Here is a 144,179-nt window from a genome sequence, read left to right on the forward strand (position 1 = left end):
ACAAAGCAGCCTGGAAGCTTGAACTGGGTGGAGCCCACCACAGCTCAAGGAGGCCTGCCTGCCTCTGTAGGCTCCACCTCTGGGGGCAGGGCACAGACAAACAAAAAGACAGCAGTAACCTCTGCAGACTTAAATGTCCCTGTCTGACAGCTTTGAGGAGAGCAGTGGTTCTCCCAGCACGCAACTGGAGATCTGAGAACGGGCTGACTGCCTCCTCAAGTGGGTCCCTGACCCCTGACCCCCGAGCAGCCTAACTGGGAGGCACACCCCAGCAGGGGCAGACTGACACCTCACACGGCCGGCCAGGTACTCCAACAGACCTGCAGCTGAGGGTCCTGTCTGTTAGAAGGAAAACTAACAGAAAGGACATCCACACCAAAAACCCATCTGTACATCACCATCATCAAAGACCAAAAGTAGATAAAACCACAAAGATGGGGAAAAAACAGAGCTGAAAAACTGGAAACTCTAAAAACCAGAGTACCTCTCCTCCTCCAAAGGAACGCAGTTCCTCACCAGCAACGGAACAAAGCTGGACGGAGAATGACTTTGACGAGCTGAGAGAAGAAGGCTTCAGACGATCAAATTACTCCGAGCTACGGGAGGATATTCAAACCAAAGGCAAAGAAGTTGAAAACGCTGAAAAAAATTTAGAAGAATGTATAACAAGAATAACCAATACAGAGAAGTGCTTAAAGGAGCTGATGGAGCTGAAAACCAAGGCTCGAGAACTACGTGAAGAATGCAGAAGCCTCAGGAGCCAATGCGATCAAATGGAAGAAAGGGTATCAACCCTGGAAGATGAAATGAATGAAATGAAGCGAGAAGGGAAGTTTAGAGAAAAAAGAATAAAAAGAAACGAGCAAAGCCTCCAAGAAATGTGGGACTATGTGAAAAGACCAAATCTACGTCTGATTGGTGTACCTGAAAGTGACGGGGAGAATGGAAACAAGTTGGAAAACACTCTGCAGGATATTATCCAGGAGAACTTCCCCAATCTAGCAAGGCAGGCCAACATTCAGATTCAGGAAATACAGAGAACGCCACAAAGATACTCCTCGAGAAGAGCAACTCCAAGACACATAATTGTCAGACTCACCAAAGTTGAAATGAAGGAAAAAATGTTAAGGGCAGCCAGAGAGAAAGGTCGGGTTACCATCAAAGGGAAGCCTATCAGACTAACAGCGGATCTCTCAGCAGAAACCCTACAAGCCAGAAGAGAGTGGGGGCCAATATTCAACATTCTTAAAGAAAAGAATTTTCAACCCAGAATTTCGTATCCTGCCAAACTAAGCTTCATAAGTGAAGGAGAAATAAAATACTTTACAGACAAGCAAATGCTGAGAGATTTTGTCACCACCAGGCCTGCCCTAAAAGAGCTCCTGAAGGAAGCGCTAAACATTGAAAGGCACAACCGGTACCAGCCACTGCAAAATCATACCGAAATGTAAAGACCATCGAGAATAGGAAGAGACTGCATCAACTAACGAGCAAAATAACCAGCTAACATCGTAATGACAGGATCAGATTCACACATAACAATATTAACTTTAAATGTAAATGGACTAAATGCTCCAATTAAAAGACACAGACTGGCAAATTGGATAAAGACTCAAGACCCATCAGTGTGCTGTATTCAGGAAACCCATCGCACGTGCAGAGACACACATAGGCTCAAAATAAAAGGATGGAGGAAGATCTACCAAGCAAATGGAAAACAAAAAAAGGCAGGGGTTGCAATCCTAGTCTCTGATAAAACAGACTTTAAACCAACAAAGATCAAAAGAGACAAAGAAGGCCATTACATAATGGTAAAGGGATTAATTCAACAAGAAGAGCTAACTATCCTAAATATATATGCACCCAATACAAGAGCACCCAGATTCATAAAGCAAGTCCTGAGTGACCTACAAAGAGACTTAGACTCCCACACATTAATAATGGGAGACTTTAACACCCCACTGTCAACATTAGACAGATCAACGAAACAGAAAATCAACAAGGATACCCAGGAATTGAACTCAGCTTTGCACCAAGCAGACCTAATAGACATCTACAGAACTCTCCACCCCAAATCAACAGAATATACATTTTTTTCAGCACCACACCACACCTATTCCAAAATTGACCATATACTTGGAAGTAAAGCTCTCCTCAATAAATGTAAAAGAACAGAAATTATAACAAACTGTCTCTCAGATCACAGTGCAATCAAGCTAGAACTCAGGATGAAGAATCTCACTCAAAACCGCTCAACTACGTGGAAACTGAACAACCTGCTCCTGAATGACTACTGGGTACATAATGAAATGAAGGCAGAAATAAAGATGTTCTTTGAAACCAACGAGAACCAAGACACAACATACCAGAATCTCTGGGATGCATTCAAAGCAGTGTGTAGAGGGAAATTTATAGCACTAAATGCCCACAAGAGAAAGCAGGAAAGATCCAAAATTGACACCCTAACATCACAATTAAAAGAACTAGAAAAGCAAGAGCAAACACATTCAAAAGCTAGCAGAAGGCAAGAAATAACTAAAATCAGAGCAGAACTGAAGGAAATCGAGACACAAAAAACTCTTCAAAAAATTAATGAATCCAGGAGCTGGTTTTTTGAAAGGATCAACAAAATTGATAGACCACTAGCAAGATTAATAAAGGATAAAAGAGAGAAGAATCAAATAGATGCAATAAAAAATGATAAAGGGGATATCACCACCGATCCCACAGAAATACAAACTACCATCAGAGAATATTACAAACACCTCTATGCAAATAAACTAGAAAATCTAGAAGAAATGGATAAATTCCTCGACACATACACTCTCCCAAGACTAAACCAGGAAGAAGTTGAATCTCTGAATAGACCAATAACAGGAGCTGAAATTGTGGCAATAATCAATAGCTTACCAACCAAAAAAAGTCCAGGACCAGATGGGTTCACAGCCGAATTCTACCAGAGGTACAAGGAGGAGCTGGTACCATTCCTTCTGAAACTATTCCAATCAATAGAAAAAGAGGGAATCCTCCCTAACTCATTTTATGAGGCCAGCATCATCCTCATACCAAAGCCTGGCAGAGACACAACCGAAAAAGAGAATTTTAGACCAATATCCTTGATGAACATCGATGCAAAAATCCTCAATAAAATACTGGCAAACAGAATCCAGCAGCACATCAAAAAGCTTATCCACCATGATCAAGTGGGCTTCATCCCTGGGATGCAAGGCTAGTTCAATATACACAAATCAATAAATGTAATCCAGCATATAAACAGAACCAAAGTCAAAAACCACATGATTATCTCAATAGATGCAGAAAAGGCCTTTGACAAAATTCAACAACCCTTCATGCTAAAAACTCTCAATAAATTAGGTATTGATGGGACATATCTCAAAATAATAAGAGCTATTTATGACAAACCCACAGCCAATATCATACTGAATGGGCAAAAACTGGAAGCATTCCCTTTGAAAACAGGCACCACTTCTATTCAACATAGTGTTGGAAGTTCTGGCCAGGGCAATTAGGCAAGAGAAGGAAATCAAGGGTATTCAATTAGGAAAAGAGGAAGTCAAATTGTCCCTGTTTGCAGATGACATGACAGTATATCCAGAAAACCCCATTGTCTCAGCCCAAAATCTCCTTAAGCTGATAAGCAACTTCAGCAAAGTCTCAGGATACAAAATCAATGTACAAAAATCACAAGCATTCTTATACATCAATAACAGACAAACAGAGAGCCAAATCATGAGTGAACTCCCATTCACAATTGCTTCAAAGAGAATAAAATACCTAGGAATCCAACTTACAAGGGATGTGAAGGACCTCTTCAAGGAGAACTACAAACCACTGCTCAAGGAAATAAAAGAGGATACAAACAAATGGAAGAACATTCCATGCTCATGGGTAGGAAGAATCAATATCATGAAAATGGCCATCCTTCCCAAGGTAATTTACAGATTCAATGCCATCCCCATCAAGTTACCAATGACTTTCTTCACAGAATTGGAAAAAACTACTTTAAAGTTCATATGGAACCAAAAAAGAACCCGCATCCCCAAGTCAATCCTAAGCCAAAAGAACAAAGCTGGAGGCATCACGCTACCTGACTTCAAACTATACTACAAGGCTACAGTAACCAAAACAGCATGGTACTGGTACCAAAACAGAGATATAGATCAATGGAACAGAACAGAGCCGTCAGAAATAATGCCACATATCTACAACTATCTGATCTTTGACAAACCTGACAAAAACAAGAAATGGGGAAAGGATTCCCTATTTAATAAATGGTGCTGGGAAAACTGGCTAGCCATATGTAGAAAGCTGAAACTGGATCCCTTCCTTACACCTTATACAAAAATCAATTCAAGATGGATTAAAGACTTAAATGTTAGACCTAAAACCATAAAAACCCTAGAAGAAAACCTAGGCAATACCATTCAGGACATAGGCATGGGCAAGGACTTCATGTCTAAAACACCAAAAGCAATGGCAACAAAAGCCAAAATTGACAAATGGGATCTAATTAAACTAAAGAGCTTCTGCACAGCAAAGGAAACTACCATCAGAGTGAACATGCAACCTACAAAATGGGAGAACATTTTCGCAACCTACTCATCTGACAAAGGGCTAATATCCAGAATCTACAATGAACTCCAACAAATTTACAAGAAAAAAACAAACAACCCCATCAAAAAGTGGGCGAAGGACATGAACAGACACTTCTCAAAAGAAGACATTTATGCAGCCAAAAAACACATGAAAAAATGCTCATCGTCACTGGCCATCAGAGAAATGCAAATCAAAACCACAATGAGATACCATCTCACACCAGTCAGAATGGCATTCATTAAAAAGTCAGGAAACAACAGGTGCTGGAGAGGATGTGGAGAAATAGGAACACTTTTACACTGTTGGTGGGACTGTAAACTAGTTCAACCCTTGTGGAAGTCAGTGCGGCGATTCCTCAGGGATCTAGAACTAGAAATTCCATTTGACCCAGCCATCCCATTACTGGGTATATACCCAAAGGACTATAAATCATGCTGCTATAAAGACACATGCACACGTATGTTTATTGCGGCATTATTCACAATAGCAAAGACTTGGAACCAACCCAAATGTCCAACAATGATAGACTGGATTAAGAAAATGTGGCACATATACACCATGGAATACTATGCAGCCATAAAAAATGATGAGTTCACGTCCTTTGTAGGGACATGGATGAAATTGGAAATCATCATTCTCAGTAAACTATCGCAAGAACAAAAAACCAAACACCGCATATTCTCACTCATAGGTGGGAATTGAACAATGAGAACACATGGACACAGGAAGGGGAACATCACACTTCGGGGACTGTTGTGGGGTGGGGGGAGGGGGGAGGGATAGCATTGGGAGATACACCTAATGTTAAATGATGAGTTAATGGGTGCAGCGCACCAGCATGGCACATGTATACATATGTAACTTACCTGCATGTTGCGCACATGTACCATAGAGCCTAAAGTATAATAATAATAATAATAATAATAATAATAATAATGAAAAGAAAAAAAGTAAAAAAATTAAAAAATAAAAATAATAAATAAATAAATAAATAAATAATAAAAAAAAAAAAAAGAAACTACCATCAGAGTGAACAAGCAACCTACAAAATGGGAGAAAATTTTTGCAACCTACTCATCTGACAAAGGGCTGATATCCAGAATCTACAATGAACTCAAACAAATTTACAAGAAAAAAACAAACAACCCCATCAAAAAGTGGGCGAAGGATATGAACAGGTACTTCTCAAAAGAAGACATTTATGCAGCCAAAAAACACATGAAAAAATGCTCATCGTCACTGGCCATCAGAGAAATGCGAATCAAAACCACAGTGAGATACCATCTCACACCAGTTAGAATGGCAATCATTAAAAAGTCAGGAAACAACAGGTGCTGGAGAGGATGTGGAGAAATAGGAACACTTTTACACTGTTGGTGGGACTGTAAACTAGTTCAACCATTGTGGAAGTCAGTGTGGCGATTCCTCAGGGATCTAGAACTAGAAATACCATTCGACCCAGCCATCCCATTACTGGGTATATACCCAAAGGATTATAAATCATGCTGCTATAAAGACACATGCACACGTTTGTTTATTGCGGCACTCTTCACAATAGCAAAGACTTGGAACCAACCCAAATGTCCAACAACAATAGACTGGATTAAGAAAATGTGGCACATATACACCATGGAATACTATGCAGCCATAAAAAATGAAGAGTTCATGTCCTTTGTAGGGACATGGATGAAGCTGGAAACCATCATTCTCAGCAAACTATCACAAGGACAAAAAACCAAACACCACATGTTCTCACTCATAGGTGGGAACTGAACAATGAGAACACATGGACACAGGAAGGGCAACATCACACTCCGGGGACTGTTGTAGGGTGGGGGGAGGGGGGAGGGATAGCATTAGGAGATATACCTAATGTTAAATGACGAGTTAATGGGTGCAGCACACCAACGTGGCACATGTATACATATGTAACAAACCTGCACATTGTGCACATGAACCCTAAAACTTAAAGTATAATAATAATAAAATTTTAAAAAATATTTAAAAAAAAAAAAGATAGATTACCACAGAGAAAAGTAGATGAGGTGGTGCATGTTTCCACCTAGCACAGGACCTGGCCATTGTTAAACAGGGTTATGTCTACGGCTTATAGTGACCTTTAAGTCCATTAGATAAAAGTGACCCAAAATCAGTCTGCTAGATTCTTTACCATTAGTTGGGGAGACTGGAGACTAACACATTGAGCAAGTTTAAAGGGACAGTTGGAGACAAAAATACCATAGTTTTCATAATTTTAGCCCATGATCCCTGCTCCTTCAATTCACTATTTAAAAGAGCATGGAGTGAGTTACAGGTAACTCCATTACTTATTGATATTAAGGCCTTATGGCCTCAGAAACCTATACATTAGTAATCTGGCTGGATATTGTTAGAAAGACACCTAAATCGGGTGAACTTTATCCATCCTGAGTGGACAGATAAGGCAACATAGTGCATCTTCTGGAATCTGTCCCAATGCAGCACCCATCTCACTTATTATTTGTTTTCTCAATATTTAATCCCTATTCTTTGCAACACAGATCAAAAAGCAAATCCTCGTGGTCACTGTGATCTTTGTTTCATGAATAAGTTTCAGTCATCTCAAATAATGGAAACTTATTATACCAAATGAACACATTTGGGAGTAAGGGTGGAAGGATTCCAAAAATGGCCATGTTTCAAGATGCAGGGCAGTCTAGAAACTATCACCCAGCAGAGTTAATGAAACTTCTTCCTAATGTTCCACCGTCAGTACACCTCTTCCACCCCTTGTTTGTTCTTAGTCAATTTTTCTTTCATTACAGAATGGCTGCTGCTGTCTGAGTCTTTCAACTTTTCTAGGAAGAGGGTATAATTAGTCTACTTAATTATCATTATTCTTACTAAGGAAGCTTTTTCCTATCAAGTCATTTCATAGGTTCAGCAACCAGTCTATGGATTAGGTGCCCTTAGGAAACTTGATCCCACCCCTTTGCTTAAGGAAGAGACGGAGGCTGGCTCCTTAGTCCAGCAGAGAGATGCAAGCAGGAGGATGTGGACATGCTGATTGACATGACTAGTATCCTAATGTTAAGAATTAGGGTTTTCTACTCTGTACAGATAACTTTAGACTTTATTAATTAACAGATCTTATCTGCTATGGGAACAGATCCAAATTTAACATATAGCATAGCTACATTATTATTAAACACATTTTGTGATCACATCCTTCTTAATAAATAAAAATAAGCTCTGGACATGTTTAAATATGTTTCTATTTGACAATCACAGCTTCAATAATCTATTTAATAATAAGAAATCCCCGAATCACTCCACAGAGCTATTATTTTGTGGAAGGTCCTGCAGAAAAGTGAGGATTTTTAACGCAGTTAGTTTCCTTCAACAGATACAGGCAGATTCTTAAGTGTTACAGATAGCTAATGATACCGACTTAAAACCAAAAGGTGCAGATGGGGAAGCAGATGTAGCTGTCACTGTATGTATAGGCTGAGTACGCACAGCAGGTGCACTGTATGTTCTTGCCAAAGAACCTGCAATAATAAAACATTAGCTCCCTGAAACCGTGCTGGACTTTAGACTCCAAATGGAAAATAATCATTAGAGCCATTTACAACAAGCCATGTCGTCAGAAGTGTGTACGGCACTCAATAAGTAAATATAATTCAAAAGGCCCAATGTAAATTTACAAGAAGATAAGAAGAGTCACCACATAACAAACACAAAAATAGAAGTCTGTTGGTCCAAAGTCTGCTCAGAGACTGTCACATTTACTTCTGTAACTCCAGGCAGAGCGATGTCTATCTACACTGTAATAGTTATCTAATCAATTAACAAACATACCTAATTAAGAACATTGCATAACATGCCTTGGCAATGTATTTTATGGTCCTAAAAAGTGAGAGATATCTTCATTAAAATAATTAAAGACATTTTTTTTTTTTTGAGATGGAGTCTCACTCTGTTGCCCAGCCTAGAGTGCAGTGGTGCGATCTCGGCTCACTGCAACCTCCGCCTCCCGGGTTCAAGCAATTCTCCTGCCTCAGCCTCCTGAGGAGCTGGGATTACAGGCATGCGCCACCACACCCAGCTAATTTTTGTATTTTTGGTAGAGACAGGGTTTCACCACGTTGGCCAGGCTGGTCTCGAACTCCTGACCTCAAATGATCCACCCACTTCGGCCTCCCAAAGTGCTAGGATTACACTTTGGAAGTAAACTGAGCCAAGGTACCTAACCAAAAGACAATTATTAATCAAGCCATTTCACAGTTTATTACTCGGAATCTTATTTTCTCAACATCCCTATTAAATTAAGAACCTAACTCTGGGTTTTCATCAAAACCCTGAATTCAATGATAACATTCTCTTCAGTTACATGATATTGTACTACCATTAATATTTCAGCAACCTGATGGCCTTTTTAATAGAAATACTTCCTTGCTGAAAAAGATATACTTGATAAATCAATAGGCTTAATGTTCTCATTAAAAATAGAATTTTAGAATTAAACATCGCAGTAGACCATACAGGATGGCATAATCTGTGCTCGACAGAGAAGGATTGTGTCTGACTCTGTGCTCCCTAACTACCTTATTAGTATTTAGTAAATAATTAAAGAAGAGCAATTTCATCTATTCTCATAACTTCAGCTATTATTCTATGCTTATGGCTCCCAAAACTGAGTCTCCTGAGTTGAAAATGCACATTTCCAAGTGACTGCTGGACTTCTTCCTATGGGAGTCCCAAAATATGACAACGCTTCTCTTAGCTGACATTGCCATTTAAATTGTGGTCTGCCACAGCGGCACCACTGGTATCACCTGAGAGCTTGTTAGAATGCAAAACCTCAGACCTACTCGATGGAAATCTGCATTTTATCATTATTCCTTCAGGATTCATGTTCAAGTTTGAGAAGCACTGCTCTATGATTTTTTCATCTCTTCTTTACAAATGTTTTCAAACATGCAGAATACTTAACCTATTAGCATCTTACAAGGATTTGATGAAGATTAATTTTTAAACCTCTGCAGATTTACTTTTAAATTGCCTTGAAGAAAAGGCTCTAAGCCACTAAATAAAGTGAAATGTGATCCTTCCTTATTGGAGGTTCTTTATTCAGTATACTTATCACTTCAAAGTGACATTTTTACTGCTACTCATAAGTAATCTTCAGATTTGTTATTCTTAGAAAAAGTTCTAATCTCTACAAAAATTGTTGATTTTGTCGATTTTCCTATTTTGCCAAAACAAACAGTGCAGTCCCCAGAACAGGTTAAATGTACACACAGGATCATTCTGTGGATGCTTCACCCTGTACCCTGTTAAGGCAGTTGAGCAAGATCTTGACCAGAAGAGAAAACAGCAGCTTCCCCAGCACAGCAGGACACACTTTCCGTAGGAAACAGACTCATAACACCAAGCTCTACAATGTACTTTTCTCCACTTAAATACACAGTTATTGCAGTTGGAAAATATACAGTTCTGTGGAGAGTGTGTCCACGATGTCCTGCTTGGGAGCATTCTAATCGGCAAACACCTGCTACATAACTGTCTACCCACTTTCTTTTAATGACAGTATCAAAGACTGCCAGATGGCCTTTTAGGTGAAAGCTAATAGCCCCTCAGATTGTGTTATTGTGTAAAATGGAGTTAAGTATTTCCCCGTAAAATTCTGGTCAAAGTTTACTTTGGTATGTCATATACAAATCCTTCCTAACTCAGCAACATTCTTTTCTCTAAAGGTAAAAGTCACTCACAGCATTCAGCAACTTACAGCTGTGTTGTTTGACTTATCACTGAAAGTATTTTACAGAGTCAGGTGACCAACAGTGATATTGTGGAGGGATTCTTGAATGAATTGGGTAAAGAGATAGGACCTAACGATTTCAATTGACCCTTTTAACTCCCAAAGTCCAGTTTCCCAACCTTTATTCATGAGTGGTGAATGTATGATTGTTACATCAAGTCTCACTTGAAATTCATTAGAGGAAAAGTAGATGGATCTTGATCATTAAATAACTAAGCAATTATGCTTCTTAATTGGCCTGGGCAAAAAACTTTGAATAATTTTTAAGACTAATGTAAAAAAAAAAACACATGTATTTTATGCTTATCAGAAGAACTGATATTCAATTTTCTTCTTAGCTTTAGAAATGGATTAATACTTTCAAACTATCACTTTTTTGCTTTTATTAACGTCTCCATTGATTCGTTTTGTTCATTTCATTAAAATTCTGATTTTAAGCCAGGCACGGTGGCTTCCACCTGTAATCCTGGCTATTTAGAAGGCTAAGACAGAAGGATCACTGGAGGCCAGGAGATTGAGACCAGCCCGAACAATACAGCGAGATCCTGTCTCTAAAAAAAAAAAAAAAAGAAAAGAAAAGAAAAATTCTGACTTTATCATTATCTCCTTTCCCTTTCTTTCTTTAGATTTATTTGTTCTCCTTTGCTGTTTTCTTGGGTTAAATGCAACATTTACTTCTTTTCAATTCTTTCTCCAGTTGCATTTAAAACAACTTATTTCTGTGTAATAATCCCTTTTCAATACAAATTTTGGCATATTTTTACTGTTCAGTTCTAAACGTATTATGATTTTCATTGAAATTTCTCAACTCATGAGTAAATCAAACCTGACTGATTGGGTTCCTAACAGTTTAACAAGGATAGAGCAGTAGGTTTGAATTGTATTATCACCCCACGCCAGCGATTATAAACAAATGCAGTAATAAAATACTCCAACCTGAAAAAAACTTTTATTGGTCTACGACCTATACAATTGCTGTAGTTACTCCCTGAGTTTTAATAATGCGTGTGTAACCGTCTGATTAGTACATTTTTATAAGTTATCTTTCAATAAACATTGTGTTCTACATGGAACTTAATTCAGAGAACCCCCAGTTACACAATGTGTCCTGAACATACATGGATACCCTCACATTTAGATAAGTTAGTAACAATTTTTTAATAATTTCCCCTCTCTTAGAGTTGCAGTTTATGTCTTGAATATCTATGGCACTATATTTTTTTTGAACTGTTGTTTAAAACTAAAGGACTAACCAAAAAAACATATCATTCCATCAGTGGTACAATTTAAGTTTTTCCTGCTCTGAAGTTTTAGATAAGATTAATCGGAGAACAAAATATTTGCAAACAGTACAAATCAGGCTTGAACAATGTAGAGTAAAATACTGAGCTTTAAAATCGGTCCTTAAAAATTAGTACACAGAAAATGTAGAAAAAGGTAGGCAATTTAAGAAAATATTTTTATTTTTAATCAAATCAAATCAAATAAAGAAATATTTAAGAAAATAGACACATAGAAAAAAAAACCAAGTCTCAAAGAAAAGCAACAGAAGATGCTGGTCAGTATAATCCATAGGTAAGGAAGAAAAAAAAATCAAAAATATTTAGTAATGTAACTTTAGTGTTGCATACCTTAATATTATTCTATTCACTGGATAATAATACATTAAGCCTAGAACAGCAGTTGTTTCAATAGATAAACAAATGAGGAAGAATGAACAGAAGAAAGGAGCTTAATTTCATAAACTATTAAAAAGCAAACAAGAAAAATAGAAACATCTGTAAAATAACTTGATAAAATCATAAAGATGAATGCAAGTCGAGCATTTGAAGAGCACAAAAAGTACATATGCATGTATACTGGATACATGGGAAATGAAAATAAAAATGTAAAATGGGTGTTAGAAAGGAAATAATACGGCTGGGCGAGATGTCTCATGCCCTGTAATCCTAGCACTTTGGAAGGCCGAGGCAGGAGGATTTCTTGAGGCCAAGAGTTCAAAACCAACCTGGCCAACATAGGGAGACCTCGTCTCTATTTTTTTTTAATTTAATAAAAGATAAAGAAAGGAAATAATCCTAATTTGTCAGCAGTTTAAAAATAACTGAAAAAATACCATGTTCATTTAAAATAAAAGCAAGTGCAATAAGCCATGGAATTTCATTTGTAACAGCCAGTAAAGAATGCATTTGCTTTTGACACTATATAGATACCAAATACCACACCTAAATTTAATGCTTGGGTACAACTAGAACCCCTCCCCAATACACATTTTCAACTGTGTCTTTTATACCATTTTTCTAGGAGAGAACTGGGGTATGTATGATCTGATATACAGTATTCAATGTTACCAGGCCAAAGTGTCTGGAGTTTATTGGGAGGGCAAAAGGAAATTACTGAATCAGACCTGTATTCAGAAATAGCACTCTTGTTGCGTGTGGAAAGTGAATTGAAAAGAGGGATAGAGAAAAGGAGACTGGAGAAAGTAGGCTAGTTAGGAGGCTATTTCACCAAACCATGTGAGATATAATGAAGGCAGAATAGCAGTAGGATAGAGAACTGGAAACAGATTACGGAAATACTAGAGAGGTTGAATTTGTACAACGTGGTTACCAAAGATGTTGAGGAGAGTAAGAGTTGAAAATGATTCTTTGGTTTCTGGCCTGAACTGGACAACTAAGTACACTCATTAGATGCAATCTCTGAGTCTGGAGATATGAGAGGGAAGTCTATCAATTGGGGAACTAAACAGAGAAATGTCAGCTCAGTTTTGGAATCTGCCAATAAAAGAATAAATTTATCCTGTTACACCAAAATATCTGTGTACACAGATGATGTCTAAGATCATTTTTAGAGATTATGCCAATAGAGGTAGTAGGTTCAAAAATGAATTCCAAAATAGTTGTGGGTAATATACCAAAGCCTCTCAGTGCTGCTAATAATTTAGCAAATATTCTTTATCTGTCCTGCTGTATTAGTCTGTTTTCACACTGCTATAAAGAACTACCTGAGACTGGATAATTTATGGAGAAAAGAGGTTTAATCCACTCACAGTTCCACAGGTTTAACAGGAAGCTTGACCGGGAGGCCTCAGGAAACTTACAGTCACGGCAGAAGGTGAAGGGGAAGTAAGCACGTCTTACCATGGCAGAGCAGGAGAGCGAGCGAGCAAAGGAGGAAGTGCCACACACTTTTAAGCAATCAGATCTCACGAGAACTCAATATTATGAGAACAGCAAGGGGGAAATCTGCCCCGATCCAGTCACCTCCCACCAGGCCCCTCCTCCAATTTGACATGAGATTTGGGCAGGGACACAAATCCAAACCATATCATCTACGTTCTTTAAAAGGGTGCTGTGGTCTAAATGTTTGATTCCCTCCAAGTTCCTATGTTGAAACCTAATCTCCAGTAGACATTTAAGAGGTGGTGAAACGGGAAAAGTCCCCTTATCCCCTTGGCAGGGTGTACGATGGGGGTGTGGCTGGCTTCCTCAGTTCCCTAACGCTCAAACCTCAAGGAGGAGCATGCAGACAGGCAGGCTGTGGGGCTCCGACCCCACAGCAGTGTTTAGGGGTGAATGTTCACAGCTGAAGCCCCAGTGGGCGTGTGTTACAGTACGCTCTTTCACTTTAGGCATCTATAGGCAGCTTGTGTCAGCTCAATTAGATCCCCTGCCTTATCTCAAGGACAGAGGGCTTTCTGTATCCCAGGGTTTCTTGCCTTGGTGTACGGGAAGAATCGGATCCCACGTGGGCTTGGGGAATGGGTGCAAGGTTTTATTGAGTGGAAGTTCTCAGTAGATGGATGGGGAGCCAGAAGGGAGATGGAGTGGGGAGGTGGTTTTCCCCTGGAGTCAGGCAGCTCAGCAGCCCGGGCCCTCCTCCGGCCGCCCCAGCCAAACTCCCTGTCGTTCCACTGGTTGGCCTGCCGGTGTCTACTGGAGTCTCCCGGTGTGCTCTTCTGCCGGCATGCCCCTCTCGACGTCCTGCTGTTTTTGTGTTCTTCCGCCAATGCGTTCCTCTTGATATCCAGCTGCATGTGTGTGCCCGCTAGGGTCTTGGGGTTTTTATAAGCACAGGATGGGGGCATGGTGGGCCAGAGTGGTCTTGGGAAATGCAACATTTGGGCAGGAAAACAGAAATGCCAATCTTCACCTAGGTCTGTGGGCACAGGCCTGAGGGTGAAGCCCTAGCCAAGGACCACGCCCTTCCCTTCCTAGCACTTCTCTGCCTCCCTCCCAGATCAGTGGGGCCTTTAGGAAGTGATTAGAGCATGAGGGGTACACCCTCATGAATGGGATTAGTGCTTTTACAAAAGGTGCCTGTGGAAGCTTGTTCACCTCCCTCCCTTCCACCATGTGAGGACGCATAGAAGGTGCCACCTACAAAGCAGAGAGCCATCACCACACACCAACTCTATGGTTCTCCTTGATTGTGGACTTCCCAGCCTCCAGAACTGTGAGAAATAAATTTCCATTGTTTATAAATTACCCAGTCTAGGGTATTTTGTTCTAGCAGCGCAAAAGAACTAAGACAGGGCTAAACATTCAACAGTCTATGTAAGTAGATAATAATTTAGAAATAGATACATTATACACAAAAATGATCCCAGGTGATTGCTTTTAAATGGTAAACTAAAAGGGTATATTTGTTCATCCTTATCCCTAAATTCAGCTGTAATTGATTTAGAAGTAGAGGACAGTTTAGGGCTAAGTACCAAGACAAGAAACAATGGCACAACACTTAAGAACATAACTTAAGAGGCCAAGCACTTAAAGAACATAACTTAAGAGGCCAAGCAAATTAAACAGGTGTCATCATTACAATGTCTTTCCTCAATTCAAAATACGTGAACTTGGCCAGGTGCAGTGGCTCACACCTGTAATCCTAGCACTTTGGGAGGCTGAGGCAGGTGGATCGCTTGAGGTCAGGAGTTCAAGATCAGCCTAGCCGTATTGGTGAAACCCTATCTCTACTAAAAACACAAAACTTAGCCGGGTGTGGTGGCAGGTGCCTATAATCCCAGCTACTCGGGAGGCTGAGGTAGGAGAATAGCTTGAACCCAGAAGGTGGAGGTTGCAGTGAGTCAAGACTGTGCCACTGCACTCCAGCCTGGGCAACAGAACAAGACTCTGTCTCGAACAACAACAACAACAAAAAACTATATGAACTTCTATCTCCCTTTTTAAAAACACACTAGCCTTACAACAAAAATGAGTAACTATTGGGAGTGATAAAAAATACTCTAAAATTGATTGTGGTGATGTGGTTACATAACTTCACAAAAATACTCAAAACTATTGAATTGTGCACTTTAAGTGGGTGAAGTGTATGATGTGTGAATTATATCTTAAAGTTGTTATTTTTTAAATGAGTAGCTTTTAAATCTAATGATTTTAAATACTCTAATTTTACATTAGGCTTCTCAAGTTTTACTAGATTTCAAAATAGCCAGAAAAACAGTGAAAAGTATATTTTATTGGCATTTAGGCCTAGCATAGTTCAATTCAAATAAAATATAACAAAGCAACTTATTTAAGCTAATTGAATATAACATATAAACAATTTTTTCTTAAGTTTCTGTTTTACCATCATATGATTGTGTTCATGCAAGTACAATCATTAAAACTGTCCTCCTAAGCATATATCATAGCACCACCTTTTATTTGCAGTACTTGATATGTAAATTTCATTGTCAAAACATATCTGGCTTTATCAATGTAAACATATTTGCTACAAGTAAACTTTAAAGGTAAAAGTGAATACTAATGAATAAATCAAAATAGAACTGAGCATCACATGATATAATTAAGCAAACATTATATAATACTGTTTCAATAAGAACCACAACTTAATACATTTCACAAAAAGGAAGGAAAAACAAAAAGTAATGTGTAAACTGACAAAATAGTGTTAAAATACTGAAGGATATAATGTAAAATTTACCTCAGAAAAACAAGGGGAAAACAACAAAATCATGCTGTGAAAACTAAATTTGGTTTAGTAGTTACAACAGTCATTTTACTGCAAAGGCTTACTAAAATGCACTCCAACAAAACGATTTATTTTCTATCTCCCCTTTTAAAAAAACTACTGTGTTTAGTCACATAAGTTGGATATTTTGTGGAAATTTCACATTTATTGTCAGCTGCAGGACTGTTACCCAAAAAAACCTTTCTTCTCTAAACTCTTTCCAAATAACCAAAAACATTATCATCATGAAAATTACCATTATAAAATCAAATAATTCCTAAACAAATCATAAAAATAAATCTGCCTTAACCTAGTAAGTACAGAAAAAGTGTATATATAAGTGCTGAAAATTACAGAAAAATATTCAATGAATAAGCAAAAATGTTCACATTTACCATTACTATTGTTTTTTTGCTTTCTGGCTAAAATTAAGGAACAAGTTTTTAAAAGGTGAGCAAGGAAATTCAGTGCCACTTTGGGTCTGTCTGCAATATACAAATGAGTTACATCTGTAGTACAAGGCAGACTCTATTTTTTATTAAACATAATTAAGTTATAAAGACTTCAAATTTCTAGAACCAGTTATAACACTGTGGTAAGCAAAATAAATTTGTTCTTATTGCTCTCATTATAATTCCAGCTTAATCTACAAATGTGAACACTTTCCATATGTTGTCTCAAACCATACTAATACAAAAAATATAGAGCAATATCTGTTGGTTTCCACAGATAAATGGAAAAAGGAAAAAATGAAATTTGAATATTATTTCATCTTCTTAAGTGTCTTTAACATGTTTAGCACTTCAAGCAGCACTGGACACAGCAAGTTTCTTCAAGTGATCCATAAACACTTGTAAACTAACATCATCTGTAAGAATAGGTGCTCCAGACTCCTAGAGGAAAAAAAGATATTTGTTATGATTAAAACATAGGGTGATATCATGGAATTTATACACAAATGTTTAAAATAGACAAGGAAATCATTTGAAATAGAACAATGCCTATGGTCCTATTAAATAAAAAGAATCTAACTGGCCTCTGTCCCTGGTTCCTGGGAGGGAGACTCTACATCCTTAGAATTCCCTGATAATAGGAGTGTCTTTATTCATAGGCTGATGGGATCACATAGGAGTTTATGCTATGAGATGAGATGAATCAGGATGGCGGCTAGTCACCACAAAGACTAACAATGTAATTAGAGGCTTGGGGCTTTTAAAAGAAAGCCTGACCTCCAGACCCTTTCTCCCTGGCATTTTAAGAGAAATCCCAGCTGGAAGGAAGCAAACTCATAATATCATTTTTTAAATAAACTATGCTTCTCAAGTTTTCAGGTCGTTTTAATTGATTTCTGTAGGTTCCAAGTAATTAACAAGAGTTAGGGAAAATTCCTATTATCCATTTTAATAAAAACTGTGTTGACAGAATGACCTTGGTAACCCAATCCATTAACAATGAAATTTTACTTCAGCAAGAGAAGGTATTTCTAGAAGATTTTTAATCTGAATTTTAAATTTTTCTTCTTATACTCAAGTTCTTATTAATTATAAACATTCAAAGTCTAAAACAGGGAAATTAAGTAATTTCAGCAAATTAATGGCAAATGTGAGATGAGAACTTACAGCTCCTGTGATTCTAGTCTGGCATAGCCACAAACATGCCATAACCTCTCCTGAATAAAGGGAAATCAATTTTATCATATGTTTATTCAAAAGAACTTGAAAGATTTGATAATGAACGGAGGCGATCCCTTACTGGGATTAAGGGCATAGAGTCTGGAGCCAGAATGCCTAGGCTCAAATTCTGGCTCTGCCACTTCCTACCCACATGACTGAAGAAGTTACTTAAACTATGTCTTAGTTTCCCCATGTGTAAAACAAGGATAATAACAGGACCTATCTTACACAAGTTGTTGTAATGATTAAATGAGTTAAATTCTATCAAGCAAACAGAACAGTACCTAGTACACACAGTAGACATACAACATGTTTTAGCTATTTTTATTGTTCCTCCTGTTCAAAAATCTGTAACAATGAAATACTTTTCTTTATTTTATATGCATAGCTAACACAGAGAAGCACAAGTCTCGAAACTGTAACCTAAACCAGTAACAACCTCATGGCTCTTACTTTTTTCTTCCTGTAACTATACCTGATTTTATTTTCATTTTACAGTGTTTTCCATCTCAAGTCACCCAATCTCAGAGCCATTTCTCCTAGTCAAGACAAAATATATGGATTTCCTAATTTATATACCACAGACCTCCTGCTTGAAATGATAAATACCAATGCTCAATTCGCTTTTATAAAAAATTAGCAGTTAGCTGATCTCAACTTTTCAAATGGACCCTTTTTCTATTTAAAATATATCCAGGATTAGGCAGAAAGGTACAAGCTTTACATTATTTAGTATATGAGGCACTACAGCAACAGAGGCCTCCAGCACCCTCACAGAAGTGTTGCAGTGGTGCCCTCTTACGGCCGTTCATGGATAATACTTATCATAGGGTCCTTGATTTCTGACCCCCAAAAAATCCTGTAAACTATTAGAGTCCATTAATTTTTAGTAAAATTCTTGGTTACTGTTATTTCCCTTAAATGCAATCATCAAATTAACTTGATTAAAAATTCAGAGTCTGGAGTTAGACAGACCTTGGTTAAAATCTAGACCCTGCCACAGTTTAGCTACATGATCTTGCATACAATACTTAATCTATATGAGCCTCAATTTCCTCTCATGAAATATAGGATTACTAGTATCCACCTTATAAAAGTTAATTAAGTGAGAGTACACTAAAAGCATAGTGACTAAAACATAGTAGATTCAGTTTATTAGATATTATGATTATTAAAATATTAACATCATTACTCATAAAAATCTTAAGAAAGACCTGAGCACTCTTATTTATGCCTGTAATGCCCCTACTTCCAGGCAGTAACAATCACACTTCAGAGTTTAAAATAGGTTTCTTTTCCCATGTTAAATATAAGAAGTGACTTTTTTTTCATTGATAATAGTGAAAACTAATAGCTAACATTTACTGAGTATTACTGTCCACTTCAAGCACATTTTATTAAACTCTATAGACAAGGAAGTGAAAACAAACAGAAGTAACTTGCAGAGTCTGCATTTTCCATTACCAGCCTTCCACCCCTTCCAAGATTACTTTTTATAACCTCCCCACCTTTTAGAACTTTTGGACCTGGGATTCAATTTATTCATCTATATTACAAAAACTCTTAACTCCTAGCCACCTCCACAGATTTCCAATATTCTAATCCCTGCTCTCTCCTGTCCAGATCTATTGTATTCAATATATGCTATGTTTAAGGTCCTATGGAAAATCAAAAATGAAAATGACAGTTATTGCCTCAAGTAATTAATAATCTAACAGGAGCAATGCCATAAAAAATGGAGGTGGGAAAAGGGACGACAGGACAGGGATATTACACAAATTCAATCATGCAATTGTAGGACGGTGCTATGGTTTGAATATCTGTCCCTTCCATTTTGAAAATCCCCAATGTGGCAGTATAAAGGTGGGGCCTTTAAGAGGTGACTGGGTCATAAGGGTTCCGCCCTCATGAAACAATTAAAATCTATTCATGGATATTCCCAGGCACAGTGGCTCACACCTGTAATCCCAGCACTTTGGGAGGCCGAGGTGGGCAGATCAAGAGATCAGAAGATCGAGACCATCCTGGCCAACATGGTGAAATTCCATCTCTACTAAAAATACAAAAAAAATTAGCTGAGTATGGTGGTGTGCGCCTGTGGTCCCAGCTACTCGGGAGGCTGAGGCAGAAGAATCACTTGAACCCAGGAGGCGGAGGTTGCAGCGAGTCGAGATCGTGTCACTACACTCCAGCCTGGCAACAGAGCAAGACTCCGTCTCAAAAAAAAAAAAAAAAAAGAACATTATGGAAGCATGCTCTAGATATTTTTAGTAAATAAAATAGGCCCTCACCACTGCTGCAAAAGCCTTTTATTAATCTTCAGTTGATTTTTGTATTCTTTAGAACTGTTTTTAATCTTTTCTAGTTTTTTCGGCCCTTAACTTCAGCCTTTTTCACTCCTAAATAATCTCATATTATTGAAAATAAACAGGCAATTATCCAATGTGAGTTTTCACTCCACCTAAAAACCTTTCTGTCTTCACCCTTCTTACCTTTTGCTTTTGCAGAAATAAGTGTCCTGCCTCCTTACCAATGCTTAACCTCCATATACTGCTTATGATCATATTGTCTCCTGAGGATCTTAAATATCTGTTCTTTTGTGTCTTTCCTATGCTTGGTCTCCAACTAAGTTCTGTGCCCTTACCGTAATAACAATCATCTGCCTATCCTACTGCTTATCCTCAGGTTAAATTTGCAAAAGAATCATTTATACTTTCGACCTCCGCTTCTTTGCCACCAATTCCTTATAAATTTATCTTCTTCCTCAACCACCACACTAAAGCCGCTTACAGAAGGCCATGAATAACCTCCTAGCCATCAAATCCAAGCACCTTTTCTCACTCTGTATCCCCCTTCAATTGTCTGTGGCATGTCAGTTTACCTCCTTCTTCTTCCTTCTATAAAGTCACCATTTATGACATACTATTCTTTTCATTCTGCCTCTCTGATAATTCACTAAACACACTCCCCTGAAGTTTTTGTCTCATCTCTCTACCTCTTTCTCTTCAGACAAGCATTTACTGTGATGACTTTAAGTATCACCTTTCTCATTCTTGCCCTGACCATCAGACCCAAATTGCCAACAGCCCACTCAACATGGCCATAATCTATATGGTCATCTTATTGTGGCTCAATAAGGCCTTCTAGATAGTACCTCAAACTCAGTGTCCAAACCAAACAATTTCTCTCCACTCTCCCATTTATTGACACGTTTTCCTAGTCACTCAGGCTCAAAACCCCAAAATACCTTGTTTCCCCTCACCTGTTTTTTAAAAATTCAAGACTACATTAAAGTTGAGAGAGAAGTACAATAAACACCCATATAGCATACCTACATTCACTGACTGTTAACATTTTGCCACATATGCTTTATGTTTCTACATTATTTTTCCTTTTTTTCTTCTTTTTGTTGAATAACTTCTGGAAGTTGAAGCCATCATGACATTTTATCCCTAAATACTTCAGGATGTATCTCCTAAGATCAAGAAGAATCTCCTACATAACCACACCATTATCACTCTCAAAAAATTTAATAATTCTGTACTAGTTATCTGATATATGATCTATATTGAAATCTCACAAATTATCCCAATTATGTTCTTTATAGCTATTCTCTCCCTCTAATCCAGGATCCAATCAGAATTCAGATTTTGTGCATAGTTGGCATGCCCTGGAATAATTACTTTCCTGCAACTTCTAATCAAGTCCTATTGAGTCTACTTTTGAAATATCTCCCAAATCTATTCCTTTCACCATCTTGCCTTTACTCCTTCTCACTTGGATTATTTTCATAAATATACTTTCAACCTACAGACTGCTTCCATTCAATCTTAAGATTCAACTAGACTAAGACTCAAATCTGCCCCTCTGTCCACCTTCAATGACTCTCCATTACTTACCAAATAAATACTCAACTTCTCACTCCTCAACCTGACATTCAAGATCCTCCAAAATTTAGTTGTACAACACATTTCCATTTTATGTTCTTCTAGTCAGCTCTACATGTAGTCTTTTATCTTAGCCCATACTATTCTCTACCTAGATTTCCCTTCCTCATGCAATTTCCGATTACTGAAATAACCATTCTTTAAATGAAATGTTTCTTTTTTGTGAGCTCTTTTCTGATTACACACCCTCTTCCTGCTACCACCATGTGACCTCTTTCCATCTTCCTCTTCTAACCTTTGTAATACTTTATAGCTTTCTAAGGACAAATATCCCATTCTGCCTTGTAATTTACTTAGGTATGTATCTTATCTCTAATATTAGACTACAAGCTCTTCAAAGGCATGGGTAATAACTGCACCCTAAAGAGCCAATACAAAGTCCTAAATATACTGGACACTCAATAAATGTTGATATGTTATACCAAGAGGTTAATACTTTTTTTTTTTAAGAGATGGAGTCTTGCTATGTTGCCCAGGCTGGTCTCAAACTCCTGGCCTCAAGTGATCCTCCTGCCTCAGCCTCTCGAGCAGCTGGGATTACACGCATGAGCCACCATACCCAGCAGGACTTTTACCAAATTAAACTATATCAATAATGATTTGCAGGGTTCCTGCCCCTCCTGCTCAACTATGATCCCTGGCCTCTCTTGGCTTATTGTGGCCTTTTGTGGTTCACAACCTAGCATTAAACTTGAGTCACCACTTCCTATCTTATACACTTTATTGCTTTTGTCTCAAGGGTATAGTGCTAAACTTGGAGTCTATTTGATAGGATCACTTTTTTCCTATGGTGTCACCAAATATTAATTCTGTTTTCTACTCTCATTTTTACATTACTTTTCCAACAGAAATCATTACTAAATACACATGAAAAAAATGTAGCTTTCACTAAAATAACAAACAATAAATACACAAAGAAATAATTTCCAAGACCTGCTATTTAAACTTACCTGCCCCCAGGCATACATATTATTATGAGTCTGTGAAGGGTTGACTTTTGAAAGAAGGAAACGGGCCTTAAAAGCAAAGAAGAAATAACATTATCCATCAAAAATGGTTTCAGTCAATATCAGCTAAATAATTATATCATGCAAAATCAATTTTATTTAGTATGTGCTGGTAAAATTAATTTTATTAAGTTAATTTTTAAAAGAGTAAACTTTGAAATGTATAGGTCACTATGTGTTACAAATAAATAATAAATGCACCTCTTCTCTCCAAATCATATGTCCAAAATAACAAATACATCGTTGAGTCCAAAGCTCAGCATATAAAAATTATGTGTGCAACAATTATGACAAGGTTAGTGTGAAATTACTAAACACTCAGTCAGAAGTTCAAAATCCCAAATAACGATAAAAACAAAAGCCATGAAAATCTGTATGTTCTTTTGCTTAAAATAATAACCCTTAAGCTTTCTTAAACCACAGGTGATTCTATGAGACAAGTGATCCAACATTTCATCCTTCTACCCACTATGGCTTATCATCATGAAAATAATAACCAGAATAAAAGAGGAAAATGGTAATACACATAGTGAGACATCAGTGAAAGAACCAGTAAGATTTTTAATTCATAATGGAAGCACATAGACAGTAACATCTTTTGAAATTTAGTATCATACAAAATCTTTTTCTACTCTCTAAGGAATCAGTTTAACCTAACAGTGAAGAGCACCGGCCCTGGAGTACCAGGACTCAAATCCCACTCCTGTATTTACTGTGTTCCCTTGGCCATAAGTAACCTAGATCTCAGTTTTATTATCTGTTAAATGAAAATAACACTAGAATTCTTATGAGGATCAAATGAGATAAGGCATGCAGAAGTACTTTGCAAATTCTCAATATGAAATAACTGTTATATAAATACAGTAAAACTAATAGTAATTATCATTTCTGAGTAACAGTTACTGATATTTGCTACCTATTTTATAATACTGTACTAGGCACTAGGGAATACAAAGCATAGTCCCTGCCTTCAAAGAGCATGTAAAACAAATTAATAACAACTTATAATTAATTTATTATAACTCTTATAAGAATTACAAAAGAGAAGTAAGAAGTATTTTATGAGAGTATGTTAAGGAACCTAACTTAGCCTTCTGAAGGTCTCAAAGCAACTGTGTATGTATGTATATGTATCTAACCTATATGTATCCTCAAAATCCTAAAAACCACAAAACCTTTTCATAATACTAGTGTTTTCCTATTACATAAAATTTTATTTTCTAGAAAATTGGAATGATAGAATGAAGACAATGAAAAAATGTAAGTTACCACAAATGTCATATTCATAGACTTTAACAGTAAATAAACGGCTTTAAGAAAAGTATATTACTTTCCAAGCTGCTCACATTTTCTTGTTCAACCAAAGCTAGTATACCACCACAATGCCATCCTGGCCCTGTTCAGGAAGCTAGGCTAGAGCCAGAAGATGATGGAAAGTGCCAGGTTTAGGCAACTAGTCAATAATCTTACTGTTTTGCTCTCAAAAGCTAATGCAAAAAGTAAGCACTGATCCCTTCCCCTCCTATCTCCTTACCTTTCTGTCTGCTTTATGAAGCAATCTATTAAAATCAGAAGGCAAGTAGGTACACCTCACTGCAAACCTAACAACAAACAAACACACAAACAAATTAACACTACTTACCTGGCTGCCTCCATGTTCAGTGTCAATGTATCTTGGCATTGGAAATCTGGAGTGAAGAATTTCCTGTGCATCATCCACTGGGGCTTGCAGAAGGTGGCGGAAATTTTCATATTCAGGCATGTCCTGGTATCCTGACTTCCGCCACTGTGCTATGGTCTAATTTTAAAACAATTAAAGAAATTACTTTAAATTTCTTGCCCATCCAAAAATCTTGAGATTTTTCCAAAGAAAATAATCTTTAGAAACTAAAAAAATTATAGACCATTATTCCATTTACCTCAATTTTTTAAAAGTTACAATTTCAGTAGCGAAAATATTCTTAATAAATGTAAAATTAGAATATTTCTTCTCCTTTAAAAGCAAAGTGAAAGAATACTTACATAAGTCAGAAAATTTTTGAAACACTATGTTTATCAAATGAATGTTAGCTAAAAGCTATCTACCTAAGCTTATACGTGAAAGCAATTGAATCAATCCATAGGTAAGTAGCTCTAAAAACCATGTAATTAAATCATCTAAAAACTTATGCCTGGTTTATTTTCTAAGTTAGCTGAATCAGTCAACACATTCTTTTACAGCTTTATACCTCTGTATAAAACAATCATGTGCATTTCTGATTTCTCCTTTAACAAGCTACTTGAAAAAGTAAAAATCACCATAAAACAAACAAAAAGCAAAAAAAAAAAAAAAAAGCCCTGTCACTACTACAGGTTTGTTTTTTTTTTTTTTTAACACAGGCAAGAAGTTAAAACAGGTATTATTCTTAACAAGTAAAAGGCATTAGAAACTGGTATCAATTAAAAATAATTTATAATAATAATAATTAAATCTTTTAAAAGTCCCAGGTAGGTCGGGCGCGATGGCTCACGCCTATAATCCCAGCACTTCGGGAGGCCGAGGCGGGCGGATCACCTGAGGTCAGGAGTTCGAGACCAGCCTGGCCAACATGGTGAAAACCTGTCTCTACTAAAATGCAAAAATTAACTGGGCGTGGTGGCGTGCACCTGTAATCCCAGCTACCCAGGAGGCCGAGGCAGGAGAATCGCTGGAACCTGGGAGGCAGAGGCTGCAGTGAGCCAAGATAGCACCACTGCACTCCAGCCTGGGTGACAGAGCAAGACTGAGTCTCAAAAAAAAAAAAAAAAAGTCCTGGGTAGTACTACTTCAAAGAATATTTTCAGTAATGTCTTTGTTATTACAGTACAAATCTTTTTTAAAAATTGTTTTGTAGAGACAGGTCTCACTATGATGCCCAGGTTAGTCTTGAATTCCTGGGCTCAAGTAATCCTCCTGCCTTGGCCTCCCAAAGTGCTGGAATTAGAGGCATGAGCCACCACACCCAGCCACAGTGCAAATCTAAAATCATTTACAATTAAAGCAACTGAAAAAATAAATCTGCAGAAGTTACTAAAACACTAGACTGTAAGTTTGAGAGCAGATCTGTGAAAAAAGAACACATCTATATCTTCCAAAGCATCCAGAGGAAGCACTTAACAATTGGCTGAATGAGTAACTGCAGGAATGAATCAAGGTCTGCTAAATACCTGGATTAAAGCTTAATAGCTACTAAAATCTTCTGCTCTCTGTAATCATTTACCATTCCAATTAAGTGAAGTTACAAATTTTAATTCATGTATGCTTTAAATGAGTTTTCAAGATCATGTAGAACACTTAATAATAACTTATAATGGTTGCACAACATAAAAGGAAAGCCTGCCCACTGACAAAGGCTGACTTTTCCCCTCTTAATGTTTTCAGCTAAAACCCAAAAGTGCCATTTGTCTATGTATAGTCAGTGTTCTTACTTTCACAACACTATGCTTTGTGCAAAATCCAATTGTGTGTGGACAAATGAATAAAATAATCACATGTGGGTCAACTGCAATTGAAGCCTAAAACCTTATAGTAGGCAGCATCATATTTTATTATTTTATAAAAATGGAAATCAAAGTTTATCATAGATGAAACAGTAGCCATACAATGAGAGGTAAGAAAACCTTTCTAAGTAAAAAGACTTTACATGCATAGCTTTAAATGCTATTGAAATCTTACCTCACCATGATAAATCAAAATCTGGAAGAATGTGTCCATGAGAAGAATACGATCTGCAAGAATGCTACTGCTATCAAGAAGAACCGGCTAACATAAAGAAAACAATGAGAAATGAGGAAAAAGGAAAAATAAACTACTTAATAATATAAAATAGATGTTTCCAGGTTATTTTCCAAGTTTCTTTTATTTATTTATTTATTTTTTTTTTTTTTTTGGAGAAGGGTCTTGCTCTATCACCTAGGCTGGTGTGCAGTGGCATGATCTCAGCTCACTGCAGCCTCAAACTCCCAGGCTCCAGCAATCCTCCCAACTCAGACCCCCGAGTAGCTGGGACTACAGGTGTGTAACACCATATCCAGCTAATTTTTTCATTTTTTTGTTTGTAGAGATGGGGTCTCACTATGCTTCCTAGGCTGGTCTCAAATTCCTGGGCTAAAGTGATCCTCCTGCCTCAGCCTCCCAAAGGCTGAGATTACAGGTTCAGCACTAAATTTGAAATTTATGCCACCACACATGGCCTAAATTTGAAATTTATATTTTATTACTTAAAATCTCTTGCTATTATGAATTCTTTTAGTGTATTTTAATTTTTTAAGGAATCCCTTTAAGCTGAGGTAACAAACAATTTAAAAATAGAGTAAAGTCAAGAAGAATTCAAGGATACCTCCTAAGCCTAAATGGGGAAAGGTCTGACATAGAGCAAATTTGGAGCACATGGGAAAATAGTTCTGCATCTGAAATGAAAGGGAGTGGTCTGAAGATGACATAAATTTAGGTGTCACATGCACAAAGATGGTAATTAAAGCAATGGGATTAGACTACATCACTGAGAGGGAAGACAGGGAAAGCCAGAAGACTGATCCCTTAAGCATGTCAACACTTAAGAGGTCTGAAAGGGAAAAGCTAGCAAAAGACTGAGAAAGAACAGTGAGTAAGAGGAAAACCAGGAAGGTAAAACAGGTGTCACAGAAGCCTAGGGCAAAAGGTTTTCAAGGGCTGAGAATTAGTGAGGACTAGGTAAATACTGTTGAGAGCTCTGGTGAGATGTAGGACATTGGTGGTCTTTATAAGAGCCATTTCAATATAATGTTAGGGACAAAAGTCCTACTTATATAGGTTGAGAAGACAATGCGAGGTGAGAAAGTATAAACAACAAATAACTTTTTTGAGTTCAACTCTCACCAGGAGCAGAGAAATGGGGTGGCAGTTAGAGAAAGCGTGGGTCATGGTGGGGGTGTTTTGTCCGTTTGTTATAAACATGAGTGTTGTTATGGTTTCTATGTTAATTAATGAGAATGATCCACATGGACAGAAAGTAATTATATAGAGCAGAAAGAAGATAATTCCAAAAGAAAAACCCTAAGAAAATGAAGCTGATAGGATTCATGGATTAAATGAAAAGGTTGAAATTTAATAGGAGCAGGCACTAAGGGACAATGGGATTCCAATTTTCTTCTAAACACCATTCTACATTTTTCAGATGTCTACATGTACGTTATTACTCAGAAGAAAAAAAAAGTTACTTCTAAAACATTCCTGATTCAAAGAATACAAGCCAAAATACATATAGCCAAACCAACATATTAAAAATATATATTTTCCTAGAAAAATAGAAACTATTTGACCAATTACAAAAAAATTATTGTAACGAAATAAAATATTTTACCCATTATTTTACAAAACCGTGAATAATAGCATCATGAGGGATCATTAATCAATAGATATTGTAAATATTCTCTTTATATTGACCTTACTGAAGTATTTTCAAATACAGTAACTACATACTTTTAAGTAGTAAAACAGACCATTTTAACTACAGAATGGAAAAATGGTTCATTTGATAACAGGTTAAAATAAGTGGGACAGTCTGCTAAGAAGGTTAAATGGATAACTTTATCAATCTTCTAAGCATATGTCTTTATAATCAACTATTTCTTATGTTCTCAAAAAAACAAAGGAAAATGAGATTAAAACGAGAGACTTTGTTTAGACAGAATGTCATAACTGTCACAGACACTAAACTCTGGAATAAGCTACAGTCTACAGAATCATAATCACTTCTGGACATTGTTAAAGACATAAAGAATAATCATATGCTTTGGAGGATTTGATTAACCAAATGGCTGGACAAAACGATCTGAAAGTCTCTTCCATCTCCTTTAAAAAAAAAAATTTAACAATCTTCTAATACAGCCTACATGGTATCTAGCATATAGTAAACATTCATAAATATTTTAAGTGAATACATAAATAGGTTGAGATGTCCATTCTTTTAGTTAAATTCTTATATTTAGTAACTATATGTATTTTTTTAGTTATTTTCACTTTTTTAATGCCACTCATTGCAGTAACAAGACCAATTTATTTTTTTCTGTCCCTCTTACCTCTGGTGGACCACTAAAAGAATATGCATACAGGATAGGCTGAATCATAATTAGAGACTGGGTCAGATCTTGACGCATAAAATGGTGACGATAATATGAACTCTCATCAGGACTATTGTTAAAAACTTGCAGGAAAGAAGATCTTCTTAAATGAAACATAAACTGTAAGATAAACATGTGAGATAGTTGTTACTGATTTTAATATTACAACAGGTGTTTACTATTAGCAAAAACATTTGATTACGAACTATTTACAACACAACATGTTATTATAAGAATGTTCTAACTTATATCCCTCAGAAAGGAATCCTATTCACAAAATTTATCAGCTGCCTAAAAATAAAATTCCACAAGAAAAAAAATTTAAGAAAGAAAAAAAATTTTTTAAGTTAAAGTAAGAAAAGGATGGCTGGGCATGGTGGCTCACACCTGTAATCCCAACACTCTGGGATGGCTTGAGGCCCAGGAGTTGGAGACCAGTCTAGGCAGCATAACAAGACTTTGTATTTAAAAGGAAAAAAACAAAAAGACAAAAACCCCTTGCTCAAATCTAAGTTATTCAGAGGCTGATGCCACGTAGTAAACTATGACCATTCTTTGTTTTTAATCCTCACCCCTCTGACCATATCTTTGGGCTTTTTTATTACTACTCATTACCAACACCAAAGAATCTAAGAAGATATAAAAATAAATTACAGATTTTCTACTTTTTATATGGCTGATATGATTTGGCTATGTCCCCACCCAAATCTCACCTTGAATTGTCAATTCAAGTTTACTTGTTAAGGCAGGGCCAGGTGGAGGGAACTGAATCATGTCAGGGGGCAGTTTCCCCCATACTGTTCTCGTGGTAGTAAGTCTCAGGAGATCTGATGGTTTTATAAATGGGAGTTTCCCTGCACATGCTCTCTTGCCTGCTGCCACGTAAGATGTGTCTTGCTTCCCCTTCGCTTTCTGCCATGATTGTGAGTCCTCCCCAGCCATGTGGAACTGTGAGTCAATTAAGCCTCTTGGCTGGGCATGGTGGCTCACGCTTGTAATCCTAGCACTCTGGGAGGCCGAAGCAGGTGGATCACCTGAGGTTGGGAGTTCAAGACCAGCATGGCCAACATGGTGAAACCCCGTCTCTACTAAAAATACAAAAAATGATTAGCCGGGTATGGTGGCATGAGCCTGTAATCTCAGCTACTCGGGAGGCTGAGGCACAAGAATTGCTTGAACCAGGGAGGCAGAGGCTGCAGTGAGCTGAAATCGTGTCAGTGCACTCCAGCCTGGGTGACAAGAGTGAGACTCTGTCTCAAAAATAAATAAATAAATAAACAAACCTCTTTCCTTTATAAATTACCTAGTCCCGAGTATGTCTATTAGCAACATGAGAACTAATACCATGACTTAAAAATTGTACTGGGAAGGGTCTACACTGGTTTAAAAAAAAAAAAAACACATATATACCCATGTAATTTCTTAATATTTAATGTTTTTCCTATACCTAAGAAACATTCTCCAGATTTTGTTTCACTGCTTCTTTCTCCTTTCACTTTCTTCCCCTCCACCTACTCCTCACAGGAAAGAAATCAAAAAGAGGGAGAGTCAGGCCTGAATAATGGACAGTTACACTGGGTCTTTGATAAAACTGATTAGGATCAGCCAGAAAGTATTCCCACTTGTCTTTAGTCACTTCTCTTAAATTCCTCCAACCCTCAGGTCGCAAGTGCCTGTATGTTGCTCCTGCCTGGAACTCACTCAACAGCTTTCTCCCAACATGTCATTCACTGAAATTCTGATTCCTATTCTGTTTTCAGGATCCATAATTGATTGAGAGGCTCTTGCAACCCTTACTACTTCAGTCATTCTTATTTACTCACAGAAATGACCAATTGGTAAATGTTAGGTAATATTTTGGGGATGAAGACTTCCCTTAAATTTGGTCTATGCTATCTTTTAGAAGATTATCAGACTTCGAAAACCCAAGACAAAAGGTATTCCAGGGTGCTCTGCTTCCTATTTCCAGGAAAGGGAGGAAGATGGAAATGTCCAGATCTCTCTGAAGATCTAAAAGCCCAACAAGAAGACTTGAGGCAGGGAAAGAAGAGAAAGAAAGTGTGCAGAATTTAGTCAAATACTTAGGCTAATGTCCTCAATCACTTTCCTATTAGTTTCTGCCACAAAAATGATAAAACAAAGAATTTTACATGCCTTAAGACAAGCAGACCTTGCCTTTTCCTGGTTCTCCAAGGTCTCACCAGAGGTTTTAGGGAAGTCTCTCCTCTGTAAGCATGGAGTTTCTGAGTTATAGATCAATCAACAATAAAGGATCCTCAAAACAAAAAAACAAAAAACAGAGCAGCTCTGAAAAAGAAAGCTGATGCTTTAAGCAAAGTTCTCGGCCGGGCGCGGTGGCTCACGCCTGTAATCCCAACATTTTGGAAGGCCGAGGCGGGCGGATCACAAGGTCAGGAGATCGAGACCATCCTGGCTAACATGGTGAAACCCTGTCTCTACTAAAAATACAAAAAATTAGCCAGGCGTGGTGGCTGACGCCTATAGTCCCAGCTACTCAGGAGGCTGAGGCAGGAGAATGGCATGAACCCGGGAGGCAGAGCTTGCAGTGAGCCAAGATCGTGCCACTGCACTCCAGCCCGGGCAACAGAGCAAGACTCTGTCTCAAAAAATAATAATAAAATAAAAAAAATAAAGTTCTCATGGGCAAAAATATGAATTTACACATCTCAATATTAATTATCCTTCCAAGTTTTAAGCTAAAAGGCCACCTCCTCCTTCAAAAGATATACAAAATCATCCATTTAAAAGGACTCCTTTAAGTTTCCTTTAAATTCTGTATATTTCTCACTTTCTGTTCTGTGTTGTTTATGTGTATTTCACATCTCACCCTTTAAACTAAAAGCTCCTTGTAAGAGGGATCCATGTCAGTCACCTGTATCCTTCTAAAGTTCCTTGCACATAGCACTCTAAACACACAGACTTAAAAATATCTATCAAATCAACAGGAGGATGGAGGGATAGATTCCACTGCTCCAGGTGGAAAATATTCTGTAAGGTAAATCAAATGAGTTTATTTTCTATTTATCTGGTCTGGCCCCATAAAATTGTTCTCAGGTGATGATACTATACTGCAAAACTAGCTAACTGGTAAAATAACCTCAGATGAAGTCCTTCTGGTACCACTATAATTAGGTCCCCTTATGTCAAATGGAAAACTAACCAGCCTTACACCTAATTCTACCTACTGCAGGGTTCCAGTGTAAGTCTCTACTCACCACAAATAAATGACTATTTGCAAGGCCAATATAAAAATACTATATACTTTTCACCAACTACTCATAGCACAATACTAATTTCTTAGCTATCCCAAAACTTACCTAACAAAAAGAATAACCCAATAAAATAGATACTATAAAAAGAGCAATAAAAAAGGAAAAATGAGGCTCAATGCTACTGGCCACACAAGAAAAGAATATGGGTCTGTCTGGATGTGGCAATCTTAGCACTTTGGGAGGCCAAGGCAGGTAAGAACTGCTTGAGGCTAAGAGTTCAAAACCAGCCTAGGCAACATAGCAGGAAACCATCCCTACCAAAAAAAAATTAACTTGGCATGGTGGTACACACCTGTAGTCCTAGCTACTCAGGAGGCTGACTAAGCCCCGGAGTTCCAGGTTACAGTGAGTTATGATGGAGCCACTACACTTCAGCATGGGTGACACAGTGAGAGCCTGTCTCTAAAAAAGAAAAAAAAAGAAAAGAATATGGACCTTTTACCTACTTACCTGTGGATAAAGGGAGAAAGTTTCTGAAAATCTGAAGGAACTTGGGTCATCTTTATGATATTCTCCAAATTTCTGACACTAAATAAAATAAAATGTGTTAGTAATTTATTTCCTGGAATAAGAGCTAACACTATTGCCTATAAATATTCTATTTACAAGAAGTTAACAATCATCAGGAAGCAGATACTTGATAAAGAATAAAATTATAATATTACTTATAGACTTACCAAGAGACAAAACCAAAGAAAAAACATCTAAATTTCAGAAACAAACACCACATTGTCCCAATGTAATTAATAACTCACCTTAAAATATTTGGATATTTTTTAACTAAGTGTCTCTCACAACAAATAAAGAGCTCTTAGATAACAACAAAAAAGCTCAACATGTGCCTTGAAACACCAGAAAGGCTGGTACAGTGACTGACGCCTGTAATTCCAGCACTTTGGGAGGCCAAGGTGGGAAGATTGTGCCTAGGAGTTTGAGACCAGCCTGAACAATATAGCAAGACAACCATCTCTATTAAAAAAAAAAAAAAAAATTTTTGGCCAGGCGCAGTGGCTCATACCTGTAATCCCAGCACTTTGGGAGGCTGAGGCGGGCAGATCACAAGGTCAGGAGTTCGAGACCAGCCTGGCCAACATGGTGAAACCCCATCTCTACTAAAAATACAAAAATAAGCCAGGCATGGTGGTGCACACCTGTAATCCCAGCTACTTGGGAGGCTGCGGCAAAACAATTGCTTGAATCTGGGAGGCAGAGGTTGCAGTGAGCTGAGATCGCACCACTGGACTCCAGCCTGGGTGGCAGACCAAGACTCAAGACTCGGTCTCCAAAAAAAAAAAAAAGTTTTGAGCCAAGTGTGCTGACTCATGCCTATAATCCAAGCATTTTGGGAGGCCAACACAGGACGATCACTTGAGCCCAGGAGTTTGAGACCAGCTTGGGCAACATAGTGAGATCCTGTCTCTACAAAAAATTTTGAAAATCAGCCAGGCATGGTTGCACGTGACTATAGTCCCAGCTACTCGAGAGGCTGTGGTAGGAGGATTGCTCGAGCCTAGGAGGTTGAGGCTACTCTGTAAGCCATGATCGTGCCACTGCAAGCCAGCCTGGGAGACAGAGCAAGATCCTGTCTCAAAAAAGAAAAAAACAAATTTTTTTTTTTTTTTTTTTTTTTGAGGCAGAGTCTCGCTCTGTCACCCAGGCTGGAGTGCAGTGGCGCAATCTCGGCTCACTACAAGCTCCGCCTCCCGGGTTCACACCATTCTCCTGCCTCAGGCATCTGCCACCACGCCCGGCTAATTTTTTGTATTTTCAGTAGAGACGGGGTTTCACCATGTTAGCCAGGATGGTCTCGATCTCCTGACCTCGTGATCCACCCATCTCGGCCTCCCAAAGTGCTGGGAGTACAGGCGTGAGCCACCGTGCCAGGCCAAAAACAATTTTTTGAACACCTGTAAAATGCTCTAGTATCAACTACTTGAGTCACGAGGAGCAGTCCTTATTTACAACCCAACCAAAACACTAATACCAATGGAAAACAGACTGAAGCATAAAGAAGGTATATCCAAGACCCACTATTTGAGTTATTCAGAAGTAATAAAACTGGGCAGATAAAGCAACAGTAATGATTTTCTTGAGGAAAATAACATCCCTTACAAAAAGGCGAATTCCTTCTTTAATTCAGTAATTATTTATGCATAAAGGCAGCCACATAAAAGGACCCTAGGGGTCAATGCCTAACCTCTATAAGAAAATGGTAATGACAAAAGCGGTATCTGTAAAAACAGTAAAGCTAAAGTGTTTCATCCCATTGGTGCAGCAAGAGAAAACCTGGCCTGCAGGGAAGTCCCAATAGTCTTAAGACAGAAGATTTCCTGAGCCAAGTCTGATTAGATGAAGTGTTTACCCAGGATGGCTAGCAATGCAGCTGAAGGGAGAACACAATTAGTAGTTGATGGGTAAACCAAAGATCAAAGATGAATCAGCCACCAATTTTAAGTTGTGAAACAGAAAAGGCCAGGAATCAAAAAGGAAGCCGGGAGCAGTGGCACAGGCCTGTAGTTCCTGCTCCTTGGGAGGCTGAGGTGGGAGGATCACTTGAGCCCAGGAGTTCAAGTCCAGCCTGGGTAAGTAATAGGGCAAGATCCCATCTCAAAAGAAGGAAAGAAAGGAAAAAAGAAAGAAAGAAAGAGATGAACAGATCCCTGAAATTGGATGCACAATGGATCTGAACAAGGGACTGAGAATAGAGGCAGTAAATCATGTGTGGATACCAGTATCTTATATGATAAATGACTTAGGTGATAACGCACTTTAGTTTCAGTAGCTATTCTAGGATAGCCTCATTTTCTTGTACTGATAACTTCACTGCTGCATTTTTAGCTATTACAACAACAGCAACACAAATAGAGAAAAAGTTAATACTGTTTAGGTATTAAAACTTCTGTAAGATTTTTCCTAATCAAAAATCTAGGAAATTATACTAATAAATTTCTTTCCCTCAATTTAGCATAGTAATATAAGTGTTTTCTTTTTCTTGATGACTTACTAGAGTAACTTTAATTAAAAAGAAACATCATTTTTTGTGTACTGTTTTGGAGACAGTGTGCATTACAGAGCCAAATTGGTGCTGGCACCATATCTGTTTTGGACACCTTTAACATGACAGGAAGCCCTTGCTTCCTTCAGTCATTATCATAAAATGGGGTCACAAGACTAATCTGGTCTCTAGCCCCAACTGCCCTGCTGCTGTTGTAAATGCTGCAGAATGTAGAATGTGTAGATTAGAAGTAAAGTAGATTGTGAGGTTTATGTAATTTTGTACTTTTTGCAGTTGTCTCATTTAATTAATTACTAGGACCTTCTGTTTTACATTAGTGCTTATGTTTTACAAACATGTCAAACAATGTGGCAATTTTTGAAATTGAGGTGTGAGACAAAGTCATGGAATCAACCTAAATGCCCATCAATAATAGACTGGATAAAGAAAATGTGGTACATATACACCATGAAATACTATGCAGCCATAAGAAGGAACAAGATTAGCTGGGTGTGGTGGTTCATACCTGTCATCCCAGCACTCGGGAGGCCAAGGCAGGCAGATCACTTAAGGCCAGGAGTTCGAGACCAGCCTGACCAACATGGTGAAACCCCATCTCTACTAAAAACACACAAAAAATCACCTGGGTGTGGTGGCACACACCTGTTATCCCAGCTACTTGGGAGGCTGAGACAGGAGAATTGCTTGAACCTGGAGGAGGAGGTTGCAGTGAGCCGACATCGTGCCACTGCACTCCAGCCTGGGCGACAAGGCGAGACTCCGTCTTGAAAAAAAAAAAAAATGGAACCAGATCATGTCCTTTGCAGGGACACAGATGGAGTTAGAAGCCATTATCCTCAGCAAACTAAGACAGGAATAGAAAAGCAAACACCGCATGCTCTCACTTACAAGTGGGAGCTGACTGATGAGAACACATGGACACATGGGGGGCAACAACACACACTGGGCACCTGTGGGGAGTGAGGGGAGGGAGAGCATTGGGAAGAATAGCTAATAGATGCTGGCCTATAATACCTGGGTGATGGGATATTTGTGCAGTAAACCACCATGGCACACGTTTACCTATACAAAAAACCTGCACATCCTGCACATGTATGGCTGAACTTAAAAACTGAAAAAAAAAAAGAAAATTAAAAAACAATCTTGAAATTGAGATGTGAGATAAAAGATATAAAAGAGAACAATTCTAGACATAAGTCTCCAGAGAATCCTGATAATTTTGAAGAACTACAATCATCTGAGTCATTTCAGTGTATAAATGCAACAAGGGACATACAAAAAAAATCCACCTTTACAAGGAAAATCAGTAGGTTTTACATGGGACAGTAATCCAAGTTGTACTATTCAATTTTGTGTCATACGTGACAACCTACAAATTCAGCAATACCTCTGGCAAAATGGAAAAAGCCCTTTACTACAAGTCACAGCCATTTGACAAGCAAAAGGTGCTGATTACATCAAGCAGCTTTTAGAATCTCTAAACAATGAAGCATTTGTTGAGACAAAGTCACAATTAGTGAAAAAAACTAAGGAAGCAAGCTATTTCAGAGTACAACTTATCACCTAAAAAAGGAAAAGTCACACAGTTGTTGAGAAAAGAATAATGCCAATATGTAAAATCACAGTAAGTGAAAATGCTAGGACAAGATGCTGTCTGAGGCCAGGTGCGGTAGCTCACGCCTGTAATCCCAGCACTTTGGGAGGCCGAGGCAGGTGGACCACCCAAGGTCAGGAGTTCAAGACCAGCCTGGCCAACATGGTGAAACCCGTCTCTACTAAAAATACAAAAAATTAGCCAGCATGGTGGTGTGCGCCTGTAATCCCAGCAGCTCCAGAGGCTGAGGCAGGAGAATCACATGAACCCAGGAGGCGGAGGTGGCAATGAGCCAAGGTTGCACCACTGCACTCCAGCCTGGGCAACAAGAGCCAAACTCTGTCTCAAAAAAAAAAAAAAGATGTAGTCTGAGAAACTGAAAAGGTCCCATTTAAAAACAGTACAATAAGTCAAAGCACTGATGACATGTCACATTATGCTGGAGACATCTGTGTATAACAAGCTGAAAAATAACAGATTCTTTACAGATTGACGAGTTAACAGGTTTCACTGATGTCATGTCAGATTTCTAAATAACAGTGAAATTCAAGGAAAATTTCTGCTGCAAAGAGAAACTTTTCTGCTATCCTAAATAAGCAAGGGTCAAAATATATTTAATGTTATATCTATCTGGAAACAAAAGATCCACCTTGAAGGAGCTGTGTTGGCATCTGTGCTAATAGTGTCCCATCAATAGTCAACCCTATGAGAGGATTAATCTTTCTTGTTTTGTTTTGTTTTTTTAAAAAAAAGGTAATATTGTCATAATGCTGCTTTTTTCAAAGAGGCACTAGTATAAAAAAACTCTTGGAGGTGAAATCAAAAAAGTTCTGAATGGCTAACTTTTTAAAACAAGTCTAGTTCACTCAAGAATTTTTAAAATTACATGAAAGCCTACACCAACAACACAAAAGCCACTGGACACAGAAATTCGACAGCTTAGCAAATAGAGGTTTCAACAGGGTGTTTAAGCTAAAGAGTGCATACAGAAGTACCTTCAAAGAATAAGCCAGAGGTTGCTAAGTAAAAATGGAGCATTAAGAACTGAGCTTACCCGGGTGTGGTGGCTCATGCTTGTAAAATCCCAACACTCTGGGAGACCAAGGTGGGAGGGGTGCTTGAGCGTAGCAGTTTGAGACTACCTTGAGCAAAATAGTGAGACCCAGTCTCAACAAAATTTTTTTTTAATTAGCCAGGTATGGTGATGGTGGCTCATGCCTGTAATCCCAACACTTTGGGAGAATGAGGTGGGAGAGTCACTTAAACCCAAGAGTTCCAGACCACCTTGGGCAACATAAGGAGACTCTATCTCTACAAAAAAATTTTAAATTTGCCAGGTGTGGTGGTGTGTGCCTGTAGTCCCAGCTACTCAGGAGGCTGAAGTGGGAGGATCACTTGAGCAGGGGAAGTCAAGGCTATGATGAGCCATGATCATCTCATTGAACTCCAGCCTGGGTGACAGAGTGAGACTCTGTCTCAAAAAAAAAAAAAAAAGGAACTAAGCTTAATCAAGTGCTCTATGTCATAATGCAAGTACAGTAATGGTGTTCTGGCATGTTAAAAATCTAAGTAAATCAACACTACTACTAACTTTATTAGCACACGACTTGGTAATCTAGAACCAGATAATACAGACTTGTCTATAGTTTGCATGTTAATATGCCTAATTTTTCTACCCCGGTTCATTTCTTTTTTGACACAGGGTCTCACTCTGTTGCCCAGGCTGGAATGCAGCAGCACAATCACAGCTCACTGCAGCCTCAAACCTCCTGGGCTCAAGTGATCCTCCCGCCTCAGCCTCTGGAGTAGGTGGGACTACAGGCACACAGCACCACGCCTGGCTGATTTTTTTTGTAGAGACAGGGGTTTCGCCATGTTGCCCAGGCTGATCTTGAACTCCTGGTCCAAAGTGCTGGGATTACTGCCATTAGCCACCATTCCTGGCCTAATTTCTTTTAAAAGATGCACATATAATAGTTCCATTAAAATGAAAATAAAAAACTAAAGCCACAGCAATGAAGAAATATGTAAAAAGGCAATAAAAATTGTTACAATAATATAGAATTAAATTTGGAACTAACCTCATTCCAGCCAATAAGAATAGAAAAATAATAGGTTACATAATTGTCACTCTTACATTTTAAGGAAAAAAGGCAATCTAGTTTACTGGAAGAGATTAATGAGTTCTACTATTCATTACTGTGCTACTGTCTCAGTAATTTGAATAGGAGTTTCTCACACAGTATTTCAGATACACTGTTAAGTACTTTGAAAGCGACTATCTGCAACAAACATTTACTATAAATGAAAACATACAGATTTAGAAAAGCACAGTGTTTATTTCTTACCAGTCGAATGAGCTGTCTGTCCAGCCACCTAAGCACATCTGGACCTTCTTCTGTTTCTGCTCTATATATTGCTAGCCGGGCCATAAGAATGGCAGCTGCCTCCTGGTCAAAAGATGCAGCAATGTTTTGGATTTGAGTTTGAGCATCTGCCCAGCTAAAGACAATAAGAAAGCATAGAAATGCTGCTGAATTATTATACCCACAATATCATAGTTGGCTACCACACAAATTTAAATTTAAAAGATAAAAGATACAGAAACTACTTCGATATTTCTTTTTTTTTTTTTTTGAGACAGAGTCTCGCTATGTCACCTAGGCTGTAGTGCAATGGCGCAATCTCGGCTCACTGCAACCTCTGCCTATTGGGTTCAAGCAATTCTCCTGCCTCAACCTCCCAAGTAGCTGAGATTACAGGCACCTGCCACCAGGCCCAGCTAATTTTTTGTATTTTTAGTGAGGCAGGAAATTAAACAAATAAATAAAAATAAAATTAAAAAGAGAAGGAAACAAGCTTTAGGTATTAGGCTAACTCATCCCAAAGGCAGTAACAGGCAAAGCCCAGACCCAGGCAAAGTATCAATAACATTATCCAAGAAGCCAGGGCTCAAAGGAATGTGCTCTGGAGACCCTCCCAGCACTCCCTCAAACACAGGGAAAAGAGAAACAAATTTTCCTTTCTCTTATGATATGAGTAAACCTATGAGTTTACAGATTCCTGTTTTCTATAACTAGCAACTTCAAGTAGTCTGTTTTATCTGAGCAGCATAGCGAAGGTCATGAGACATGCCTGAGCAGGCCTGGATTGCAACCATCTAGGCACCATAGCGAAGGTTATGAGATAAGCCCGTGCAAGGCTCTCTTGAGCAAACCCAGATAACAGCCATCTGGGCCACATAGCAGGAGTCACACATAAGCCTGAGTTATGAACCTGTCACAGTTTAATTAACTGCCTTTGTTCTGCCTCTGTACATGAGCTTTCGTGCCACTACACTTCACGCCACTGTAAGCTTGTTTCAAACTAGTCAACCCCCTTTCAAAAGTGTGTAGATAAGCCAAGCCCTGTCTTTGTTTGGGGCCCAGTCTTCAGATGTTAATCCACTGCGTCTGAGTACACTCAATAAAATCCTCCTGTTCGCCCTACTAGTCTCTCCAGTCTCCTGATTCCCACAACATTAGTAAAGAGGGGGTTTTGCCATGTTCACTAGGCTAGTCTTGAACTCCTGACCTCAAGTGATCCACCTGCCTTGGCCTCCAAAGTGCTGGAATAACAGGCATGAGCCACTGCACCCAGCGTACTTCAATATTTCAAAATTCCAATATTACTTAGACAAATTAGCTTTTTTTTTTTTGGAGACAGAGTCTTGCTCTGTCACCCAGGCTGGAGTGCAGTGGAAGGATCTCAGCTCACTGCAACCTCTGTCTCCTGGGTTCAAGCAATTCCTGTGCCTCAGCCTCCTGAGTAGCTGGGACTACAGGCTCTGGCTAACTTTTTTGTATTTTAGTAGAGATGGGGTTTCACCATGTTGCCCAGGCTGGTCTTGAACTGCTGAGCTCAGGCAATCCACCCACCTGAACCTCCCAAAGTGCTGGGATTACAGGCGTGAGCCACCGCACCAGGCTCAAATTAGCATTTTTTTAAAATCACTAATAGCAGTTTTAGTATAGCATTCGTTGTTTTTCAGAAAAATATAACCAAACCTAAAGAAATCTTCCAAAGTAAGTGTAAAGGCAGCTCTCCAACCACATTCCTTAAAACATTAAGATTTTTACTAGTCCAGTCGGCATGGTGGCATATATCTATAGTCCCAGTTATTCAGGAGGCTAAGGTGGGAGAATCACTTAAGCCCAGAAGTTTGAGTTCAGCCTGGGAAACAGCAAGACCCTATCTCTAGGCTGGTTGCGGTGGCTCACACCTGTAATCCCAACACTTTGGGAGGCTGAGGCAGGCAGATTGCTTGAGCTCAGAAGTTCAAGATCAGCCTCAGCAACATGGTGAAACTCTGTCTCTACTAAAAATACAAAAATTAGCCAGGCATGGTGGTGCATGCCTATAATCCCAGCTACCCTGGAGATGAGAACTGCCTTAACCTGGGAAGCAGAGGCTGCAGTAAGCCGAGATGGCACCACTGAGCTCCAGCATGGGCGACAGAGCGAGATTCTGTCTCAAAAAAAAAAAAACCTTAAAGTCATAAAATAAGGAAGTTTTTTAAAAGCAGAGATTTTTTTTTAAGAGACAAGGTCTCACTCTATCACCCAAGCTGGAATGCAGTGGCATGATCATGATTCAAGTGGCACAATCATGATTCACCTCAAACTCCTGGGCTCCAGCATTCCTCCCACCTCCGCCTTCTGAGCAGCAGGACTACAGGCGTGAACCATCATGCCCAGCTAATTTAAAACAATTGTTTTAGAGATGAGGGTCTCACTATGTTGCCCAGGCTAGTCTCCAACTCCTGGACTCAAGTGATCTTCCTGCCTCAGCTTTCCCAAAACACTCGGATTATAGGCATGAGCTACCACACTTGGCCAATAAAAGATTTTTACAAGTAAAAATAATAGTATATACGTGTGCCCACACACATAGAAATGCAAGTCCCTATATCCAACTTTAAAATTTCATTTCTTTAATTTTGTTAAAGCAGAAATATAGAAATACAAAAATAAAGGTTTTCTCTCAACCTAAGTAATTCTTGTTTATTCCACTGGAAAATGAATAAAGTGTCAGAAGTTTCTCACTGGTCTTTCAATCATTAGTGATAAAAATCAAATAATTAAAATTATTTTGTATTCTTTTATTTCCATGTTAATACACTGACTAAAACCAATTAAAAGTTAGTAAGTAAAAATTTCAGTCTAAGGGATTAATTTGATACTACACATAAAATAGCAGCAATTTATTAAATCCAAATGCTGTATAAATCCAACTGATCCTGGGTAGACTCAGATCAAACTGATCCTGGGTAGACTCAGCAATACATTTTATCTGTTTGTTTGTTTAATATTTCAGATATAGTGACTGGCCAAACATACTTATAGACTTCTTGAAAATAAGTGCTGAACCACTTTTACATGTAAGAGTGATGAGTGATCCTAAGGGAATTCAGGCAGCAGCATGTTTAAAATTCTTCTCCCTTCTTTTTGTATTTTTAATTTTCTTTCAATAAGCAAATAATTATTAAATGTTTCCCAGATGGTTGAAACGTGTGAATTATCTCAGTGTAGTAAACAGTAAGAAGCAAAAAAGAATGAGAATGTGTGAAAGAAGACATTGGTAATTTTGAAAGTTATGTTTTAATGCAATTTAAAGACTTCATGATTATACTAATAGTTTGGTTTAGTGTTTTATTAATTATTTTAGTTTTAATTTTAAAAATCAAAGAATTAAAAACAACACTGTTTGAATCAGTACTTTCTAAACTTGAATGACCATATTTATTTGCTTTAAACTGAACTACAAAGGTGACTTTTTTAATTCTGAAAATATAATGGTGCAGTAGAGGAAATACATTCCAAGTGAACACATGCAAATTTACTAATTATTATTTGTTTAGACATAAATTAAAAGGTGGGCTTTTAAAGTCAAGTTTAAAGGGCTTCTTGAGATTGTAAAAATCTGTCTTCTACATTTCCCATACCCCTTCACTGTGATTCTTACAACTAGTTTAAACCAAAATTCCTAGATCAAAGTCATTTTCTATATGAAAAATAGAGTAACTTTGTCTTCTCAGGAGCCTTTATTTTCATATGGCTTATTCACTTAACAAAAACACTTGTCTAGGCCCCTAAAGTCATAGTCCTAGTTTAAAAAAAAACAAAAACAAAAAACAAAACAAAACAAAACAAGGTGCTCTGATCATTGGAAATGGTTGGGATAAGTTAACTTGAAAAGATGGATGCTTTTGGTAAGACACAATGCTATAAATGGCACCATAACACACATATGTCTCTACAAATAGCCTCATAAATTCTGTGCAAACTGAAAATATATAAGCCCATGATATTTCTCATAAGACAGCACCCTGTCTCTTGAAAGAGTAATCTAACCTTTTAAAATTTTCATTTTAAAAATATTTCAAACATAAAGACAGTAAGAAGAGTGGAATAAACTCCTATATGTCCATCACCTAGATTCATGAATTGTTAGCATTTTAACACATCTGCATTATCATTCTCTCTCTCCATTTATATGCACATTTTTTGCTGAACTTTTCTAGATTAAGTTGGAGATATTATGACCTTCTGCCCGAAATACTTCAGTGTATATCTCCCAAGAACAAAAAATTTTCTTATATAGCTCCAATTATTAAACTCATGAAATCTAACACTGATATAATGCCATTATCATATAGAAAGAGACCATATTCATATTTCCCCAATTGTCTAATAATGGCTTCTAAAGCAAAATTTTTCCCTGACATTCGCATTTTGTCCATGATCAAACATTGGCATTAGTGGTAATGTTTCTCTAGTATCCTTTAATCTGGATCAGTTGCTCAGACTTTCTTTGTCTTCCAAGACATTTTTGAATAGTATAAATCAGTGACTTCGTAAGTTGTAAAAAGTCCCTCATGTGGTATGTCGTCGTTTCCTTAAGCAAATGTTCTGAATGTCAAATTTAATGTGTGTGCACACGTGTGTGTGTACACACACATGTTGAGAGGCATAAATAAACTGAGAAGTTTGCCAAGAATCAGTACTTCCAAGTTCCTTATCTGAAATCTGAACAAATCTAAGGGAAGGTTCAGCTGACATTTTTTCTTCAAATGAATAATGTATCCCCTTGACATTGTTTCAGGATGTTAAGTCAAAGCAGGGTAACAGAACAGAACACTATATCTATGTACAACCCTGTGCTAAGTAACAGATCATCCAATACAGCTAATACTCAGTTCAAATGTTGTGTTCATGTCCATCACTCACCAAAAGTCTTAAGATTTTCAGGAATGAAGCTAGAGTTTAAGTACAGTTAATGAAAATGAGAGCTACAAATGCCTTCCTTGTCCATTGTCGAGACCATGACTAAACTGGGTAAGTTTACTGATCAACACTTTCCCTATCCAGAAAACCAAGTTCAAGACAAACAGAAATAAAGACCAAAGCCTGTTCATTTCTAGATTCACCTCATCTAAAAAACCTCTTCCTAACTAAACTCATTCCACAATTATTTTCCTTTTGTTTTATACTTCACAAATACATACAGATACCAAAGTAGCAGAGAAATAATTTATTCGTAATTCTGAATAAAAAGAAGGGTACTAAATTCAGTTAAATTTGTTGTCTCTGCAAATGCTGGGCAAAGAGCACATGAACAAATACACGCCTTATTTGGAAAATCTATCACAAAGATAGGAATAAGAAAAGGTATCTGTTGGGCCTTATTATTCCCTTTTGGGGACCCTGCCTATATCAACAAATTAGAACATGACTATGTTACACAAAATACTACCCTATAATTGAATCTGTTAGATAGAGACTACCTTTTGTGGTCTCAACAAGTGCTAGTCAAAGTGTGGTATGTGAACCAGTGCCATGAAGTCAAAAGAGGAACTGAGAATAAATATTTAGAAACTGAGCAACTTCACAAAATAATCTTATATCTTATTAATCTAATAATATAAAACAGGGAGTTTGTTTTAAATCACTTTTTAAAATTTCATTTTTCTAGTAATTCATTTTTATTGTATTTAATAAAAGCATCTGTACCCGAAGGATTAGGAAAAAAAACACAACTAGCCCTTTACCACAGACAATGTGAGGATGACTCTATACCACACTGTCATATAGCAGGAGGCTAAATATGTTCACGGCTTCCGCATTCATACTCTCCTACAACAGAACCTACTCCACAAAGCAGGAGCTGAGTAATGGCATAATAAATGAATTAAATGACTAATAAAACTTGAAAAAAAAATAGCTAAGAATTTTTATCAACAATTGAAAAGTAATGTGATTAATTACTGTGCTATATCATTTATATATATAATGGATTATATTTATTTTTATTGACTATTATAGGTAAATATTTGATTTTTCTCCTCTCACAGGAATGAGGTAAATAAAATAATACTTTGAAGGGTGTGTCTTAGAAGTACTTTTTAAAATTGCTCTTACGGTTCTTAGTAATGAACATTGTAGCAAATAAGCTGGGTTAGAAAGAAAGAAATAAAATACTATTAGTCACAAATATTCACTTGCTAGTCATGGATGTCACCCAAAATAGGAATCCAATTTAGAAACACAACCCAGATGCTTATGATATGAAAATCAAATCTCTAACAAATACAACTTACTTCCTAGCAATGGTGGTCACTCGGATGCGTCTCTGCCCACTTGAATGCTGATACTGAGTCACAAACTGGATTGCACCACGCCCTCCTTGAGGAATTGGAGCATTATGCTGTATAAATATAATAGAGTAAAACCTAAGCAAAATTTACTATGTTGTTGTCGTATAATCACAGGCTACATGTCCTAGCACTAAAAATAATTCATTCTAAAATTGATTAGAAGGATACTTATTTCCAATGCATTCAAAACAGTTATAATTTGTTACACAGAAGAGGAGAAATTAATTTGGAGAGCAGGAAAATAATCAAGAATGAGAGAAGTCAGTCCTGCTAGGAAATCAATTTTCAAGTAATATATAAGCCAGAGGGACATGAAAGAACAAAGAAAAGGGAGAGCACAAAGAAATTAAAAGACAATTCCTAAGTGAGGCCATTTAAGCCAAATTGCACAGATTGAATATCCGTTATCCAAAATGCTTGGGACCCAAAATGTTTTGGATTTTGTATTTTTTTAAACTCAGGAATATTTGCCTTATACCAATTGAACATCCCCAAATCCAAAAATCCAAAATCCAAAATGCTCTCCAATGAGCATTTTCTTTGAGTGTCATGTCAGCATTCAGAAAGTTCCAGATTTTGAAACATTTCAGATTTCAGATCAGAGATGTTCAACTTGTAACTGGATAAACAGAAATTGAGCTAAGTCCTCCTCCCCTAGGTATAGAAGATGAAAGCAGAACTTTCAGGAACATAATCATATGATGAACAACCAACCAATGAAAGATTAATAATGAGAAGAAACTAATAGCAATATATAATAATTATCATCAGAAAGAAATACAAGTAGTCAATAGGAAAATTTTATTCATGCATTCGGACAACAGACATTCTTGCTTTGTTTTTGTGTGTTGTTTTGTTTTTGTCAATAAGAGTCAATATATTTCTTATAAATTTTAATGTTTAAAAAAAAACTATTGCACCTGCCTTAGGAAAGCTGACTGTCAATATTTTGTGGTTCATTTTATGCCTAAAAACTATTAATAAATAAGTCAGTAATTTGTATTATTCTTCAATGTGATTAATTATCTGCTGTGGCAGAAAAAAAAATCTTTCCAAATACGATTATTTTCCAAACTTTTTCTATGGATTTTGACATATTAGACCTTCTTGTAGGAAGACTCATATATCATATATACTTTGTGACAACTAGGAAAAGCTAGACATCTAATTGCAAAAATGTGTAGCTAGAAGGGAATTTTAAATAACTGCATTTATCCTTCAATTTTATATTCAAAAAAAGAAAGAAAGAACAGACTAAAAGTTGGGATACCCAAGGTTTGGCGTTTGTAGGTTTCCCTGCATTTCTATTACAATATGTCCTCTCACCAAGGAGTTTAGCCTTGAAAAATAAAAAACCACAAATATAAATTCCAATACAGAAAATAAATTTTGGGTTATATCTACTATAGGAAAAAAAAAATATGAACTATTCATGGCCTAAAGTAAGTACTTATTCAAATGTACGTTTTGATATTCAGATGTAGAAAGTCATACCTGATTGACAACCTCAAAATATATGGCTAAGGTTGTAGTGGGACTAAGTCCACATATCTTCCACTGACATGTGCCACCTGTTCCTATCTCCTGTAAAAATAAAATATAGCATGTTTGAAAGCTAGAGACACAATTTATTAATTTTATATTAAGGTGAAAAAGGAAAAAGACCACAGGGAAAAAAAAAAGTCATGTTTCAAACTAATTCAACAATGTTAAGAGCTTAAAATATTTTAAGACCGTAAATATATTATAAAATAAAGCATTTTTACATAATAAAAAATAAAATAATTTTTACATAATAAAAGTAAAATTTAAATTCTTGCTAAGTAAATTACAACAGTATTAATATAAGTTCTTCATACTGTTCTCTTTAAAAGCATATGCTATTTGGCCACGTGCGGTGGCTCCCACCTATAATCCCAGTACTTTGGGAGGCTGAGGCGGGCAGATCACGAGGTCAGGAGATGGAGACCATCCTGGCTAACACGGTGAAACCCCATCTCTACTAAAAACACAAAAAATCAGCTGGGCATGGTGGCGGACGCCTGTAGTCCCAGCTACTCGGAAGGCTGAGGCAAGAGAATGACGTGAACCCAGGAGGCGGAGCTTGCAGTGAGCTGAGAAGGCGCCACTGCACTCCAACCTGGGAGGCAGAGCGAGACTCCGCCTCAAAAAAAATAAAAATAAAAAATAAAAGTATATGCTATTTAATGAAGTGATTGCAACTAACATTATACTTCTATCCAACTACTTGATCTGTATAAAAAGAAACTGATTTAACATATAATGTATGCATTTACGAACACATGTTCTCTGGATGAGAACTGTTAAGCACTCTGATTCCCAAGAAAACATCATAGATATAGACAGACCTTTACCATGCAAACTGCTTATATATATTAATTTTTTAGCTTTGTCATTTTTAAAGTTGATTACCCACTTTGTATTATTTGTCCCATCATCCTCTCCACAGCTACATGATTCTACCATTTTAGATTACATTATACTTCCATTAAATTAGATAAAAAGAACATAAAGAACTGAAATTCCAAATCTGGCTAATTTGGTTACTTTTGTGAAAATTCTGGTACCAAAAATCAATTTAGAGCTAATTTTGACTTTCAGAAGTCTCCAAATTTCCAAATCATGAGTTTTTTTTTTTTTAGGCACACTGGGGCAAGACATAATTTAGGCATAAAAAATAGAAGACTGGTGACAGTACAAAAGTTTTAATTAGGGGTAGATGGGAAAACGGTATGCAGAAAGAGCAACCACGAATAGAGGTATAACAATGGGAGCTGAACTACATAAAACAATCAATATGAGAATTTTGAAAGGAATGCTATAGGCTGCCACCCCAAGTTTTTGTTGGTGCTGTCCTGTGCGTTCACTGTGGCTTCTTTTTTTCTTTTTTGGGGGGATAACAGGAAGGGAACAGGGTCTCTCTATGTTGCCTGGGCTGGTCTCTAACTCCTGGGCTTAAGCAATCCTCCTGCCTCAGCCTCCCAAGTACCTGGGATTACAGGTGCAAGCCACAGTTCCTGGTCCTGTATTTTCTTTTTAGAATAAACACAACTTACATTTTCAGACACACAGGGTCCTTTAGAATTGAGTGACACACAGGGTCCAATAGCTCCTGAAATCTTTATTTCCCTTGAGGTCTGCAAAATAAGAATATAGCATGTTCGGTTTCCTCAAAGATACGTTCAAATGTTCAACTACAGGTGTATAAGAATATAAGATATTCATCTATATTTAAAACTCAAAGCCAATGAAAATATACTAACATGAAAAATAATCAATAAGCACTTCTATGCTCACTGTCAAATTTAAAATCTGGCACCAACCTAATTTTAACCTTCTATTTCCATCAGCACATAGAAGGTCTCCATTTGGGAACCTCATCCTGACTTCACACTTCTACCTACCCACCCAAAATTCACATATCCTAATCCAAAACCTTAGACACCATATTCTATTTTTTCCTCCCATAGAAAATCTGTCACCAAGATTGGTCTCCCTCTAGTCTCTCCTGCCACCAAAATTTAAGCTATCACAATACCTTCTGTCTAAAAAAAAAAATTGGAAAGCTTACTTTTGTTTTCTTACTTGAGATTCTTTTTCCTGGCATATGCAGAATACCACTGTCAGATGAATCTTACCCAAAATACCTAATATGACTTCTGCCTACACATGTGTCTCCACACTACAACCAGCTCCCATAAATTTAAGCTATTTCCCCTCATTCCAATACAAAGCATCTACTCTCACTGGGCAGTTTTCTCAAACATACAATGCTGATTCTCACCTCTATGCCTCTCCTCACACTGGGTTCCTGAATAAAATGCATTATCCTCTAACATCTTTAAAAAAACAACTGTGGCCGGGCGCGGTAGCTCACGCCTGTAATTCCAACACTTTGAGAGGCTGAGGCGGGTGGATCACCTGAGGTCGGGAGTTCAAGACCAGCCTGACCAACATGGAGAAACCCCATCTCTACTAAAACTACAAAATTAGCTGGGCATGGTGGCACATGCCTGTAATCCCAGCTACTCGGGAGGGTGAGGCAGGAGAATTGCTTGAACCCAGGAGGCAGAGGTTACAGTGAGCTGAGATCATGACATTGCACTCCAGCTGGGCAACAAGAGCGAAACTCCATCTCAAAACAAACAAACAAACAAACAAACAAACTATAAGTCACACTCCTCTAGAACTCTAGAATAAATTGTGTCCTATATATGTTCATTTTTCTTCTCTAAACCTTTATAGTGTTTTTATAATTTACTATTATGTCATTCTATTACATGCACTGTTTTCTTTTCCTGCCTCTCTATCAAGAGAATGCTAAGTTTCTCTATAGCAAGACGTGTACCTTAGATATCCCTAGACATCTCTGTAATTTCCCACACAATGTTTGGCATATAACAAGCATTCAATAAAACAAGATTAATAAATATTTAATGAAAATTCAAAATTAATGTGCTTAGAGTTAATTTAATAAGAATCAATTAGGATTAGAAGCACTTAGCCTTTGGGTATTTTAAATCCAAATTTGAAATAAATGATAGAATTATGTAATAACAACTAATCATAAAACAATTACTGATTATCCAAAAGGTAAAAAACAGTTTCCTCTTAAGTTAGATAACAATTCCTATCATTAACCTAGCACTAACATAAATAGATTTGGCTCTACAAACAATAAAACAGGCCGGACGTGGTGGCTCATGTCTGTAATCTCAGCACTTTGGAAAGCTGAGACAGGCAGATCACCTGAGGTCAGGAGTTCGAGACCAGCCTGGCCAACATGGTGACACTGCGTCTCTACTAAAAATACAAAAATCAGACAGACACGGTGGCACACACCTGTAGTCCCAGCTACTCAGGAGGCTGAGGCTGGACAATCACTTGAACCCAGGAGGCGGAGGCTGCAGTGAGACAACATCATGCCACTGCACTCTAGCCTGGGTGACAGAGGAAGACTCTGTCTCAAAAAAAAGAAGATAAAACATACTTTAAAGAGCTAAGCCCTACATAAAGAAAAAAATTAAAAGTTAAAGAATATTTTACCAATATTGTTCTACTTTTCCAACAATTGTTCAGAAATGCTCAAGTAAAGTCTCACACATTGAATGATGACACTCTTCTGGTGAAGAAAATCTCTAACTCAGGTTTCAATATAAAATAACCACAATTTTGAAAGTAAATATTAAATTTGATTAATGGCATTTTAGAATTATACTCAAGCCTATAAGTTGTCTTTTGATAACATATCACACATGTCAAGTTTTGGTTCTTACCTTTATTTCTAGTGTACCACCAAAGCCCATTTTAAACTGTCCATGCATGTCTTTGGTAAAGACTCTTTGAAAAGTTTGTTTGAATAAAGAAGTATTGAAAGAATCACCCATTACCATGTATCCTCTGAATGGAAAGAACAAAAAAACAACATATTTGACACAGTTACTGAATCCATGTGTTAAAATCGTAGAAGAAAATTACCTCTCAAAACTACCAATAAATTTTAAAGATATTTCCCAAAATGTGCTATATTACTAATTTTTAATATTCAAATATATATGAGAATATCCTCACCCCACAAATAATCTCAATTCCAAAGGTAACAGAGTGCCCCTAACAGTTGCATTTGTCCTTGATAATTTAAAAAAAAATTCTTCTTTTAATAGGCAATATATCCACCATATTACAAAATTCAAAAGGTACAGAAGAGTATATAGTAACAAATGTTCTCCATATTGGTAAAGGTACCTGACAGTTTCCAGCATGCATTCTCTTTTTTTTTTTTTTTTTTTTTTTTCAGACAGGGTCTCACTCTGTCGCCTAGGCTGGAGTGCAGTGGCACAATCACGGCTCACTGCAGCCACAACCTCCTGGGCTCAAGTCATCCTCCTACCTCAGCCTCCCAAGTAGCTGGACTACAGGTTGCACCAACACGCCCAGCTAATTTTTTTGTTTTTTGTAGAGATAGGGTTTTGCCCTGTTGCCCAGGTTGGTCTTGAACTTCTGGGCTCAAACAATATGCTCACCTCGGGCTGCCAAGGTGCTGGGATTACAGGCATGAGCCACCCACCCGGCCCATTCTCACTCTTAAAAACGAGTACGTGTGTGTATGTATATGCATGTATTGTCTGTGTCACATGAAATATACATGTTATACCGAGCAAATGAGAATGGAAGAAAATTAAGAGGGTATTTTCACTTTATGCACTTATTTTAAATTTTTTTCAATAAGCATATACCCACTTTTTTAATTTAAAAAAATGTTAATATTAACTTGAAAGTTAAAAACTATTTTGATACCATTCCTTCTCTAATAGATTGGCAAAAATCAGTTTGACAGCAACATATTATGTTGGTGAGGCTATGGACTCTCATACACTTCTGCTGGGACTGCAAAATGGTACAATCCCAGTACAGAGCAACTTGATAATATCTAACAAAATTATATATGGATTTCCTCCTTAATCCAGCCACCCCACTAATAGTAATCTATTCCAAAGATACTCTAACAAAACAAAAACAGAAAAACAAAATATATTCGCAAGGTTATTCACTGAAGCACTATTTGTAACAACAAAAGTTTTTTTTTCCTTTTTCCCTTGTGTTTGAAATACTGTATTTCAAACACAAACTCAGAATAACAGAAAACTGAAAACAATCCAAATAATCATGTAATTAGAGACTAGTTGAAAAATATTACATCCACACAATGGAGTCGTACACTGCTACAGACTGATTTCTAGGATATAAGTGAAAAACACAAAGAGGAGAAAGATGTATAAAATATTGTTCATATGATACACATATGCATACAAATATTTAGATACACTTGCTCACATTTTTAAAATATTTAAAGTATTAAACATCAATAAAAGATACAATCAAAAATTAAAATAGGCAAAAGAATAAAACTGATGTGTGATAACTAATTGACCATAATTTTACTTTTGATATTATTAGAAGTTTTTATGTTATCTCTGACGCTTATTAGAAATTGTATCCTTTTAAATTTTTTAATGTTACTGGTACATAAATTTATAATTAAACTTTGTACACTGACCTTGATCCAGAAGTCTTGCCAACTTCACATATTAACACCAATAGTTTATAGATTCTTTCAGATTTTCTACAAACATGTTATCTATGATGATCTAAGTCATCATTATACCTGATAATACATCCTAGATTAATGACAATTTATACCACCCCATTTCTCTGCTCCCTTTTACAGTAAACCTCTATGAAGGAATTGTCCAAACCCTTACATCTATCTTGCAAATATATACAAAATCCAACTACTTCCCACCATCTGTGCTACCATCACTTGGTATTCTTACATCCCTATACTCTACTAACGACAAATGAAGTCAGCGATCCTTTTAAACTATTAAGTCAGATCATAAAACTCCTCTGTTGAAAACTCTCCAATGCCTTCCCATCTCACTCAAGGTAAGTCCAAAGCCCTTTAAAAACGTAAAAGGACTTTGTAACCTACCCTCCTCACTCACTCCATTCCAGCTACTTTGTTCTCCTTGCTATTTCTCAACATCACAGGTACATTCTCTTTTTTATTATTATTTTTTGAGCCCAGGTCTCACTCTGTCACCCAGGCTGGAGTGCAGTGATGCAATCATGGCTCACCACAGCCTCGACTTCCCAAGCTCCAGCAATCCTCCCACCTCAGCCTCCCAAGTAGCTGGGACCACAGGCACACACCACCATGCCCAGCTAATTTTTGTATTTTTGGTAGAGACAGGGTTTCACCATGTTGCCCAGACTGGTCTCAAACTCCTGAGCTCAAGCAATCCACCCACCTCAGCCTCCCAAAGTGCTAGGATTACACAGGTGTGAGCCACAGTGCCTGGCCCCAGGTACATTCTCAACTTTGTACTTGCTATTCCTCACTTGGAACACTCTTACTTCATATATGCATATGGCTCACTCTCACTTGCTTACATCTTTGCTAAAATATCACCTTCAATAAGGCTCTGCCTATTCATCCTATTTAGAACTGCAGACCCCAATTCTTCTTTCCTGACCTTTTTTTCTTCCCAATGCTATCACCATCTGACATCCTATCTACCATACTTATCCTATCTCCTCTCATTAGAACTGTACTAACATGTGGCTAGTTAAATTTAAATGTAAAGCAATTAAAATTAAATTTTAGTTCCTCAGTCATACTTGCTACATTTCAATGGGACAGCACAAAGAATATATCCATTGTGAAATTATATGGAAGAGCCCTGCACTAGAAGATAAGCTCCATGAGGGCAAAGATTTTTACGTTTAGTTCACTGCTTTACTTGCAGTGCCTTGAGCAGTTTGCTACATAGCAGGTGCTCATTCATATTTATTAGATGAATGAATTAAATAAATAAACCTGAGAAAGTGTTGACATATCTGATCGATTTTTAAGCCTAATTAAATTATTTCAAAAATAATAACTGCTTATGGAAGAGGAAAGAACACATCCCAGGTCATTCTATGAAAACAGTTACCCTGATGCCAACACCAAACAAAAGAAAACTACAGGCCAGTATCTCCTATGAAGACAGATGCAAAAATCCTCAACAAAATGACAGCAAATTGAATTTAGCAATAATAAAAAGGATTACACACCATGACCAAGTGAGATTCATCCCAGAAATGCAAGGTAGGTTTAAAATCCAAAAATCAGTGCAATATACCATATTAATAAGGATAAAAGTCACATGATCATATCAATAGGTATAGAAACAGCATTTAACAAAATCCCAAAAACACATTTTCATGAGAGTTTTTGGAAGGGAACTTATTCAATCTGATGAAATCCACAGCTAATACCTTCTAATGGTAGAAGACCAAACAGGGCTGGGCGCTCATGCCTATAATCCCAGCACTTTGGGAGGCAATGGCAGGTGGATCACCTGAGGTCAGAAGTCTGAGACTAGCCTGACCAACATGGTGAAACCCCGTCTCCACTAAAAATACAAAAATTAGCTGGGCGTAGTGGCGAATGCCTGTACTACTCAGAGGCAGCAGAATCACTTGAACCCAGGAGGCGGAGGTTGCAGTGAGCCGAGATCGTGCCACTGCACTCCAGCTTGGGTAACAAGAGGGAAACTCCGTCTCAAAAAAAGAAAGAAAAAGACTAAACGACTTGCCCCAAAGATCAAGAACAACACAAGGACATTCACTCTCACATTTTTAATCCTGTACTGGACATTCCAGCCAGGGCAATTAGGCAAGGAAAAGAAAAAGCATGCAGATGGGAAGGAAGAAGTAAAACAATACCAATTTGCAGATGGCATGATGTTATATAGGGAAAATCCTAAGAAGTCCACAGAAAAACTATTAAAACTAATAAACAAGTTCTGCAAGGTTGCAGGGGGTAAAATCAACATATAAAAATCAATTGTTGGCCGGGCACAGTGGCTCATGCCTGTAATCCCAGCTCTCTTTGGTAGGCCAAGGCAGGCAGATAACTTGAAATAAATATGAAAATTAGCCAGGCATGGTGCTACACGCCTGTAATCCAGATACTTGGAAGGGTGAGGCACAAGAATCTGCTGAACCTGGGAGGCAGAGGTTGCAGTGAGCTGAGATCACACCACTGCACTCCAGCCTGGGCAACACAGCGAGACTCTGTCTCAAAATAAAAAAATTTAAAAATTTTTAAAAATCAAGGCTGGGCACAGTGGCTCAGGCCTGTAATCCTAGCACTTTCGGAGGCCGAGGAGGGCAGATCACAAGGACAGGAGTTCAAGACCAGCCTGGCCAACATGGTGAAACCCAGTCTCTACTAAAAATACAAAAACAAATTAGCCGGGCATGGTGGCAGGCGCCTGTAGTCCCAGCTACTTGCGCTGAGGCAGGAGAATCGCTTGAACCCGGGAGGTGGAAGTTCCAGTGAACCGAGATCACGCCACTGCACTCCAGCCTGGGCGACAGAGCGAGACTCCATCTCAAAATAAAAAAGAAAGAAAAAGCATGAACTAGGTTTCATCAAAATTTAAAACTTTTGTGCTGCAAACAATATGATCAAGAAAGTGAGGGAGGCCGGGCAGGGTGGCTCACACCTGTAATCCCAGCACTTTAGGAGGCCGAGGTGGGTGGATCTCTTGAGGTCAGGAATTCGAGACCAGGCTGGCCAACATAATGAAACCCTGTCTCTACTAAAAATACAAAATAGTCGGGTGTGGTGGTGCACACCTGTAATTCCAGCTACTGGGGAAGCTAAGATAGGAGAATCACTTGAACCCAGGAGGCAGAAGTTCCAGTGAGCCTAGATCACACCACTGCACTCTAGCCTGGGCGACAAAGTGAGACTGTGTCAAAAAAAAAAAAAGTGAGGGAAAAAACGTATAAGAGAAAATACCTGTAAGTCATATATCTGATAAAGGGATTTATATCCAAATAACAAAGTATTTTAACTCAATAAAAAGAAAATCAATAGCCCAAATTAAAAATGGGTGAAGAATCTGAATAGACATTTCTCCAAAGATATACACATGGCCAGTCAGCACATAAAAAGATGCTCAACATCATTAGTCTTCAGGGAAATGCAAATGAAAACCACAATGAGATATTACTTCACACCCACTAGGACAGATATCATCAAAAAGACAGACAATAAGCTGGGCATGGTGGCTCACACCTGTAAACCCAGCACTTTGAGAGGCAGAGGCAGGAGGATCGAGCCCAGGAGTCCGAGATCAGCCTGGGCAACAAAGTGAGACCCCGTCTCCACACAAAAAAAGTATTAATAATTAGCTAGGTGTGGTAGCATGTGCCTGTAGTCCCCGCTACTCAGGAGGCTGAGGTGCGAGGATTCCTTGAGCCCTGGAAATTGTGGCTACAGTGAGCTATGACTGCACCCTGCACTCCAGCCTCGGTAACAGAGAAAGACCCCATCTGAAAAAAATTAATTAAAATAAAGTGCTGACAAAGATGTGGAGAAACTGGAATCCTCATACTTTGGTAATGGGAATTTAAATTGGTACAGTCACTTGGGAAAACCATTTGACAGTTCCTCAAAATGTTAAGGACAGATTACTACATGACGCAACAATTCTGCTCCTAGATATATACCTAAGAGAAACAAAAACATAATCTCCACACTAAAACTTGAACACGATGTTCAAAGGACCATTATTCACAGTAGCTAAAAAGTGGAAATGAAATGTTCATTAACTGATGGATTCCTAAACAAAATGTGGTGCAACCATCAAATGGAATACTATTAAATGCACTTTGACCCCTTGTTCCCTTTTTACTCAGCAATAAAAATATAATAAAATAAAATATTAGTATATTCGTCTGGATGAACCTTGAAAACATTATGTTGAGTAAAAGAAACCAATCACAAGGGACCATTTGATTCCCTTCTTTTTGAAACAGAGTCTCACTTTGTGGCCCAGGCTGGAGTGCAGTGGCACAATCTTCTTGGCTCACTGAAACCTCCACCTCCAGGTTCAAGTGATTCTCCTGCCTCAGCCTCCTGAGTAGCTGGGATTACAGGCATGTGCCACCACGCCCGGCTAATTTTTGTGTTTTTTAGTAGAGATGGGGTTTCACCATGTTGGCCAGGCTGGTCTTGAACTCCTGACTTCAGATAATCCTCCCACCTCCGCTTCTCAAAGTGCTAGGATTACAGTTGGGAGCCACAGTGCCCGGCTCTGATTCTTCTTTTTTTTTTTTTTTTTTTGAGACAGAGTCTAACTCTATCGCCCAGGCTGGAGTGCAGTGGCATGATCTCGGCTCACTGCAACCTCTGCCACCCGGGTTCAAGCAATTCTCCTGCCTCAGCCTCCCGAGTAGCTGGGATTACAGGCGCCTGCCACCACGCCCGCCTAATTTTTGTATTTTTAGTAGAGACAGGGTTTCACCATCTTGGCCAGGCTGGTCTTGAACTCCTGACCTCATGATCTACCTGCCTTAGCCTCCCAAAGTGCTGGGATTACAAGCGTGAGCCACCGCACCCAGCCTCTGATTCCATTTTATAAAATATCCAGAACAGGCAATTATCAGCTGTCTATGGATGAGAGAGTGGCGAGAAGAAAAAGGAGGGAGTAATGGGAAGTAACTGCTAATGGGAACATAGTTTCTAGGGTAATGCAAATGTTCTAAACAAATTATGGTGATGGCTGTGCATCCTGAAAATATACTAAAAGCATCAAACTGTACATTTTAAATGGTAAGTTTATGGTATGTGAATTTTATCTCAAAAATGCTGTTAAAGTAATAAATCAAAATAATGACCAAGATATCAAAGTGAGCTTTAGAAACAGGGTTGGACCTTTATAATTCCATATTTTTAAACAAATTTAAAAGTGTGCTTTACTGAAAGGAATATCAAAAACCACTAACAGATGTGTTGCCCTGAAGTAGTGGGAAGATGACACTTTTCCCTAAACGGTCATTATTGGTTTTTATCAGTAAATGTCATCATTTGCTTATAATTACAAAAACTGTAAAAATTTAAATACATACCCAGTAAGGTTGGGACAGCATTTCATCTCCAGGAGACCTGTCTGATCTAATGCACACGCATAGATATCAATAACATGGCCAGTTGTAGCAGCTCGATTAGCCAATGCTTCAAAATGCTACAAAAGATTTTTCTAATTAAAATAATATACAAAATTGTCCTATAAATCTTTTTTCCATTAACAGATCAAAATGATCTGAGAAGGACTAAAAGAATAACTCATAATTTAAATTATGATTTGTTATGTAACTTTCTGTAATGTTAATAAAATTATACAGCAACTTCTGTGAGTCTGACATTTTCACAGTTTTCTTCCTTAAAAGCCACTCTTTCTAGATAAACCCCTAAATGAAGCCAAACTTAAAGAAAGGCATATTGCATATCTTGTTCTTCATACATAAACATAGCAGAAAAACAACAGGCTGGGCGCGGTGGCTCACGCCTGTAATCCCAGCACTTTGGGAGGCCGAGGCAGGCAGATCACGAGGTCAGGAAATCGAGATCATCCTGGCTAACACGGTGAAACCCCGTCTCTACTAAAAATACAAAAAATTAGCCGGGCATGGTGGCGGGCACCTGTATTCCCAACTACTTGGGAGGCTGAGGCAGGAGAATGGCATGAACCCAGGAGGCGGAGCTTGCAGTGAGTGGAGATCGTGCCATTGTACTCCAGTCTGGGCAACAGAGCGAGACTTTGCCTCAAAAAAAAAAAAAAGAAAAACAACAGAGAACTCTCTTTCCTAGCTAAATCCATACCCAAGTAACAAAAACATCCAAAAATAGAGAAAATACAAAAAGCAGTAAGATAAATGAATCTAAAACCTTTTTTGAAGCTGTAACCAAGAAAAATTCCAAGCTCAAAAAGGAAATTAGTTGGCAAGAAAGAAAAGCAACCACTAACCGTGGCAAAAATTATGTCATAAATTACTTTTAAAAATATAATACTGATGATGACTATCAAAAAATACATGATACAGCACAAACCAAACTAAAACTGAACTCTAGAGAATTAAAAAATTAAGAGATATTAACAAATAGAATGAATATAAGAGAGTCAAAGATCAACATTAGTGAAATGTACTTACACAAACCCAAAAAACGGGAAGTTAGATGAACATAAAACAACTGACAAGAAAATGATGGACTATTTAAGCTATGAACAATATTCATATCTAAAGGAAAAATTAAGGACTGCTTCTTGGAAATGAAAAACTGAAAAATGTAAAAACAACTTTTCCTAAATAGACATTCTTTAACATGAATATTTAAAAAGGCATAGAATGTTTCTCTCAGTAATAATTTTTAAGGAGATACCTACTGACACGTACTATGAAGTGTTTAAATATTTCAAACCAGAAAAATTACAACAAATTATCAAGAAAAAATGAATATTTCTCCAATTCTGAATAGCAGTTATAGTATCAAACTGTATAATACCAATTTCTATCAAAAACTATTTGTATTCTTCTTCTGCCAGCAAATGAATATCTGTTTTCTAATAAGGCAAAAATATTTAAAAATCGAAATTACCTTAGTTCCCTTTTTAACATATTTGGCATTGTCTTTGTCAATGTCATGCCACGATCTTATAGGTGTCTTCAACTCATCTCCAACCACCATTCCAGGCCCCTGAGTAGCAGGACCGCCAATGAACATCATGATACGAGCACCAGTGTTGGGAAAAGTACACTATTGACAAAAAAGTCAAGAGTTTAAAAGAAAACATATGAATATACATTTCTGATAATAATTTTTTATATATTCCTTCTAAATAAGAGAAAAGCATGTATTTTCTAAGAAATAAAATAATCAAATGTTTACAATAAAATTTAAAAACAAAGGTATCTGAACAACTTTCTTTTAAAATCCTATGGTATATAGTAGTACATTCCTAATTCTAAACTAATCTATGAGCCTAATCCCTATAAACATGGATATTTCTCCTGCTTTACTCATCTTAGACCGGGAAGAGTAGAGAGAAAAGTGGAAGAGTGAACATCTTCTTTTGTTTTGTTTTGGGTTTTTAATTTTTTTTTTTTTTTTTTTTACTTTTTTTTTTTTTTTTAGAGACAAGGTCTCACCATGTTGCCAACACTGGACTTTAACTCCTGGGCTCAATTGATCCTCCCACTTGAGCTTTCCAAGTAGCTGGAATGAGAAGCACATGCCACTGCACCTGGCTCTTCTATTTTTTTGTTGGTGTTTTACTTTTGTTTTTGATGTTTAGAACACAAGTATCATAGAACAACAAAAAAAAAGGCCAGGCGTGGTGGCTCACACTTGTCATCCCAGCACTTTAGGAGGCTGAGGCGGGTGGGTCACCTGAGGTCAGGAGTTCAAGACCAGCCTGGTCAACATGGTGAAATCCCATCTCTACTAAAAATACAAAAAATTAGCCGGGCATGGTGGCAGACGCCTATAGTCTCACCTACTCAGGAGGCTGAGGCAGGAGAATCGCTTGAACCTGGGAGGTGGAGGTCGCAGTGAGCCAAGATCACGCCACTGCACTCCAGCCTGGGCAACAAGGTGAGACTTCGTCTCAAAAAAAAAAAAAAAAGAGGCTGGACGCAGTGGCTCACGCCTGTAATCCCAGCACTTCGGGAGGCTGAGGTGGGTGGATCACCTGAGGGCAAGAGTTCAAAACCAGTCTGGCCAACATGGTTGAAACCCTGTCTCTACTAAGAACACAAAAATTAGCTGGGCATGGTGGCACATGCCTGTAGTCCCAGCTACGCAGGAAGCTGGGGAAGGAGAATTGCTTGGACCCAGGAGGTGGAGGTTGCAGTGAGCCAAGATTGTACCACTGCACTTTAGCCTAGGCAATGGAGCAAGACTCCATCTCAAAAAAAAAAAAAAAAAAAAAAAAAGAAAGAGGCCCGGCACGGTGACTCACACCTGTAATCCCAGCACTTTCAGAGGCCAAAGCGGGTGGATCATGAGATCAGGAGTTCAAGACCAGCCTGGCCAATATGGTGAAACCCTATCTCTACTAAAAATACAAAAAATTAGCCGGGCATGGTGGCAGGCGCCTGTAATTCCAGCTACTTGGGAGGCAGAGGCAGAGAATTGCTTGACGCCAGGAGGTGGAGATTGCAGTGAGCCGAGATTGTGCCACTGCACTCCAGCCTGGGCAACAGAGTGAGACTCTGTCAAAAAAAGAAAGAAAGAGAAACAGAGAGAGAGAGAGAGAGAGAAAAAAAGTATGCATGACTTACACTTCTAGTCCAAATTAATGGATTGAATACCCCAATCTACTTCCCCTTCCTCACAAGATGTCAATGAAATAAGAGAAAAGTTGTTTTAGGTGGATCACTTGAGGCCAAGAGTTCAAGACCAGCCTGGCCAACATGGCAAAACCCTGTCTCTACTAAAAAAAATACAAAAATCAGCCAGGTGTGGTAGCGCACACCTGTAATCCCAGCTTCTTGGGAGGCTGAGGCAAGAGAATTGCTTGAACCCAGGAGGTGGAGGTTGCAGTGAGCCAAGATCACACCACTGTACTCCAGCCAGGATGACAGAGTGAGACTGCGTCTAAAATAAAATAAAGTAAAATTAAAAATAAATAAATAGGCCAGACACCGTGGCTCATGCCTCTAATCTCAATATTTTGGGGATCCAAGGTAGGAGAATCACTTTAGCCCAGGAGTTCAAGGTCAGCCTGGGCAACAAAGAGAGACCTTGTCTCAAAAAAATAAACAAATAACAAAATTATTTGGGCATGATGGGACATGCTATAGTCCCAGCTTCTCAGGAGGCTGAGGTGGGAGGATTGGTTGAGCCCAGGAGTTCGATGCTGCAGTCAACCATGATCATGCCACTGCACTCCAGCCTAGGCAACAGAACTAGACTCTGTCTCAAAAAAAAAACAAAAAGTACATAAAATTTAACGATAGGAAATAATGCAAGCAGTAGATCAGAAATTTTGAGGAATTCAAACAATAAATTGTACTGGATTATCAAAAGAATCAACAAAACATATCACAGATATCAAAAGTAAGCCCCAGATCTTCCCAAAGGAGGATGCCCAAAAAGCTCCATATTTGGAGTCAAAAAATACAAAAAGCAGCAATGGACCAAAAAAGAAACAGTGTGTATCTATACCTCCAGATACAGCAGCTGATGACAGATTCTACCATCAGCAATTCCTAAGAACTGCTCTCTGTAGAAAGTAGGCCATCTGCCTGGAGAAGGGTCTTTGCATGAAAATTAGAGGCTGAGAGACACAGAACCAAGCACATGTTACAACGGATATCACAACAAACATGTCAACTCTCAAAAGTTTCTGGAACTAAAAGCATTAAGAAAATTTTTAAAACCTCAATGGATGGGCCAAAAAGCATGTCTGAAGACTGAGCTAGAAATATGGAAAACAAAGCTGAGGAAATCTCATATAAATAGGAGCAAAGAAAGATATGAGGAAAAAAATAAATATATGAAGAGATATAGAGGTCCAGCATCAATGTAACAAATATAGAATAGAAAAAGAGAAATAAATTAAGCTGAAGAATGACAATATTCTTCAGAATTAAAGGGTCTACCAAAACCAAACATAATTAAATAAAGAAAAAATCAAACCTAAATACAGCCTAACAAAATTTCAGAACTCCAAAATTAAAGAGAATATTCTAAAAATGTCTAGTGAAAAAATAAGTTTCCTAAAAAAAGAACAAGAATGAGACTACATCCAATTATCATCAATAAACTATATGTCTATGTCAGAACACTAGAGAGGAATGACTTGAATTTCCAAGTGAAGATTATTTTGAAACTAGAATTCTATAGCCACCCAAACTACCAATGAAATGAGAGGGCCATTTTTTTTAATGTTTGAATATAGAGGAACTCAGAATATTTATAAGAAACAAAAGAGCAACTGGGTATCATCCAAAGGAAGTCACAGGACCTAGAAAAAAATGTAAAAGATATCCTATGACTTTTATATATGAAAGTATCCTTCTCCGTGTATAATCGCTCTACATTCCACAATTAATATTTGTATTCTCATATTAGAAATGCTATTTTAGCTCTAATTTCTATAAGTAGCTATTGGACAAAATAGACTACATTTTTCAACCTACACTACAGCTTCAGAACAGAATGTAAATGATATAAACTTCATGATAATTTTTAAAGTCCTATGATTAGCCCGGCACAGTGGCTCACACCTGTAATCCCAGCACTTTGGGAGGCTGAGGTGGGCAGATCACCTGAGGTCAGGAGTTCGAGACCAGCCTGAATAACATGGTGAAACGCCTGTCTCTACTAAAAATACAAAAATTAGCCAGGCATGGTGGCGGGTGCCTATAATCCCAGCTACTTGGGAGGCTGAGGCAGGAGAATCGCTTAAACCCAGGAGGTGGAGGCTGCAGTGAGCTGAGATTGTACCACTGCACTCCAGCCTGGGCAACAAGAGCAAAACTCCATCTAAAAAATAAATAAATAAATAAATAAATAAATAAATAAAATCATATGGTTAACCAATCTAGAGAACAAGGAAAGTTGTCTTCTACTTATTTGTATACACCATTGCATATTGTTTGAATGTTTTGACAAGGTATGATTATTACTTCTATAGCTTTCTTAACTAATAACAAAAATACCCTCTTCATTCTGGGTGTTTGAGATAATAGCAGTCATGTAAAGCTGAAAAAATGAAGAAAAGAGCAAATAAAACTATATACAGATACTTTCATAAAACTATGACACAAAGAACATCCAAACTTCAAATTTCCTATAACTGGGGGAAAAAAAACCCACTAAATCCCCATGAACTATATCTCTCATGCTCTCATTGCAAGTCTCCAAAAAGATCAAGGGCAGTTAGGGAAGAAGTACATGGAAGACAGAAGAGGGAAACAAACAGCAGGCCTAGAAAAACGACTACAGATTCAAATGATAACTTGGTAAGAGGCACTAAAGAAAAGAAAAAAACCAAGAGAATGAAAATGAAATAAAGAAATAAAAAAGATGGCAGAAATAAAAAGCAAGCAAAGAAGAGTCAATTTATATGTAATGGCAGTTGTTTTTTTTCTTTTGAGGCAGACTCTTGCTCTGTCGGCCAGGCTGGAGTACAGTGACATGATCTCGGCTCACTGCAACCTCTGTCCACGGGTTCAAGCAATTCTCCTGCCTCAGCCTCCCAAGTAGCTGGGATTACAGGCGTGTGCCATCACTCCCGGCTAATTTTTGTATTTTTAGTAGAGACGAGGTTTCACCATGTTGGCCAGGCTGGTCTCGAACTCCTGACTTCAGGTAATCCACCTGCCTCGGCCTCCCAAAGTGCTGGGATTACAGGCATGAGCCACCGCGCCTGGCTGGGAGTTCTTAAATAAAATAAAACAATGGAACAAAACTACTATTTAAAGCTATAAGACAACTTTATAGGAAAAAATACATATAAAGAGGGCCTACCACATACTAGAGAAAATTAACCTGCAACAAAAACTCTACAAGATAAAAAAAAATTCCTCAAGACCTTCAAGCAAAATGATCAAATAATTTACAAGGTCAAGAAAATAAGGCTGGTATCAGCCTTCTCAAAAAACATCAGCCAAGATGGGAGGATCACTTGAGACCAGGAGTTTGAGACCAGTCTGGGCAACATGGCAAGACTCTGTCTCTACAAATTTAAAAATTAGCTGGGCATAGTGGCATAAGCCTGTAGTCCCAGCTACTTGGGAGGAGTCTGAGGCTGGAGGACTGCTTGAGACCAGGAGTTTGAGGTTGCAGTGCTGCAGTAAGCTGTGATCACGTACTGCACTCCAGCCTGAGCAACAGAGGCTCTGTTTTTAAAAAAAAAAGAAAAAAGAAAAAGAAAAAAAAACACACATCAAGGTAAGAACACAATGAAAAAGCATTTTCCAAAAACTTCAGGAAAAAAAAATTAGAACCAAGGCTTCTTATATCCAACCAAACTATTCTTCAACTATCAGCACCATAGGAAAAAAGTTTAAACATTCAACAGCCCAGGAAATTCTATACTCTTAAGTCTTCTTAAGAAATTTACTAGAAGATACAAATAAAACTTACAGCAAAGAATAACATAATCACACTAAGGGCAGTGGAGAGTGAACACTAATGTTCACTTAACTTTTGAACATTATATTTTGTACTATATATTCTCAGAACATTAAACAAATACTGAGCTCTAACTCCTAACCTTCTTTCTAACAGATGTATGAGCTAGAAACTCTGAAACTATTCTATATATTCTAGGACTGAGCAAATAAGTAAATATATTTGATAATGGGAGCAGGTTTCTCATAGAGAATGAGTTACAAATATGGAAAAGCAGGAAGGATAGAATAAACCCTGTGGTATTGAATTGAACATACCTGAAAGAATCACTCATTTTTAATATTTTTTTTTATTTTAATAGAGATACAGATGTATATTGGAGTATGTAGATATATATGCACACACATATACTTATGATTTTATATACATATATAGATACATATATATGCACATACATCTTTTTCTTAGCTCCATCCACTGGGACCTAGAATTAATGACACCCACGGTAAGGGTGCACATGAAACATTACCTTCTTGGTAGAACCAAGGCTGAAAGGAAACTAGGGCTCCTAAATGGTTCATTTCAGGTCCAGAGCAGGAAAAGGATAAGATGAGCCCTGAACAACTTACTATACCAGAAAGGAAGTATTTAGGCAAACATGCGGCATTTAATAAGGACCCAGAAGCAGCTTGAAGAGGCTCCCATTAGCCAAATCGGGGAAAACTTAAGCATCAAAGTAAATAATGATAGTAAAGGAATATATCTTGTTGTATAAAATAAGAATGTAAGAATCCACCCAGTGTGTATTCTGTATGTATTTACATATATATATGTGTGTGTGTGTGTGTATGTAAGTTTATATATATATAAATACGTAAATGGGAGAGGAAAGAAAGCTCTTCCTGAAGTAGAAAGCCAATTAATAAATGTAGAAATGATGGAATTAGAAAGCCACTATTTGGCATGCATCATAATAATAATAATTGATCAGAAAAGAATCATCAATGGATGCTAAACTAGTGGGTAAAAGTTTGCTGAGTACACTGGTTATTCACATATTTTCAAGGTATCTCCTAATAAGATATTTATAATTACAATAGGAAAACCTGTAACTTTACAGTGGCAAAAACAACCTTAACCAAGTAAGGAAAGTTAACATCAGCAGTAATGAAACAAATCAACATGGGGGTTCCTAATATTTTGCAATGTTTATTAATTACAAAGGGGTAAAAAAAGAGTAATTTTAAAATGGAGAGCCCTGGCAGATACAACCTTAATGAATGACCAAAGTGAATATCATCAGCAATGGAACAAATGAAAACCATGTGCCACCTGTAAAATGCAACAGTAAGAACACAGCAGTACTTCTGTGACATTCCTCCCAAAGATGCAAGGCCTGAATCAAATTACGAGGATACTTCAAGACAAACTCAAATTGAAGAACGTTTTACCAAATAACTGGTCCGGATCTTCCAAAGTGTCAAGATCAGGAAAGACTGAGGAACTGTTCCAGGCAGAAGGAGAGTAAACAGATATAGCCATAAATGCAGGACTGAACTTAAATCCTTTCAGTAAAGGAAATTATTGGGACAACTGGCAAAATTTGAATGGGGTCTGAGAATTAGCTGGTAGTAATGTATCAGTGTTAACATTTTGATTTTAATAGTTTTATATTGTGGTTATATAGGAGATTATCCTGGTTCATAGGAAATATAAAGTTTCAAGGGGTTGGGACTATCGTATCAGCAACTTAATCTTGTGAAAGGAAAATAAGTCTTGGGACCCCAAAATCATTAAACTAAAGGGAAAAGTCAAGCTGGAAACTGCTTAGGGCAAACCTGCCTCCCATTCTATTCAAAGTCATCCCTCTGCTCAGTAAGATAAATGCATATCTGATTGCTCCTTTGGAGAGGCTAATCAGAAACTCAAAAGAATGCACCCACCTGTGTCTCTCACCTACCTGTGACCTAGAAGCCCCTCCCTGCTTGAGTTGTCCCACCTATCTGGACGGAACCAACATACATCTTACATATGTTGATTGATGTCTCATGTCTCCCTAAAATTTATAAAACTAACTGTGCTCTGACCACCTTGGATGCATGTCATCAGGACCTCCAGAGGCATGCATCCTCAGCCTTGGCAAAATAAACTTTTTTTTTTTTTCTGAGATGGAGTCTCGCTCTGTCACCCAGACTGGAGTGCAGTGGCGCGACCCCGGCTCACTGCAACCTCTGACTTCCAGGTTCAAGTGATTCTCCTGCTTCAGCCTCCCAAGTAGCTGGGACTACAGGCGCCTGCCACCACACCCGGCTAATTTTTTTGTATTTTTAGTAAAGACAGGGTTTCACCATGTTGCTCAGGCTGTTCTCGAACTCCTGACCTCAAGAGATCCACCCACCTCGGCCTCCCACAGTGCTGGGATTACAGGCATGAGCCAACACACCAAGCCCAAAATTAACTTTCTAAATTAACTGAGACTGTCTCAGATATTTGGGGTTCACAATCTCAAATAGTTTGGAGAAAAAAATTATTTATACACTTCTTGCATCTTTTCTGTAAATTTGACAGCATTTCAAATTTTTTTAAAAACATTTAAAAAAACTATTTTGTTTTGTTTTGTTTTGTTTTTGAGAGGGAGTCTCTCTCTCTTGCCCAGGCTGGAATGCAGTGGCATGATCTCAGCTAACTGCAACCTCCGCCTTCCGGGTTCAAGCGATTCTCCTGCCTCAGCCTCCCGAGTAGCTGGGATTACAGGCATGCACCACCACGCCCGGCTAATTTTTTTTTTTTTTTGTATTTTTAGTAGAGACGGGGTTTCACCATGTTAGCTAGGATGGTCTCAATCTCCTGACCTCGTGATCCACCCACCTCAGCTTCCCAAAGTGCTGGGATTACAGGCATGAACCACTGTGCCCAGCAACTATTTTGTAATTCTAAAGCTAAGATATGTATAGTATAAAATTTTCAAATTCTACTAAAACTCCACTTATTGTATCACTGTTAACATCTGGGTGAACTTCTTTCCAGAATCATATCTGTACAGGATATATACAAAACAATATACAAGACAATACACTGGAGGAAAACACTTCACATAGATAAAATCATACACTCACTGTCCTATAACCTGATTTTTTTTCACTCAATATTATCTTGTACATACCATTTCCTACAATACTGTGAAATATATTTTTTTCCTCTCCTTTCCTCACACACAGCTCCTAAAAGCCTTGGAATCTGTAGAATGATAAGAGTACCTTTTGTTTTTTGTTTCTGTTTTTTGAGACGGAGTCTCATTCTGTCACCCAGGCTGGAGTACAGTGACACTATCTCAGCTCCCTGCAACCTCCGCCTCTTGGGTTCAAGCAATTCTCCCTGCTTCAGCCTCCCAAGTAGCTGGGATTACAGGTGCCCGCCACCATGCCTGGTTAATTTTTGTATTTTTGGTAGAGATGGGGTTTTGCCATATTGGCCATGCTGGTCTCGAACTCCAGACCTCAGGTGATCTGCCCACCTCAGCCTCTCAAAGTGCTGGGATTACAGGCATGAGGTGCCCAGCCAAGAGTGCCTTTTGCATGCTAATAAAATGACTTCTAGATAGCTTCAAGATGGGGGCTGGTCACTGAAAAGGCGAAAGCATGATTAGAAGGTTGAGAATTTCAGTTCCACACCCTCAACCTCCAGAAGGAGAGAGGGGATAATGGCCAGTGATGTAATCATTCATGCCTATGTAATGAGCCTTCATGAAAAGCCAAAAGAACACAGTTTGGAGAGCTTCCAGACAAATGAATATGTGGAGGTTCCTGGAGGGTGGTGCCCCAGAGAAGGCACAGAAATTTGGAACCCCTTCTCCCACACCTCACTCTATGCATCTAGTCCATCTGACTGTTCATCTATAGTCTTCGTAATATCTTTATCATAAACTGAGAAACATAAAGCATTTCCTAGAGTTCTGTGAGCCATTCTAGCAAATTAATCAAACCCAAGGAGAGTGTCCAATTTACAGCCAGTCTGTCAGAAGTATAGGTGACAACCTACTACTTGTGACTGGCACTTAAGTCGGGGGCAGTATTGTGGGACTGAGCCCTCTATCTGTGAGATGTGATATTATCTCCAGTTAGATAGTATCAGAATTGAACTGAATTACAGGACACCCAGCTGGTATCGAAGGCAGAACTGTTTGGTTGGTATGTGGGGGGAAAACCACAGAAGTATTCTTTGTTGATGCTGAGTGAGAGAATAGGGAGGAAAAAAAGCACTTTGATTCTTCTTATCCTTACAATTACATACACACACACACACACACACACACACACACACACACTTTACATTCCAAAACAAAACCATCTTCCCTACCTCCAGCAGTCCTACAGCTATGGAAAGTGCCACTCCGGAGGAACGCAAAGGTCTCTTTCCCTGTGGTACAGGCCAAGGGTCTCGCTGGAGTTCTCCTAGAAGATCTGTGAGATTCATGTCTATTTTCTGTACTGGTTGTAAGAATCTGAGAAACAAAATTAAATAAAAAGCCATTTGTAAATGTTTATGGGTGAGAGTTAAAGAAACAAATTTCACTTTCCTAAAAATAGAAAACAATACTCTGAACACACAGCAGACCAATGGTTCTCAAACTTTCGTGTATATGAGAACCAGCTGGAGGGCTTGTTTTAACACATATTGCTAGGTCCCAGTTCTAGAGTTTGTTTCGGTAGGTCTGGAGTGGAGCCCAAGAATTTGCATTTCAAACACATTCCTAGGTGACACTTGATGATATCAGCTCCAGAAACCCAGAAACCACATTTTGAATACAACTACAATAAACAAAACACTCAAACCAAGTACTACTTCAGGATTTCATCTCTCACTTACTAGTCTAATAAGTTTTAGGTTACTGAAATAATTATGAGAAAATACATCAACTAAATTTTAGTAATACTACCTCTAATTAGAAAGCTTAGGGGAAAAAGCTAGCAGAGCGTGGTGGCTCACGCCTGAAATCCCAACACTTTGGGAGGCCGAGGAGGGAGAATCATAAGGTTAGGAGATTGAGACGGTGAAACCCCGTCTCTACAAAAAATACAAAAATTAGCCAGGCATGGTGGTGCATGCCTGTAATCCCAGCTACTTGGGAGGCTGAGGCAGGAGAATTGCTTGAACCTGGGAGGCAGAAGTTGTAGTGAGCCAAGATCATGCCACTGCACTCCAGAAACCTTAGCGGGAAAAGCTACCTCTAAAACTAGGAAGAAAAAATAAAAACCTTGGCTGCCCTGAAACCACACAAAAACAAGTTTTTTCCAAAGTTCAAAATAAAAAATAAGGAAAATAACAAAACTAAAGTAACTCCTTACATTGTTAAGACAAAAAACAAACCATTTTAATGACATGATTTTGACTCAATTCTTTAAAAAGTATGTTAATACAATTTACTTATATTCCTAAAAATATTTAACAATATAGTATCACTGAATGCCTATGTTCAAGGGTATGGAAGGTTTAAAATAGCTATAGAAACAGTCAAATTCTCTTCATCATATTTATTACCTGTTGGAAGGAGGTGGCTGCTGTACCTGAGGACCACGTGTCGCTTGAGTAACTGGTACTTTAGAGAGCCCCAGCATTTCCTGTAAAGAGATTACTTGTGCAATATTCATTTAATTACTTTTACAAAGATTTATCAACTATTTATCATGTATAAAATGCTGTGCTAGACATTAGAAACACAAAAAAAATACCAGGTCTCCTTCCTCAGAAAACAAACAGTCCAGTGGGAGAGATTATCAAGAAAACAATAACACAAAATACTCATCATGAGACAGCAAAGCACAAGGTGTTATATAACCTTGTGTAAGAGGAAGCATATTAGCTCGAAAACACTTTATTTCCAATTAACAGTCAAAATAAATTGTTGTGTAACTTAAATGTCCATACTTCTTAATGTATATTCATTCATCCATTTCAGCAAACTTTATCATAAGCACCTGCTATGTGGCAGGAATATAATGGTAAAAACTAACTAGTCCCTTCCCTCATGGAAATTAAAATCCAGAAACATAAATTAATCAAATCAACATATAAATAAATGTAAAATTGAAACAGTAGTAAGTGTTAGGACATGGGGAGTTATAAGGCTCACATACTTTATATGTATATACATCTTCATTTTCTAATGTAATTCATAACCAAACTGCCACCTTTGTTTTGAATTTCAGATATGTGCACAATTTCTCTCTAGACAAATGAAAATAATGTTATACTAAATTTTTCTTGAATCTAGAAATGCTTAGTCATGAAGTACTGGAGTTATAAAACTGTGTAACAGAAAATTGAAGTCTAAAGATGTACAAAGATAAAATTAGTGAACTAATCCGGCCATATTTCGTATACTGTTAGCAGAAACAGCAACTCTTTACTAAGAACTTAATATGTTCCATATTCTATGCTAAAATCTTTATATATACTATTTCCTCACAAAACAATAATGAAATAGATTTCTTCTTAACTTCTACTTTATAAATGAAAATTGACAATCAGAAAGACTAAGTAATTTGTCTGAGGTTACACAACCAGTAAGTAACAAAGCAAGATTTTAAATCCAGGTTTTTCTATAAAGCCCTATAAGGGTTTACACCATATTGAGAATTCCAAATTTAGTACTAATAACCTGGCAAAATAGGTACTGTTTATTCCCTTCTATGAAGGATGAGATAATTAGCAAAGACATAAACCCAAGATCATACAACTAGAAGAGTTTAAGATTTGGGGAGCAAAGGCCAGGCTCTTTTCAACTAATAATAGGGAAAGAATAGGGAAATTTAACCTAAATAGGGAAAGAAAATAAAAATGTTTCAATGGAGAAAAAAAATTTAGTCTGCAGGCATTCACTTGCCTACTGAAAAAGGAAGATGTGGCCAGGCGTGGTGAATCACACCTGTAATCCCAGTATTTTGGGAGGCCGAGGTGGGTGGATCACCTGAGGTCAGGAGTTCGAGACCAGCCCGGCCAACATGGTGAAACCCCATCTCTACTAAAAATACAAAATTTAGGGCCAGGTGTGGTGGATCACGCCTGTAATCCCAGCACTTTGGGAGGTCAAGGTGGGCAAATCATGAGGTCAGGAGTTCAAGACCAGACTTGGCTAACATGGTGAAGCACCATCTCTACTAAAAATACAAAAATTAGTCAGGCATGGTGGTGTGCTCCTATAATCCCAGCTACTTGGGAGGCTGAGGCAGGAGAAGCGCTTGAACCCGGGAGGCAGAGGTTGCATTGAGCTGAGATCGTGCCACTGCACTCCAGCCCGGGCGACAGAGCGAGACTCCGTCTCAGAAAAACAAAAAAAAAAACTAGGCCAGCCTCGGTGGCTCACGCCTGTAATCCCAGCACTTTGGGAGGCTGAGGCAGGGGGATCACCTGAGCTCAGGAGTTCAAGAACAGCCTGGCCAACGTGGTGAAACCTTGTCTCTACTAAAAAATACAAAAATTGGCCAGGCGTGGTGGCTCACGCCTGTAATCCCAGCACTTGGGGAGGCCAAAGCGGGCAGATCATGAGATCAGCAGATCAAGACCATCCTGGCCAACATGGTGAAACCCCATCTCTACTAAAAACACAGAAAAAAAAAATTAGCTGGGTATGGTGGCATGTGCCTGCATTCCCAGCTACTTGGGAGGCTGAGGCAGGAGAATTGCTTGAACTAACGAGGCGGAGATTGCGAGATCATGCCACTGCACTCCAGCCTGGGTGACAGAGCAAGACTCCATGTCAAAAAAAGAAAAAGAAAAAAAGGAAGATAGTTCATGTGCTTCATATGTATTACATAAGTAAAAGGTACTCTACAATCAGAACAGTAAACCATTCTAAATTCATAATTTAATAATAACATTAATAGTAGCAAACACTTAAATGCACAATTCATTTAATTCTCATGACTACACTATAAGGTACATACTATTACTATCTCTGTTTTACAAATGAAAAAAACTAAAGCACAGAGATTTAAACTGGTTCACTTTCTCTCCTGTCTCATGGAAACATGATTCTCCTCTCTAGGGTGCTCCGCTTCCTGTGCTCCTAAAGGAATCCCTACTATGTCTTCCTAAACCTCACTTTCCTCATCTCACTCTTGCTTTAACTCACCCTCTTAAGTCCCTTTCCTTTCTCCTTCCTCCTAAAGTACATCTCTTTAACTCAGTTCTCTCTCAAATTCCCATGCTATCTCCTCCTTCATTACCTTCAACAAACCTCTTAAAAGAACAAACTTCAGGCCAAGCGCGGTGGCTCACGCCTGTAGTCCCAGCACTCTGGGAGGCCGAGGAAGGCGGATATCCTGAGGTCAGGAGTTCAAGACCAGCCTGGCTAACACAGTGAAACCACGTCTCTACAAAAATACCAAAATTAGCCAGGCATGATGGCGGGTGCCAGTAGTCCCAGCTACTCGAGAGGCTGAGGCAGGAGAATAGCTTGAACCCGGGAGGCAGAGGTTGCAGTGAGCCAAGATCATGCCAATGCACTCCAGCCTGGGCAACAGAGTGAGACTCTGTCTCAGAAGAAAAAGAACAAATTTCAACTTTCTCTACCTTCTCAAATCTTATTCACTACTCATTGACAAACGCATTCATTACTCATTATCCTCCCCATTTAAACCTGCAAACTCCCATAGTATGTTCTCTTAGTTAACTGTAGCACCACTACCTCAGTCTGCCAAGTTTCAAATTAGACTCACCCTCAAAAATCTCTTCCTTTCTTCTTCATTTTGGTCTACCTGGAAGCCTCTAAAGTCTGATTTTACATCTGTCAACTTTATGCCAGGCTTATCTATCATCTTCTAGGGTAACTGTTCTCAACTAGGAGTTGCACCAGAATTACTTAGAAAGTTTTTTCAAAGTACCTACATGAACAATCTTATATATATAAGGTATATATACCAACCATCTCTCAATACAAACAGACATTCACTTATTACTCTCTTATGGACTATCAAAATCTCTGGGCAGAAAAAAAGAAGTTCATTTGAACAGATGATTCTAGTATGCTACTACACATAACTCCTTTTGTCTTGGAAGAGAAAGCTTCAATTTGTCCCAGTGATAAAAACCACTAAAAAGCATATGTAACCATAGTTTCTACACTAAAAATTGTCCAGTCTCAAAATAATTCCCCTCACCAAACATACTAAAAGTATTTAGTTCCTAAGTGAAATGTTAAGAAACAAAAGCTCTCTCCTCAGCTGCCACCAAGGTGCTCGGTTCTTATGAGGAAGCCAAGACCACACTGGGGTGAGGCCCTCACTTCATCAGGTGACTAGCACCATGTTGGGCAGCACCAGCCCTGCACTCGCCCACATCATGGCCTCCATCTCAAGTTCTTCTGCATCTACTTGGACCTCATTCTGCATGACAATGAGGTGACCATCACAGTGGATTAGATCAATGCCCTTGTTAAGGCAGCTGATATAAATGTTGAACCTTTCTGGCCTGGCTTGTTTGCAAAGGACTGGCCAATGTCAACATCAGGAGCTTCATCTGCAATGTAGGGGCTGGTGGACCTGCTCCAACAGTTGGTGCTGCACCTGCAGGAGGTCCTGCCCCCACCACCACTGCTGCCCCAGCTGAGGAAAAGAAAGTGGAAACAAAGAAAGAAGAACCTGAGGAGTATGATGATGACATGGACTTTGGTCTTTTTGACTAAACCTCTTTTATAACATGTTCAACAAAAAAACTGAACTCTTAAGAAAAAAAAAAGAAACAAGCTAATATTCTGCAGTTGCTCTCTCTTAGCCTTCAGCAGGACTCTTCATAAGCCTTCAAATCTCTAGTAAAATACCATTGGTTTGACTTTAAATTTTAAAGATATAGTTAAAAGTGAAGGGTCTTTAATCTGTTTAACAATTTAAGGTACATGAAAAGAAAACTGAAACCAGCACTGAATTTAAAGCCTTTGTTATAATACAATTATATTAGTCATTCATAATAAAAATTTGTCCTAGAAACATACAGAAGGCATTTATAAACATATACAGAGTAACTTTCAGATAGGTGAAAACTACCATTCTTGTTGTTTACCTGCAGTTGTTTGGCAGACAAATCTTTTGTTCCTCTGAAGACATAGCTTTTTGAAATGCCTTCACATCCAAGTTCATGAACCTGAACCATTCTCCCAAAAGTAATAAGTCCAACCAAAGCTGTAGGTGGTAAAAGACTTAATGACATCTGCATGGATTCTTTCAGGGCTTGTAAATCTTCATCTTCCATGCAAGTATCAACCACATAGAGGAATATCAAAGGCATCTGAGGACCACGCTTTTAAAAAATTCACCGAAAAGAAAAAATATGTAGTTTAAAGCACAACATACAAGACAGTCAACAGGGAACTAATTAAATAATGGATACAAAAGAATCCTAGTAAAGCCATTTCAGAAATGAAACAGGTTATTTCTACTGTCATGGAGAGAGATCTAAGACATATCATCAGGTGAAAAATTAAGTTTAAGAACATTAGGTATAGTTACACAGGACTTTCACTTTCCATTTTATTTAACTACATGCACAAGGTTTCATTTGACTCTTATAAAATAATTAGTAAACCTGACTTGGATTTTTGGAGAACTAGAAACTAGCCAGGCTAGACAAATTACTGAATGGTCCAAGTGAATCATAATTGTTTTCTCTAAAACATTCATAAAAGATATTACTTCCACACCTAAACATGTAAACAACTATGTTAAGTATTCAGAAAGAGAATAAAAATGATTTTCCTAAGGACCAATGCAAGATTATTTTCATTAATTAGACCTGGGGGACACATTAGCCAACTCCAGCATCATATTGACTAAATATTTGTTAACTGACCTTCCAACTACAAAGCAAGATTTATAATTTATTGTTTACTGATCTACTCAGTATAGCAAATCACACCACCCTACCCAGTATCTTGGCCACCCATCAAATAACTACAACACAGGAATTACCCTGCTCAAACTGATCACAACAGTTCTTACCTTTGAAATGTTCCATCACATCAATGTGAGAATTAAGCATGATTCCTTCTAAATCATCACAATTTAACAATTATTTCAGTATAAATTTTAAAACTTTCTTAAATATTTGTTCTTATGTTCTTACCAGAACTACATATTCAATGCTAGAAAACTGAGGTAAAAGTTCAGCAGGCTGATTCAGTTCAGATATACCAGCATAGCTAGGTGGAAACTACAAACAGAAAAAAAAACAAAACTTTTTAACAAATTATAGGCTAGAAAGATTAACAAAATTTTAAACAAAGTATTTCCTGGTCATTTAATTATTTTTAAAAAGGCATTTTCATTAAATGAGAAATAATTATTTGTATCTTTTTTTAAATATGCATTTTTCTACATGACTAGTATTTTGGCATTAACATCTGCAATGGATGTTTTATGGGTTTTTTTTGTTTGTTTGTTTTTTTGAGGCGGAGTCTTGCTCTGTTGCCCAGGCTGGAGTAGAGTGGTGCAATCTCCACTCACTGCAAGCTCCGCCTCCCGGGTTCATGCCATTCTCCTGCCTCAGCCTCACGAGTAGCTGGGACTACAGGTGCCTGCCACCACGCCCAGCTAATTTTTTTTTGTATTTTTAGTAGAGACGGGGTTTCACTGTGTTAGCCAGGATGGTCTCAATCTCCTGACCTTGTGATCCGCCCGCCTCGGCCTCCCAAAGTGCTGGGATTACAGGCATGAGCCACTGTGTCCAGCATGCAATGGATGTTTTCTTACCTGATTCCTTTGATAACAAAAGTTGCAAGCCCAAAGTTTTGCTCGATAATCCACTTGACTGTTTAAAAAAAAAGAAAAGATATATCAGTTCATATTTCAGTTCAATTTTACAAAAATCCTAATTTCAATAAAATTAAGTTCTTCCTAAAACATGAACATACTCAAATTGATAGTCAAAGTAACTTTTAAAAGCCATGTAGTTTTAGATACTGCCAATATCTAATTCATACTTTTAACATATACAAGTTTACCTAAATGGTGAATATAACTTTTAACATACAGTAAATATTAGCTGGGTGCAGTAGCTCACGCCTGTAATCTCAGCACTTTGGGAGGCTTGAGGCGGCAGATGGCTTGAGTCCGGGAGTTCAAGACCAGCTTGGGCAATATGGTGAAACCCAGTCTTTACAAAAAATACAAACAGTCATCCAGGTGTGGTGGCACATGCCTGTACTCCCAGCTACTCAGGGGGCTTAGGTGGGAGGATCATCTGAGCCCAGGTGGTCAAAGATACAGTGAGCCAGAATCACAACACTGCCCCCCAATCTAAGTGACAGAGTGAAACCATCTCAAAAATATATATACACATACATACATAGCAAATATCAATAAAATTAAAATAATCCTATTTTTTTCTTCAAGTGACTTCAGTAAGATCTACACTCAGACCTAGAAAACATTTATTCAGGTCAAAAATATATTTACTGAATGCCTAATAAGTACCATTATTTTAGTCTCTGGTGATACAAGAAAAAGAGAACTGCTCTCATGGAGTTTACATTCTAGAAAAGACAGACAGACAAAAGACACGCAGATGCACAAACAAGAAAATACTTTTGGTTTTTTTTGTTTTGAGACAGGGTCTCGTTCTATTGCCCAGGCTGCAGTGCAATGGTAGAATCATAGCTCCCTGCAGCATTGAACTCCTGGCTCAAGTGTTTCTCCCATCTTCAGCCTCCCAAGTAGCTAGGACTACAGACACATACCACCACACCCAGCATACACATATACATATATATATATGCATAGATACACATATACATATATATGCATATATACACATATACATATATCTATGCATATATACATATATACATTTTTTTTTCTCCCCTCCTGTAGAAATGGAGTCTTGCTTTGCTGCCCAGGCAATCTTCCCACCTTAGCCTCCCAAAGCACTGGGATTACAGGCGTGAGCTACTGCGCCCAGCCAAAAATACTTTTACATAGTAATAACAGAGATTAAAGAAAACAATGCAGAATGTGAGAATGTGTTTAAGAGGGCTGCTTTAAAAAACAGCCTTCTTAAATAGACAAGTGAAGTATGACCAAAATGAAAAGGAACCAATCACAAGAAAATCTGGAGACAGAAGAATCCGGGCAGAATGCACAGCTACTATACCATTGTCAAGGTAGGAGTAAGTTTGGTATGTTCAAGAATCAGAAAGAGGGTAACAGGGTTAAAGTATTACGTAGATGAGAATAAGGAAAATGGATAACACAAGATGAAGGCAGAAATATATACAGAGGCTAGATCATACAAGGCTTTACAGATCTTGATAAGGGGTTTGTATTTCTCATTCCAAGAATAAGAAGCTACTACTGGAAGATGTTAATCATCTGATTTTCATTCATAAAACTCTAGCTTCTGGGTGAAGAACAGACTGCTGAAAGACAAGAATAGAAACAGGGAGAGCAGGTAGGAGGATATTGAAATTGCCCAGGAAAAAGATGGTGGTATCTTGAAGCAGGGTATACTACCAGAGATGGAATAAGAGGCTGTAAGAGACAGAATCTGTAATGTTCTAGAGGTAGATCACCCAGATTTGCTAGTGGATTGGCTGGGGGGAGAGGGAATGGAAAGAGAAGTAAGAGATGATTCCTTAGATTTTGGCTTAAGTAACAGAAATCACAACATTTTTGGAACATCATGTCACTCAATCATGACTTTTTTTTTTTTTTTTTTTGAGGCAGAGTCTCACTCTGTCGCCCAGAGTTGGAGTACACAGGCGCGATCTCAGCTCACTGCAACCTCTGCCTCTCAGGTTCAAGCAATTCTCCTGCCTCGGCCTCCCGAGTAGCTGGGACTGCAGGCACATGCCACCACACCCAGCTAAGTTTTGTATTTTTAGTAGAGACGGGGTTCCACCATATTCGTCAGGCTGGTCTCGAACTCCTGACTTCAGGTGATCCACCACCTCGGCATTCCAAAGTGCTGGGATTACAGGCATGAGCCACCACGCCCGGCCAATTATGACTTATCTAATGACACAAGATAGGTGGATACACATGCAGCACCACTATTCAGAAGACACTGATGGGATCTAACAGTTTTTATAGTGCCACTTTTACATTTGGTCTCTATATATTATCAACTCACTACAACTAGAACGATCCTAAAATTTTACAGCTCTCTGGATTTTTTTGACTGTCCTAATTTGAAAAAATTAGTATGAACAAAAACAAAGGGATTTTTATAAAAATATGCAAAAAAAAACCCTAGATTTTAAAATCACATTGCCACATTAGTTTTTCTACATATTTTACTTACCATAAAGGATTCAAAACTGCACGGCAAGTGGTCCTACTACACAGAACAGGTTCATATTGAATAGGTGGTAAGTCAGGTCTCTCTTTCAGTGGTGTAAAGAGGGCTGCCACAGGAACAACCATTCTTGTAGCTTCCAGTCGACTTGATGGCCAAACATTCCAACTAAATCGGACTCCATCTCGTTCTTCATTTTGTTGAATGAATTCCAAATAGGTTGTCATTGTGGAGTTTGATTCTTATTTCTGTATCAAAATTTTAAAATATTTTAAAATCCAGGATCCTCTTAAGAAGGTTCAAAATAAGTATGTTTCCCCCTCATTCAGCAATATTAACACCTTAGAAATCAGGACCGGCTGGGCGCGGTGGCTCACGCCGATAATCCCAGCACTTTGGGAGGCCAAGACAGGCGGATCACCTGAGGTCGGGAGTTCAAGACCAGCCTGACCAACACGAAGAAATCCCATCTCTACTAAAAATGCAAAATTAGCCAGGCATGGTGGCGTATGCCTGTAATCCCAGCTACTCAGGAGTCTGAGGCAGGAGAATCTCTTGAACCCTGGAGGCAGAGTTTGTGGTGAGCCGAGATCATTCCATTGCACTCCAGCCTGGGCAACAAGAGCAAAACTCTATCTCAAAAAAAAAAAAAAAAAAAGTCAGGACCAAATGAAAATATTTATCTCAGAAAAAAATTAGCAAGCAACTCATAACAAAATAATTAATGGCTCTACCCAACGTTCCTAAGGCCCAATAAGAGGTATTTAACACTTTTTTATTCACTCTAAAAGATGATGGCAAAAAATAGTGTCTTATTTCTTTAAGGGTATATAGGAAAGAAATGCAAAAATAGGGGGAAACCTAGATTCTATGTTTCCCATATCAGTTTTGAAAGTTATAAGAATTCATATAAACAGATTTCAAAATTATAAAGTTCTAAAACTCACATAGTTTCTATCGAAAAATAACAAGTTTCCACTAAACTTTATAGAAGAGAATGTTTAACGGTATGTAACAAAAAGATTTTCCTAAAACTGGACACTTCTGCTTTGGACAGATAATTTTCTTATTGTGCAAGTACAGGCTATTTGTGGCACAGTAAATAAAATGCTTGATAAGTGCTGTTCCCCCAATTTATATATCATTTAGACTCTTTTGCAGAAATTTACTTCAGAATATTTTGAACATTCCAAATTATGAGAGCATTTTAAACTCCAATTTGAGATATAAAATTTCAGTATAATAATTTAAGTTTACTAACCAAGGGAAGAGGATGCACTCTGGGGAGGGACCAGTATCAAAAGACAGCTCCATTTTTACTGTCTAAATGCCTAGGTAGGATGCCGGCTTTCCTACGTAGGCAACAGCTCTATCTCATGCTCTCAAACTGCAACAGTAGTTAGTCATGGAAGGAAGCTGAAGAGTTGAAAGGTGTGGGAGGACAAAGACATTCAAGTGTTATGTAGCAGACATGAAGGACGTCAAGTTGAAAGAAGCGAACTGTGAACCTAGGGTGCCTGGAAAACCCAACATGGATGTTTAAAGTTGCTAAGAACAATAGTGGGACGAGAAACTGATTCTAAAATTTAAGCGAAGAAAGAAGAGATATTATTTGGGGGGAAAAAGTTAGATACAACAATTTTAATTTTAGAAAATCTTTCAAATAAATTTTCATAAAACAAATGACAGAAAGTGAAGCTTAACAAATCTAAGCATTCCAAGCAGTTAAGAACTTTCTCTTCTTTAAATAAGAAAATAAAAATTAAAGAAAACACTGTATTTCCTCCAATCGTGCCAGAATCTTGGAGACAGCTAGAAAATCTTACACTAATCAAAAAAGATTGTGGTTTTTCAAACGTGCATAAAGGGTAAAGAGAAATCCCAAGACTAAACTTGTTTAGAAAAGACTATTTTGGGCCGGGTGCGGTGGCTCAAGCCTGTAATCTCAGCACTTTGGCAGGCTGAGGCAGGTGGATCACCTGACATCAGGAGTTCAAGACCAGCCTGATCAACATGGCGAAACTCTACTAAAAATACAAAAAAAAATTAGCTGGGCAAGGTGGCATGCACCTGTAATCCCAGCTACTCAGGAGGCTGAGGCAGGAGAATCACTTGAACTGGGGAGGCAGAGGTTGCGGTGAGCTGAGATTGTACCACTGCACTCCAGCCTGGGCGACAGAGCAAGACTCCATCTCAAAAAAAAAAAAAAACTATTTTGAAGGTAAATATAGAAGACAGCTTTGAGAAGGGTGGTATGAGCTTTCAAGGAAAAGTGTTGGAAAGATAATGATAAAACAAAGGTGTGGGATATTCAGAGGAGAGTTAGAAGATGTCAAACTCCACCGTAACACAGGTGGCAATAACGAAAAAACAACCAGGATGTGGGGGTGAGGGGGGATTAGAAATCTAGTTTTTAGCAACAGCTTCCATGTTACTGATGTGAATATAAATTCTAAGACTATGCAAACCTCTTCCACATTTATTATACAGAACATAAGGCAAATAAAATTGTGTTTACTAAATTGCACCTATAATTTAAGAAGCATGTACGCACCTACTATGTACCCACAAAAATTAAAAATAAAAAAAAATTTTAAGGTCAGGCACAGTGGCTCACGCCTGTAATCCTAGCACTTTGGGAGGCTGAGGCCAGCGGATCGCTTGAGGTAGGAGTTCAAGACCAGCCTGGCCAACATGGTGAAAACCCATCTCTACTAAAAATACAAAAATTAGCTGAGCTGGTGGTGGGTGCCTGTAATCCCAGCTACTCAGGAGGCTAAGGCAGGAGAATCACTTGAACCCGGGAGGTGGAGGTTGCAGTGAGCCGAGATCATGCCACTGCACTCTAGCCTGGGCAACAGAGTGAGACTCCTTCTCAAAAAAAAAAAATTTAATGAAGTAAAATGAAATCAGAACAGGGATGACTACATTTGACAAAAAATAAGTCATAAGAAATCCAGTGTTATTAAGAAAAAATAAAAATTATAATGTGCCATAACAAAAAAAAATGCATCTAAAACACATCTGCAAAAGGCATTAAAATAGCTGAAACACAAAACAAAAAATGTTTTGAATGACTGTTTTCTCAGTTCTTCCTCAACTTCTCAAGGATATTACATAACTAGTACTTAGGTATTACACAGATATTTTCTCAAAAATGTATGAAGTAAACCTATCACTTCATAGAAAACAACTTATGGTATTTTTTGCCAATGATAAAAATTTGAGCTTTCAAGCAAATATTAAATTGTTTTTGGGTTTTTTTTTTTTTGGAAACGAAGTCTCACTCTGTTGCCAGGCTGGAGTGCAGTGGGGCAATCTCAGCTCACTGCAACCTCTGCCTCCCAGATTCAAGCGATTCCCCTGCCTCAGCCTCCCCAGTAGCTGGGACTACAGGCGTGTGCCACCATACCCAGCTAATTTTTTGTATTTTTAGTAGAGACGGGGTTTCACCATGTTGGCCAGGATGATCTCAATTGTCTGACCTCGTGATCCGCCGGCCTCGGCCTCCTAAAGTGCTGGGATTACACGCATGAGGCACCGCTCCCCGCCATTAAATTGTTTTAAAACTTGTGCCTGCTACCATAAGCTTGACAAGTTCCTAATATGTAAAGATTTTTCTGATGAGATCAGTGTTGGTATTAATGTAATTTGTTTGACAGTATATAACAAAATGTATTAACATTTTGACAGTATATAACAAAATGTATTAACATTTAGAAGATATACATTACTCAGTGAAGCAATATCTTCCAAACGGTCAATTTGTGATATTAAAATATCACGCATGGGTAGATGATCCATTCAAAGTGTAGAATAGGCCAATGGGTTTTAAGGTAACAAAGTACAAAAAGTTCACTCCTAAGCTTTCAGATTCCACACCGCAATTAACCTTTTAATTTATTAATTAATCCTTCACACAATTCAACCAAAACAATATATCACAATAAACTGCAGAAATAGATATGAAAACCCACCGGTCTTCTATTTAGCCTTTTTTTTTTCTCTTTGGATACTCAATAATGTTTAAGTTAGGGGTTCTGAAAACCACTGCCTTAGGACCATTAGGAAACCTCACTAAGAAAGGTTCCAGGAGTCTTAGGAGGAAGACATTCACACACAGACAATAGCCAGGTTTAACTTTCTACAACTGGTTAAAAGGCTGGATTGTATCTCTACATTCTTACTTCTTATTAAGACATACTAAATATCACCTGAGTGATATTTGGGCACAACTCTCTTCTCTTCTTCACATTTTTTCCTCTCAATCTCCTTGCTCTATGATCAATTTGCTTGCTAAATCACATCTATTATACTTCTTACATTCCCACATTCCAGCAGTAGTTTGAAGAAAATCCCACCTGTTTCTCAATTGGTCCAATTACATGGCTATGCACAACACCTCCCTGACTTCCCTCACCTTTCCATAGTAGGAGTCATGCAATCTTAAAATCACCAATTCAAGTACAAAATTTGCCAGGCTTAGTCTCATGTCCGACAATGGCATATCTGAAATAAAGTCCTTTTACAAGCCAACTTTACTTTTTTTTTTGAGACAGAGTTTTGCTCTTGTTGCCCAGGCTGGAGTGCAATGGGGTGATCTCGGCTCACCGCAAACTCCGCCTCCCGGATTCAAGCAATTCTCCTGCCTCAGCCTCCTGAGTAGCTGGGATTACAGGCATGAGCCACCACACCCGGCTAATTTTTGTATTTTTAGTAGAGATGGGGTTTCTCCATGTTGGTCAGGATGGTCCTGAACTTCCGACCTCAGGTGATCCACCCACCTCGGCCTCCCAAAGCGCTGGGATTACAGGTGTGAGCCACCACGCCCAGTCACAAGCTAGCTTTTCATAAAATGATATTATTTGATAAGCACTCTCTCCCCTAATACTAACATGTTTGCATAAAAGTATTAAACCAAAGAAATATTATTCCACACACTATATTAGAATGCAGACTTAGCATATTAGTCCCTTTTTTTTTTTGAGATGGAGTCTCACTCTATCACCCAGGTTGGAGTGCAGTGGTGCAATCTCGGCTCACTGCAACCTCCACCTCCCGGGTTCAGGCGATTCTCCCGCCTCAGCCTCCCGAGTAGCTGGGATTACAGGTGCGAGCTACTACGCCCGGCTAATTTTTCTATTTTTAGTAGAGATGGGGTTTCACCATGTTGGCCAGGCTGGTCTCGAACTCCTGACCTCAGGTGATCGGCCTGCCTCGGCCTCCCAAAGTGCTGGGATTACAGACGTAAGCCGCCGCACCCGGCCACTAGTCTTTATTTTTTTTAAAAAAGTGAGCCAAAAGACAAAAGACTATTCCAAAGAAATGTCCGATTTCAGTACAATATACTTCAGTTAAATAATTTATCATAACAGAGCTAAAAGCTAAGAAGCAAACCATTATGTCACTTTAACCTAGTATATCAAATATGTGCCCAAGTCTTTTAAAAGTAAGACTTCCCTGGCCAGGCGCGGTGGCTCACGCCTGTAATCCCAGCACTTTCGGAGGCCGAGGCGGGTGAATCATGAGGTCAGGAGATCCAGACCAGCCTGGCCAACATGGTTAAACCCCGTCTCTACTGAAAATACAAAAATCAGCCAGGCGTGGTGGCGGTCGCCTGTAGTCCCAGCTACTCGGGAGGCAGAGACAGGAGAATAGCTTAGCTTGTACCCGGGAGGCGGAGGTTGCAGTGAGCGGAAATCGTTCCACTGCACTCCAGCCTGGGTGACAGAGCGAGACTCCGTCTCAAAAAAAAAAAAAGACTTTCCCTATGATAGTTTCTCAATATCCTAATTTAAGCCCTTTTATTCATATCTAATTGAAAATGTACTTGCCAAGTAAATTTGAGTTCCTTTCAATTAGATGTATTTGTTAGTTGCCAATTAAATTTGTCTCCTACTTTTCACTTCTAAAATCCTCAATGAATTGTCTTCTTATGATCTTGGACAATTTAACCTCTCTGAATCCTCCGTTTTTCTCATCAGCAAAATAAGAGACTTGGACTAGAAAATCACAAGGTCCCATCTAACTCTAAAATTCTGTAAGTCAATTAAAAATAGCTGGACTCTGGCCGGGCGCGGTGGCTCATGCCTGTAATCCCAGCACTTTGGGAGGCCGAGGCGGGCGGATCACCTGAGGTCAGGAGTTCAAGACCAGCCTGGCCAACATGGTGAAACCCCGTCTCTCCTAAAAATACAAAAATTAGCCGGACATAGTAGCTCGCGCCTGTAATCCCAGCTACTCGGGAGGCTGAAGCAGGAGAATCGCTTGAACCAGGGAGGCGGAGGTTGCAGTGAGCCGAGATCGCGCCACTGCACTCCAGCCTGGGCGACAGAGCAAGACTCCGTCTCAAAAAAAAAAAAAAAATAGCTGGACTTCTGAAATGATGTTCATTCACTACCAGAGGAGAAAGAGAAGGAAAACTCAACATGCATTTATATTTAAATCTAAAACCTTTTTAAACCAAGTTAATTTGGCTAGTTATCCACGGCTTTGGAGGGTAGAGGTTGAGGGAGTTCAAATGAAAACGAGAATTCCACATCCCCACTTCAGTGATTGATGTAGATTTACTATGACTTTCCTCAGGTAGTACCTTTACCACCAAATCGGGAAACACTACCTACCGTAGAAAGAAAGCCCAGTGAGATAGGGCTGGTCCTGCTGGAAAACTGAACCCTTTGTAATCAAAACCCAAGGCATTATCTTTACCTAGCTCTTTTCCCCTTTAACCCCTTTAACTTCCAAGGCTGAATTACGGGTGACGTAGTCAATTGGGTTCAAAGTCTAGGACACTCCATATCTGGCAAGGAATGAAACAGTAAGTCCAAGGGCCCAGAGGCGATGATGGACTTGGGTGGAGGTGGGTGGCCCAGGAGGTGGGGGTGGGTCCTGGGCGAGATGCTCGAACCACCGTTTTCCACACGACTCTCATCTTTCCATCTAATCCAGGGGAGCTGGAGGAGGCCGGGCCCCCGGCCCCGGCAGAGCGAAGTGGGTGAGAGGGTGGCAAGCTCAGCGCTCAACGCTCCCCACGCCGGACCGGGCCTCAGCCTCCAGCACACCTCGCTGGCCCCGGGGCACCGAGAGGGCAGAGCCGGGACCACCCCAGGATCCCAGCTCCCAGCCCGCCGCCTCCAGCCCGCCCCCGCTCCCCGCTGCGTACCTGCGATCCCCCAGGAGCGGAGACGAGGCGGCCCTTACCTCACTGTCCCCCTGCAGGACCCGTCGCAGCCTCCGCTTTGCAAAATCTGTCCTCTCCGCCCAGCAGGAGCAGTCCGTGGCACCGCAATCAGGGGTGGCGCCACCCCGCCCCGGGCCTCAGCGAAGACCTCCGCTCGGCCAACATGGCTGGCGCCGCCTCTGCCACGTCAAGAGGAGGGGACGGGGCGTGAGGGCAGGAAGGGGGCAGGAAGGGGCGGGCGCAGAGTTACCCGGGCAGGCCACCGGACCCCTGAGCTTGCTTAATAACCGGAGGATTTGAGAAAGGCGCGCGGCGGGCGAAGGTACCGAGAGGGGAGAAGGGAGGAGAGGTAGCGGGGACCGAGCCAGAGGGCCGGAAGAACCCGGACGACCCAGGCAGCCGGGCGGCCGAGGGGCGTGGGACCGGGCAGAGCGGTACCGGGAGAGGGGCGGCGCAGGGGGAGCGCCTTTCCCCGCTCCCCAAAGCCACAGCGTATCCCACTCCCTGCAGGTCGCAGAAAGAGTGGAGAACTGGTGCCACTCGGACACCTTAGCTCACCGAGAGAAATGGAGACGGCCTCCAGGACATCTTAGGACCCTGGTTGATTCCGAGAATCACAAATCACATCTCTGAAAAAAGTGAAAAGTTCATTCTTTCACTTAGTGCAACAAATGTTTACTGAACACTTACTATGTGCCAGACACAATTGAGATGCTGGTAATATGATGCAGGCAAGGTAGGCCCAGATCCCTGGCCCGAAAGAATTCACGTACTATTTATGTATTTTAGTCAGCCTGTCTTTTCCTCCTACATTGCCTCTGCCACCTCAACTCGGTCTCCCCCCACCCCCCAAAAAAAACACACACACACAGTACAATATTTGGCTGATTCATCTTGGTATGTTCAATGTTTTTCTTTCCAAGAAAAAAGCTGAACAAAATGAGAAAGCAACAGATTGGTAAGACATTAGAGCTTGGTGGTCCCAGACAACCCCTTCCTTCAGTGAGGGGAATGAAATTAAGTGCCCATGGAAGTAATTGCATATATGACAACACCTAAAAGCCTACAAAGTTTAGCCATATCAGCATTTTATGGAATGGAAAAAAAGATCAAATCCCTGTCCTTGAAAGCTCATATTCATGAGAAATAAGACAGCAGCACCAGGCTGGGCGCGGTGGCTCATGCCTGTAATCTCAACAGTTTGGGAGGCGAAGGCAGGTGGATCACAAGGTAAGGAGTTCGAGACCAGCCCGGCCAACATAGTGAAACCCCCGTCTCTACTAAAAATACAAAAATTAGCCAGGTGTGGTGGCACGCTCCTGTAGTCCCAGCTACTCGGGAGGCTGAGGCAGAAGAATTGCTTGAACCCGTGAGGCAGAGGTTGCAGTGAGCCGAGACCACGACATTGCACTCCAGAGTGAGGCTGTCTCAAAAAAAAAAAAAGACAGCAGCACCAAACGTATTTCCCTTTCTATAATGTGTATACTAAAGTTGTTTTGGAAGGTGGAAGAGGATGTTTGCTTGTCAAATTGTAATACAATCCTGAAGAGGGCAATGGGAATCGAAAGCCAAAAATTAGTGTAGGCTTCCAAATAAAGTAGGTTCAAGGTGCTACCTTAATGAAGATTCTTAACAGCACACAGCAGAGGTGATGTTATAAGGGTGGAATAAGTACACCCACCAAAAGCGACAAGATCTAAGAATGAGTAGGGTAAAAAGATCTTAGTCCGTTTAGGCTGCTAAAACAAATGCCCTCAACTGGGTAGCTCATAAACAACAGAAATTTATTTCTCACTGTCCTGGAGGCTGAGAAGTCCAGGATCAAGATGCCAGCCAATTTGGTGTCCGGTGAGGACCTGCTTTCTGATTCATAGATGGTGCCTTCTAACTGTGTTCTCACATGGCGGAAGTGGCTGGCTAGCTCTCTGGGGTCTCTTTTACAAGGATATTAACCCCATTCATGAGAGGCCAGCCCTCATGACCTATTCACCTCCCAAAGGCCCTACCTCCCTATACCATCACCTCAGCGGTTACAATTTCAACCTATGAGTTTGGGGGGACACAAATATTCAGACCATAGCAACATTGATGAGAAGATCCACAGAAATCCTGGAATTCAGTGAGGAATAAATCAAAGTATAGTACCTTTGGTAGATTCATTCATTTCATGGTTCCCAGAAAGGCATCTTTACCATCCAGCTCAATGAAGTCTTTTTAAAAATTCATCATTCCTGGCCAGGCACAATGTCTCACGCCGGTAATCCCAGCACTTTGGGAGGCCAAGGTGGGCAGATCACGAGGTCAGGAGATCAAGACCATCCTGGCTAACACGGTGAAACCCTGTCTCTACTAAAAATACAAAAAATTATCCAGACATAGTGGTGGGCGCCTATAGAGCCAGCTACTCAGGAGGCTGAGGCAGAAGAATGGCGTGAACCCGGGAAGTGGAGCTTGCAGTGAGCAGAGATCGCCCCACTGCACTCCAGCCTGGGCAACAGAGCGAGATTCCGTCTCAAAAAAAAAAAAAACACACACACACACAAAAATTCATCATTCCTTTGTTTTCAGTTGATCAAAGGTTTTAATTCCCTATTACAATGAAATAGATGTTAGGATGCGTAACAAACTCAGTTGCATCTGTCTTTATGTGCTTTAAGATGAATGACTTTAAGTCCAGGCGCAGTGGTTCACACCTGTAATCCCAGCACTTTGGGAGGCTGAGGCAGGTGGATCACAAGGTCAGGAGTTCAAGACCAGCCTGGCCAAGATGGTGACACCCCATTTCTACTAAAAATACAAAAATTAGCCGGGTGCAGTCGCAGGCACCTGTAATCCCAGCTACTCAGGAGGCTGAGGCAGGAGAATCACTTGAATCCGGGAGGCAAAGGTTGCAGTGAGCCGAGATCATGCCACTGCACTCCAGCCTGGGCAACACAGCGAGACTCCGTTTCAAAAAAAAAAAAAAAAAAAAATGATGAATGGCTTTAATCCTTGGATATACTATCAGGATCAGGATCTACTGGACCCAACTTTAGCCTTTCAGGGTTGTTTTTTTGTTTTTGAGCTCTATTCTTAAGGATTGATATTTCATGATTTTTATTCCTTCATAGAAGTCTTCCAAACAACAAAGAGAAAATTTATTTTCTAAAAAAATAGATGTGGTGACTCACACCTGTAATTCTAGCAGTTTGGGAAGCTGAAGGGGGAGGATCCCTTGAGCCCAGGAGTTCAAGACCACCCTGGGAGATATGGTGAAACCCCATCTCTACCAAAACAAATAGAAAAATTAGCAGAGCATGGTAGTGCGTGCCTTTAATCCCAGCTACTCAGGAGGCTGAGGTGGGAGAGTAACCTCAACCCAGGGAGGTCAAGGTAGCAGTGAGCCGTCATGGTGCCCTTGCATGACTGTGCCACTGCCTGGGCGATAGAGTGAGATTGTGTCTCAAAAATAAAATACATAAAATTAAAAAATAGAATAAAACTCGTTCTATTTACAATTCCCATATAGAGCCATTGGACTTATAAATCTAGGACACATCGTGGGATTTACTAATTTTTTTTTTGTATGTTGAAACGTTCTGCTACTTCATCATCCATACAATTATTTCATCCTTACTGATCAATTATTCCAAGTTATGCTTTAAAAAAGACAAAAGTCAGGCTGGCGCAGTGGCTCACGCCTATAATTCCAGGGATGTCACCATGTTGGCCAGGCTAGTCTTGAATTCCTGGCCTCAAGTGATCCGACCACCTCAGCCTCCCAAAGTGCTGGGATTACAAGCGTCAGAGACTGCACCTGGCCCTTTTTTTCTTTTTTTTTTTTTTTCAGACGGAGTCTCGCTCTGTCCTCCAGGCTGGAGTGCAGTGGCACGATCTCGGCTCACTGCAAGCTCCGCCTCCTGAGTTCACGCCACTCTCCTGCCTCAGCCTCCCGAGTAGCTGGGACTACAGGCGACCGCCACCACGCCCGGCTAATTTTTTTGTATTTTTAGTACAGGCGGGGTTTCACTGAGTGAGCCAGGATGGTCTCCATCTCCTGACCTCATGATCTGCCCTCCTCGGCCTCCCAAAGTGCTGGGATTACAGGCGTGGCCTTTTTTGCTTTTTTAATAGGGATGGGGTCTTGCTATGTTGCCTAGGTTGGAATTGAACTCCTGGACTCAGGGGATCCTCCCACCTCGGCCTTTCAAAGTGTTGGGATTATAGGTATGAACTACCACATCTATAATTTTTTCCAGTATGCTGATTACGAGGTTTCAACCTGAGGAAGAGTAGAAAGGGAATGGAATTTTTTTTAACTCCTGTGAAAGGAAGGTCAGAACATCTAAGAGATTGTAAAAAATATAAAATCTCATATAAGCTCCCTTCAAAAGAAACTCTTTTAAAAGCAAATACTCCTAAGTTCACTATTTCCTCAAACTGGTATTTCTTAAAATGCCAGAGACTAAAAAGAGAGGGAAAGATTCTGTGGTCGAATAAAGACATGTATAGCCAAGAACATTTCTTAAAGATATTTGACCTTGCAACTTTTTTCCCAGGGATTATCTTGAGTCAAGTATTCTAAACACCCTATGAAAGACTTTGCCTTCCACCATTAAATATTAGTTAATACATAACAGCCAGTAATCTTCCTACTTCAGAAGCCACAGGTATTTCTAAACTGAGGTTCCAGTACTACAGTCAGTGAAGTATAATGTCAATTTCTTGGAATTGTAGATGTTAACCACCAGATGGAGCTTTCACCTCTACTTTTCCTTTTTAGGTTTACTCTGTTTTCTAGTATTGATGAAGCACTTGTAGTTTTTTTCTGACATGGATTCTCTTCCATTTGTTCAGATAGTGACAGGTTAAGGCACTGGCCAACTATTTTTGGAGTAGTCACTTGAAAAAGCAATATTCAGATTCTTATAATTTTGAATTTTCAGCACCAATAGTGTGTTAAAGTTATATTCATGGAATAACATCTGTCTGATCCTCTATTCTGCACTCATAATGACTACAATTGTATTAAATATAATAAGGCTAATTAATAAGTCACATGGAAATTACACAATGGTAAACTCAAATAAGCCTTTGTGATCACTTAGTCTAATCCCCATACATGACAAATGAATGTGAGGACAAGAGAAGTGGCACACTTAACAACACCCTAGGCCAGGGTGCTGATGCTCATTTAAAACCCATAACACTGGCTTTGCAGACACCACTGCCGGGAGCCCTGCACTATCAACCATGGTGAACCCCACCATGTTCTTCAACATCGTGGTTGACAGCGAGCCCTTGGGCTGTGTCTCCTTCAAGCAGTTTGCAGAAAAGTTTCCAAAGACAGCAGAAAACTCATGCTCTGACCACTGGAGAGAAAGGATTGGATTATAAGTGTTCCTTCTTTCACAGAATTATTCCAGGGTTTATGTGTCAGGGTGGTGACTTCACATGCCATAATGGCACTGGTGGCAAGTCCACCTACGGGGAGAGATTTAATAACGAGAACTTCATCCTAAAGCATACAGGTCCTGGCATCTTGTCCATGGCAAATGCTGGAGCCATCACAAACAGTTCCTGGTTTTTCATCTGCACTGCCAAGACTGAGTGGTTGGATGGCAGGCATGTGGTCTTTGGTAAGGTAAAAGAAGGCATGAATATTGTGGAGGCCATGGAGCGCTTTGGGTCCAGTGGCAAGACCAAGATCACCATTGCTGACTGTGGATAACTCTAATAAGTTTGACTCCTGTTTTATCTTAACCACCAGACCATTCTGTCTGTAGCTCAGTAGAGCACCCCTTCACCCCATTTGCTTGCAGTATCCTATAATCTTTGTGCTCTCACTGCAGTTTCCTTTGGGTTCCATGTTTTCCTTGTTTCTGTCCATGCCTAGCTGGATTGCAGAGTTAAGTTTATGATTATGAAATAAAAACTAAATAACAAAAAAAACCTACAACACTGAGTTTTCATTTCATGCCTGTCTTTTCCTCTTTAAATGCTGACAAGACTAGATTTTCTAACTCTTGTTCAAATAGCATTGTTTATTTTATCTTTTATATATATTTTTGAGACAGAGTCTCACTGTGTCACGTAGCCTGGAGTACAGTGGCAGGATCACAGCTTATTGCAGCCTTGACCTCCTGGGCTCAGGTGATCTTTCCACCTAAACCTCCTAGGCAGCTGGGACTTACAGGTGCATGCCAGGATGCCCAGCTAATTTTTGTATTTTTTGTATAGATGGGGTTTAACCAGGCTGGTCTCAAATTTCTGGGCTTAAGTGATCCTCCTACCTCGATCTCCCAAAGTGCTGGGATTACAGGCATGACCCACCGCGCTCGGCCCAAAGAGCAATCTTCTCTATTCCACAGAGTGCCCCAACAGTGATATACTCCAATATCTCTTCATTCTGTCACTCTGACCAATCCCAGAATTTAAGAGTTAATTTTATAAAACTAAACAAATGAGGGGTCTGGCGCAGTGGCTCACACCTGTAATCCCAGCACTTTGGGAGGTCAAGGCAGGCGGATCATGAGGTCAGGAGATCGAGACCATCCTGGCTAACACAGTGAAACCCGGTCTCTACTAAAAATACAAAAATTAGCCAGCCATGGTGACATGCGCCTGTAATCCCAGCTACTCGAGAGGCTGAGGCAGGAGAATGGCGTGAACCCGGAGGCGGAGCTTGCAGTGAACCGAGATCGTGCCACTGCACTCCAGCCTGGGCAACAGAGCGAGACTCGTCAAAAAAAAACTAAACAAATGAAATTTGTTGATTTGCCCTTAAACCATTTACAGTGGCCCAAAGAAAACATGAATATCTACTGGCAAATTTATTTTTCTTTTTATCTTTTATTTATTTGATTTGTAAAGAACGTAAGAGTAATTAAAAAGCCATATAACAAAGGAGGGAAATCCCACTCTAAAAGGGAACAGATTTGCATTTTTACTTTAAAAGAGGAGTAAAGTTTTTGTTTCATGTTCCATAATTAAACTAGACCTTGTCTTGATTTTCTGACATCAAGTCAGCATTCTCTTTTAGTGGCTCTGGACCTCAGAGCCAGAGGATAGCATTCTCAGACAACGGAGATAAGGAGACTACTCATGCCTAGATGGCAATGTACTAAGACTAGGAAGGAAACTGGATCTCTCCACATTTAATCTTCATTGCCTCTCTCTAATTTATGGCCAGTGGGTCATAAAGACTCACAGTAACCTTCCCTGGGACTTGTCTTTTTTTGTTGTTTCTTTTGTTTTTACTAATCTTTACTCAGCTCTATCTTGTGCAGCATAGAGATTTACAGCAATGGCTTGGCGCCCAGGATAGAATCTCAATTCCATTACTTCCTTGTTGTATGATCTGGGCATGTTGCACAGTTTCTTCACCTGCAAATGAAGATAACAATAGTTACCACTTAAATGGCCATGTATTGTGAAGATTAAACGAGATAATCCATGTAAAAGATTTAGCCCTGAGAAAGAGAAAAACAGCACCGGAGAGCTGGAATGTGGCGAAACCCTGTGTCTCCTAAAAATACAAAAATTAGCCAGGCATGGTGGCCTCAGAAGGCTGAGGCACAAGACTCGCTCAAACACAGGAGAAGCGGAGGTTGCAGTGAGCAAAGATCGCAACTGCACTGCAGCCTGGGCAACGGCGACAGAGCAAGATTCTGTCTCAAAAAAAAAAATCCCACCTAGAATGCCTTTTAAAAGGTCAGTTTCTTAGCCCCACACCCCATCAACAGAAACAGAAGCTCTGGAAGAATGAGCTGTAAAATACAGGACTCTATATTTTAAATAATTTCTTCCAGATTTTTTTTTTTTTTTTTTTTTTTTGAGACTGAGTCTCGCTCCGTCGCCCAGGCTGGAGTACAGTGGCACTATCTCGGCTCACTGCAACCTCTGCCTCCTGGGTTCAAGCAGTTCTCCCACCTCAGCCTCCCAAGTAGCTGGGATTACAGGCGCACGCCACCATGCCCAGATAATTTTTTGTATTTTTAGTAGAGACAGGGGTCTCACCATGTTGGCCACGCTGATCTCAAACTCCTGATTTCAAGTGATCCGCCTGCCTTGGCCTCCCAAAGTGCTGGGATTATAGGTGTGAGCCATCATGTCCAGCCAGATGATTCTTATACACACTAACATTTGAGAATAACTGAGCCACTTAAAGGGATAGAAAACACAGAGACATGGGAAGCTGAAGCAGCTAGATCATCTGAGGTCAGGAGTTCAAGACCAGCCTGGCCAACATGGCAAAACCCGTCCCTACTAAAAATACAAAAATTAGCCAGGCGTGGTGGCGGGTGCCTGTAATCCCAGCTCCTCAGGAGGCTGAGGCAGGAGAATCGCTTGAACCCGGGAGGCAGAGGTGGCAGTGAGCAGTACCACTGCACTCCAGCCTGGGTAACAGAGCGAGACTCCATCTCAAAAAAAAAAAAAAAAAAGGAAAATAATAAAAGAAAAGAAAACACAGAGACAGAGACAAACTGCAGTTGGCTGTGTAAGGTTGACTTAACAGATGCCTCCATCATCAATAAACAGCCACATCATCAATAAACACACAACAGAATGTTGTTCTCACAATCCTCATGTAACTCCTACAGCTACCCAATCGTGTGAGAAATACTAAAACAGGAATTTTTCCATCATAAACTAAAAACAGGCGATAAATCTCTAAAAACTGGGCACCAGAAGTAGTTCAGTACCTTAGGAATATTTCTTCCTGGGAATAGATGAAATGTTATTGTAGTTTCAGAAGTTCACCTTTCCAAATAGTAAGTGTTTTTTCAGAATAACTTCATCAACTAAATATAACTTATCTCATGTGTTCCATATTTCACTGAAGCATTAAAAAATACTTAGTGCAATTTCTGAAAACTTTGCTCGAACAATCATTACTAATTATTTTAAATAAAATTAGATTTGAAGTAGCACAAAGCTATATTACTACCTCTTCTTTTGGAAAATAATTTATTATTATTTCCCAGGACAACCTTTGTTCCATTCTCCTATTGTCTCCTTTCTTCCTTAATCCATGCATAGTTCTGACACATTCTTAGGCACAAACTCCAATGTTAGCCATTGTTCCATTGGTAGTTGATTGGCAAGGTAACCTTTTCTCCAGAAAAAATTGAAAGAAAATGCTAATAATTTACAGTAAAAAATAAAAATTAAAAAAAAATGTATTTGTGGCCTGGCCCAGTGGCTCACACCTGTAATCCCAGCACTTTGGTAGGCCAAGGTGAGTGGATCACTTGAGCCCAGGAGGTCAAGGCTGGGTAATATTTTATTTTATTTTATTTTATTTTATTTTATTTTTTTATTTTTTTTGAGATGGAGTTTTGCTCTTGTTGCCGAGGCTGGAGTGTAATGGCACAATCTCGGCTCACTGCCACCTCCACCTCCTGGATTCAAGCGATTCTCCTGCCTCAGCCTCCCAAGTAGCTGGGGTTACAGGCGCGCACCACCATGCCCAGCTAATATTTTGTATTTTTACCAAAGACGGGGTTTCACCATGTTGGCCAGGCTGGTCTCGAACTCCTGACCTTAGGTGATGTGCCCAGCTCGGCCTCCCAAAGTGGTGGGATTACAGGCATGAGCCACTGCGCCTGGCCAAGATTCTTTACAGATGCAAATTTTCCCCCACAAAGAACAGCTTTGCAGGGCCATTTCAAAATACGGCAAAGAAACATGTTTTGGGGTAAAATATTTTTATTTTCTTCTTTGTCTCGTAATGTCATGCCGAAGTGAGGTTGAAAAGTAAATCATGATATATAGGGTTAAATAAAACCCATCTGATGAGAATTTATGATTTGTAGGGCATGATTCCCTTAGATAGGAATCTGGGCAAAATAAAAAAATCAGGCCGGGCGCGGTGGCTCATGCCTGTAATCCCAGTACTTTCGGAGGCCGAGGCGGGTGGATCGTGAGGTCAGGAGATCGAGATCATCCTGGCTAACACGGTGAAACCCCGTCTGTACTAAAAATACAATAAATTAGCCGGGTGTGGTGGCGGGTGCCTGTAGTCCCAGCTACTCTGGAGGCTGAGGCAGGAGAATGGTGTGAACCCGGGAGGCGGAGCTTGCAGTGAGCCGAGATTGCGCCACTGCACTCCAGCCTGGGCGACAGAGCGAGACTCCGTCTCAAAAAAAAAAATCAGTTTAGTCCTCATGTCACTACTTACTTTTTCAAATTTGTCCTTGATTATCACCAAAATGTTGGAGGACAGGAGTATTTCTCCCTATTCTCTTTTAAGTCTGTTTTTCCCAAAACCAGTGAAAATTTGTTAACCAAATAACTGTAGTTTGCAGCCAGGCGATATCTTTCCAAGTGTCCCAATTGTTTAGTTACAGTTCCTAAGCATTAAGTATTTAAATAAGTTAAGGACTATCCTCACTTTATCTTCAATTTAGACTTGCATCCTGGTTTGAAATCAATTCCTTGCAAACTAAAGGCAGTGCCATAAATAAATAAAAAAAAATTAAACCTTCTGAAATAAACATCAGTGTTAGAAAATAAAAGTCAATTGTATTCACTCAATTGTATTTGTTTAGAAATAATCAGATATTATACTTGTTTCTTGCACATTCTTGCCTTGTTTCCTCACCTATGAAATGGAGATAATAATACTATCTACCTAACAAGATTGACCTAACATTTTTGTTAATTTCTGGGTGTTAGCATTAGTTTCATTTTTTTCACTATTTGTATTTAAACGAAGAGATTTTTCTTTAAAACAAAAATTAAAAAGTGCTGGCTATTCTAGGAGTAATATTCATTCCAAATAAACATACAGTGATCTTTGAAGTGGTCAAGCACTAGAAATTTCTGTAGAAAATTAATTTTTCATTCATTTGGCATCGCATAAATCTAGGTTGGAATTGGTTCTTCCCCTTTGGAAGGTCAGTCCCTGCCCTAAGAAAGCGGAATATTACCACCCACTTCACAAGACTGTTCTAAGAATCAAATGAGAAAATGTGTTTATGAAGGGTTTAAGAATTTAGAGCTCCATGAATGATAATTACCGTAATATTGTTCATTAATTCAAAAAAACATTTTTAAGGATCCCTCACTACTAGGGATGCATAAAGTTGCTAACCCTTGGCCTTTACCCAGCGTTAGAAGACAAAACAGAGGGCAAAAGACCCAGAAGCGCCTTCGAACCAATTCAGCTAGGAATTAAATTCTCAGATCCTTTATTACACCACCGGAGCCTTAACCCTGAGGCAAGCAGCAATTTGTTCGTGCGCAGTTAACGCTCCCTAAACTGCCACTTGCTCAGCTCCGCCCCTAAGGTGTCTATTTGTGCGCCTGCGCTGTGACCTAGAATGGGCGCATGCGCTGAGCGGAACTGGCTGGTTTGAAAACCATGGCGTGGGTACCAGCGGAGTCCGCAGTGGAAGAGTTGATGCCTCGGCTGTTGCCGGTAGAGCCCTGCGACTTGACGGAAGGTTTCGATCCCTCGGTACCCCCGAGGACGCCTCAGGAATACCTGAGGCGGGTCCAGTGAGTGATTTGGCCCTGGGCGGGTGGGCTGGTCTTCTGCCCTGCCCCTGGGTACAGCCCTCGGTGCTCTATTCCCGTTCCAGTCTGTTGCGAGTTCGGGTCTATTCAGGATTCTGGATTACATCCTAACGTGGGCGAGTTTCTGTTGAACGTGATTGCACGTATCAAGATGTGTGCTCTTAGATTTGTTTTCAATCCAGATAATTTCAGAAATATATTGTTTAGTACCTCAATTGGAAGTCTGAATTTTTTTTCTGATTTCACAATGAACTGTGGAAGTGGATCGCTCGTTTTACTACACCTAAGCAAATCACAATAGAAATTTAATTTATCGCGTTTATTACTTATTTGTAGGATCGAAGCAGCTCAATGTCCAGATGTTGTGGTAGCTCAAATTGACCCAAAGAAGTTGAAAAGGAAGCAAAGTGTGAATATTTCTGTGAGTTTTATTAACCGTCTGGAGATTACCCCCAACCCCCCAATTAAAAGACTAACGCTCTTCCTATAGTATCTGACAGTATCAATTATGACGTAAGATTTGACTACTCCCTGCAAAGTTAGACATTCGCTTGTACTTTTTCCTTCAGAAAGTCAATTGGCATTTACTGCCTCTAAAGAGGCTTTCTGTAACTCTAGCCTTTGTGGAGGCTTGCCCATCTTACTTCAGGGACATTATCCAGTCCTTTCAAAGGAGTCTTTAAGTGGGTTTCTTATGCTATCTTTTATTTTTTGCTTGCTTGTTTGTTTATAGAGAGGGAGTCTGTGTCGCCAGCTGGTCTGGAACTCCTGGCCTCAAGTGATCCTCCCTTCTCTGCCACTCAAACCGTTGGGATCACAGGCGTGAGCCACTTCACCTGGCCCCTTTATTTTTTAAGGAACTTTTTCCAGTTATTGGATTGGTGTTTAATCTTAGTGCGCTTTGCATGTTCTGAATTTGACCAAGTTTCACTTTTTGTAAGAACAGAAACTCAGATGTCTTACACGTTTTTTTTTTTTTTTTTTTGAGACAGAGTTTTGCTCTTGTTGCCCAGGCTGCAGTGCAGTGGTGTGATCTCGGCTCACTGCAACCTCTGCCTTCCGGTTTCAAGCGATTACCGTGCCTCAGCCTCCCGAGTAGCTGGGATTACAGGCGCCCGCCACCACACCCGGCTAATTTTTGTATTTTTAGTAGAGATGGGGTTTCACCATGTTGTCCAGTCTGGTCTCGAACTCCTGACCTCATGATCCGCCCACCTCTGCCTCCCAAACTGCTGGGATTACAGGTGTGAGCCACCATACCTGGCCTTATACTTTTATAGCTACTTGCACACTCTGGACATCTTCATTTATTTATTTATCCAGCACATCTTTAAGCAACTAGGTTGTGCTGGGCACTGGGAATTCAACAGAGGATAAGACAAAAAAGGTTCCTACCCTTGTAGAGTTTACATACTCTTCTAAGGAAGACAGAGAATAAACAAGCAAACAAATAATTACATATTGTGATTATTGCTATGAAGAAAATAAGCATATATAATAATCAATAAATGACAGAACTATTGTAGATAGAGGAATCATAGAAGGGCTCTCTTTTTCCCTTTTTTTTGAGTCTCAATTTTTCGCCCAGACTAGAGTGCAGTGGCACAATCTCGGCTCATCACAACCTCTGCCTCCCAGGTTCAAGAGCTTCTCCTGCCTCAGCCCCCTGAGTAGCTGGGATTACAGGCGTGTGCCACCACACCTGACTAATTTTTGTATTTTTAGTAGAGACATGGTTTTACCATGTTGGCCAGGCTGGTCTCGAACTCCTGACCTGAAGTGATCTGCCTGCCTCCGCCTCCTAAAGTGCTGGGATTACAGGTGTGAGCCACCACACCTGGCCAGCAAAGGTCTCTCTAAGGAGGTGCTATTTAACCTAAGCTCAAAGGAGGGCGGCATTTTATTTTATTTTTTTTCTTTTTTTTTTTTTTTGAGACGGAGTCTCGGAGTCTCACTCTGTGGCCCCGGCTGGAGTGCAGTGGCGCGATCTCAGCTCACTGCAACCTCCACCTTCCGGGTTCACCGCAACCTCCACCTTCCGGGTTCACACCATTCTCCTGCCTCAGCCTCCCGGGTAGCTGGGACTACAGGCGCCTGGGAGAGTGGCATTTTGAATAGTTGATAGTAATTTCCTTTTCATGCTCAAAGTAGTTTCTCTCATTGATATTTGTAATCAGGAAATTTTAATTCAGACACTGTAATTTTTCCTATAATTCCTCTTCAGGATTTTTTATTTGATGGACATTTAATGGAACAGAATGTCTTAATATACCTAATTTGATGGATTGATTGATTGATTGAGACAGGGTCTCGCTTTGTTGCACAGGCCGGAGTACAGTGCCACGATCATAGCTCACTGCAGCCTCGAGTTCCTGGGCTCAAGCCATCCTCCCACCTCAGTCTCCCCAGTAGCTGAGACGACAAGCATGTGCCACCATGCCCAGCTAATTGTATTTTTTGTAGCGACGGGGTCTTGATATGTTGCCCAGGCTGTATGTGCTGTTTTAGAAAACAGAAGTATGGCTGGGCGCAGTGGCTCATGCCTGTAATCCCAGCACTTTGCGAGGCCGAGTCAGGCAGATCACCTGAGGTGGGGAGTTCAAGACCAGCCTGACCAACATGGAGAAACCCCGTCTCTACTAAAAATACAAAATTAGCCAGGTGTGGTGGCACATGCCTGTAATCCCAGCTACTCGGGAGGCTGAGGCAGGAGAATTGCTTGAACCTGGGAGATGGAGATTGCGGTGAGCCGAGATGGCCATTGCACTCCAGCCTGAGCAACAAGAGCGAAACTCCGTCTCAAAAAAAAAAAAAAAAAAAGAAAACAGAAGTAGACAATTTAAAGTTAAGCGTCTTTAAGTACATTTTGCCCATACCAAAGTTCTTATTTTTAATTTTATTGATACATAATAATCATAATTTCATGCTTTATCATGCAGGCACAATAATGTACATATTTATGGAGTACATGTGATATTTTGATACATGCATACAATGTATAATAATCAGTAATTAGGATATCCATCACCTCATTTATCATTTCTTTGTTTTGGGAACATTCAAATCTTCTAGCTGTTTTGAAATATACAATAAATTATTGTTGACTGTAGTCACTCTACTGTGCTATTGAACGCTAGAACTCATTCCTTCTATCTAACTGTATTTCATACCAGAATTCTTTATTTGTGGTATATCTCTCTTTTTGTTTCTGTTTTGCTATTCTACCTCCTAAGGCAGGTAGGACTAGATCATATCCTCCAGGCTTATGTCATTTAGATTTCATAGAAACTCCAACTATAAACCTTTCCAGATTTCTCTGATTAAGGTGACTAAGGCTCTTTCCCTAATGTTTTTAACTGAGATATAAATAGTAAAGTGAAATGCCTACTTTTTTACATCTGCAAAAATATTTTATTTTCTTGTATAATCTTTATTTTATTATACACTTCATCTTGGTTTTACTTTTGCTTTGCAGAGGCATGAGATTCTAGTTTTGACACTAATGTTGATCCTAATATTTGTGAACTTGATCTCTAGCTTTCAGGATGCCAACCCGCCCCTGAAGGTTATTCCCCAACACTTCAATGGCAACAGCAACAAGTGGCACAGTTTTCAACTGTTCGACAGGTAAGTGTCATATTTAATCTAATTAAGCCCCTGTTGGATTTATTTCTGTTCTTAGACTGTAGCTGGAAAAATAAAATTATGATCCTAAAGTATACAGAATATTCATGAATTAATTACCAAATTATTTTTATAATCATTAGACGTAATACAGTTTGAAATATTTTCTAAGTTTTGTTTATTTTTATTTATTTATTTATTTATTTCAATAGTTTTGGGGAACAGGTGGTTTTTGGTTACATGGATAAGTTCTTTAGTAGTGATTTCTGAGATTTTGGTGCACTTGTCACCCAAGCAGTGTACTCTGTACCCAATACATGGTCTTTTACATCTCACCCCCTCCCACCTTTCCAATTTTCCAAGTTTTAGATGGTTACAATTTTGTGCAGAAACTGATTTCAGTTATCCATTTTTTGAAGAGTACCGTCTAATGTCTAAGTTTTCTTCCTTTAGAATGTGAACAAACATAGAAGTCACTGGAAATCACAACAGTTGGATAGTAATGTGACAATGGTATGTAAGTTTCTCAGTTTTAAGATGAACAATGTATACCTGATTGAAGGAGTATATATTTACTTCCAGTCTTTAAAGATTCACTTGCGTAGTCAGTGTTATTTTCATTCTCTTCCATATACCATTAATAGTAACAATTCATTACATTAGTAGCTGGAAAGTATAGATTTTCATGACAATTTTTTTTTTTTTTTTTTTTTTTTTTGAGACAGGGTCTTGCTCTGTCTCCCAGGCTAGAGTGCAGTCGTGGCTCACTGCAGCCTCGACCTCCTGGGCTCAAGTGATCGTCCCACCTCCGCCTTCCAAGTAGCTCTAACTTAAGGCATGTACCACCATGCCCAGCTAATTGTTAAAATTTTTTGTAGAGACAAGGTCTCCCTGTGTTACCCAGGCTGGTCTCTTACTCCTGGGCTCAAGTGATCCTCCTGCCCTAGCCTCCCCGAGTGCTGGATTACAGGCATGAGCTACTGTACCCAGCCTTTCATGTCAATTTTAATTCACAATATCTTGAGGGGCTTTGGATAGTTGACTGTGAAACTTCCACAAGTTTTTAAGGATTCTTCTAGACATTTACTTTCTAGGAAATAAATACATGTTCAATATTTACAAAAAAAATTGAATAAAGGCTTAATGGATTTTCCTGATGAGGTGATGGTGCCATGCAGTAAACTCACATGTTTACAGAACTTGTGAATGGATTCTGCTTCTGCTTAATGTGATGAGTCTGTGTCACAATTCCAGTGACGTATAAGTGAAACCTGTCATGTATATTGTCATGCGTATGTCCTATATTTTATCAGTTTAGATATAATTTTAAGCCCTTTAGTAGATATATCAGGACTACCAAATGAAAAAAGGAATTGGAAAGATGATACATTGTCTCAAGACAGTAGTTTTTAACCTTTTAGGGGACTTCATATTCTTTCGTAGAATCTAATGAAAGCTGTTTATCCTCAGAGGGAAAAAAAATGCACTATGCACAAAATTTTAGTTTCAGGTAGTTCATAGATTTTAGATTTTAGAAGCTTCCTTTAGGCAGTGCTTCCTGATATCTTTTACATGGTGACACATTAGAATAAATGACTGCTTGCATATTCTTCCTGAAACCAGCCCAAAGCTGAGAGATTCAGTATATGGCATCTCTGTATGCTTCTGCATACCATTTGGAAGCTCTGCTCCAGGAAAAGCGTGAAGGGAAGTTAACTTATCACTTGCCAATGGTCATTTAACTTGTAAAAGGTATAGCTAGTCCTTCTATCAAAGAAGCATGCGCACATAAACACACAAAAGGTATGCTTAGGGTTCAAACCCAAGTTGGTCTGTCTCTAAAGCCTGTGTGCCTTTGACTGTGCAATGGTGCCTTCCTAGTACCAAGGATGTATGTATGTAGTAGGGACGGGGCTAGGTAGGTATATTTTTTTCTTACTTAGTGGAAGGCATTTTGGGTGCATGCCCACTGACTAAAAAAGAAGCCACATCAGTAACATTATGACTTGATAAAATTTTGTCAAAAATGGAAATGACCTAACATAATTGATTCAATGAACTATGGTCCGTCAGAACAGTGGAATATTATGTAGCAATTTTAAGTGTTTATCATGGCAAATGCAAACATCATATAGGTAATAAAATGAAAATGTTTTAAAGTACACTCTGAGCCAGGCACAGTGGCTCATGCCTATAATCCCAGCACTTGGGGAGGCTGAGGCGGGCAGATCACCTGAGCTCAGGAGTTCAAGACCAGCCTGGGCAACATGGCAAAACCCTGTCTCTATTTAAATTATTTAAAAAATAAAGTACACTGTGATGGCAACTGTGTGAAAACATAAACATTTGTTTATTAATTGATCCAATAATTTAAGCATGTGCTATATTTAATAATCAGGATATTCAGTACTAACTGAAACAGAAACAGCTTCTGACCTAATGGAGTGTTAGGAAAAGGTAGATACCTTATTCCAAGACAATAGGGTTTAACTTTGTAGTGGTCTCATGTTCATCTTGAGGTTTTATTTTATTTTATTATTTTTTTTTTTTTTGAGATGGAGTTTTGCTCTTTTTGCCCAGTCTGGAGTGCAGTGGCACAATCTTGGCTCACTGCAACCTCTGCCTCTCGGATTCAAGCAATTCTCCTGCCTCAGCCTCCCAAGTAGCTGGGATTACAGGTGCCTGTCACCACACCCAGCTAATTTTTGTATTTTAGTAGAGACAGGGTTTCACCATATTGCCAGGCTAGTCTCGAACTCCTGACCTCAGGTGATTCATCCTAAAGATTTAATGAAAGCTACTTATCCCCAGGGGGGAAAAATGCACCTATGCAGAGTAATGTGCAAGGTGATATGTACAAACAAAGGTTGTTTTGTTAAGGAGGTTAGATTGAGCTGAATGCTTCTCCCAAATAGTCCTGCTTTTTCTGTCTGGCAGCATGAGTAGATCTGTCTGGCAGCATGAGTAGATCTGTTTCTTCTTTGATTGGACAGCCCTTCAAATACGTGAAATATGTAATTACGTCTCTTTACATGGGATAAATATCCTTCGTTCTATTGAGCATTCTTGGTGCATTTTTTCCCCCATACTTATTTCTGTCTTTATCATCCTCTTTTGGACACATCATTGTCTGTCAGTGTCCACTAAAGTCTTGTCCAAACTAAACACATCTTGGCTGGGCACAGTGGCTCACAATTGTAATCCCAGCACTTTGGGAAGCCAAAGCAGAAGAATTGCTTGAGGCCAGGAGTATGAGACCAGCCTGGGCAACATAGTGAGACAACTATCTCTACCAAAAAATTTAAAAATTATCAGGCATGGTGGCACGTGCCTGTAGTCCCAGCTACTCAAGAGGCTGAGGTGGCAGAATTATTTGAGCCCAGGAGATTCAGGCTGCTATGAACTGTAATCACACCTCTGCACTCCAACTTGGGCGACAGAGCAAGACCCTGTCTCAAAAAATGTAATAATAAGGAAAAACAACATGCCCCACATATTGTGTAGCCACTTAGGTACTATGTTTGTCAGGGTTGCCATAACAGACTAGGTGGCTTAAACAACAGAAATGTATTTATTTTCTCACAGTCTTGAAGGCTGAAAGTCCAAGAACAAGATGGTAGCAAGGTTGGTCTCTTTTGTTTGTTTGTTTGTTTTTTGAGGCAGAGTTTCGCTCTTGTTGCCCAGGCTAGAGTACAATGACGCAATCTCTGCTCACTGCAGCCTCCGCCTCCCAGGCTCGAGTGATACTCCTGCCTCAGCCTCTGGGTAGCTGAGATTACAGGCGTGCGCCACCACATCCGGCTAATTTTTTTTTTTTGTATTTTTAGTAGAGGTGGGGTTTCGCCATGTTGGCCAGGCTGGTCTTGAACTCCTGACTTCATGTGATCTCCTGCCTTGGCCTCCCAAAGTGCTGGGATTACAGGCGTGAACCACCGCACCCGGCCTAAGGTTGGTCTCTTCTGAGGCTTTTCTCCTTGGCTTGCATAGGGCCACCTTCTCCCTGTTTTCTCATGTGGTCTTTCCTCTGTGTGTGGGAGTCCCTGGTGTCTCTTTGTGAATCCAAATTTCCTCTTACAAGGACACCAGTAAGACTGGATTAGGGCTCACCCTAATGGCCTCAATTTAAATTAATCACTTCTTTAAAGGCCCTGTTTCCAAATACAGTCACATTCTGAAGTACTGGAGTTTAGGGTTTTAACATACAAATGTGGGGACAGAGATTCTCCCCATAACTGGCACCCTATCTTTGGGTTGAGGTAATGGGAATATGGAAGGCCTTAACTTCTTTTTTTTTACTGTTCAGTGTAAAAATTAATACACAAGAATAAATCAGTTTTTTTTTTTCTTTTAGCCAAAATCTGAAGATGAAGAAGGCTGGAAGAAATTTTGTCTGGGTGAAAAGTTATGTGCGGACGGGGCTGTTGGACCAGCCACAAATGAAAGTCCTGGAATAGATTATGTACAAGTAAGGGCTGTGTGGATAAACAGAACAAAAAGCATTTTAATTTTGGTGCACCACTTAATATAAGGGGTCAGCAAACTCTACTCTGGGCCAAGTCCAGTTCATGGCCTTTTTTATATCCATGAGCTAAGGATTGTTTTTAGGTTTTGAAAGAGTAAAAAAGAAACAAATAATATGTGGCTGAGACTTTATGTGGCCTGCAAAGCCTAAAATATTTGCTGTCTGACTCTTGATAGAAAATGTTTGCCAACCCAGACTTAGTTTATTAGCTCTTCAACCTGACAAAACAGCTTAGTTTCTGAAACAATTTACTGTGACTTTTTTTAGTTTGGCTTCATATCCCTTATGTTTGGCTTGGTAATCATTTTATGAGTTGGATAAGATTCAGGGTTTTTTTAAATGATGAGGCATCAGGCAAACAGTGTTATGAGTAGCCAGGGAAAAAATGGAAATCGACACAATTAGGTGCTTTAAAATGCATAATCACATCTATCACTTCATGGGCCTGTAAAAAATAAAGTAAATCACATATTCTGAAGATGAAATGTTGAATGTTGATAACATCTTTAAAATTCATGTGGCTGTAATCACAAGTTATGTAGCCAACTCCTTGTCCTTCAGGATTTACCTGCCCCCAAGTTTGCAGGTGTTCCTTTAGAATCCAGTGCGTGCCTCTGCATTAGCACTTACTCCCTATAGCATGTCATTCTCTTTGGTTCAACAGGTATTTATTATTTGCTATATGGTGCCACATTGTGTTTTTCACATTTAAAACTAATTTTTCCCAAAAATGTAAAGAGCCCCAAGAATCGATAAAAAGACCAAGAATCACCCCTCCCCTGTCCAAGAAAAAATAGCCAAAGGATATAGATACCTCACAGAAAGGAAATAAAATTATTCTTATATGACAAGATGCCAAAAATCACTTGTAATAGAAGTATAACATAACTATGCCAAGGTGCTATTTTTCAGGTAACATATTGGCCAAGAAAGTTTGATACACCGTATTGACAAGAGCTGGGAAAACAAGCACTCTTAGACGTGGTACAGGAGTATAAATAGACTCAAATCTTAGGGAAGTTAATTTGGTACTCTTTCTATATAACCAATTGATCTTTTGGATGATATCCTTAATATATGCTACATTTCAAAAATAGTTTATATATATATATACAATTTTTTTTTTTTTTTGAGATAGGGTCTTCTTCTGTCATCCAGGCTGGAGTGCCGTAGTGCAGTCATAGCTCATTACAGCTTCAACCTCCTGGGCTCAAGGAATCTTCCCACGTCAGCCTTCAACATAGCAGGGGCAGCAGGCACCCACCACCACACCCAGCTAATTTTTACATTTTTTGTAGCGATAAGTTTTTTAATTTTTTTAAAAACTTTTTTTGTAGAGAGAAGTTTTCGCCATGTTGCCAGGTTGGCCTGGAACTCCTGGGCTCAGGCAATCCTCCTGCTGGGATTATAGGCATGAGCCACCATGGCTGGCCAAAAATGGTTTTTAATTTATAAAGAATTAAAACTTACTTATTTAGCTTATTTTCAGAGAATACATACAAGTAAAATACACCATGTTAAAAAAAAAAACCCTTAAGGAAGTAAGCGTTTAATGTATATCCTCTTAAGTTTCTCGCAAATCAGTGGTATTTTCATAATTAGGAATCACAGCCTCAGACTCCAAAGTAGACTTTTAAAAATTGAATCCAATTAAGTTTGAAAAATGTCATTCTAATTCAAGTATCCTTAATTCTTGAAAATATTAGCTTTAGCTGAAGATTTTGAAATGGTGTGTATAACATATTAATGTCATCTTATCAATGTTACAGTTTTATTGGATATACTTAATAAGTTAGTTTTTTCAAGTACTATCATTTAAAAAATTTTTACTCTTTAACATTTTAGTTACTAAAATCATACTTCATTTAAAAATTTACAAATTCAGCCCAGGTGAGGTGGCTCACGCCTGTAATCACAGCACTTTGGGAGGCCCTGTCAGGTAGATCACTTGAGCTCAGGAGTTCCAGACCAACCTGGGCAACATGGCAAAACCTCATCTCTACCAAAAATACAAAAAAATTAGCTGGGCGTGTTGACATGCACCTGTGGTCCTAGCTACTCGTGAGGCTGAGGTGGGAGCATCGCCTGAGCCCAGGAAGCGGAGTTTGCAGTGAGCCAAGATTGCGCCACTACACTCTAGCCTGGGTGACCCCATCTAAAAAAAAAATTACATATTCAAATTTTAAGACGTTATTTTCTTCCACATTACAAACATAGTAGTTTCTGGAATGTCTTATTGTTATGGACAATGAAAGAATTTTCTTTTTTTTGTTCTTTGTTTCTAAACAACAGTGTGGCAAGAAATTCACTAGTTTGGAAAAAAAAAAAATGAAGCTTTTCCTTATAATACCATTTAGTAAATTTCAGTCTCATTTTTTCTTTCAGATTGGTTTTCCTCCCTTGCTTAGTATTGTTAGCAGAATGAATCAGGTAAAATTAATAATAGAGATATATGTATTCTTTTGTTTGCATTGTGTGTGAAAGTATTTGAATTGTTAATGCATAAACTGAATTCTTACAGTATGCAAGACTTTGTCCTAAGCTCTTTAATGGTTCTTATTTAATCCTTACTACATCTGTCTATGGAGAGTTATTATTGATATCTACTTTTTATAGATGAGGAAACAGTATTTGAGGTTAAGTAACTTGCAGGTGGTTTTTCAGCAAGTAAATGGCAGTACTGGGATTCAGTGCCAGGTAGATCCAACTCCAGAGCTCATGCTCTGTCTTAATCATGGTGCTAGAGTATTCATTTCTGTAGATTTCAGTTACAAGTCTTAGATTCTGGGGTTTGAATTAAATACAAGGTCCCTGACTTACAATGGTTCAGTTTAAGATTTTTTTTTTTTCCTACCATGCCTGGCTAATTTTTGTATTTTTAGTAGAGAGAGGGTTTTGGGTTTTGTCATGTTGGCCATGTTGGTCTCGAACTCCTGGCCTCAAGTGATCCACCCACCTTGGCCTCCCAAAGTGCTGGGATTACAGGCATGTGCCACCATGCCCAGCCAATTTAGGAATTTTCAACTTTACAATGTGTTTGTCAGCACATAACCCCATTGCAAGTTCAGGGGCATCGATACTAAGGTTAGCTTGCTATTTCTAGTTCTAGATGTCCTATACATTCTATTAAGATTGAAATATGGGCCAGGCGCGGTGGCTCATGCCTGTAATCCCAGCACTTTGGGAGGCCAAGGCAGGTGGATCACAAGGTCAGGAGTTCGAGACCAGCCTGGCCAACATGGTAAAACCCCGTCTCTACTAAAAATACAACAATTAGCTGGACGTGGAGGCGTGCACCTGTAATCCCAGCTGCTTGGGAGGCTGAGGCAGGAGAATCGCTTGAACCTGAGAGGCAGAGGTTGCAGTGAGCCGAGATGGTGCCATTGAGACAGGGCAAGACTCTGTCTCAAAAAAAAAAGATTGAAATATATGATTTCTTGGATCAAAAGGGGAGAATTATGGAGTTTGGTTCTTCTGTTTTTTAGGAGTAAGGACTCTGTTATTCATTTAAAAAGCAAATAAAAATTTAATTTTATCTTCACATAGCATTGGGTACCTTTGGAAGCCTTTTTTATTTTTTGGCAGGGTCTCATTCTGTTGCCTATGCTGGAGTACAGTGATGTGATCTTGGCTCACTGCAGTCTTGTACTCTGGGGCTCAGGCAATCCTCCCACCTCAGCCTCCTGGTAGCTGGGACCACAGGCATGTGCTACCATGCCTGGATAATTTTGTTTGTTTATTTTTGGTAGAGGCAAGGTCTCACTGTGTTGCCCAGGCTGGTCTGGAACTCCTGAGCTCAAGTGATCCTCCCACCTCAGCCTCCCAAAGTGCTGGGAATACAGGTGTGAACCACTGGGCCCAGCCAACAATTTTTTTTGTGGGTGATATTCTATTGTAAATAATACACAAGCTGACAGTGTTACTTAATCATTTGCATTAAGATATTATAGCAGTCATACTAAATTCCATCAGTGTCATTTTTGTTGTAACCATCAACTGTATTTGAATAAACCAGAGAATATTTTCAAGAGTTTGATAAATCCATCTGCATAGTTTAAAAACAGATTTTTCTCCACCTAATTTTTTCTTCAGATTTGTACTTTGATTTAATTTGAATTTGGAAATAAACTGAGGGGTTTTTTTTGTTTGTTTTTTTTTTTTTGAGAGGGAGTCTCACTCTGTTGCCAGGCTGGAGTGCAGTGGCACTATCTCAGCTCACTGCAACCTTCACCTCCCAGGTTCAAGCAATTCCCCTGCCTCAGCCTCCCTAGTAGTTAGGACTACAGACGCACACCATCACGCCCACCTAATTTTTTGTATTTTAGCAGAGACGGGGTTTTACCATGTTGGCCAGGATAGTCTTGGTCTCCCGACCTTGTGATCCACCCGCCTCGGCCTCCCAAAGTGCTGGGATTATAGGTGTGAGCCCACCGCGCCTGGCCAACTGATGGTATTTTTACAAATACATCTTTTTTTTTTTTTTGAGACAGAGTTTCGCTCTTTTGCCCAGGCTATAGTGAAGTGGCGGGATCTCAGCTCGCTGCAACCTCTGCCTCCTGGGTTCAAGCAGTTCTCCTGTCTCAGCCTCCCAAGTAGCTAGGATTACAGACCCCACCACCATGCCTGGCTAATTTTTGTATTTTTAGTAGAGACGAGGTTTTGCCATGTTGGCCAGGCTGGTCTCAAACTCCTGACCTCAGGTGTGCCATTGTTTTTTTTGTTTTTTGTTTTTTGTTTTTTGTTTTTTTGAGACAGAGTCTCACTCTGTTGCCCAGGCTGGAGTGCAGTGGCACAATCTCAGCTCACTGCAACTTCCACCTCCCAGGTTCAAGGGATTCCCCGGCCTCAGCCTCCCGAATAGCTGGGACTACATTCACTCACCACCACACCCGGCTAATTTTTGTATTTTTAGTAGAGATGGGGTTTCACTGTGTTGGCCTGGCTGGTCTCAAACTGACCTCAAGTGATCCAACTGCCTCGGCCTCCCAAAGTGCTGAGATTACTGTCAAGAGCCACTGAGCCTGGCCACAAATACATTTTTTTTAACCTCGTGAAGTCTTTCAAGTAGTTACAAACTAAATCCTAGGATTTAAACCAAGGTGTTAGTTGATATTTGAAAGTGTGAAAATATTTGTTTTAAAAGCCTCACTGGGGCTAGGCGCGGTGGCTCACACCTGTCATCGCAGCACTTTGGGAGGCCGAGGAGGGCGGATCACCTGAGGTCGAGAATTCAACCAGACTGACCAACTAGAAACCCTGTCTCTACTAAAAATACAAAAATTAGCCGGACGTGGTGGTGCACGCATGTAATCCCAGCTACTCAGGAGGCTGAGGCAGGAGAATTGCTTGAACCTGGGAGGTGGAGGTTGCAGTGAGCCAAGATCGCACCACTGCACTCCAGCCTGGGCAACAGAGCGAGACTCCATCTCAAAAAAAAATAAAAAAATAAAAAAAATAAGCCTCATTGGATAAGCCGTCTAATCAAACTAAATTAACAAATTAGCTTTCTTTGAAAGTTTAAAGAATGAGGCCATTTTTAACATCAGAGTTGCTTTCTAAATAAACTTAATGAAACTCATGTTGAATTCATGTTTTATTATTAATACAACTCTTCTCCACCCCCTCTTTTTTTTTTTTTAGGCAACAGTAACTAGTGTCTTGGAATATCTGAGTAATTGGTTTGGAGAAAGAGACTTTACTCCAGAATTGGTAGTATTGCATGTTTTTCTTTTCATAATGTAGGCAAAAATTAGACGTTTTGGGTCAACTATGGGCCACATATACAATGGTGCTCCTATAGGATTATAATACTGTATTTTTACTGCACATTTTCTTTTTTTCTTTTTTTTTTTTTTTTGAGACAAGGTCTAGCTCTGTTACCCAGGCTGGAATGCAGTATTACGATCATAGCTCACTGCAACCTTGATCTCCCCAGCTCAAGCAATTCTCCTGCCTCAATCTCCTGAGTAGCTGGGACTACAGGCGCACGCAGCCACGCCCAGTTTTTTTTTATTTTGTTTTGTTTTTTTTTACTAGAGACAAGGTCTCACTGTGTTGTCCAGGCTGGTCTTGAACTGAGTCCAAATGATCCTCCCTCCTCGGCCTCGCAAAATGCTGGGAATTACAGGCATGAGCCACCATGTGTGCGGCCTTTTGTGTTTTTTAAATAGGACGAGGTCTCACTATGTTCCCCAGGCTGATCTCAGACTCCTGGGCTCAAGTGTTCCTCCCACCTTGGCCTCCCAAACTGTTTGGATTACAAGCATGAGCCACTGAGCCCGGCTCCTTTCCAGTATTTAAATATGTTTAGATGTGGCCAGGCACAGTGGCTCATGCCTGTAATCCCAACTACTAGGGAGGCTGAGGCAGGAGGATCACCTAAGGCCAGGGAGGTTGAGGCTGCAGTGAGCCATGATTGTGCCACTGCACTCTAGCCTGAGTGACAGGGTGAGACCTGATCTTAAAAAATATATGGTTTTTTTGGATGCACAAATGTTTACCATTATGTTACATTTGCCTACAGTATTCAGTATAGTAATGTGCTGTAGAGGTTTGTAGCCTAGGAGCAATTGGCTATGCAATGTAGTCTAGGTGTATAGTAGACTATACCATCTAGGTTTGTGTAAGTATACTCTATGATGTTCATCCAGGGACAAAAATCACCTAACAATGCATTTCTCAGAATATATCCCCCTTCATTAAGTGACGCATGACTGTACTTGATGTGATGCTACAGTATTTATTTATTTTTTATTTATTTGTTTGTTTTGAGATGGGATCTCCCTCTGTTGCCCAGGCTGGAGTGCAGTAGCACGATCTCGGCTCACTGCAGCCTCCACCTCCTGGTTTCAAGTGATTCTCCTGCCTCAGCCTCCCAAGTAGCTGGGATTACAGGTGCCTGCCACCACACCTGGCTAATTTTTGTATTTTTGTAGAGACAGGCTTTCTCCATGTTGGCCAGACTGGTCTTGAACTCATGACCTCAGATGATCTGCCCATCTCCACCTCTCAAAAGTGCTGGGATTACAGGCGTGAGCCACTGCACCCAGCCAGTATTTATATTTATATTTATATATGTGTATGTATGTATGTGTGTGTGTGTGTGTGTGTGTATGTATATATATATGTGTATATATATATATGTATAATCTGAACTATACTTGTTTGTAGTCAAATAAGAAGACACTAGAATGTAAATCAACATACTACTTCCTTCACTGAGAAAGTCTTGGAGAAAAAAAGTCAATGAAAGAGTTGATGGGTATCCTGGTACAAGGTACAAACTCCTTATCTCGTTGCAGACAAGTTTTTTTTTTTTTTTTTTGAGATGGAGTCTCACTCTGTCACCCAGGCTGGAGTGCAGTGGTGCCATCTCAGCTCACTGCAACCTCTGCCTCCCAGGTTCAAGCAATCCTCCTGCCTCAGCCTCCTGAGTAGCTGGGACAAGTGTAGAGAATATTTAATTTAAATGCTAGCTTTACATAGTAAATGTAGCCCTTAAAATTTGAGTCAAGTTGAAATGTATAATTTTTTTTATAGAAAAAGAATTCCACAATTTGTAAAAAAGAAACCTGGATTTGAATCTTTTTCTGTAAGAAAAAGTCTTAACTATTGATTTGAGTTTGCCTGAGGAACCCGTGTGTGTTGTATAAATTGCTATTTAAATTTTGTCCTAATATTTTTTAGGTTTCCCCAAAGTGATATGTTGCTCAGAATAAACAAAGTTGTATATACTACTGGTGGAAATACAAATTTGGTATAACCTTTCCAAGATACAATCTGGTGATCATATCTGAAAAACCTTGATGAATATACACACCCTTTGTCACCATTTTACTTGCAATACTTAATAAACTTTCCCCGTGTTGTTAAATGAGATTAAACAAGGGAATGTTATTAAATACTCTCAACAAGACACTTAACATTCCCTTGTTAATCCCATTTAACTACAAGGGATGGCTGAGTGGGGTGGCTCACTCCTGTAATCCCAGCAATTAGGGAGGCCGAGGTGGGCAGATCACTTGAGGTCAGGAGTTCGACACCAGCCTGGCCAACATGGTGAAACCCCCATCACTACTAAAAATACAAAAATTAGCTGGGCATGGTGGTGGGCGCCTGTTGTCCCAGCTACTCAGGAGGCTGAGGCAGGAGGATTGCTTGAACCTGGGAAGCAGAGGTTGCAGTGAGCCGAGATGGCACCACTGCACTCCAGCCTGGGTGACAGAACGAGACTCCATCTCAAAAAAAAAAAAGGACAAAAACAACATGGTAAACATTTTATTATGTATTATAAATAAAAAAGATGGCTACAAGATATTACAACTGATGAAATTGTATTGAAAAAAAGTTGTACAGCCAGGCACGGTGGCTCACGCCTGTAATCTCACCACTTTGGGAGGCTAAGGCAGGCAGATCACTTGAGGTCAGGAGTTCGAGACCAGCCTGAACAACACGGTGAAACTCGGTCTCTATTAAAAATACAAAATTAGCTGGCTGTGGTGGTGCATGCCTGTAATTCCAGGTACTCAGGATGCTGAGACAGGAAAATTGCTTGAACCCGGGAGGCGGAGGTTGCAGTGAGCCGAGATCGTGCCATTGCACTCCAGCCTGGGCAACAAGAGCGAAACTCTGTCTCAAAAAAAAAGAAAGTTGTATATACGAATAGGAAAAACAAGAACATTTTAAAAGTGAATCAAAGTTTGATCTGGAATGTTGGGACTGCAGGTTTGTTTTTTCTTGTGCTTGTGGTATTCTTCACAGTTTTTCTGCATCAAATATGTATTCATTTTGTAGCTGAAAACCCCATTTTAAAAGGGAGTGGGGATACATTCAGCCTGTCATAGTATTTACAGAAGTGTCAAAAGATTATTTCATCTGTAGTATAGTTTCTTTGTATGTCCCCAGAGGACAAAATTATACAATTATAAAATGATTTCCATACAGAAGAAAAAAATGTATCAATTTTTTCCAGGATTTATATTCATCTTAATGTAGAGTTCTGCTTACAAATGAGAACTTCCTATCATAAGAATATCTGAAACAAACTCTTTGGATATCAGGGAATATTTTGAGGTATCCAATGTCCTGTGTCTGTAATTATAGGATACAAGAGATAACACCTGGCTTTCCAAATGAGGCTTTGTTGTCTATACCCAAACATAATATAGTTAAATGTTCTATGAATTTATTCATAGCAGATAATCAGGCATAACACTGGACATTTAAAAAATAAACTTCTGGTTCAGTATTTGTCTAAATATTACTTTTTTGAATTTTTTTTTTAGGGAAGATGGCTTTATGCTTTATTGGCTTGTCTTGAAAAGCCTTTATTACCTGAGGCTCATTCACTGATTCGGCAGCTTGCAAGAAGGTGCTCTGAAGTGAGGCTCTTAGTGGTAAGTTGCAACTTACTGTTTAAAATTAAAAGCACCCACCAATTTATATGGTGGTAAAGAAGGAGTTCAGTGAAATAGGAAAACACATGGAATATTTTATTGGTGGCAGTTAGATTTGTAAAGCCCAAAATAATAGTAGCTTAAATAATATGGAAATGTTTTCTGAGATAAAGAAGTCTGGGCCGGGCGTGGTGGCTCACACCTATAATCCCAGTACTTTGGGAGGCTGAGGCAGGTGGATCACCTGAGGTCAGGAGTTTGAGACCAACCTGGCCAACATGGTGAAACCCCGTCTCTACTAAAAATACAAAATTTAGCTGGGTGTGGTGGTGGGTGCTTGTCATCCCAGCTACTCAGGAGGCTGAGGCAGGAGAATCGTTTGAACCCCGGAGGCGGAGGTTGCAGTGAGCTGAGATTGCACCACTGCACTCCTGCCTGGGCAACAGAGCGAGACTCTGTCTCAAAAAAAAAGTAGGTAAAAAAATTAGATTTTTACTAAGATGACAGTAACCCAGACCTTTGAGTTTTGTCATATGTGGCTTTCATCCTCATGCTCATCTCATGATCCAAGATGGCTGCTGTAGCTTCAGCCATTTTTTTTTTTTTTTTTTTTTTTTTGAGATGCAGTCTCACTCTGTCACCCAGGCTGGAGTGCAATGGTGCAGTCTTGGCTCACTGCAACCTCCGCTTCCCAGGTTCAAGCGATTCTCCTGCCTCAGCCTCCGGAGTAGCTGAGATTACAGGCGCCTGCCACCATGCCTGGCTAATTTTTATATTTTTAGTAGAGACAGGGTTTCACCATGTTGGCCAGACTGGTCTCGAACTGCTGACTTCAAGTGATCCACCTGCCTCAGCCTTCCAAAGTGCTGGGATTACAGGCATGAGCTACTGTGCCTGGTGTGTGTATATATATGTATATATGAATATATATATATTCAGTAATGAATATATATATAAGAACAATAAGAATCCTGTCTTGACTGTACAGTGATGAATATATGTTATATATATTCATATATATTCTATATATATATCCTCACATATATTGTATGTATTATATAGAGAGGAACAATAAGAATCCTGTGTCTTGACTACAGTGATAAATATATTTATTCATATATGTATTATATTAATATATATTTGTTATATATGAATACATATTCACTACAGTTAAGACACATATAATACATATATGAATATATATATATATATTCATCACTGTACAGTTAAGACACAGGATTCTTATTGTTCCTTTAGTAGGAACCAGGGAAAAATTTCCCCCAAGTTATCCCCCTTAGATCCCTCAACTCTTTATTTTTTTTTCCCTATTCAGAATCTTTATTTAAAAGATAGTCTTAGATGTTTCTCAAGGAATCATTAACTCTACAGTTTTCTGCTTTTTCTTTGAGGGCTCCTATTTCCACATGATGATTACTGTCATATAATAGAGTTTTCATGTTTCATGTTTTACATCTTAATAGGAAATTTATTTCAAAAGTAATAGGAACAGACAATATTTAAATTTTTCTTTCTTTTTTTTTTTTTAGGATAGCAAAGATGATGAGAGGGTTCCTGCTTTGAATTTATTAATCTGCTTGGTTAGCAGGTATAGTTAATCCTTGGCTTCTTTATTATTTGTATATCAGTGAGGTCAGTGAGGGTAGATCGTATTTATTACATTTGGTTTTTGTTTGGTTGGTTTGTTTTTGAGTCTCACTCTGTTGCTATAGTTAGGGTGCAGTGGCGCAATCACAGCTCACTAGAGCTTTAACTTCCTGGGCTCCAGCAATCCTGCCACCTCAGCCTCCTGAGTAGCTAAGACCACAACCAAGCACCACCACACCTAGCTAATTAAAAAAAATTGTTCACAGAGACAGGGTCTCACTATGTTGCCCAGGCTGGTCTCAAAACTCCTGGGCTCAAGCGATCCTCCCACCTAAGCCTCTCAAAGTGCTGGGATTACAGGCTTAAAGCCACTGCACTCAGCCTGCATTTTTTTTTAATTGCCTGTGTCCTGTGTTCATTTTCAGTTGTGGCATATTTTTATTTAGTATCTGTTTTATTCCATTTCTTACATAGAAATTCTTCTTGGAATTTATTTGAAAACTTTTTCTCTTGTTTTGTTTTGAGACAGAGTCTCGCTCTGTTGCCCAGGCTGGAGTGCAATGGTGCCATCTCGGCTCACTACAACCTTCACCTCCCAGGTTCAAGCAATTCTTCCCCCTCAGCCTCCCAAGTAGCTGGGATTACAGGCATCCGCCATCATGCCCAGCTAATTTTTGTATTTTTGTGGAGACGGAGTTTCACCATTATTGGCCAGGTAGTAAAACACACATATTTATTTTAGGTCTCCTCCTGGACATATTTTTGTTCCATAGATCAGTGTTTTTATTTCAATGCCAGTACCTTTTTAAAGCTTTATAATATACTTAAATATTGGGAAGGCAAGTAATCTTGTTTCCATATTTTCACATATTCAATATCTAGTTTCTTGATCTACAATAGTTATGCTGCTGATGATAATTAACATTTACTGGGCAATTTGTGCCAAGCATTTTTCTTAGTGAGGAACCCATTGAATCCTTCTAAGGTGGGTACTGTTAACAGTTTACAGATGAGGAAACCGTGGCAGAGAGAGGTTAAATAATATTACTACCATCACAAAGCTAGTAAGTGTTAGAGTAATGATCCAAACCCAGGCAACTTTGACTCTGGAGCTAAGCTTTTAACTATGCTGATCACAAATGAAGCTAATACCTACCTCATCTGTTGGTAGTAGCAGTTAAATGAGATGCTATAGCATTGCCCTACTTACTTTATGTATAGTATCTCTACTCTTTACAATAGATCAGAGTTGTGGTTTTTTTGTTTTAATAAATTTTTTCCTTTCAGCTTTGTTGGACTTGACTTTTTTCCTTTTACAGATAATGACACAGATTCAGAAAGGTTAATAATTGGTGGCTCAGCAAACCAGTAATTAATGAAACCTGGGACAAGTATAGTTTCTGACTGCCTCAGTTGAGATTTTACAATATTATGCAATTATGAAAGCAAAAACATTCAAGTGCATTTTTTGCCCTCAAAAAGTTAGATAAAAATGGAAAAAGTTCTAGACTACAAAAGGTTCTGAAGCTAACAGCTTTACAAAAGAAGACATAAAGATTTGAAAGTTTAGGAAAAAAAGGACTGGGCATGGTGGCTCATGCCTGTAATCCCATCACTTTGGGAGGCCGAGGCGGGTGGATCACCTGAGGTCAGGAGTTCGAGACTAGCCTGGCCAACATGGTGAAACCCCGCCTCTACTAAAAATACAAAAATTAGCCGGGCACGGTGGTGCATGCCTGTAATCCCAGCTACTTGGGATGGTGAGGCAGGAGAATCGCTTCCACCTGGGAGGCAGAGGTGGCAGTGAGCCGAGATCGTGCCATTGCACTCCAGCCTGGGCAACAAGAATGAAACTCCATCTCAAAAAAAAAGAAAAAAGAAGAAAAAAAGAAAGCTGGGCACAGTGACTCACACCTGTAAGCCCAGTGCTTTGGGAGGTCAAGGTGGGAGGACTGCTTGAGTCCAGGGGCTCAAGAATGCAGTGAGCCATGGCAAAATTTGATTAATGATTTTCCTTTTTATTTAATCTTATAATTACATAAAATAGTTACCTTGCCAAAGTTAAAATTATAATTCAAGGTACATTTGGAGTATTTTAGCATCCATCTTTATCCTCATTATCCTCTTTTCTCCTTCCTCCTCTAGTTAACCATTGTATTACTAATTTTTGTTTTATCTTTTCATTCATTGTTTCTTTTTAAAAGTATAAGTAGGCCACATGTGGTGGCTCATGCCTGTAATCCCAGCACTTTGAGAGACTGAGGCTGGAGAATTGTTTGAGCCCAGGAGTTCAAGATCAGTCTGGGCAATGAGCCATGATCATGCCACTGCACTCCAGCCTGGGTGACAGAGTGAGACCTTGTCTCAAAAAAAAAAAAAAAAAAAGGAAAAGAAAAATATAAACAAACACGTATATTTGCAGTCCTACACATACTCACATAAGGTAGCATACAGAACAATCTTTTCTGTACTTCATTTTTTTTCACTTAATAAATCCTGGAAATCACACTTTAGCAGTATAAATATTTTCCTCATACTTTAGCAGTATAAATATTTCCCTCATTTCTCTTTTTATGGCTTCATAATTTTCCACTATGTAGACATACTATAGCTTATTTAACCAGTCTCTTATTGATGGACATTTGGGTTGCTTATGGTCTTTGGCTATTAAAAATAGTGCTACAGTTAATATCTTTATACATAAATTGTTTTTGTTTTTTTTTACTAGGTATTTTGACCAACGTGATTTAGCTGATGAGCCATCTTGATGTAGCTGATCTCTCAGGGATAGAAGATATTTCTCATGAAGGCAGCCTAACTGAGGAAAGCAATACCAATTCAAGTACAGACTGCAACACATCTTCAACACTATGTGAAGGGTTCACATCTTAACCTGTGCAATTCAGATTGATACTCAGAATATGGGTTGTATTGATTTGAACATCTGAAATATCAATGGAAAATCCCACTCAGTTTTTGATGAATAGTTTGAACAGTTTTCTGTAATCAAGCAGCTTGCATAGAAATTGTATGATGAAATTTTACATAGGTTCTTGGTGCTGGTTTGTTCTTTTTTTGCTTTTTGTTGTTTTGTTATTTACTTATATACATATAAAATTTTATTGAAAATATGTTTTGGTTACTAAAATTTTGTTTGACTCCTAACAAAAGACAATGGATGGCCTTAGCATCAGAATTAAAATAATCTGGATTAAATGGCAAATGTGTTCATAGTCAGCAATAAAATTAATCAAACATTTTTCCCTTTAAGCTCAGCACTTTTTTTTTTTATTTCTTTGAGACGGAGTCTCGCTCTGTCACCCAGGTTGGAATGCAGTGGCAGGATCTCAGCTCACTGCAACCTCTGCCTCCCGGGTTCAAGTGATTCTCCTGCCCCAGGCTCTCGAGTAGCTGGGTCTACAGGCACCCGCCACCAAGCCTGGCTAATTTTTGTATTTTTAGTAGAAACAAGGTTTCACCATGCTGGCCAGGCTGCTCTCAAACTCCTGACCTCAGGTGATCCACCCGCCTCAGCCTCCCAAAGTGCTGGGATTACAGGCATGAGCCACCATGCCTGGCCTCAATACTTTTATTTTTAAATGCTTTATTGCACAAATAGAACTTCATCTAACAAATCACTTTCAAAAATAACAGGTCAACTGTTTTAATTTGTTTAGTCACTTATAACTTATCTATTTCTGTATCAGGTAGGAATGTTTTCTGCTTTAAGTAACACAAAAGATCCAAGTGGCAATGGTTCTTCAAATAGGGGTTTTTCTCAGATAACAAGAAGTCTAAAGGAGCCGGCCACTGGCATTGGTTTAGTGACTCAGTGATATCAGGGTCTCAGATTCCTTTAGCCTTTCCGTCATGGAAACAAGATGGCCATTGCAGTGCAAGCCAATGTGTCTGTATCCAAGACAAAAAGAAGGGGAAGCAGGGCCTTCCACATCTGATCCTTTTCTCATAAACGTAAAACCTTTTCTAGAAATTTAGATCAGACTTGTGTTCATCTACTAGCCGTAAATGTACAACATGATCATCACCCCTTGTTCCCAGGAAAGTGGGAAAATGAAGTTGTGAGCCTTTCCAGTCTCACTAATGGAAGGTGGGAAAGGAAAATGGGGATTGGGAATTACCATGGATCAGACAACCAACAGTTTTGCCACTAGTTATAATTAGAGCAGAGGTCATTTTATATTTGAATCTTTTCTGTAATGTCTTCATAAAGCTCACTTTATTATCATTTTTGTTTTTGAGACGAGTCTCGCTCGGTTGCCCAGACTGGAGTGCAGTGATGCAATCTCGGCTCATGCAACCTCCACCTCCTGGGTTCAAGTGATTCTCCCACCTCAGCCTCCTGAGTAGCTGGGACTACAGACATGCACCACCGCACCCAGCTAATTTTTTTGTGTTTTTAGCAGAGACAGGGTTTCACCATGTTGGTCAGGCTGGTCTCAAACTCCTGACCTCAAATGATCCGCCCACCTTTGCCTCCCAAAGTGTTGGGATTACAAGCATGAGCCACTGTGCCCGGCACATAAAGCTCACTATAAAACTGCAGTCCTAAGCACTTAAAAATGTCCTCATTGTTGGATATCTAGTTTTATTTTCAGTGCTAACCTAATATAAAAAAAACTACACAGATATCGTCATGTATGCAACGTTTTTTTTCAAACTTTTTTCCTTTGATCAAAAGTTCCCAAAAGTAGGCAAGCCATAACAGTCTATCAGTTAATACTGCATTTGAAAACTTGGCTAAACTGAGGTTTCTAAAATTGTTTTTGTTTCTCATATAATTCTGGTGTGAGAAGTTCAGGATGGTGCAGCAGCTTTACAATGTCTTAAATATTCTGGGCTCCATCCAGATTTCTCTTTCATCATTTGAGTATGCAGTTTTCATCTTTTTGTTTATGAAGTATGGTTTCTTTATCTCTTGCCTCACATCTACACTCCAGGGAGGGAAAAGGTACCACCCCTTCTTGTTTATATCTGGGAGCAGAGCATTTTAAGAAACCTTCAACTTAATATCTCATTGGCCAGAATTATGACATATGACCAGCCCTAATTGTAAAGAATGCTGGAAGATGTACCTGGACACATTGCTACTCCTAACAAAAGTGGGGTTCTATTTTAAAAGGGGAGAGTGGATATTGGGTAGGCAGCCAGCAGTCTACTATAAAGGGTTTAGATTACCAACCTGTACCACAGCTGGCTGTGTTATAGCCTCACATTTTTTGCTGATATGATGCTTGGGGTGGGGGTTTGGGGAGTGGGTTGGGGATTGCTTTAATAGAAGTAAAGTGTCAATTGTTTTACATTTCTCTCATAACATGGCTGGGCATACACTCAGGCATTCTACTCATAGAGAATAAAATTACCGAGAACTAGATAACATTAAGAAGAAGGTGGCTGGGTGCAGTGGCTCACACCTGTAATCCTAGCACTTTGGGAGGCCGAGGCGGGTGGATCACGAGGTCAGGAGTTCAAGACCAGCCTAGCCAACATGGTGAAACCCTGTCTCTACTAAAAATACAAAAATTAGCTGGGCATGGTGGTGCGTACCTGTAATCCCAGCTATTCAAGAGGCTGAGGCAGAAGAATTGCCTGAACCTGGGAGATGGAGGTTGCAGTGAGCCAAGATTGCGCCACTGCACTCCAGCCTGGGTGACAGAGCAAGACTCCATCTCAGAAAACAAAACAAAAAAAGGTAATTTTGCATGTGCAATAGACAAGAGGTGTAAAAAATTTTGGCCGAGCATGGTGGCTCATGCCTGTAATCCCAGTACTTTGGGAGGCCAGGGCAGATGGATCACCTGAGGTCACAAGTTCAAGACTAGCTTGGACATTTCACAACATGGTGAAACCCCATCTCTACTAAAAATACAAAAAAATTAGCCAGGCATGGTGGCAGACGCCTATAATCCCAGCTACTCAGAAGACTGAGGCAGAATTGCTTGAACCTGGGAGGCAGAGGTGGCGGTGAGCCAAGATCACGCCACTGCACTCTAGCCTGGGCAACAGAGCAAGACTCCCATCTCCAAAAAAAAAAAAAAAAAAAAAAAATTAATGCAGTTACACCTCTACTAGCAAGCTGGAGGATCTCCAATAGTTAACCAAGAAACCATTTTTATAATGACTTACCTTGGCATAAAGCCATTTTTCAGGAAGGTAGAGACAAATAGAAATAAACATTTCATTGTATTTATTTATTTATTTATTTATTTATTTATTTTTGATATAGAGTCTTGCTCTGTTATCCAGGCTGGAGTGCAATGGTGTGATCTCAGCTCACTGCAACCTCCACCTCCCGAGTAGCTGGGATTACAGGTGCCCATCACCATGCCAGGCTAAGTTTTGTATTTGTACTAGAGATGAGCTTTCACCATGTTGTTCAATCTGGTCTTGAACTCCTGACCTCGGGTGATCCGCCCACCTCAGCCTCCTAAAGTGCTGGTATTATAAGCGTGAGCCACTGTGCCTGGCCAGAAATAAACATTTTAAACCAGAGAAGCAGATATTTTAAACCAAAAGTTATTTACCAGCTGCACCTGTTGACTTCCTGTAGCTTCAGGGCTATCCCCCTACCCCACCCAGCTCCCAGCCTAGGGCACTGTATTAGTCCGTTTTCACACTGCTGATAAAGAAATACCTGAGACGGGGCAATTTACAAAAGAAAGAGGTTTAATTGGACTTACAGTTCCACGTGACTGGGGAAGGTCTTACAATCATGATGGAGGGCAAAAGGCACTTCCTACATGGCAGCAGCAAGAGAGAATGAGGAAGGGCTGGGTACAGCAGCTCATGCCCGTAATCCCAGGTGTGAGCCTGGGATTTGGGAGGCCAAGGCCAGTGGATCACCTGAGGTCAGGAGGTTGAGACCAGCCTGACCAACATAGTGAAGCCTCTACAAAAAGTACAAAAAAATTAGCCAGGCATAGTGGTGCATGCCTGTAATCCCAGCTACTCGGGAGGCTGAGGCAGGAGAATTGCTTGAACCTGGGAGGCAGAGGTTGCGGTGAGCCAAGATCGGGCCATTACACTCCAGCCTGGGTGACAAGCAAAAATCTGTCTCAAAAAAAAAAAAAAAAAAAAAAAAGAATGAGGAAGAAGCAAAAGCAGAAACCCCTGATAAACCCATCAGATCTCATGAGACTTACTATCATGAGAATAGCACAGGAAAGACCAGCCTCCATGGTTCAATTACCTCCCCCTGGGTCCCTCCCACAACACGTGGTAATAATGGGAAATACAGTTCAGGTTGAGATTTGGCTGAGGACACAGCCAAACCATATCATTCCATTCCCCTGGCCCCTCCAAATCTCATGTCATCACATTTCAAAACCAATCATGCCTTCCCAACAGTCCCCCAAAGTCTTAACTCATTTCAGAATTAACCAAAGTCTCATCTGAGACAAGTCCCTTCCCCCATGAGCCTGTAAAATCAAAAGCAAATTAGTTACTTCTTAGATACAATGCGGGTACAGGCATTGGGTAAATACAGCCATTCCAAATGGGAGAAATTGTCCAAAACAAAGGGGCTGTGGGCCCCATGCAAGTCCAAAATCCAGTGGGGCAGTCAAATCTTAAAATGATTCCCTTCCACTCCATGTCTCGCATCCAGGTCATGCTGATGCAAGAGGTGGGTTCCCATGGTCTTGGGCAGCTCCACCGCTGTGGCTTTGCAGGGTACAGTACAGCCTCCCTCCTGGCTACTTTCACAGGCTGGTGTTGAGTGTCTGTGGCTTTTCCAGGTGCATGGTGCAATGGTAGGTGAATCTACCATTCTGGGGTCTGGAGGATGGTCACCCTCTTCTCACAGCTCCACTAGATGATACCCCAGTAGGGACTCTGTGAGGGCTCCAACCCCACATTTCCCTTCCATACTACCCTAGCAGAGGTTCTCCATGAGGGCCCCACACCTGCAGCAAACTTGCCTGGGTATCTAGACGTTTCCATACATCTTCTGAAATCTAGGTGGAGGTTCCCAAACCTCAATTCTTGACTTCTTTGCACCCACAGGCTCAACATCACATGGAAGGTGCCAAGGCTTGAGGCTTCCACCTCTAAAGCCACAGCCTGACAGCACATTGGCCCCTTTCAGCCACGGCTGGAGCAGCTTGCACAAAAGGACCAATCCCCTAGGCTGCACATAGCATGGGGACCCTGGGCCTGGCCCACAAAACCACTTTTTCCTCCTGGGCCTCTGGGCCTGTGATGGGAGGGGCTGCTATAAAGGTCTCACACATGGCCTGGAGACATTTTCCCCATGGTCTTGAGGATTATCATCAGGCTCCTTGCTACTTATGCAAATTTCTGCAGCTGGCTTGAATTTCTCCCCAGAAAATGGGTTTTTCTTTTCTATCGTAGTCAGGCTGCAAATTTTCTGAACTTTAATGCTCTGTTCCCCTTTTAAAACTGAATGACTTTAGCAGTACCCAAGTCACCTCTTGAATGCTTTGCTGCTTAGAAATTTCTTCAGCCAGTTGGGCATGGTGGGTCACGCCTGTAATCCCAGCATTTTGGGAGGCCGAGGCAGGCAGATCACAAGGTCAGGAGATCGAGACCTTCCTGGCTAACACAGTGAAACCCCATCTCTACTAAAAAAATACAAAAAAAATTAGCTGGACATGGTGATGGGTGCCTGTAGTCCCAGCTACTCGGGAGGCTGAGGCAGGAGAATGGCATGAACCCAGGAGGCAGAGCTTGCAGTGAGCCGAGATCACACCACTGCACTCCAGCCTGGGCAATAGAGCAAGACTCCGTCTCAAAAAAAAAGAAAAAAAAAAAAGAAATTTCTTCAGCCAGGCCGGGTGCAGTGGCTCACACCTGTAATCCCAGCACTTTGGGAGGCCAATGTGAGTGGATCACTTGACGTCAGGAGCTTTAGACCAGCCTGGCCCACATGGTGAAACCCCATCTCTACTAAAAAAAATACAAAAATTAACCGGGCATGGTGGCATGTGCCTGTAATCCCAGCTACTCGGGAGGCTGAGTCAGGAGAATTGCTTGAACCCGGGAGGCAGAGGCTGCAGTGAGCCAAGATCATGCCACTGCACTCCAGCCTGGGCGACAGAGCAAGACTCTGTCGAAAAAAAAAAGAAGTTTCTTCAGCCAGATACCCTAAATCCTCTCTCAAAGTTCAAAGTTCCACAAATCTCTAACGCAGGGGCAAAATGCCACCAGTTTCTTTGCTAAAACACAAAAGTCACCTTTGCTCCAGTTCCCAAGGAGTTCCTCATCTCCATCTGAGACCACCTCGGCCTGGATTTTATTGTCCATATCGCTATCAGCATTTTGGGCAAAGCCATTCAACAAGTCTAGGAAGTTCCAAACTTTCCCACATTTTCCTGTCTTCTTCTGAGCCCTTCAAACTGTTCCAATCTCTGCTTGTTACCCAGTTCCAAAGTCGCTTCCGCATTTTCGGGTATCTTTTCAGCAACACCCCACTCTACTGGTACCAATGTACTGCATTAGTCCGTTTTCACACTGCTAGTAAAGACAAACCCAAGACTGGGCAATTTACAAAAGAAAGAGGTTTAATTTGACTTACAGTTCCACGTGGCTGGGGAAGGTCTCACAATCACGGCAGAGGGCAAAAAGGCATTTCTTACATGGCAGCAGGAAGAGAGAATGAGGAAGAGGCAAAAGTGGAAACCCCTCATAAACCCATCAGATCTCGTGAGACTTATTCACTATCACAAGAATAGCATGGGAAAGACCGCCCTCCATGATTCAATTACCTCCCCCTGGGTCCCTCCCACAACATGTGGGAATTCTGGGAGATAAAATTCAAGTTGAGATTTGGGTGGGGACACAGCCAAACCATATCAGGCATCCTGTGGAATCCCAAGACTCCAAAAAGTTTAAAAATCACTGGTTGTTTTATCATGTTTTCCCACTCCAGATAAAAAAATCTGTATTGGGGGAATGATTATTTTAAAATCCCAAATAGGCCAGGCACAGTGGCTCACGCCTGTAATCCCAGCACTTTGGAGGGTGAGGTAGGTGGATCACCTGAAGTCAGGAGTTCAAGAACCAGCCTGGCCAACATGGTGAAACCCCATCTCTACTAAAAGTACAAAAAATTAGCCAGGCGTGGTGGCAGGCACCTGTAATCCCAGCTACTCGGAAGGCTGAGGCCGGAGAATCGCTTGAACCCGGGAGGCAGAGGTTGCAGTGAGCCGAGGTCATGCTATTGCACTCCAGCCTGGGCAATAAGAGTGAAACTCCCTCTCAAAAAAATAAAAATAAAATTAAAATCCCAAATAATATAGAAACTTAATGTCAAAAATTCCAGAGAATTGGCCAGGCATGGCAGTTCACGCCTGTAATCCCTGCATTTTGGGAGGCCGAGGCAGGTGGATCACCTGAGGTTGGGAGTTTGAGACCAGCCTGACCAACATGAAGAAACCCCGTCTCTACTAAAAATACAAAATTAGCAGGGCGTGATGGTGCATGCCTGTAATCCCAGCTACTCAGGAGACTGAGACAGGAGAATTGCTTGAACGCAGGAGGCAGAGTTTGTGGTGAGCCAAGATCGCGCCATTGCACTCCAGCCTGGGCAACAAGAGCGAAACTCCGTCTCAAAGAGAAAAAAAAAATTCAAGAAAACTACTGTATAATTTACTTTTAACTTTCAGTCTTTTTGATACTATGTATATATTCATTATATATACTTAAACATTACATGTGCAGTATCCTGTAGCAAAACTTTTTCTCTTAATATACCAGTTAACATCTTTCCATGTAAATTCATGTAAATCTATTTCATCCTTTTTAACAGCTGCACAGAATTTCCTTGTAGGTTAGCATCATAATTTTTTTTTTTTTTTTTTTTTTTTTTTTTTGAGACGGAGTTTCACTCTTGTTGCCCAGGCTGGAGTGTGATGGCACAATCTCGGGTCATCGCAACCTCCCCCTCCCAGGTTCAAGCGATTCTCCTGCTTCAGCCTCCCGAGTAGCTGGGATTACAGGCATGCGCCACCACGCCCGGCTAATTTTGTATTTTTAGTAGAGACGGGGTTTCTCCATGTTAGTCAGGCTAATTTCGTATTTTTAGTAGAGACGGGGTTTCTCCATGTTAGTCAGGCTGGTCTTGAACTCCCGACCTCAGGTGATCCACCCGCCTCGGCCTCCCAAAGTGCTGGGATTACAGGCATGAACCACCGTGCCTGGCCGTTAGCATCATAAATTTTTTTTTTTTGAGATGGAGTATCACTGTCACCCAGGCTGGAGTGCAGTGGCATGATCTCAGCTCACTGCAACCTCCGCCTCCCGGGTTCAAGCAACTCTCCTGCCTCAGCCTCCCAAGTAGCTGGGACTACAGGTGTGTGCCACCATGCCCGGCTATGAGACGGTGTTTCACCATATTGGCCAGGCTGGTCTTGAACTCCTGACCTCATGATCCACCCGCCTCGGCCTCCTAAAGTGCTAGGATTACAGGTGTCAGCCACTGCGCCTGGCTGTTAGCATCACATTTAATGAAGTACCATCAATGGACACTTAACCAAATAGTGAAAATGCTTATACATACAAGTTCTCATACTCATTTACTTACTTAGGTTAACTTTGTAGAAGTGGAATTACTGAGTTAAATTATATGTTTTAAAGTTATACATACATTTTTAAAATGCAAATATTTGACTGGGAGCGGTGGCTCACGCCTGTATCCCAGCTCTTTGGGAAGCTGAGGCAGATGGATCACTTAGCCCAGGAGTTCGAGACTGGCCTGGGCAACATAGGAAGACCCATCTCTATTATTACAAAAAAAAACTGCAAATATTCGTTTATGTGGTATGCACTGTAAATAATTTTTCTTATTTTTCAAAATTGTGCTTTCTGCAATGCAAATTTTTTATGTCATTTTGTTATTGTGGTTAAAAAACATGAAATCTGGCCCTAAGCCAAATTTCTTAAGCCCTCATATAAACTCTATACCCTGACCTCGTCATTGTGTACATTCACAGGTTGAACATACCCAGGGAGAAAGAAAATCCCTTATCTCGCCGGTTCCAGGCTGGAGTGCAAGGGCACTATCACAGTTCACTGGAGCTTCAACCTCCCATGCTCATGAAATCCTTCAGGCTCAAAAAATCATCTTGCCTCAGCCTCCCAAGAAGCTGGGAGTACATACTTGGCTAACTTTTTTTTTATTTTAAGAGATGAGCTCTCGCCACATTTCCCAGACTGGTCTCCTGAGCTCAACAAATGCCGTCTTGGCCTCCTAAAGTGCTTGGCTAACAAGTGTGAATCACTGCACCCAGCCTGCTTGGCCTGCTCTGCCCTCTTGTATACTTGATTGACTGATTGAGACAGAGTCTTACTCTTGTCGCCCAGGCTGGAGTGCAGTGGTGAGATCTCGGCTCACTGCAACCCCCACCTCCCAGGTCCAACTGATTCTCCTGCCTCAGCCTCCCAAGTAGCTAGGATTACAGGCACCAGCCACCACACCTGGCTAATTTTTGTATTTTTAGTAGAGACAGGGTTTCATCATATTGGCCAGGCTGGTCTCAAACTCCTGACCTCAGGTGATCCACCCACCTCAGCTTCCCAAAGTGCTGGGATTACAGGCGCGAGCCACCACACCATATACTTTAAATCATCTCTAGACCAGGTGCGGTGGCTCACACCTATAATCCCAGCACTTTCGGAGGCTGAAGCAGGCGGATCACCTGAGGTCGGGAGTTTGAGGCCAGCCTGACCAACATGGAGAAACCCTGTCTCTACTAAAAATACAAAAAAATTAGCCGGACACATGCCTGTAATCCCAGCTACTTGGGAGTCTGAGGCAGGAGAATCACTTGAACCCAGGAGGCGGAGGTTGTGGTGAGCTGAGATTGCACCATTACACTCCAGCCTGGCCAACAAGAGCGAAACTCTGCCTTGGGAGTCTGAGGCAGGAGAATCACTTGAACCCAGGAGGCGGAGGTTGTGGTGAGCTGAGATTGCACCATTACACTCCAGCCTGGCCAACAAGAGCGAAACTCTGCCTTGGGAGTCTGAGGCAGGAGAATCACTTGAACTCAGGAGGCGGAGGTTGTGGTGAGCTGAGATTGCACCATTACACTCCAGCCTGGCCAACAAGAGCGAAACTCTGCCTTAAAAAAAAAAACAAAACTCTAGATTACTTATACCTGCCATGTGATCAATACAGAGAGGAAAAAAATTACTTATACCAAGCACACTGTAAATGCTATGTAAATCATTGTTATACTGTAGTTTTAAAATGTGTTTTGTCTTTGGTTTTCTTCTTGTTTTTTGGACATGGAGTCTTACTCTGTCACCCAGGCTGGAGTGCAGTGGCATGATCTCGGCTCACTGCAACCTCCACCTCCACGGTTCAAGCGATTCTCCTGCCTCAGCCTCCTGGGTAGCTGGGACTACAGGCATGTGCCACCACACCCAACTAATTTTTGTGTTTTTAGTAGATACAGGGTTTTGCCATGTTGGCCAGGCTCGTCTTGAACTCCTGATCTCAGGTGATCCGCCCACTTTGGCCTCCCAAAGTGTTGGGATTACAGGCGTGAGCCCGGCCTTGTCTTTGTTTTTTTGTTGTTTTTTTCAAATATTTCAAACTAAGGTTGGTTGAATTCTTGGTTGAACCGTCAAGACAGAAACGGCCAAGTGTATATGGCTTGCAAATATTTTCTTCCATCCCTAAGTTGCCTTTTCACTGTCCTTTCTGTGCATCTTTTTAGTTTGATGTAGTCCCACTTGTCTATTTCTGCTTTTGTTGCCTGCTTTTGGTGTCTTATCCAAGAGATCATTGCCAAGACCAACGTTATGAAGCTTTTCCCCTGTTTTCTGCTAGGATTGTATAGTTTCAGATTTTACTTTTAAATCTTCAATCCATTTTAAGTTGATTTCTTTTTTTTTTGGAGACAGAGTCTCACTGTGTCGCCCAGGCTGGAGTGCAGTGGCTCCATCTTGGCTCACTGCAACCTCCGACTCCCGGGTTCAAGCGATTCTCCTGCCTCAGCCTCCCAAGTAGCTGGGACTACAGGCACCCGCCACCACACCCGGCTAATTTTTGTATTTTTTTTAGTAGAGACAGGGTTTCACTATTTGGCCAGGCTGGTCTTGAACTCCTGACCTCATGATCTGCCCCACCTCGGCCTCCCAAAGTGCTGGGATTACAGGCTTGAGCCACCACACCTGGACTTAAGTTGATTTCTATGTACGGCATTAAGGCAACAATCCAATTTCATTCTTTTGTATGTGGATGTCCAGTTTTCCCAACGCTATTTGTTGAAGAGATTTTACTACATTTCTTTGTTTTGTTTTACAATTTTCCTTTATGATTTCCTACATTTGTGTGTTGGAAAGGCCTTCTCCACCACAAAATCACAAAAGTATTATCATATTTTCTTTAGTACTTTATTGTTTTACAAGTGAACCTTTAAGTTTCTCCCCACCTACTCCCACAGAAAAAGGTATATTCAATTGTCCCATACTATTTTTTGAATAACCTAACTCTCCCTTTGTTTCTACTAAGAGAGGTTTCTTTTTGGCTACAAGTAACAATATACATATACCCAAAGTGAATGGAACAATATAAAGAATATCTTACATAACAAAAAGTCCAAAGGTAAAGCAGTTCCCGGATTGGTTAATTCAGAAGTACAATTCAGGTGCTTTCTATCTACATCCCGCTATCCTCAGTTTGAGAGCTTTCATCTCCATACTTGTCCTTTCATGGCCATCAGAAGGCTGTTGCAGATTAGCTTCAAACATCCATATCACATATCTTCACTGAGAAGCAGAAGAGGGATGCCGGCAAATCCCTATCTTGTATCAATTGTTAAGAGCAACAGAAAATTTCTTATTCAAAGCCTTCAGACTTCCTTTGTCTCATTAGCCGAGATTCCATCAAATGATCAAGTAAGCCAATTACCATGATTGGCACAGAATCTAATCAACACTCACCCTCTCTAGGCTAGGGAAGCACCCTATTCCACAGCACAAGGCAGCCATACAGTTTTAGACCAAAAAAAAAGAAAAAAAAAATGGGGCTTTGTCAGCAAGGAAGGGAGAACGAAATGGCTGACGGGTAGGCATATGAACGTCTAACAAACCAACTTATTTGAACCCACCTTTTTCACACACACAATTCCCACACCTGTTTTATTTTGAAGTTCTCTATTGTGTTCTATTTTGATCTACTTCTGTGTCATTAGCTATTCCTGGGTCATTATGACTTTTAATAAACTTTATATATGTATATTTGGTAGGAACTTTCCTAAATTTTTTCAAAATTAAAATTTTTTCCCCAAAACATGTGAGAATTAGGATTGCAGTCATGCATTGCTTAGCAAAGGGGATACATTCTGAGAAATGCATCATCATTAGATTTTAAAATTGTACAATCACAGAGTGTACTTACACAAACCTAGATGGTATGATCTACTATACACCTAAGCTATGGCCTATTGCTCCTAGGCTACAAACCTGTACAGCATATTATTGTAGTGAATACTGTAGGACACTGTAACACAATGGTAAGTACTTGTATATCTAAACATAAAGAAGGTACGGTAAAAACACAGTATTGTAATCTTACAGAACCACTGCCATATATGAGGTCTGTCACTGACTGAAACATCATTATAGGGCACATAACTAGAATTTAATAAATCAAGTTAAACAAATTATCTTTGTAATACTGTACCCTTCCATGAAAGGAAAATGGTATGCTTCTAACTTGAGTTTTCTTTAATGTTCTAAAGTACATTTTTATAGTTTTTATTTTGTGTTTTTAATATAATGTTTGGTTTAGTCAATCTTCTTAATCTGCCATTTCTATGGCAGAGTACCCAGTGAAACATCTTGTTTGGTGTGTCAGTCACCCCCTGCTGCAGAGTTCCCTGTCACACAAATACATGCAAAAGGGTAATAAATAAATGGGAAACAAAGTATAGTTTTAGTAATCAACATGCAAGGTTCTAACAAAAGCTGGAGATAACTGCTTATGCCAGATAATTTAAGTAAGAGAAAGTAAGTAGAAGAGGTGGTAAGAAAGATATATCAAATGAGCACTGACTCCAAACCACTAAGATGATACGGTCCAAAGAATGTCAGAATGACTAATTCAATTATCCAACTCTGCTCAGCTGGAAGAGGAAAGAAGGGAATAAAGATGTTAGACCCTTTACCAGGACTTCCATGCATGGGGAGAGAAGTTGAAAGTCAAAACTATAACAGGAATAAATACAAAAATTCTTTCCAAACATACCTAATATTCTTTGGCCCTAGAGTCAATGAATTCACATTTAAACTAATCTATGTTTCATTTTGATTACATTAATGGAGCTCTGAAGGAATGAAACCTATTAAAGAAAAATTAAATTTATAAACAATTTAGGCAGTCATATATGTATTTATATATACACACATACAATGTATATATGAAATCCTTATACAGGTGTAAACATTCTTAATAAATTATAAGCAATAAAATAAAAAAATTTAGTATGTTTGCTTTTTAAAATAAAACAAATTCATACTTTATCAAAATTTGTTCATTCTTATCACAAATAATTCTGTTGGTACATAATTTTCTCTCATGCTAATTCAACAAACCCTGAGCTTTGTTTCTCCATCTGTGGCTAAATACCTATCACTCTAACCAAATAAAAAGGTTTAAAATAAGGGCCCTACATCTTGGTGTCTGGTTATTTGAAATCAGGTTTTCATTTTGAATAGTTTTGGTTAAGTGTATGTCATGGCAGAATGTCCCTTTATCTCCTTTGATCTGTGTGAAATTGATAAAAATACATGCTTACTCCTGTACAAACGTCGAACAATGTAATTAAATCATCACTACTTGAAATACTTTTACATGAATAATTTATCTCTTTACATTGTTGAAGCCTTGCATTTCAGTATGTTCTACAGCTTCTGTATCATCACCTGAAATTTGCCTAAAAAAAAAAAAAATACGAATAATTCTTTGATTTTAGATACAAAGAAAACAAGTCTAAACATCAATTTTCTGTTCCATATAGGAAATAGTTTCAGTCAAGAAATCTGCTATGTCAAAAACTTTTTCACATTCTTCATAATATTCAATAAAGTCAATTCTATTTTTTCATTTTTTTTTTTTTTTTTAAGATGGAGTCTTGGTCTGTCGCCCAGGCCGGAGTGCAGTGGCATGATCTCAGCTCACTGCAACCTCCACCTCCTGGGTTCAAGTGATTCTCCTGCCTCAGCCTCCTGAGTAGCTGGGACTACAGGCGTCCGTCACCACGCCCAGCTAATTTTTGTATTTTTAGTAGAGACAGGGTTTCACCATATTGGCCAGGCTGATCTCAAACTCCTGACCTCGTGATACGCCCACCTCGGCCTCCCAAAGTGCTGAGCTTACAGGTGTGAGCCACCACGCCCAGCCAGTCAATTCTATTTTTATGGGATGATTATATGGTTTGTGAGTAAGCACTTTTGTTTCTCTTTATGAATCCTACATTTGGGTACAGTATTTCATGGCTAATGATCATTGTAAATTGAAAGGAAATACAATAAAGCTCAAGTCTATTTTTTTCTTGGTTGGTAGCTCTGGTGAAAAGATCTTTAGGGAGGCATTTAGTGATAAAAGAGTATTTGGTTTTACTTAGCTTGATATACTAGATATATCCTAAACAATTGTTTAAAAATAGCATTTTCGGGACGGGCGCGGTGGCTCACGCCTGTAATCTCAGCACTTTGGGAGGCCGAGGCGGATGGATCACAAGGTCAGGAGATCAAGACCATCCTGGCTAACACGGTGAAACCCCGTCTCTACTAAAAATACAAAAAATTAGCTGGGCGTGGTGGCAGGCGACTGTAGTCCCAGCTACTCGGGAGGCTGAGGCAGGAGAATGGCGTGAACCCGGGAGGCAGAGCTTGCAGTGAGCCAAGATCACACCACTGCACTCCAGCCTGGGCAACAGAGCGAGACTCCGTCTCAAAAAAAAAAAAATAGCATTTTCAATGTTCTAAGGAAATTTGCTATCTTAAAATACTGCAGGAGATATTCAAAAGAATATCTTTAAAAAAGTTAAAGTTTGAATAACTTTAGAAAAGTTAAAAATCATCCCTTAAATTGTCTTATAAATTTGGATTTTAGTCCATTATTCAAAAATTACTGAATATGAATATAGTATGCTACATATTACTACACTAAATGTTACATTGATAAAACTAAAATGAAAGTTTCAGCATTTTAAATTTCCTCTAAGTTAAAAAAAAAAAAAACCAGACCTGAAAACAAATTACTAAAACATTTGTAAGAAAAGTGAATTCAACTTACAAGCAGGCATTGAAGACACTTCAGCTGTTACAATACTTTTTATTCCCAAGTTTGATAAGCCACCTCTGATTAAGCCACATGTAAATGCTAAATACTAAAAGGAAAAAAAATTATTAAAAATAGTAAGGATTTACTAAAATAGTAAAGCTATTGATAAATACAACATTACATGATTTATCATCAGTAAGTCATTCCTGTTTAAAAAAAGGATTTTGGAAGAACTGTTCAAATTACTGAAAAATATTGATAGATTTCCCAGCTCCCTGGAAACTAAAGCATGGACGTAGGACTTAAGACTTAAGCTCACCCAATTAAGTACTCCAGTCCAGGACTATGAATCTAGAGTCAGTGACAAAAACAAGCCAGAAACAGATTGGAATTAGTTCTGGAGGCAGTAAAGGTAGTTTGTGTCTACAGTCCATGCTGCCTACAGGATTCTAAGTAGATACATTCTGTGGAGTGACTTGGCTATCTTACTGGCTGCCTTAACCTCCCCTGGTTATTGCCTATTTTTTGAGCTTATCAATTGTGTTAGCTTACAAGCAGAATTCCTTTCCTCTATTTACAACCAAGAATCTTGACTTGTTCAAGACTTATAGCTTGCCACAACAAAGAATTATCTGGTTGAAAGTATCAACAGTTTGGATGTTGAGAAACTCTGTCATATAGAAACACAGAAAGGGAACAGGGCTGAGCTACAAAACCAAAAGTCATGACAAGAACTGCATTGAAAAATTAGCAATTCAGGGAATTTTTGATTACCCACATCTATACTGCATGATGTTCAACATACTACATTATCTATGAATAATATAAAATATTATCTTATAAATAATATACATAAATGGGTACTAATAAGTAAGTAGATGTGAGTCATGAAATTTTAAGCTAGAAGAGGCCTTAGAGATTGTTTATCCCAAGAGTTCTTAATCTGGGAATTTGTGACCCCTATGAAAATAAAAACCATGTATATGTGCGTATTTATGGGGAAAGGTGTTCCAATTCTCAAAGATGTCCATAACTCAAAATAGTTAGAAATCAATGAATTGGTCCAACTTACTCTTTTCACAGCTGAAGAAACCAAGATCCCAAAAAGTTAAGTGAGAACCAGAAATATTAAACTGAGAAGTTAATAAAAAAGAGAAAATATGCCAGGTGCAGCCTGTAACCCCAGCACTTTGGGAGGCTGTAATCCCAGCATTTTCGGAGGCCTTTGTAATCATGTCTGTAATCCCAGCACTTTGGGAGGCTGAGGTGGGCGGATCACGAGGTCAGGAGTTTGAGACTAGCCTCGCCAACATGGTGAAACCCCGTCTCTACTAAAGATACAAAAAATTAGCCAGGCATGGTGGCGCACACCTGTAATCCCAGCTACTCAGGAGGCTGAGGCAGGAGAATCACTTGAACCCAGGAGGCGGAGGTTGCAGCGAGCCGAGACGGCGCCATTGCAGTCCAGCCTGGGCGGCAGGGCGAGACTCCATCCGAAAAAAAAAAAAAAAGAGAAAATATACACATTAACCATAAAAATGTAATTAGAGCCTGGATACCCCCAAAATATAGAAAATAGGCAATCAGGCCGGATGCAGTGGCTCACACCTGTAATCCCAACACATTGGGAGGCCGAGGTGAGGTGATCACTTGAGCCCAGGAGTTCAAGACGAGCCTGGGCAACATCGTGGGATCCCATCTCTAAAAAGTTTTTTTAAAAAATTAGCCAGGCATGGTGGCCCACACCTGCAGTCCTACCTCCTTGGGTGACTGAAGTGGGAGGATCACTTGAGCCCGAGGGGTCAAGGTCAAGATAGGCCGTGATTGCACCACTACACTCCAGCCTGGATGACAGAGCAAGATCTTGTCTTAAAAAAAAAAAAAAAAGAAGTGATCTACCATACATCTACATTTCACTGTTATTTAGTTAGAGTGTTTCTTTTTTTTTTTTTTTGAGATGGAGTTTCGCTCTTGTATCCCAGGCTGGAGTGCAATGATGGCACGATCTCAGCTCACTGCAACTTCTGCCTCCCGGGTTCAAGTGATTCTCCTGCCTCAGCCTCCCGAATAGCTGGGATTGCAGGCACTCGCCACAACACTCAGCTAATTTTCATATTTTTAGTAGAGACAGGGTTTCACCATGTTGGCCGAGCTGGTCTTGAACGCTTGACCTCAGGTAATCCACCTGCCTTGGCCTCCCAAAGTGCTGGGATTACAGGCGTGAGCCATAGCACCTGGCCAGTGTTTCTTTAACTGGTCACTCTATGACTATTTAGCTACAGTTTAGTGTTATTGTAACATGTCTCTCATTTCATAGAAAACTCTTTAAACAAAAAAGAACACCTTAAAACATATTTTTAATTCAATAGTTTGTTATGATTAGCATTGTACTTTTCCCTGTAGTCCTACTATTAACAGAAACCCCAACCTTCTATTCCATTAAATACCTTAGATGCATGTTCTAAATACTGTTTTCCTGCAGACATCTGAGTAAGCAGGCGAAATTTGTTGTCCTGAAGTACATAGATGCCCTGTTCCAAAAATAGAAAAAACATCCAAAGTCAATGTAGCTAGCAGTCCTTAAAATTATTTTATTCTTATGAAACAATTTAAGTGTTTTTTAAAATTATTAAAAGTCTCCTTCCCATTGGCCAAGTTTTCTTTTTCTGTTCTTTGGAGACAGGGTCTCCTCTGTCGCCCAGGGTAGAATGCAGTGGCACAATTACACCTCACTGCAGCCTCCAACTCCCAGACTCAATTGATCCTCCCACCGCAGGCTCCCAAGTAGCTGGACTACAGGCGTGCATCACCACGCCCTGCTAATTTTTATATTTCTTGTACAGATGGGGTTTCGCCATGTTGCCCAGGCTGGTCTCAAACTCCTGGGCTCAAGCAATCTGCCCACCTTGACCTCCCAAAGTGCTGGGATTATAGGCATGAGCCCACGTGCCCCGCCTGGTCAAATTTTGTTTAAATGAAGGAGTTTTGCAATGTTCAAGCTGAAGAGTTGCGAGTTCAGTATTTTCACAACACTAATATCTACTGAACGGTTTTATACACTGAAGACAAAAAGACTATATGAGACATAGTCCCTATCCTTAAAAACTTATAGTCTAGTACAATGGAATCATTAATATACGTCCACATGAAATAAGCTGTTTGTTTGTATATTTATTTAGACATGAGCTCTCACTCTGTTGCCTAGGCTGGAGTGTGGTGGTGCAATCACAGCTCACTGCACCCTCAGACACCTGGGTGTTTAGCAATTCTCTTGCCTCAGCCTCCCAAGTAGCTGGGACCACAGGCACACGCCACCACACCTGACTAGTTTTATTAATTTTTTGTAGAAAGGGGGTCTCCCTATGTTGCCTAGGCTGGTCTTGAACTCCAGGGCTCAAGTAATCCTCCTGCCTCAGCCTCCCAAAGTGCTGAAATTACATGTATGAGTCACCACACCCGACCTAATTTTTATTTTTATTTATTTATTTTTTTGAGAGAGTTTCACTCTTGTTGCCCAGGCTGGAGTGCAATGGCTCGATCTCAGCTCACCGCAACCTCCGCCTCCCAGGTTCAAGCGATTCTCCTGCCTCAGCCTCCCAAGTAGCTGGGATTACAGGCATGCGCCACTACGCCCAGCTAATTTTGTATTTTTAGTAAAGACGGGGTTTCTCCATGTTGGCAGGGCTGGTCTTGAACTCCCAACCTCAGGTGATCCACCCGCCTCGGCCCCCTGAAGTGCTGGGATTACAGGTGTGAGCCACCGCACCCGGATTTATTTGTTTACTTGAGACAGAGTCTTGCTCTGTCGCCCAGGCTGGAGTGCAGTGGTGTGATCTAGGCTCACTGCAACCTCTGCCTCCCGGGTTCAAGCAATTCTCCTTCCTCAGCCTCCCGAGTGGCTGGGACTATAAGCGTGCGCCACTATGCCTGGCTAATTTTTGTATTTTTAGTAGAGACAGGGTTTCACCACGTTGGCCAGGCTGGTCTCAAACTCCTGACCTCAGGTGATCTGCCCACCTCAGCCTCCCAAAGTGCTGGGATTACAGGGGTGAGCCACCGCGCCCAGCTTTATTTTTTTAAGAGACAGAATTTCGCTGTTATCCAGGCAAAAGTGTAGTAGCTCACTGCATCCTTGAACTCCTCCCATGTAACTGAAACCTCAGGCACATACCAATACGCCTGGTGAAATTTTTTTTTAAGTTTTTTGTAGAAATAGGTTCTTACTGTGTTGCTCAGGCTGGTCTCCAACTCCTGAGCTCAAGCAATCCTTCTGCCTCAGCCTCCCAAAATGCTGCGATTCTAAGCATGAGCCACCATGTCCAGCCAGCTGATATATATTAGTAAATCATGTCTAGAGAGTAAAAAAATCATAGTCATTTCTTCCTATTAGCATTTCCAGTAATTCCAACCTAAAGTTGGTACAAAATGAATTCTAGGCCGGCACAGTGGCTCACACCTGTAATCCCAGCACTCTGGGAGGCCAAGGCAGGAGGATCCATTGAGCCCAAGAGTTTGAGACCAGTCTGGACAACATAGTGAGACACTGTCTCTAATTAAAAATAAATAAATAAATGAATTATCCTATTGAGAGTACCAGATACATTTCTTTAATTTTTTACTTAATCAAAATTCCAAATCTACTGTAAGTATTTCCTTGAAGCTCATAAAATAAAATCGAATGAAGCTGGGAGTGGTGGTGCACGCCTATAATCCCAGCTATGCAAGAGGCTGAGGCCAAAGAATTACTTGAGTCCAGGAGCTCGAGACTAGTCTGGGCAACAAAGCGAGCCTCTGTCTCCCTTTTAAAATTTTAATAAATACATAGTTTTCTATGTAATCTATTAATTTTGTAGTAAGAAAATCTTTTAAGAGTAGAAAACATGACAGTAGTAATAATCCAGGAGTTATTTAAGAGTAAAATGCTCTATAAATTAGACCTTAGAAATGACTATAAAGAATCTCTTCCTGCCACCCAAGATGCCAAAAGGAAAGGCCAAGGGGAAGGAGGTGGCTCTGGCCCTTGCTGTCATGAAGAAACAGGAGGCCAAGAAAGTGGTGAATCCTGGTCAGGCGTGGTGGCTCATGTCTGTACTCCCAGCACACTGGGAGGCCGAGACAAGCGGATCACTTGAGGTCAGGAGTTCCAGACCAGCCTGGCCAGCACGGTGAAACCCCACCTCTACTAAAAATACAAAAATTAGCTGGAGTGGTGGCACATGCCTGTAGTCCCAGCTACCTGGGAGCCTGAGGCAGAATGGCTTGAACCCAGGAGGCGGAGGTTGCAGTGAGCCGAGATCACACCATTGCACTCTAGCCTGGGCAATAGAGCAAGACTCCATCTCAAAAAAAAAAGAAAGTGGTGAATCCCCTGTTTGAGAAAAGGCCTAAGAATTCTGGCATTGGACAGGACATCCACCCAAAATGGACCTCACTCGCTTTGTGAAATGGCCCCGCTATATCAGGTTGCAGTGGCACAAAGCCATCCTCTGTAAGCAGCCGAAAGTGCCTCCTACAATTAACCAGTTCACCCAGGCCCTGCACCGCCAAATAGCTACTTAGCTGCTTAAGCTGGCCCACAAGTACAGACCAAAGACAAAGCAAGAAAATAAGCAGAGGCTATTGGTCCGGGCTGAAAAGAAAGCTGCAGGCAAAGGGGATGTCCCCACTAAGAGACCACTTGTCCTCCGAGCAGGAGTTAACACCATCTCCACCTTGGAGGAGAACAAGAAGGCTCAGCTGGTAGTGACTGCACACTATGTGGATCCCATCAAGGTGGCTGTCTTCCTGCCTGCCTTGTGTCATAAAATGGGGGTCCCTTACCACATTATCAAGGGGAAGGCAAGACTGGGACGTCTAATCCACAAGAAGACCCGAACCACTGTTGCCTTTACACAGATTAACTCGAAGGACAATGGAGCTTAGGTTCAGCTGGTGGAAGCTATCAGAACCAATTACAACAGACACAATGAAATTCGCTGTCACTGGGGAGGCAATGTCCTGGGTCTCAAGTCTGTGGCTTGAATTGCCAAGCAGGAAACGGCAAAGGCTAAAGAACTTGGCACCAAACTGGGTTAAATGTACACTGTTGAGTTTTCTGTATATAAAAATAATTAAAATAATCCAAATTCTTCTTCTTCAAAAAAAGAAATGACTCTAAAGACATAAAGGTGATATATTTGTGGTTCTACATATTATTATCACTAATTAACAGTAACTAAGGAACCAAATACTAAAAGCTATTCTCATCCTGACTTTTGCTACTTTAAAAAACTTAACATAGCATATAATTGGGTGAAAGGAACAGCTGTCATTACTGATAACTGTCCCTTTGTCTTTATTCAGTTCACACTATTAGAAGAAAAAAACTAATAACTTATTAATAACATAAAAATATTCCAAAGTTAACCAGAAATCACTTTAGGTTTTAAATAAGTCACTAAAATATGATATTTATATTAAGTTAAAGGACTTTAAAATATAGGCCTTAATTAATTTAATTACCTGATGATTTGTCCTTAGATTGTCGATTTGTTTCTTGAATACCGTAGTCCAAAAATCTTTACAAATGAACTTCATGATATCTAACTCATCCTTGAACCTTGCAGTATCTTTTGTAAACCTAAAAAGATCAACTAGAAGTAATACAGTATTTATCCTCCAAAAAAAGCAAGAGGGACTAATTATTAACTAATTTCCAAATGCCAGAACAGCACTGAACATTTATTGGGTTTTTTTATTTTAATTTTTTTGAGACAGGGTCCGGCTCTGTCACCCAGGTTAGAATGCAATAGCATGATCTCGACTCACTGCAATGTCTACCTCCCCCCCAGGCTCAAGCTATCCTCCCACCTCAGCCTCCCTAGCAGCTGAGACCACAGGCACATGTCACCATGCCCAGCTAATCTGTATAGTTTTGTAGAGACAGGATCCCACTTTGTTACCCTGGCTGGTCTCAAACTCCTGAGCTCAAGAGATTCTCCCACCTTGGCCTCCCAAAGTGCTGGGATTACAGGCATGAGCCACCACACCTGGCTGAACATTTATTAACACTAATAAAGTCATAAACACCAGGCAACATGATCCTATCTCAATGGATTCACATTATGTTATATAAATTATGAGGCCTCAAATTAGTCTAACATTATAGCCAAAATTTCAGGTGCAATGCATTCTAGCACATCAAAAAAACCACAAAAGAACAAAGAGCTGAGCATTATCATGACATTGTTATATAAAATATACTCAGTTTAACTATTCAGGTAGTGAGAAAGAAATACTAAAAAGAACTGATTTATAAGTTCAAAGATAATTACACGCATAAACATAGACTACAGTTATTTCAATCCTATGTACTTAAAATTCTATGCAGGTTAAAGAACCTAGTAGACCTTAAGTTGAAAATGCAGTAAGATTTTAGATAGTTGCTGCAATAGCTTCAGGAAGAAAGTCTAAAATAGCTTCGGGAAGAAAGTCTAAAATATATAAAATATAGGTTTTCTTTAAACATTAAAATAAAATTTGAATAAACGAGTTAAATGGCATTGGATCTAAAAAGAAATTTTAATTTTTGAAGTAAAGAGAAGAAATAACATTCAGGAATTAAAATATCTCAAGTTTTATGCAATCTTTTGAAATAGATCATCTTTGTTTATAACCTACCTGCAAGAAAATTTTCAAATCCAACCTGCTCACCTTTCTATCAATCCTTGTCCCACTCGAAACCCCATGTTTTCCAGCTTAGTAATACATCGTCCATTTTCCTATTTTAAAAAACAATAGTTTTAAATACTTTTAGAATGTTACTAGGATGTTAGTATTCAGAAATTGTTTTACAAGATTGGTTAAAAATATTAATGTAAACACTTATTTGGTTAAAAATATTAATGTAAACATTTATACTTTTTTCCCTGAAACAGTTTAAGAAAAAGTGAATTATAAGGTTGCTTTTATTTTACTTTACTTTCACTTACTTTACTTTTTACTTTTTTTTTGATAAACAAGTTAATTCATAATTTAGTCAACATATACATAATTAACCTAAAAACTTCAATAGAAGGATACATTTTTAAAATTTATTTTGAGATGGAATCTCGCTCTGTCATCCAGGCTGCAGTACAATGGGGCCATCTCGGCTCACTGCAACCTCCACCTTACAGGGTTCAAGTGATTCTCCTGCCTCAGGTTCCCAAGTAGCTGGAATTATAAGCACCCACCACTATGCCTGGCTAATTTTTGTATTTTTAGTAGAGAAAATACAAAAATACAAAATGTTGGCCATGCTGGTCTCAAACTCCTGACCTCAAGCAATTCACCTGCCTTGGCCTCCCAAAGTGCGGGGATTACAGGCGTGAGCCACCGCTCCCAGACAGAAAGATACATTTTAAAACCACTTGGAAGGCCATCTCTATAGAAGTGATTTTCCCAGGATAGTAACCAGATGTAACCTAACCCAACATCATCTTAACTGGCAGAGGTTCAATGGGTTGAAGCTTTGTGCTCCTCCCTGACACCAAGTTTTTTAATACAAACAAACCCCTGAAGGCACGGTG

The 144,179-nt window shown here is 39.6% G+C and overlaps 3 protein-coding genes and 2 pseudogenes across 9 annotated transcripts in view; 3 read left to right on the top strand and 2 right to left on the bottom strand.

Moving 5' to 3' along the window:
- Positions 1 to 15,878: 15,878 nt before the first annotated feature.
- SEC23A (SEC23 homolog A, COPII coat complex component) lies at positions 15,879 to 86,902 on the bottom strand. Of its 2 annotated transcripts, none has more exons than XM_063651571.1 (20): positions 86,729 to 86,902; positions 79,535 to 79,776; positions 76,987 to 77,044; positions 76,361 to 76,447; positions 75,302 to 75,538; positions 70,784 to 70,863; positions 69,602 to 69,746; positions 59,759 to 59,917; positions 58,231 to 58,346; positions 51,036 to 51,159; positions 48,816 to 48,896; positions 47,233 to 47,322; positions 45,682 to 45,788; positions 39,392 to 39,545; positions 32,884 to 32,961; positions 29,099 to 29,260; positions 26,715 to 26,801; positions 24,663 to 24,818; positions 22,964 to 23,029; positions 15,879 to 17,286 (listed from the first exon to the last, which is right to left on the bottom strand). In XM_063651571.1, the coding sequence occupies exons 2-20, from the start codon at positions 79,753 to 79,755 to the stop codon at positions 17,197 to 17,199; spliced, it is 2,298 nt and encodes a 765-aa protein (XP_063507641.1). In that variant the 5' UTR covers positions 79,756 to 79,776; positions 86,729 to 86,902; the 3' UTR covers positions 15,879 to 17,196. The 2 variants fall into 2 exon arrangements, with proteins under 2 accessions (XP_063507641.1, XP_054305460.1); XM_054449485.2 differs by having other exon boundaries at positions 86,691 to 86,901.
- On the top strand, positions 71,579 to 74,941 carry LOC129013168 (large ribosomal subunit protein P1-like; annotated as a pseudogene).
- An 11,028-nt stretch (positions 86,903 to 97,930) lies between the features above and the next one.
- Positions 97,931 to 120,487, top strand: GEMIN2 (gem nuclear organelle associated protein 2). 5 transcript variants are annotated; one of them, XM_054449486.2, is made up of 10 exons: positions 97,931 to 98,192; positions 98,547 to 98,631; positions 101,748 to 101,837; positions 102,288 to 102,347; positions 106,186 to 106,299; positions 108,742 to 108,786; positions 111,997 to 112,065; positions 115,641 to 115,751; positions 117,299 to 117,357; positions 120,085 to 120,487. In XM_054449486.2, the coding sequence occupies exons 1-10, from the start codon at positions 98,056 to 98,058 to the stop codon at positions 120,122 to 120,124; spliced, it is 810 nt and encodes a 269-aa protein (XP_054305461.1). In that variant the 5' UTR covers positions 97,931 to 98,055; the 3' UTR covers positions 120,125 to 120,487. The 5 variants fall into 5 exon arrangements, with proteins under 5 accessions (XP_054305461.1, XP_054305465.1, XP_063507642.1 ...); XM_054449489.2 differs by lacking the exon at positions 117,299 to 117,357 and having other exon boundaries at positions 98,023 to 98,192; XM_054449488.2 differs by lacking the exon at positions 111,997 to 112,065 and having other exon boundaries at positions 98,023 to 98,192.
- Positions 120,488 to 131,721: 11,234 nt separating this feature from the next.
- TRAPPC6B (trafficking protein particle complex subunit 6B) overlaps positions 131,722 to 144,179 on the bottom strand; it is a 22,754-nt gene continuing 10,296 nt past the window's right edge. The window contains exons 2-6 of one of the 2 annotated variants that reach the window (XM_054449491.2): positions 143,323 to 143,390; positions 142,132 to 142,249; positions 138,078 to 138,161; positions 135,643 to 135,736; positions 131,722 to 134,278 (exon numbers count right to left, since the gene is read on the bottom strand). In XM_054449491.2, coding sequence (XP_054305466.1) covers positions 134,247 to 134,278; positions 135,643 to 135,736; positions 138,078 to 138,161; positions 142,132 to 142,249; positions 143,323 to 143,390 — 396 coding nt within the window. In that variant the 3' untranslated portion in view covers positions 131,722 to 134,246. The remainder of the gene's footprint in view (positions 134,279 to 135,642; positions 135,737 to 138,077; positions 138,162 to 142,131; positions 142,250 to 143,322; positions 143,391 to 144,179) is intronic. The other variant, XM_054449492.2, reaches the window with a different exon arrangement.
- On the top strand, positions 140,608 to 141,705 carry LOC134738141 (large ribosomal subunit protein eL8-like; annotated as a pseudogene).

The sequence above is a fragment of the Pongo pygmaeus genome, chromosome 15, assembly GCF_028885625.2.
Source record: "Pongo pygmaeus isolate AG05252 chromosome 15, NHGRI_mPonPyg2-v2.0_pri, whole genome shotgun sequence".
NCBI classification, from domain to species: domain Eukaryota; kingdom Metazoa; phylum Chordata; class Mammalia; order Primates; family Hominidae; genus Pongo; species Pongo pygmaeus.

Coding starts and splice junctions, on each gene's coding strand:
- GEMIN2 (XM_054449486.2), top strand. CDS start 98,056: ATGGCGTGGGTACCAGCGGAGTCCGCAGTGGAAGAGTTGATGCCTCGG. Junction 106,300..108,741: donor CTGGAATAGATTATGTACAA/GTAAGGGCTGTG, acceptor TTTTTCTTTCAG/ATTGGTTTTCCTCCCTTGCT. Junction 112,066..115,640: donor GAGACTTTACTCCAGAATTG/GTAGTATTGCAT, acceptor TTTTTTTTTTAG/GGAAGATGGCTTTATGCTTT.
- SEC23A (XM_063651571.1), bottom strand. CDS start 79,755: ATGACAACCTATTTGGAATTCATTCAACAAAATGAAGAACGAGATGGA. Junction 77,045..79,534: donor GCAGTTTTGAATCCTTTATG/GTAAGTAAAATA, acceptor TTTTTTAAACAG/TCAAGTGGATTATCGAGCAA. Junction 59,918..69,601: donor TAGCTGTAGGACTGCTGGAG/GTAGGGAAGATG, acceptor TTTTGTCAATAG/TGTACTTTTCCCAACACTGG.